This window comes from Oncorhynchus mykiss, chromosome 16 (genome assembly GCF_013265735.2).
Source record: "Oncorhynchus mykiss isolate Arlee chromosome 16, USDA_OmykA_1.1, whole genome shotgun sequence".
NCBI lineage: Eukaryota > Metazoa > Chordata > Actinopteri > Salmoniformes > Salmonidae > Oncorhynchus > Oncorhynchus mykiss.
The window spans coordinates 52,436,706-52,547,276 of record NC_048580.1 but is presented as its reverse complement, the minus strand read 5'-3'; the positions used below and the strand labels follow the sequence as shown (position 1 = coordinate 52,547,276).

Genomic DNA, 110,571 nt, shown 5'->3' with positions numbered 1-110,571 from the left:
ATGCACTTTATTTTCACTCTCTTTTCTCCTCTCCTCTATTCTCCTCTTAAAAATCTGTTATATTTTGAAACACCACAATGCAGGCCCTCTTTTCCAATTCACTCCTCCTTATGACATAATGCAGTTGGAAAGAGTTGTGTGGAGGAGGAGTGGGTTGAGGAGGACAGAGAGTGTTTGCTATGTAGAAATATATCAGACAGTGTCGAAGAAGTCGCCTCAGGGCCTAAAAATGCATCAGCAGGCATTGGAAGGAAATAAGAATATATAGATCACAAAAACAAGAAAACACAGTCAAGTAAATACCTTCCCAGTTGCAATAAAGATTTACATTAGAAACTACAACGATGTGTTCTGGTTTACATGGTACGAATGTATTTGCTTGTATTTGTTTATGCACTGGCATCTTGTACATAAAACAGCTATCTGCTTTGTTTAAATTCCCATATGAAGGGACGTCCTATACCTGCTCTACTCATTACCCTAGTCTTATACGAGGAGGTAAGGATCAACAACAAGGTTAACATGATGCCCCTTTGACTAAGTGTAGCCTACATAGTTTATTGTTAATCTACAACTCTCATCTCAACAAATACTGTACATTACTGAAGTACATTCATTCTAGTAAATACAGTCTGAACACACTTTACAGAGAAGTACAATTTATAAATAAAAATAACACCTGCTCTTTCCATAGACTGACATGATGAATCCAGGTGAAAGCTGTGATCACTTATTGATGTCACTTGGAAAATCCAGTTCAATATGTGTAGATGAAGGAGAGGAGGCAGAAAAAATAAGGATTTAGTGTACCATCCATTGGGTGAAAGGGCAAGACAAAAAATGTAAGTGCCTTTGAACAGGGTATGGTAGTAGGTGCCAGGTGCACTAGGTTGTGTAAAGAACTGCAACGCTGGGGTGTTCCTAATGTTTGGTATAATAAAATCAAATCAAATGTTATTTGTCACATACACATGGTTAAGCAGATGTTAATGCGAGTGTAGCGAAATGCTTGTGCTTCTAGTTCCGACAATGCAGTAATAACCAACGAGTAATCTAACCTAACAATTTCACAACAACTACCTTATACACACAAGTGTAAAGGGATGAAGAATATGTACATAAAGATATATGAATGAGTGATGGTACAGAACGGCATAGGCAAGACGCAGTAGATGGTATCGAGTACAGTATATACATATGAGATGAGTAATGTAGTGTATGTAAACATTATATTAATTGGCATTGTTTAAAGTGGCTAGTGATACATTTTTTACATCCATTTTTCCATTATTAAAGTGTCTGGAGTTGAGTCAGTATGTTGGCAGCAGCCACTCAATGTTAGTGGTGGCTGTTTAACAGTCTGATGGCCTTGAGATAGAAGTTGTTTTTCAGTCTCTCGGTCCCTGCTTTAATGCACCTGTACAGACCTCGCCTTCTGGATGATGGTGGGGTGAACAGGCAGTGGCTCGGGTGGTTGTTGTCCTTGATGATCTTAATGGCCTTCCTGTGACATCGGGTGGTGTAGGTGTCCTGGAGGGCAGGTAGTTTGCCCCTGGTGATGCGTTGTGCAGACTTCACTACCCTCTGGAGTGCCTTACGGTTGTGGGCGGAGCAATTGCCATACCAGGCTGTGATACAGCCCGACAGGATGCTCTCGATTGTGCATCTGTAAAAGTTTGTGAGTGCTTTTGGTGACAAGCCAAATTTATTCAGCCTCCTGAGGTTGAAGAGGCGCTGCTGCGCCTTCTTCACCATGCTGTCTGTGTGGGTCGACCAATTCAGGTTGTCTGTGATGTGTACGCCGAGGGTCTTAAAACTTACTACCCTCTCCACTACTGTCATGTGGATAGGGGGTGCTCCCTCTGCTGTTTCCTGAAGTCCACGATCATCTCTTTTGTTTTGTTGACGTTGAGTGTGAGGTTATTTTCCTGATACCACACTCTGAGGGCCCTCACCTCCTCCCTGTAGGCCGTCTCGTCATTGTTGGTAATCAAGCCTACCACTGTAGTGTCGTCTGCAAACTTGATGATTGAGTTGGAGGCGTGCATGGCCACGCAGTCGTGGGTGAAAAGGGAGTACAGGAGAGGGCTCATAACGCACCCTTGTGGGGCCCCAGTGTTGAGGATCAGCGGGGTGGAGATGTTGTTACCTATCCTCACCACCTGGGGGTGTCAGGAAGTCCAGTACACAGTTGCACAGGGCGGGGTCGAGACCCAGGGTCTCGAGCTTGATGATGAGTTTGGAGGGTACTCTGGTGTTGAATGCTGAGCTGTAGTCGATGAACAGCATTCTCACATAGATATTCCTCTTGTCCAGATGGGTTAGGGAAGTGTGCAATGTAGTTGCGATTGCGTTGTCTGTGGACCTATTGGGGCGGTAAGCAAATTGGAGTGGGTCTAGGGTGTCAGGTAGTCTCTCAAAGCACTTCATGATGACGGAAGTGAGTGCTACGGGGCGGTTCATGGGAACAGGAACAATGGTGGCCCTCTTGAAGCAGTTGGGAACAGCAGACTGGGATAAGAATTGATTGAATATGTCCATAAACACACCAGCCAGCTGGTCTGAGCATGCTCTGAGGACGCGGCAGGGGATGCCGTCTGGGCCTGCAGTCTTGCGAGGGTTAACACGTTTAAATGTTTTACTCACGTCGGATGCAGTGAAGGAGAGTCCGCAGGTTTTGGTAGCGGGCCGTGTCAGTGGCACTGTATTGTCCTCAAAGCGAGCAAAGAAGTTGTTTAGTCTGTCTGGGAGCAAGACATCCTGGTATACTCAGTGTGTGTATGTATATACAGTACCAGTCAAAGGTTTGGACACATCTACTCATTCAAGGGTTTTTATTTATTTTTACTATGTTCTACACTGTAGAATAATAGTGAGACATCAAAACTTTTAAATGGCCACCCTTTGCCATGATGACAGCTTTGCACTCTTTTGGCATTCTCTCAACCAGCTTCATGAGGAATGCTTTTCCAACAGTCTTGAAGGAGTTCCCACATATGCTGAGCACTTGTTGGCTGCTTTTCTTTCACTCTGTGGTCCAACTCATCCCAAACCATCACAATTGGTTTGAGGTCAGGTGATTGCGGAGGCGAGGTCATCTGATTCCGCACTCCATCACTCTCCTTGGTCAAATAGCCTTTACACAGCCTGGAGGTATGTTTTGGTTCATTGTCCTGATGAAAAACAAATGATTGTCCCACTAAGCACAAACCAGATGGGATGGCGTATCACTGCAGAATAATGTGGTAGCCATGCTGGTTAAGTGTGCCTTGAATTCTAAATAAATCACAGACAGTGTCACCAGCAAAGCACCACCATACCATCACCCTTCCTCCTCCATACTTCACGGTGGGAACTACACATGCGGAGAGCATCCGTTCACCTATTATGCGTCTCACAAAGACAGTGTTTAGAACCAAAAATCTCAAATTTGGACTCATCAGAACAAAGGACAGATTTCCACTGGTCTAATGTCCATTGTCGTGTTTCTTGGCCCATGCAAGTCTCTTCTTCTTATTGGTGTCCGTTAGTTGTGGTTTCTTTGCAGCAATTCGACCATGAAGGCCTGATTCATGCAATCTCATTTGAACAGTTGATGTCGAGATGTGTCTGTTACTTGAACGCTGTGAAGCATTTATTTGGTCTGCAACCTGAGGTGCAGTTAACTCTAACGATCTTATCCTCTACAGCAGTGGTAACTCTGGGACTTCCTTTCCTGTGGCAGTCCTCATTAGAGCCAGTTTCATAATAGAGCTTGATGGTTTTTGCGACTGCACTTGAAGAAACTTTCAAAGTTCTTGAAATGTTCCTCATTGACTGACCTTCATATCTTAAAAATGTATGATGGACTGAATGAAACCAAACATTAGGAACACTGATATATACCACTGAGTGGTATATGTCATACTAAAACTGAACCACTGTATCAGCAAAACATTTACATAATGTACTGACAAATCATATTGAAAAAATAATCACTCTAAAATGGTTAAATATCATGCTGTAACCCCGGATAAAGCGGCGACAGAAGTTGGCAAACCCCAGGAAGCGTTGCAGCTTCACCCTGGAAGTAGGCTGGGGCCAATCCACCACCGCTCTCACCTTCCTGGGATACATTTGCACACGCCCTGTGGCGATGATGAGACCCAGAAATGTGATGGTGGAACGATGGAACTTGCACTTCTCTGCTTTGACAAACAGCTGGTTCTCCAGGAGGCGTTGGAGAACCTGTCGGATGTGGAGCACATGTTCTTGGGTGGAACAGGAGAAGATGAGGATCGCATTGAAGTAGACGAAGATGAACCGGTTCAACATGTGGTGGAGAACATAATTGACCAGAGCATGGAACACAGCAGGGGCGTTGGTAAGGCCAAAAGGCATGACCAGATACTTGTAGTGACCGCTGACCATGTTGAAGGCGGTTTTCCACTCGTCCCCTTCCCGTATCCACACCAAGTTGTAGGCGTTCCGTAGATCCAGCTTGGAAAACACAGTGGAGCTGCTCGGAGGCCGAGGAGATGAGTGGCAGCGGGTAGCAGTTCTTCACTGTTATGTCCTTGAGACCCAGGTAGTCGATGTACGAGCGCATCATGTCCTTCTTCTCCACAAAAAAAAGAACCCTGCGCCAGTGGGAGAAGAAGGACGGATGAATCCTGTAGCAAGGGAGTCCCTGATGTAGGTATCCATCGCCTTGGTCTCTGGTCTTGACAGAGAGTACAGTCGTCCCTGGGGCGGAGTCGTGTTAGGGAGAAGGTCAATCCTGCAGTCATAAGGTCATTGCGGCGGGAGCGAAGTGGCCGGCCCTTGCTGAACAATTCTGGAGGTACCGGTACTCTGCGGGTATGGCGGAGAGGTCCAGGGCACCTTCCGAGCCCCCAGGAAGACGTCCCGGGGCAGGTTGTGCTGACATCAGGCAATGGGCATGGCAGAACAGGCTCCAGCCCAAGACGGCACCAGTAGACCAGTTAATTTATAAGAAACATTACTGTGCAGCCGTATTCATTGATCTGGCCAAGGCTTTCGACTCTGTCAATCACCACATCCTCATCGGCAGACTCGACAGCCTTGGTTTCTCAAATGATTGCCTCGCCTGGTTCACCAACTACTTCTCTGATAGAGTTCAGTGTGTCAAATTGGAGGGTCTGCTGTCCGGACCTCTTGCAGTCTCTAGGGGGGTGCCACAGGGTTCAATTCTCGGACCGACTCTCTTCTCTGTATACATCAATGATGTCGCTCTTGCTGCTGGTGAGTCTCTGATCCACCTCTACGCAGACGACACCATTCTGTATACTTCTGGCCCTTCTTTGGACACTGTGTTAACAACCCTCCAGGCAAGCTTCAATGCCATACAACTCTCCTTCCGTGGCCTCCAATTGCTCTTAATTAAATACAAGTAAAACTAAATGCATGCTCTTCAACCGATCGCTGCCTGCACCTGCCCGCCTGTCCAACATCACTTCTACTACAAATGCCTAGGTGTTTGGGTAGACTGTAAACTCTCCTTCCAGACCCACATCAAACATCTCCAATCCAAAGTTAAATCTAGAATTGGCTTCCTATTTCGCAACAAAGCATCCTTCACTCATGCTGCCACACATACCCTTGTAAAACTGACCATCCTACCAATCCTCGACTTCGGCGATGTCAGTTACAAAATAGCCTCCAATACCAAGCCCAAACAACTACCTCTTTCCCTACTGTATTCATTTTATTTATTTATTTATTTTGCTCCTTTGCACCCCATTATTTTTATTTCTACTTTGCACATTCTTCCACTGCAAATCTACCATTCCAGTGTTTTACTTGCTATATTGTATTTACTTTGCCACCATGGCCTTTTTTTTGCCTTTACCTCCCTTATCTCACCTCATTTGCTCACATTGTATATAGACTTGTTTATACTGTATTATTGACTGTATGTTTGTTTTACTCCATGTGTAACTCTGTGTCGTTGTATGTGTCGAACTGCTTTGCTTTATCTTGGCCAGGTCGCAATTGTAAATGAGAACTTGTTCTCAACTTGCCTACCTGGTTAAATAAAGGTGAAATAAATAAAATAAAATAAAAATGTTGGGATTGTGTCGCTGGAGTCATGAGAATCTCAATACCACAGGAATCTGAGAGGACTTGATGAGCAGGAACTGGATAGCCTCGTTGAGGTTCCCTGACACACATAGGTTGATGGGAGTGGTGTTGTGGGTGACTCGGCCTATAGGATGTGGTGACTTCGGCAGCCCTCGGGGCAGGTAGGGAAGCCTCGGGTTCTCTCGGCAATGAGACCGTCGGAGACTTCAAGGATGACTCGAAGGCAAGGGTGGGATCCCTTGGCGTGCGAGCAAAATCCAATTTCCTCTCCCTCCGTTGTTCCCGTAATCGCCCACCGATATGGATGGTCAAAGCGATGAGCTCATCTCTGACTTCCTCCGAGACGCCGTGAAGGAACATATTGAACAGTGCCTCTTGATTCCAAGCACTCTCCGCTGCCAACGTGCAGAAATCCACCGCATAATCAGCTACACCGCGGGAGTCCTGCTGAAGCTGGATTAGCTTCCAGGCAGCCTCTCGCCCGGAGAACGGGACATTAAAAACCTGCCCCACTTCTCCCATCAACCCCTCCAGACTACTGCATATGGCCGACTGTTGTTCCCACACCGTAGTAGCCCAGGTGAGCGCACTCCCGGACATCAGAGTGATGAGGTAGGCTATCTTGGAACGATCCAAGGGGAAGGAGGAGAGCTGAAGCTCGAAGACGAGGGCACACTGAGCTAGGAACGCCCGACAGGTGCTCGGCTTTCCATTGAAGTGTTCCGGAGGAGGTAAGCGAGGCTCCCGAGAAGGTGGAGTGACTGATGAGACAGTGCTGCTAGCAGCTGAGTCTCTGAGGAGCTGAGGGGTTACCACTGTGGTAGGCGGCCTCCCAGACAACCCGTGGAATTACTCCAGCAAACTGTACAACGCCGGTCATGGCATTCAGCCAAAGTTTGGACCCTCTCCACAAGGCCACGAAGCAATTCCTTGTGCCTACCAATGGTGGCTCCCTGGGTGGAGATGACATTGAGCAGCTGGCCCGGGTCTGCTGTAATGGCCAGTTTGTGCTATCAGGTATGAAGGTAAAGGCCAGATGCAGACAACGTCGAATTAACAATAGTTTAATGATCCAACAGGGGCAGGCAATAGACAGGTCAAGGCAGGCAGGGGTCAGAAAACCAGAGGTGGAGCAACGATACCGGATGGCAAGCAGCCTCATGGTCAGGGTAGGCAGAGGTCAATAATTCAGAGGTGGGACAAAGGTTCAGGTCGGCAGGCAGGCTCAGGGTCAGGGGCAGGCAGAGTGGTCAGGCAGACGGGCTCAGAGTCAGGACAGGCAAAGGTCAAAACCAGGAGGGTGGAGACAATCACAAAGACAGGTGAGACAAATCAGTGTGTGACATATACAGTTGAAGTCGGAAGTATACATACACTTAGGTTGGAGTCATTAAAACTCGTTTTTCAACCACTCCACAAGTGTCACGTTCTGACCTTAGTTATTTTATTATGTCTTGGTTTTAGTATGGTCAGTGAGTTGGGTGGGTTGTCTATGTCATTTTTTCTATTGGTTTGGGATTGCTGTGTTTGGCCTGGTATGCTTCTCAATCAGAGGCAGCTGTCAATCATTGTCCCTGATTGAGAATCATACTTAGGGAGCCTGGTTTGACTTTTGAGTTGTGGGTGTTTATTTTCCGTGTTAGTGTTGGTGCCACATGGGACTGTTTCGGTTTGATTACTTCACGTTTATTGTTTTGTTCAGTGTTCATTTCTTTATTAAAAAACATGAACACTTACCACGCTGCGCTTTGGCCCTCACCTTCTTCCACCACAGACGATCGTTACAACAAGTTTCTTGTTTAACAAACTATAGTTTTGGCAAGTCAGTTAGGACATATATTTGTGCATGACACAAGTAATTATTCCAACAATTGTTTACAGACAGATTATTTCACTTAACATTCACTGTATCACAATTCCAGTGGGTCAGAAGTTTACATACACTAAGTTGACTGTGCCTTTAAACAGCTTGGAAAATTCCAGAAATGGTGTCATGGCTTTAGATAGGATAATTGACATAATTTCAGTCAATTGGAGGTGTACCTGTGGATGTATTGCAAGGCCTATCTTCAAACTCAGTTCCTCTTTGCTTGACATCATGGGGAAATCAAAAGAAATCAGTCAAGACTAAAGAAAGAAAATTGTAGACCTCCACAAGTCTGGTTCATCCTTGGTAGCAATTTCCAAACGTCTGAAGGTATCACGTTCATCTGTACAAACAATAGTACGCAAGTATAAACACCATGGGACCATGCAGCCGTCATACCCCTCAGGAAGGAGACGTGTTCTGTCTCCTAGAGATGAACGTACTTTTGTGTGAAAAGTCAAATCAAATCAATCCCAGAACAACAGCAGAGGACGTTGTGAAGATGCTGGAGGAAACAGGTACAAAAGTATCAATATCCACAGTAAAACGAGTCCTATATCGACATAACCTGAAAGGCCGCTTAGCAAGAAAGAAGCCACTGCTCCAAAACCGCCATAAAAAAGCCAGACTACGGTTTGCAACTGCACATCGGGACAAACATGGTACATTTTGCAGAAATATCCGCTGGTCTGATGAAACAAAAATAGAACTGTTTGGATATAATGACCATCATTATTCATTAAAGCTTGGTCGCAAATGGGTCTTCCAAATGAACAATGACCCCAAGCACACTTCCAAAGTTGTGGCAAAATGGTTTAAGGACCACAAAGTCAATGTATTGGAGTGGCCTTCACAAAGCCCTGACCTCAATACCATAGAACATTTGTGGGCAGAACTGAGAAAAGCATGTGAGAGCAAGGAGGCCTACAAACCTGACTCAGTTACACCAGCTCTGTCAGGAGGAATGGGCCAAAAATCACCCAACTTATTGTCGGAAGCTTGTGGAAGGCTACCCAAAATGTTTGACCCAAATTTAACAATTTAAAGGCAATACTACCAAACACTAATTGAGCGTATGTAAACTTCTGACCCACTGGGAATGTGAAAAGCTGAAATGGAGGAAGGAGGAATGAGGACTGCAGATGTGGCCAGGGCAAAAAATTGCAATGTCCGTACTGTGAGACGCCTAAGGCAGAGCTACAGGGAGACAGGACGGACAGCTGATCATCCTCGCAGTGGAAGACCACGTGTAACAACACCTGCACAGTACATGATGTTCGGTACATCTGAACATCAAACCTGCGGGACAGGTACAGAATGACAACAACAACTGCCCGAGATACACCAGGAACGCACAATCCCTTCATCAGTGCTCAGACTATCCGCAATAGGCTGAGAGAGGCTGTACTGAGGGCTTGCAGGCCTATTGTAAGGCAGGTCCTCACCAGACATCACCGGCAACAACGTTGCCTATGGGCACACACCCACCGTTGCTGGACCAGACAGGACTGACAAAAAGTTATCTTCACTGACGAGTCGTGGTTTTGCCTCACCAGGGATGATGGTCGGATTTGCGTTTATTGTTGAAGGAATGAGCGTTACACAGAGGCCTGTACTCTGGAGCGGGATCGAGGTGGAGGGTCCTTCATGATCTGGGGCGGTGTGTCACAGCATCATCGGACTTAGCTTGTTGTCATTGCAGGCAATCTCAACGCTGTGTGTTTACAGGGAAGACATCCTCCTTCCTCATGTGGTACCCTTCCTGCAGGCTCATCCTGGCATGAACCTCCAGCATGACAATGCCACCAGCCATACTGCTCGTTCTGTGCGTGATTTCCTGCAAGACAGGAATGTCAGTGTTCTGCCTTGGCCAGCGAAGAATCCCATTGAGCACGTCTGGGACCTGTTGGATCGGAGAGTGAGGGCTAGGGCCATTCCCCCCTGAAATGTCCGGGAACTTGGAGATGCCTTGGGGGAAGAATGGGGTTACATCTCACAGCAAGAACTGGCAAATCTGGTGCAGTCCACGAGGAGGAGATGAACTGCAGTACATAATGCAGCTGGTGGCCACACCAGAAACTAACTGTTACTATTGATTTTGACCCCCTCTTTGTTCAGGGACACATTATTCAATTTATGTTAGTCACATGTCTGTGGGACTTGTTCAGTTTATGTCCCAGTTGTTGAATCTTGTTATTTTTATACAAATATTTACACATGTTAAGTTCATTGAAAATAAACGCAGTTGACAGTGAGAGGATGTTTCTTTTTTGTTGAGTTTATATATAAACTGTGCATTTGAAAAGTATTCAGACCTCTTGACTTTTTCCACATTTTGTTATATTACAGCCTTATTCTAAAATGTATTACATTGTTTCTTTCCCCTCATTAATCTACACACAATACCCCATAATGACAAAGTAAAACAGGTTTTTAGACATTTTTACTAATTTATAAAAATGTAAAATGAAAAATCACATTTAAATAAATTTTCAGGCCCTTTACTCAGTACTTTGTTGAAGCACCTTTGGCAGCGATTACAGCATTGAGTCTTCTTGGGTATGACACTTCAAGCTTGGCAGACCTGTATTTGGGGAATTTCTCCCCTTCCTCTCTGCAGATCCTTTCAAGGCCTGTCAGGTTGGATGGGTGTCAGAGGAATTTAATTCCTATATGTTTATTAACCAATTCAATTAATACACTCAGCCCATTTCTTAGGATTTGTAAGATACTTATTTGCATAAAATGGGCAGAGACCAGTCTCAAAAATCAAGCAATAGCGTTTATTCTCGAGAGTACTGAACATGATACAATTTACAACAGGTTATAAACCGAAAATGACGTCATAGGTTTTAATCTGTCCCGTTCCTCCTCCACCTCGATACAATGCCAGTATACTTCACAAGCCTTCCTTCATCGTTCCCTCACCGGTTTAGATAATTTACGACCAGGCCAAGGTCTCCCTGTGTAGATACGCATTCTAGCCAGTCTGACGATAAGTTCATTCGTTTCTACCAAGGAACAGACAGTCTTTGTTCTAATTCTTGATTATAATTACACACATTATATTCAGTACTAGGATTAAAATAAAATTCATACATCTATACAGTAACATAATAGTATTCTGATTAGTCAGTCCTGATTGAAATGTATACATAATTGAGTCATTATTGATAAAAAATCCCTTAACAATGGGGAACGTTGCTGCACAGCTATTTTCAGGACTCTCCAGAGATGTTCGATCAGGTTCAAGGCCCTTGCTGGGCCACTCAAGGATATTTAGAGACTTGTCCCGAGCCACTCCTGCGTTGTCTTGGCTGTGTGCTTAGGGTTGTTGTCCTGTTGGAAGGTGAACCTTCGCCCCAGTCTGAGTTCCCGGAGATGGTTTTCATTAAGGATCTCTCTGTACTTTGCTCATTTTATCTTTGCCTTGATCCTGACTAGTCTTCCAATCCCTGCTGCTGAAAAATATCCCCACAGCATAGTGCTTCCACCACCATGCTTCACCGTAGGGATGGTGCCAGGTTTTCTCTAGATGTGACACTTGGCATTCAGGCCAAAGAGTTCAATCTTGGTTTCATCAGACCAGAGAATCTTGCTTTTCATGGTATGAGAGTCTTCAGGTGCCCTTTGGCAAACTCCAAGCGGGGTGTCATGTGGCTTTTACAGAGGAGTGGCTTCCATCTGGCCACTCTACCATAAAGGCCTGTTTGGTGAAGTCCTGCTGGGATGGTTGTCCTTCTGGAAGGTTCTCCCATCTCCACAGAGTAACTCTAGAGCTCTGTCAGAGTGTTTATCGAGTTATTGGTCACCTCCCTGACCAATTGCCACCTTCTGTGGGTTCTTGTCACCTTCTCCCCCGATTGCTCAGTTTTGCCGGTGGTTCCAAACTTCTTCCATTTAAGAATGATGAGGCCACTGTGTTCTTGGGGACCTTCAATGCTGCAGACATTTTTTTCTACTCTTCCCCAGATCTGTGGCTCGACACAATCCTGTCTTGGAGCTCTTCCTTCGAACCCATGGCTTGTTTTTTGCTCTGACATGCACTGTCAACTGTGAGACCTTGTGTAGACCGGTGTGTGCCTTTCCAAATCTCCAATCAATTGTAGAAACATCACAAGGGGGATCAATTGAAACAGGATGCACCTGAGCTCAATTTTGCGTCTCATAGCAAAGGGTCTGAATACATATGTACATTTTTTCTGTTTTTTTATTTTGAATAGATTTGCAAAAATTTCTTAAAAACCTGTTTTTTGCAAGGTCATTATGGAGTATTGTGTGTAGATTGATAAGAAAAAATTTGTGTTTAATAAATGTTAGAATAAGGCTGTAACGTAACAAAATGGAGAAAAAGTGAAGAGGTCCGAATATTATCTGAATGCACTGTGTATATATATATATATATATATATATATATATATATATATATATATATATATATATATATATATATATATATATATACACACACACACATATATATATATATATATATATATATATATATATATATATATATATATATATATATATATATATATATATATATATATATATATACAAAAGTATGTGGACACCCCTTCATATTAGTGGATTCGGCTATTTCAAACACAGTTGTTGCTGACAACTGTTTGTCGGGAGCTTCATGATATGGGTTTCCATGGCCGAACAGCCGCACACAAGCCTAAGCTCACCATGCGCAATGCCAAGCGCCAGCTGGAGTGGTGTAAAGCTTGCAGCCATTGGACTCTGGAGCAGTGGAAACGCTTTCTCTGAAGTGATGAATCACGCTTCACCATCTGACAGTCAACAGACAAATCTGGGTTTGGCAGATGCCAGGAGAAAGTTACCTGCCCCAATGCTGGGCCAGAAACTAAAAGGTTTCTAAGTCGAGTCCCCGAGCTGCCAAGGTAAAAATCTGTTGTTCTGCCCCTGAACAAGGCAGTTAACCCACTGTTCCTAGGTCATCATTGTAAACAAGATTTTGTTCTTAACTGACTTGCCTAGATAAATAAAGGTTAAATAAAAATATTAGAAACTCATTCGAGATATCAACTTACTGCTGAGAGTTCGAAAATTAAAATGCACAAAGTGAAATTTTGAAATTTGTTAGTGCATCAACAGTTACCTCTTATGTCAGTTACTCAAATAGCCTATGTCAGCTAAACATTTGTTTGATTTCTAAGTAAGATAGTTTAGCCAGCTTTCTAGACCTTAAACTGCAAGAGTTTCCCACCACCCCCTGGCAAAATGTGTAGAATTGGAGGAAAATAGCTCTAAAAGTACAAAATGTTCTCTGCCCCATGGCAAAATGTGAATAAGTGCTGAAACGTTTTGCCCGCGAGGACAGGAGCCCCGACCGAATCACGCTTAGGGCCACCAAAAGACTAGAGGTGGCATTGCATATCATTGAGGAAAAGTTTTGAATTGGGTTTTTCTTTTGAAATACATAGGTTATTATTCATTTTGTGGCCATAGTAGAACAACATGATAAACAAAGTAAATATATTCAAAGACTAGAACATAGTAGTTAGAGACAAAGGGGGAGAAAGCCATTGGCAGCATCGATGTCCATGGTCCCGAACTGTGTTGGGAGAAACCCGTTAATAATGGTGCTCTCCATGGTCCTGAACTGATAGCAGCCTAGTAGCACAACACAAAGGGAGAGTGGCAGGCTACTATCCAAGTTCAGTATGAGACTAGCCTCATGGCTAATTTTGATCGTTGAAGAACGTACAGCTATGACTATTGAAGCTAAAATGTGAGTGTTTCTACTTTGTGTAAATAAAGTTGATCTTCTAACAGGTAACGGGACGTCCTTGAGATTTTGTCCAGAATCGAACAATGGGTAGCCGTGTTTGATTTTCAATTGCTTTGACGTTTACGCTATAAAAGTAGCCTGCTAAGTAGTGCTAAAGACATTTGGGATTTAGCCTAAATATTTTGACATTTGTCCTCGGGTTGTGTTACACATTTAGTGGATTTCGGTTGGGTCTGAATGAATGGAGCTCCTGGGAAGTGAATGAGAGTTATTTTAAGGACATCTGTCTTGCTTTTAACGGGGAAAGTACACTCATCCACAACAGCCTTTGCTATTAGGAAATGCAATTCGTATTGATTTCAACTAATACATCAATAGATCTAGTGAATGGCTAATACAATACGAGTAGATATGCGTAGAGTCCAATAATGTAGCATAGCATACAGTGCCAGCCAGAAATTCAGCCCGGCGAAATGGCGTAGAATCCGAAAATGAACTGCAACGATGGAGAGGGTAGAGACTAGAGAGACCGTGGTAGATCGAAGGGGAGGGGGTGATCAGTAAAGCTAGTGACGCCTCTGGAGGAACGGTATAGAGGTTAAACCATCGCGAATATTCTTGGAATTATTTGCTTGAATGTCTCTGAGTGTTTCACAGAGTAAAATGCAATAGGGGGGCACAGAATCTCCCTCTTTCTTTCTTTCTTTCTTTCCTTCCTTCCTTCCTTCCTTCCTTCCTTCCTTCCTTCCGTCATTCTCTCTCCCCCCTCTCTCTCTCTCTCTCTCTCTCTCTCTCTCTCTCTCTCTCTCTCTCTCTCTCTCTCTCTCTCTCTCTCACACACACACACACACACACACACACACACACACACACACACACACACACACACACACACACACACACACACACTCACACACACACACACGCTCGCAAAGAGATGGTGGTGGATGCTCCTGACTGCGATAGCTAAAACAAGATGGGATAATCATGCGTGTCTGGTCCCGGGCGTTGATGCAGCTGCCGTTGCCTGATCTTTACTGGACTGAGGGTAGGGTGGGTCTGGTTCCGACTTGATCTACATCTCGATTTGGCTTGACATCGATGTTATCAAGCCATTTACATGGTAGAAGACAACGACTGTAGCCTAAAACGCGCAATCGCAATAAAAATGAATAATCTGAGTGATAGATTAATTAAATGCTCCCATCGATTGAGAACCGTATGTATCGATAATTAATAAAGTAACTAATTGACAAGGCAGACGGGAATAACCTGCTGTCTTGGACGAAAGGTGGTGGTGGTGGTGGGAGGGAGGGGGGGGGGGGGGGGGGGGCAGTAGCCAGGGACATCCCCATGAGGCGACCGGATCACCCTTTCTCCTGTTTGCTGAGATTTTTTGAATGAGAACGGTACCTGGCCTTACGGGAAAAGAACATCATTGCATTTGTAGTCAGGCTAGGACACCCTCTCCACCAGCACCCTATTTTCGCCGTTCCCGCCACAGCAACCGCGGCACCGACCAGTCCACGACCCGGCCCGCGTCATCGAATCGACGCATCACTGGATGGGGTGTAGACTGTGAAGACCGTGAGTGCGTGTGTCAAAGGGGGTACTTGAGGGAGACTGGGCGATCTCATCCCCTGTGCACTGGTTAATTGCACTCCAACCTGGCGAGTTTGGAGGGACGGAGAGTCAGGTGCAGTAAGGGCGCCTCAATGACCGTCTCCTCCCCGGACAGAGCGCCTAAAGCCCAGCGTTTGCAGTGCGGCGGGTAGAGAAGGCTAGAGAACAGCGGCGAGTTTGGAAGTTTTGATGCATATGATCACAACCACCATGATTTTTATGATTCTTGGCGCTTCAGTTGTAATGGTAAGAGATCCACTTTTTTTGCACCCCGCATGTGTGTTTAACGCCTACAGCAATGATATATATGTTTTTTTTACTAGCCTATAATAATGAATAATGTAGTTATAGGCTAGATATTACAACTACAGAGCACATTTTATATAAGGACACTGAAAATAATTATGGTTAACTGCATATAGACTTGAGGAAGTAGGCTACACATAGTCTGCCAACAATTACATGGCTATCATGAATAAATCATCTAAATACCATTTAATAAGAGCGAGGGAGTTTTCCCTCGCAAATGATTGCAAGGTGGGTTTCCAAATTTATTTTTCTATTTTCTCTTATATGGACTTTAGCTTAATGCAAGTCATATAATGGTGCTGCTGTGTTGGGAATAGTTATTGTGTCCCAGTTGACTCTTTTGGTTCTTTGCAGGCGATAGCCTGTTTAATGGACATGAACGCACTACTGGATCGCTTTCACAACTACATCTTACCGCATTTACGAGGGGAAGACCGCGTCTGTCATTGCAACTGTGGAAGGTAAAAAACAATATAATACATTGATTCATTTGGATAGATACAATGTGCTGCATCTGCAATGAAAGGGTAGCCTAACAGTCAAGAAGGCTGCTATTTTTCTCGTCTAATCATAATCCCTCAATAGGCCTCTCGAATGATTTCTCCTGCTGAACTGTTGGTTTTAAGTAGCATCCCAACCTGTTCCATGCATAATCTCTTGAAAATTTGCCTAATTGATGTCGACTGTGGTTTTATTCGAGGTATATGTGTGTCTAATGGTAGGCTACAGCCTCATGTTTGTGATGCCTAGGTTGTGACGGTGTTTTCAAGCCTATATTCAGTGATTTGTCTTTTACTGCATACGAAGGTGGTTGAGCCATAAATAAAGTATGTTATGATTTATGAGGAATGGGCTAAGGAATCATTTTAAACGAAGACAGCTCTCAATGATCGTTCTCGTGCTGTTTTTCATTTGCAATATTACCATATTTGTAGGAGGAAATGTTTTTGGAGAGAGGACATTAGGCCTACCTATATTGAATCAGTTGTGAGAATTATAATATATAGGTATACAGTGATCTATTATTGATAACCCATGTTATGAAGGCTGAAAATGGAATGAAACATAAAATAACTATAGTTGAATGGTGATTAGGCCAGGTATCATATTGCTGTTTTGATTAGACATGTAAAAGTTATATGGGGCCTCACATTTTCACAATTGCTGGTAGAGACTCCTTGCAACACTGCAAAATCTTTCTAAATTCAAGTTCTACTCAAATATTTTGAGGAAAACGATCACCTAAAATAAATGTTGTTAAGAAACTTAAATAGCTGAAGTGAGCAGTACTATGAGAAATACAATAAAACATGCATTTAATTTTAGTAAGGTATACTTAAATTGAATGCCCCCACTAAGCCACGCCTCCAATAATTTCCCAGTGTGCCTTTTCGATTAAATTGTAGCGTAACCAACCATGACTGTAATTTGTTACATGGGGTTGTTGAATTCGTTCATTTTCAGTCCTATGACCTTAACAAAGTAAGTTCCTAGGCAAGTATGCCAAGAGTGTGTAAAGCTGTCATCAAGGCAAAGGGTGGCTACTTGAAAGAATAAAATATATATTTTGATTTGTTTAACACTTTTTTGGTTACTACATGATTCCATGTGTTATTTCATAGTTTTGATGTCTTCACTATTATTCTACAATTTTGAAAATAGAAAAAACAAAGAAAAACCCTCGAATGAGTAGGTGTGTTCAAACTTTTGACTGGTACTGTAAGTCATTAGAATATTAAGCCATGGATAAAGGCAAGTTTAGGCCTGAGTCTGAACAACTACAGTGGCTTGCGAAAGTATTCACCCCCCTTGGCATTTTTCCTATTTTGTTTCCTTACAACCTGTAATCAAAATAGATTTTTTGGGGGGGATGTTGTATCATTTGACTTACACAACATGCCTACCACTTTGAAGATGCGAAACATTTTTATTGTGAAACAAACAAGAAACAAGACAAAAATACAGAAAACTTGAGCGTGCATAACTATCCCCCCCCCCCCACCACCACCACCACCACCACCCAAAGTCAATACTTTGTAGAACCACCTTTTGCAGCAATTACAGTTGCAAGTCTCTTGGGGTATGTCTCTATATGCTTGGCACATCTAGCCACTGGGACTTTTTCCCATTCTTCAAGGCAAAACTACTCCAGCTCCTACAAGTTGGATGGGTTCCGCAATCTTTAAGTCACACCACAGATTCTCAATTGGATTGAGGTCTGGGCTTTGACTAGGCCCTTCCAAGACATTTAAATGTTTCCCCTTAAACCACTCAAGTGTTGCTTTAGCAGTATGCTTAGGGTCATTGTCCTGCTGGAAGGTGAACCTCCGTCCCAGTCTCAAATCTCTTGAAGACTGAAACATGTTTCTCTCAGGAATTCCCTGTATTTAGCGCCATCCATCGTTCCTTCAATTCTGACCAGTTTCCTTGTCCCTGAAGATGAAAAACGTACCCACAGCATGATGCTGCCACCACCATGCTTTACTGTGGGCATTGTGTTCTTGGGGTGATGAGAGGTGTTGGGTTTGCGCCAGACATAGCATTTTCCTTGATGGCTAAAAAGCTTAAATTCAGTCTCATCTAACCAGAGTACCTTCTTCCATATGTTTGGGGAGTCTCCCACATGGCTTTTGGCAAACACCAAATGGGGTTGCTTATTTTTTTCTTTAAGCAATGGCTTTTTTTCTGGCCACTCTTCCTTAAAGCCCAGCTCTGTGGAGTGTACGGCTTAAAGTGGTCCTATGGACAGATACTCCAATTTCCGCTGTGGAGTATCTTTGGTCTCTTTTGCCTCTCTGATTAATGCCCTCCTTGCCTGGGCTGTGAGTTTTGGTGGGCGGCCCTCTCTTGGCAGGTTTGTTGTGGTGCCATATTCTTTCCATTTTTTAAATAATAGATTTAATGGTTCTCCGTGGGATGTTCAAAGTTTATGATATTTTTTTTCATTTCACCAATTTGGACTATTTTGTGTATGTCCATTACATGAAATCCAAATAAAAATACATTTAAATTACAGGTTGTAATGCAACAAAATAGGAAAAACGCCAAGGGGGTGAATACTTTTGCAAGGCACTGTATATATTGTAGCTTTATGTACGTGTTGGGTCATTGTTGTTCAGTGCAGAATCTGAAACAAATTGTTCACTTAACTAACATTCACAGAAGAGAAGAAAATCTGCTATTGGCCCTGTATGAATACTGCTCCTTTGTTTTGACTGCCTACAGTCTAACAACCTGAGAAATGAGTCATGAAGTGTTAGTAAGATTAGTAATGGGTCATGAAGTGTTACTAAGATCATGGCCAAACTTTTGAGAGGGCCTCTCTCTCACTCCCTCTCATTTCAAGATTTCCTCATAGTTAATGTTCAGTAATGTGCTATATTATGCCTGTATGCCTTTAGACCAACATTTTTTGGCACATTTTTAAAAAAATTATACAAAATTATAAACGCAACATGGAAGTGCTGGTCCCATGTTTCATGTGCTGAAATAAAAGATCTCACAAAAAAAAAACGTATTACTCAAAATTTGTGCACAAATTAGTTTACATCCCTGTAATCCATCCACCTGATAGGCATGTCAAGAAACTGATTAAACAGCATGATCATTACACAGGTGCACTTTGTGATGGGGACAATAAAAGGCCACTCTAAAATGTGCAGTTTTGTCACACAACACAATGCCACAGATGGCTCAAGTTTTGAGGGAGTGTGCAATTGGCATGCTGACTGCAAGATTGTCTACCAGAGCTGTTCACAGAGAATTGAATGTTAATTTCTCTACCATAAGCCACCTCCAACGTTGTTTTAGAGAATTTGGCAGTACTTCCACCTGGCCTCACAACCACAGACCACGTGTAACCACGCCAGCCCAGGACCTCCACATCTGGCTTCTTCACCTGCGGGATTGTCTGAGACCAGCCACCAGGACAGATGATGAAATTAAGGAGTATTTCTGTCTGTAATTAAGCCCTTTTGGGGAAAAATTAATTCTGATTGGCTGGGCCTGGCTCCCCAGTGGGTGGGCCTGGCTCCCAAGTGGGTGGGCCTATGCCCTCCCAGGCATGGCTGCGCCCCTGCCCAGTCATGTGAAATCCATAGATTAGGGCCTAATTAATTAATTTAAATTGACTGATTTTCTTATATGAACTGTAAATCAGTAAAATCGTTGAAATTATTGCATGTTGCGTTAATATTTTTTTCAGTGAACATTATCGCTGTCTATCATAGCAGCATTTTCTTGTGGTATATTTTAAGTAATTTTTAAATATTGATAAAACCTCTGAACCACAATATTCAATGTGCAAATCTCACAATATTCCTAGCTTTGAATGAATTATATATTTTCATACTTGTTACCTTCCTGTTCCTGGGGAAATACAGTACATATAGTCCTAAACTAGATCCCAACAATTGCATACAACACTGGTTGTCATTGCCTTTAATTAAGCCAATTGAAAGCGAGTGACACAGTGTCTGCTTCCAGGCTCTGGTCAAAAGTAGTGCACTATGTAGGGAAAAAGGTGCCATTTGGCACACAGCCACTTCGTCTTTTAGTGACCTGAAAATGCTCTTCAATAAGAGTTACTAATTTTACCTAAGATGTTTATCCTCTCAGTATAAACATTTCATGGAATAGACAGTCAGATGAGAGGCCACCTAATCTTGAAAGCCTACTTTTAGTGCATGTGGTGTTGAGGCATCATCCTGGCGATGATGCACACCTAGTCAGGCTGAGGCCACATCCACTGTCATTCCTTTACTGCTTGTAAACCTCAGGTTGTCATTTTATGAGATGTACAGTGCCTTGCGAAAGTATTCGGCCCCTTTGAACTTTGCGACCTTTTGCCACATTTCAGGCTTCAAACATAAAGATATAAAACTGTATTTTTTGGTGAAGAATCAACAACAAGTGGGACACAATCATGAAGTGGAACGACATTTATTGGATATTTCACACTTTTTTAACAAATCAAAAACTGAAAAATTGGGCGTGCAAAATTATTCAGCCCCCTTAAGTTAATACTTTGTAGCACCACCTTTTGCTGCGATTACGGCTGTAAGTCGCTTGGGGTATGTCTCTATCAGTTTTGCACATCGAGAGACTGACATTTTTTCCCATTCCTCCTTGCAAAACAGCTCGAGCTCAGTGAGGTTGGATGGAGAGCATTTGTGAACAGCAGTTTTCAGTTCTTTCCACAGATTCTCGATTGGATTCAGGTCTGAACTTTGACTTGGCCATTCTAACACCTGGATATGTTTATTTTTGAACCATTCCATTGTAGATTTTGCTTTATGTTTTGGATCATTGTCTTGTTGGAAGACAAATCTCCGCCCCAGTCTCAGGTCTTTTGCAGACTCCATCAGGTTTTCTTCCAGAATGGTCCTGTATTTGGCTCCATCCATCTTCCCATCAATTTTAACCATCTTCCCTGTCCCTGCTGAAGAAAAGCAGGCCCAAACCATGATGCTGCCACCACCATGTTTGACAGTGGGCATGGTGTGTTCAGCTGTGTTGCTTTTACGCCAAACATAACGTTTTGCATTGTTGCTAAAAAGTTCAATTTTGGTTTCATCTGACCAGAGCACCTTCTTCCACATGTTTGGTGTGTCTCCCAGGTGGCTTGTGGCAAACTTTAAACGACACTTTTTATGGATATCTTTAAGAAATGGCTTTCTTCTTGCCACTCTTCCATAAAGGCCAGATTTGTGCAATATACAACTGATTGTTGTCCTATGGACAGAGTCTCCCACCTCAGCTGTAGATCTCTGCAGTTCATCCAGAGTGACCATGGGCCTCTTGGCTGCATCTCTGATCAGTCTTCTCCTTGTATGAGCTGAAAGTTTAGAGGGACGGCCAGGTCTTGGTAGATTTGCAGTGGTCTGATACTCCTTCCATTTCAATATTATCGCTTGCACAGTGCTCCTTGGGATGTTTAAAGCTTGGGAAATCTTTTTGTATCCAAATCCGGCTTTAAACTTCTTCACAACAGTATCTCAGACCTGCCTGGTGTGTTCCTTGTTCTTCATGATGCTCTCTGCGCTTTTAACGGACCTCTGAGACTATCACAGTGCAGGTGCATTTATACGGAGACTTGATTACACACAGGTGGATTGTATTTATCATCATTAGTCATTTAGGTCAACATTGGATCATTCAGAGATCCTCACTGAACTTCTGGAGAGAGTTTGCTGCACTGAAAGTAAAGGGGCTGAATAATTTTGCACGCCCAATTTTTCAGTTTTTGATTTGTTAAAAAAGTTTGAAATATCCAATAAATGTCGTTCCACTTCATGATTGTGTCCCACTTGTTGTTGATTCTTCACAAAAAAATACAGTTTTATATCTTTATGTTTGAAGCCTGAAATGTGGCAAAAGGTCGCAAAGTTCAAGGGGGCCGAATACTTTCGCAAGGCACTGTACCTTTGAGGGGCACGTTAGGTAGATCGTTATGTTAGGCTTGGATAACACTCTGTGACAAAAGTAATGGTAATCATTTACAGAAGACAGGCTACACACCTTTCTGGAAATTATTATTCACCAGCACTGTACTGTGTAAATTCAGCATGTATTCCATGCCTTTGCATTCTCCCATTTGTACCAAATCAGTGTTAAGAATTCAATTTCATCACCTACACCCCCTAATTTGTCCTCCCTTGCCCTATCCCCTCTTTTCCTTGTTCTTCCCTCCACCACTAACACTTTCTAACCTCCAGCTTTGTCTCTTCCAGGCATCATGTCCACTACGTGATCCCGTACAATGGGGACCATTCTCTGGTGGACTCGTCGGAGAACTACTTTGTGAGTGACAGCGTGACCAAGCAGGAGATGGACCTGATGCTGGGGCTGCTGCTGGGATTCTGTATCAGCTGGCTCCTGCTGTGGCTGGACGGAGTGCTGCACTGTGCTGTCAGGGCATGGAGAGCCAGTCGCTACTATGGTGAGTCAACCAGAGACTTGGTCTATATGGACTGACTGGAACGTCAACAAGGTTGACAAAATGTGCAGCAGAATGAGAAAAACATTTCTGATGACAGAAGTATTGTTTGGTTGATTCCCACGTCTGCGAAGAGAGATGTTGAGTGAAGTGGTGTATGTGTTAATATTTCGACTGCCATATTGATCAGTGTTTCTTCTACATATTTTCTTGGGGATGTAACGTGGGTGTGCAAATGCCCAGAATTGACATACAGGCTGCTTCTGACCACTGTAACATTCATTGAAACCAATTGAAACCAGGCTTTCTTGGTTGGGCGCAACACACCTGGCTATAAGTGATGGTTATGGGAAACTTTACAGAACTTGAGGACATAAGGGCTCAGTTGTTTACTCAAAGAAGCATTCATAGGGGAAAAGTATATTCCAGACTAAATGTATTGTCTCACAGGATATTTGCTGTACAGTACTGTACGTACAGTGTGTTATGGTCATGAATTAGAATTAAGACATTATACAGGTAATTAATACTGTATAACTGGGAGAAGGAATTTGGAAAAAGATTACTTTGTGTCCGTTGAGGGGGGATAGTTATGTGTGTAAAGTAGGCATAGTGAAACTGTAATGTTAATTATGCTGTGGAAATATTGCTGCCCTCAGATGTCATATGTTCAGTACATACTGATTCACTGAAACAAAGATTCCTTACCCGTAGCACATGTGTCTGTACACCAGGAAGACATACAATTATTAACTGTCTAAATTCTTACCAATGTTAGTCTAGTCTGCTTGCTAGACTCAGCTCAACGTCTAGTTTTGATTTACATTTGGTTGAGTTGTCAACTAAGGTGAAAACATTTTTTCACCATGTCATTGGATTTAGGTTAAAAGTTCAGTGAAAAAAAGACTAAATTCTCTTACGTTGATGACTTTTTCCAAATCCAATCAGTTTTCCACATTGATTGAACGTCGTCATTTTTGGTTGAAATGACAAGGAAACATTGTGGATTCAACCAACGTTTGCCCAATGGAGTGTTCTTATAATGTGTTGGAATAATCCAATTGCTTCAGCTACATATTATCTTGTGCAGCTCTCAATGTCAAAACAGGTCTATATTTTGTAGCTGGCCTGGATCCTTTAGATATAAGACATTGCTGAAGGAGGTGATGTGACCTGGATATTTCAATTGCTGTTACGGTCAGACAATAGAGGGGCATAATGTCTAGTGAGTATACAGTGGCTTGCAAAAGTATTCACCCCCTTGACATTTTTCCTATTGGGTTGGCTTACAACCTGGAATTAAAATTTACCCAACATGTCTACCACCTTGAAGATGCAAAATATTTTTTTATTGTGAAACAAACAAGGAACAAGACAAAAAAAAACAGAAAACTTGAGCGTGCATAATTATTCACCCCCCCCCTCCCCCGAAAGTCTATATTTTTTAGAAACAGCTTTTGCAGCAATTACAGCTGCAAGTCTCTTGGGGTATGGCTCTATATGCTTGCACATCTAGCCACTGGGATTTTTGCCCATTCTTCAAGGCAAAACTGCTCCAGCTCCTTCAAGTTGGATGGGTTCCGCTGGGGTACAGCAGTCTTTAAGTCACACCACAGATTCTCAATTGGATTGAGGTCTGGGCTTTAACTAGGCCCTTCCAAGACATTTAAATGTTTCCCCTTAAACCACTCGAGTGTTGCTTTAGCAGTATGCGTAGGGTCATTGTCCTGCTGGAAGGTGAACCTCCGTCCCAGTCTCAAATCTCTTGAAGACAAACAGGTTTCCCTCAGGTTCCTTCAATTCTGACCAGTTTCGCAGTCCCTGCAGATGAAAAACATACCCACATCTTGATGCTGCCACCACCATGCTTCACTGTGGGGATGGTGTTCTCTGGGTGATGAGAAGTGTTGGGTTTGCGCCAGGAATTTTCCTTGATGGCCAAAAAGCTCAAATTTAGTCTCATCTAACCAGAGTACCTTCTTCCATATGTTTGGGGAGTCTCCCACATGGCTTTTGGTGAACACCAAATGGGTTTGCTTATTTTTTTCCTTAAGCAATGGCTTTTTTTCTGGCCACTCTTCCATAAAGCCCAGCTCTGTGGAGTGCTTAAAGTGGTCCTATGGACATATTCTCCAATCTCCGCTGTGGAGCTTTGCAGCTCCTTCAGGGTTATCTTTGTTGCCTCTCTGATGAATGCTCTCCTTGCCTGGTCCGTTTAATTTTGGTGGTCGGAATTCTTTGAATCAAGTTATTTTTTAAATTTCATTTCACTAATTTGGACTATTTTGTTTATGTCCAATACATGAAATCCAAATAAAAATACATTTAAATTACAGGTTGTAATGGAACAAAAATAGGAAGAAAACCAAGGGGGATGAATACTTTTGCAAGGCACTGTAAAAGTAAGAGATGGCCAATTAATCACCTCTGATTAAAATGAAACCACCACACAAAGATGGGGTACTAAATAGCCCTATTATTTAATGTCTTGAAAAGACTACATTAAAAAGTAGGGATGCCATACTCTTTTGATGCATGTCTTATTATTTATTTATGATAAACAAGAATTTGGAGATGTGAAGCATACAAACATTGCCAGACTTAGATTCTGTGATTCTATAAGTATTAGTCAAGATAAAACTGCTTCATATTTGCAGCACAGAATCAACCCATCTGCTATTCAGTGCATGACATCCACATAAAAAAAATACACCCAGATTTTACATTCAAATGTTTCCCTCGAGGTAGAGGGGTGGCTCAAGGCTTTTCTTGTGCTGGAATCCTTGTGAATGGAGGGAATGCCCCTTCACTGGTGTGTTTGGCTGTGACATTGATTGTGGGTCAGACTTGTTTAGCCTCCCTGAGATGGGGAGTGAAAGTGAGGCTGATGAAGCGGGAAGGTACACACACACACACACACACACACACACACACACACACACACACACACACACACACACACACACACACACACACACACACACACACACACACACACACACACACACACACACACACACACACACACCATTGCTCTCTCCTAGGGAGCTATAAATAGAGTGAGAGCAGCTGGAATGGCGGGTGAGGAAGGAACATGCACACCACACTGACACAGACTGCATTGAGGTGCACATTGATTCCTTTAGCTTTTTCTAATTCCATCTGTAGACCCTGCGTCTCCTGCTCTCTATTCAGTTATTGAATCTCCTTATATCCATTTTCTTTAAAAGGAATCCTTTTGGTGACCTTACTGTCTATTTCTCCTGAATAACTGATTCATATTCTTTGGCACCATCAGTGATGAAACCATCAGTGGAAAGACATTTTATTTAGCACAATAAGGAAAGAAAATATGATAACAAAAGAGGAAAATTATGATTTGGATAACAATGACCCCCCCTTCCCTCCCTCCGTAAAAAGACCTTAACATTTCTACCCCCACCCTATTTTCCGCATTATATTACCATTTACATTTTTCCCCTGACTCCATCTCCATCTCTCCATCCTTTTATTCAGATGAGAAGAACCTGTATTGTTCTCTCTTTTCCTTTGGATACCCTTCTGAACTGTCCTTGTGGATTGCATACCCATTCACAGCTATAAATAACTCACTCCTCCCTCCCGGCCAGCGACCCCCACTTCCCACCACCTGCCTCCCCGTACTCCCCCCTCTCCCCTGCCTCTAGCAGGGCCATGTGCTAGTGGGTGTGCTGCCTTGGGATTTCCGTCTTCTTTCTCTGCCGTCTCAGCGGGACTCACCTTGCCAACTAAGCCTGACAGAGACAAATTCCGGCACTTCCATTTCTACAAATTCTACCTCACACTCATATACTTGGTGAAAGAAATCCTAAATCATTTTTAAAAAAAATGCTATTTAATCATGCATATCAGGATATAGAAACTGAAACATACACAAACATGACCAAAAGTATGTTGACACCTACTCGTCGAACGTCTCATTCCAAAATCATATGCATTAATGTGGTGTGGTTGATGTGGTTGAGGTCAGGGCTCTGTGCAGGCCAGTCAAGTTCTTCCACAACAAAGGGTCTACCCCAAACTGTTGCCACAAAGTTGGAAGCCCAGAATCGTACAGAATGTCATTATATGCTGTAGCGTTTAGATTTCCCTTCACTAGAACTAAGGGGCCTAGCCCGAACCATGAAAAACAGCCCCAGACCATTATTCCTCCTCTACCAAACTTCACAGTTGGCACTATGAATTGGGGCAGGTAACGTTCTCCTGGCATCTGCCAAACTCAGATTTGTCTGTCGGACTGCCAGATGGTGAAGCTTGATTCATCACTCCAAAGAACCCTTTTCCACTGTGTCCAATGGCGGCGAGCTTTACTTCACTCCAGCCAACGCTTGGCATTGCGCATGGTGATATTTGGCTTGTGTGAGGCTGCTCGGCCATGGAAATCTATTCCATGAAGCTCCTGACGAACAGTTCTTGTGCTGACGTTGCTTCCAGAGGAAATGTGTAACTCGGTAGTGAGTGTTACGTGCGCTACGTGCTTCAGACCATTCTGTGAGTTGTTCTTGCTTCTAGACGTTTCCACTTAACAATAACAGTATTTACAGCTTTTTTTCTTTCGTTTTTCTCTCTCATTTTGTTAGGGGGTGGATCAGCTTTAATATTGGGGATAGACTGTTGCTTCCATCAATGTAATATATATACTGTATATACTGTATATACACATAAACATTCATACATATACACATATATACATACAGTTGAAGTCGGAAGTTTACATACACTTAGGCTGAAGTCATTAAAACTAGTTTTCAACCACTCCACAAATTTCTTGGTAACAAACTATAGTTTTGTCAAGTCAGTTAGGACATCTACTTTGTGCATGACACAAGTAATTTTTCCAATAGTTCTTTACAGACAGAAATTGTAGACCTCCACAAGTCTGGATCATCGGAAGTTTACATACACTTTAGCCAAATACATTTAAACTCAGTTTTTCACAATTCCTGACATTTAATCAGAGTAAAAATTCCCTGTCTTAGGTCAGTTAGGATCCACACTTTATTTTAAGAATGTGAACTGTCAGAATAATAGTAGAGAGAATTATTGATTTCAGCTTTTATTTCTTTCATCACATTCCCAGTGGGTCAGAAGTTTACATACACTCAATTAGTATTTGGTAGCATTGCCTTTAAATTGTTTAACTTTGGTCACACGTTTTGGGTAGCCTTCCACAACCTTCCCACAATAAGTTGGGTGAATTTTGGCCCATTCCTCCTGACAGAGCTGGTGTAACTGAGTCAGGTTTGTAGGCCTCCTTGCTCACACATGCTTTTTCAGTTCTGCCCACAAATTTTATATAGGATTGAGGTCAGGGCTTTGTTATGGCCACTCCAATACCTTGACTTTGTTGTCCTTAAGCCATTTTGCCACAACTTTGGGAGTATGCTTGGGGTCAATGTCCATTTGGAAGACCCATTTGCGACCAAGCTTTAACTGGTGTCTTTAAATGTTGCTTCAATATCTCCACATAATTGTCTTTCCTCATGATGCCATCTATTTTGTGAAGTGCACCAGTCCCTCCTGCAGCAAAGCACCCCCACAACATGATGCTGCCACCCCTGTGCTTCACGGTTGGGATGGTGTTCTTCGGCTTGCAAGCCTTCCCCTTTTTCCTCCAAACATAACGATGGTCATTATGGCCAAACAGTTCTATTTTTGTTTCATCAGACCAGAGGACATTTCTCCAAAAACTACGATCTTTGTCCCCATGTGCAGTTGCAAACCATAGTCTGGCTTTTTTATGGCGGCTTTGGAGCAGTGGCTTCTTCCGTGCTGAGCAGCCTTTCAGGTTATGTCGACATAGGACTCGTTTTTACTGTGGATATAGATACATTTGTACCTGTTTCCTCCAGCATCTTTCCAAGGTCCTTTGCTGTTGCTCTGAGATTGATTTGCACTTTTCGCCCCAAAGTACGTTCATCTCTAGGAGACAGAACATGTCTCCTTCCTGAGCGATATGAGGGCTGCGTGGTCCCATGGTGTTTATACGTGCCTACTATTGTTTGTACAGATAAATGTGGCACCTTCAGGTGTTTGTAAATTACTCCCAAGGATGAACCAGACTTGTGGAGGTCTACAATTTGTCCTGAGGTCTTGGCTGATTTCTTTTGATTTTCCCATGATGTCAAGCAAAGAGGCACTGAGTTTGAAGGTAGGACTTGAAATACATCCACAGGTATACCTCCAATTGACTGAAATTATGTCAATTAGCCTATCAGAAGCTATGAAAGCCATGGCATAATTTTCTGGAATTTACCAAGCTGTTTTAAGGCACAGTATAACTTAGTGTATGTAAACTTCTGACCCACTAGAATTGTGATACAATGAATTATAAGTGAAATAATCTGCCTGTAAACAATTGTTGGGAAAATTACCTGTGTCATGCACAAAGTAGAGATCCTAAACGACTTGCATAACTATAGGTTGTCAGCGATACATTTGTGGAGTGGTTAAAAAACAAGTTTTAATGACTACAACCTAAGTGTATGTAAACTTCCGACTGTAGTACACTTATCATAATTTGTTTTTAATCCAGAGAGGTTAGCAAAAGTATTTAGATCCTTTATGAGGCTGTGGAGGGATTCTAATTGTGGTTTTAAAAGAAAACATGAATCATCAGCGTACAATGACACTTTTGTTTTTAATCCATGGGTTTCTAACCCCTAATACTATTGTTGCATCTCATTTTAACATAATAATATTAAATAGATATGCCGATAGTGGACAACCTTGTTTTATTCCTCTTGACAGTTTAAAACTTTCTGATATGTACTCATTATTTACTATTTTAAACATAACTTTAGCCCATTTTACAAGAGATTCTCCAAAATTGAAATATTCTATACATTTATCCAGTCGTACTTTATCAAAAGCCTTTTCAAATTCAGCTATGAAAACCAGGCCTGGTTTCCCCGATATGTAATAGTATTCTATTGTTTCCAGTACTTGTCTTACATTATCTCCAATATATCGTCCATGTAAAAAACCTGTCAGATTAGGATGAAGAATATCTGACAATACCCTTTTAATTCTATGTGCCAAGCATTTAGCTATCATTTTTGCATCACAACACTGAAGTGTAAGAGGCCTCCAATTTTTTTATGGGCTGGATCTTTATATATAACACTTGGATCCTATTTTAATAATGAAATCAGACCTTCTTGTTGCGTGTCTGATAATCTATTATTTATATAGGAGTGGTTAAAGTATGATACATTTTTTTTGGTATACTACCCCTGGTATGAAAGAGGAAGTAAAGTACTTTACTTGCCACCCAGCCCTGGAGTTTTCCTGGACTTAAAGGCTGCAATTTGGCCTTCACGTGAGTCTTTTTGTACAGATGTTAATTTTATATTATTAATAGGAAAGTTAGTGGAGATGGAGGTGGAGGAGACTGAAACGAAAACATAGTCTTTAAAAATGTTTAACCCCCTTTTTCATTGTTGTTAGCTACTATCGCTACAACTCCCGTACGGGCTTGGGAGAGACAAAGGTTATGCGTCCTCCGATACACAACCCAACCAAGCCACACTACTTCTTAACACAGCGCGCATCCAACCCGGAAGCCAGCCGCACCAATGTGTCAGAGGAAACACCGTGCACCTGGCAACCTTGGTTAGCGTGCACTGCGCCCGGCCCGCCAAAGGAGTTGCTGATGCACGATGAGACAAGGATATCCCTACCTGCCAAACCCTCCCTAACCTGGATGACGCTATGCCAATTGTGCATCACCCCACGGCCCTCCCAGGTAACGGCAGAGCCTGGGCGCGAACACAGAGTCTGTGGTGGCACAGCTGGCGCTGCAGTACAGCGCCCTTAACCACTGTGCCACCCGGGAGGCCAAAAACATATTCTTAAAGTACTTTACTTCCGCTTTCAAAATATAATTCAGTGAATCATGCGTGACTCCATCATTTGTAACAGGTTTCAATAAAAAAAAGTGTTAGCATTTCTATGTTGAAGATTGAAAATTAATTTGGTGCATTTTTTCCCATATTCCATCCATGTGGAAATTCTGTATATGCCAATTATGATCCGACTGCATTCTGTCCCCATCAACATTTCTTAAACTTTTGGTGCCAGAGAGAATGACATAAGAAAGTAATCAAGATGACTAGCTTGATAAAGCTTCCGCCATGTATATCTCACTGGTTCAGGGTATTTAAGCCTCCATATATCCACTAATTCCAATATATCCGAAACATTCATGATTTCCTTAAGGGTGATAGTTTGCAATGTGATTTCCTATACACTTACAGTTGACTGGGGCAGCTCTAGCAGGGCAGAAATTTGACGAAATGACCTGTTGGAAAGTTGGCATTCTAACATGGTGCCACGTTGAAAGTCACTGAGCTCTTCTGTAAGGCCGTTCTACTGACAGTGTTTGTCTATGGAGATTGCATGGCTGTGTCCTCAATTTTATACACCAGTCAGCAACGGGTGTAGCTGAAATAGCCAAATCCATTATTTGAAGGGGTGTCCACATACTTGTATATATAGTGTACATACCACATGGGTAATACTGCCATACCAGGCAAAAAAGGAGTAACTGCTCATAGCATGGAACTGAGAAAAATTGTTTTTATTTACCTTGGTTTCACAGTAACCTTATGCAGTTACTGCTAACATGACCCCTATTTTCTCCAAAACACAACACAACAGAGGCAGGATACTTGTCCACATGATTAAGCATGTATTTAATGTAGCAAAAATGACATTAACTCCTTTTAGACCAAATGAGCAGCTACTGCCTTATTGCTTGGTAGGGCAGAATAGTAATGTAACATTTTATATTTGGCATATGAATGTGTGGGTGTAACAGTATTGCAACCGTCCCATTTTGGGCTTGAACCAGGGACCCTCTGCACACATCGACAACCATAACGCTCAAGGCATTGTTACCTAGCTCTCCACAAAAGAGCTAGTGCAAGGGAAACAACTCCTTCAAGGTCTCAGAGCGAGCGACAACACCAATTGAAACGCTACTAGTGTGCATTGCTAACTAGCTAGCTATTTTACACCAGTTACATGGGCAACACATGAGTATGTAGGATTGATGTATTGTACTACCAACAATTAGGTTGGTGGGAGCATCAAGGATGTTTTGGACATACAGTATTGGGCATCTAATATACCTAACCAAATGCACTACCATTCTCTTATTAACCCCACAATGAGATAAATGTTCTAATCATTTATCTTTCTTCTCTAGTTTCTACCCTCCTATAACAACCTCCCTCTCTCCTCTTGTCCACCAGACACCCCTTCTTGGTCATGGCTCCCCTCATTCTGCAACCTTCGAGATCTACGTCGACGAGCCCAGCTCAGACAGCTGGAGGACTCCAGTGGCAACATGGTCCACATCAAGCAGAAGCTCTACCACAACGGCCACCCCAGCCCACGCCACCTCTGACTCTAAAACAAGAATCCCCCATCCCAGCCCCCCCAAACTGCCCCATGGCCAACTGCTGCCTCAGAGACCCTGGAAGACTGCCCTCTCACTGTTCATAACACCCCTGTCACTGAGACTTTCTTATGACAACCCTGACACAAGTCAGCACCAACCAATCCAAACTCGAGCAGCAGAAGAAGAAGATAGTCGCTACTGAAATCTTGTCTATGTCCACATTTTCTGTGTTCATTGTTGAAACTTGGCATGGGTACGATGCGGGCAGTGTCCAGAAAGTGGGGGGAGTACGAATGGGGTGCCACAGTGTGGGTTTTTCTCTATGGGGAGGGTCTTTCTCTAAAGTGGGAGGGAGGTAAATGGAAAGGGGTGTTTTTCAAGATTTTGTGATGGGAAGATTAGATTGCTGCTTCTGTAAATACTAATAAATATAGGGAAGTGGGAACACAGGGTATGGGGGGGGGGGTTTGTTTGTGAGTGTGATGAGTCAAGTGTTACGAGTAGAGCTGATGGACTGTATGGGAGGATAAACGGAGGGTAGGGAAGATGAGGATGACAGCCATCTGGGGTTGAAGAGTGTGATTTCTGCTAAAAACACAGATGAATTAGCTTTGTTACTTTGTGAATTAAATGAATGTATTAATTTACATGTAAATATAAAGAAGGGGAGGGGAGCATACGTTTGTGGTCAGGGTTCTCTGCGCTGTGTTATTATTTATGAGAAGGTAGAAAATAAATTGATGCCAGCCCAGAGAAGACGGAGAGACAGTTCAGTACTTCCCTTGTCTTCCCAATACTGTGTCCAATAGCACTTCCCAATTTGCTACATCCAATTGCCTCATACTTATCAGGAGCAACCAGCCTAGCAGCAGCGGGAACCTTCACCTAGTCCCCCTCCCCTCTCTGTCCAGACATTGCTGTTGTGAGGATAAAATGTCTGTTTTATTAAAAGTGCCATTGAAAAACAACAGTGACCCCTAATGTTTGAATGTGTCATTGCCTCAACATCAGTAGATATACTGTTCAATAGATACGCTTCCATACATAATTATTTAGTAGTGAAGTTAAATATTTTAAATTGGTTCTATACTCCAGCATTTTGAATTTGAGATAAAATGTTTTATATGAGGTGACAGTACAGAATGACACCTTTTATTTGAGGGTATTTTCATACATATCTGTTTTACCGTTTATAAACTCAAGCACTTTATGTATCTGGTCCCCCCCATTTGAAGGTGTCATAAGTATTTGGACAATTCCCTTAGTTCAATTTAGTCAAAAGTTTAGTACTTGGTCCCATATTCCTAGCACACAATGACTAAATCAAGCTTGTGACTCTACAAACTTGTTGGATGCATTTGCATTTTGTTTTGGTTGTGTTTTGGATTATGATGTGCCCAATAGAAATGAATGGTAAATAATGTATTGTGCCGTTTTGGAGTCACTTTTATTGTAAATTAAAATAGAATATGTTTCTGAACACTTCTACATTCATTACGGATAATCATGAATGAATCATGAATAGTGATGAGTGAGAAAGTTACAGATGCACAAAGATCATGTTCCCAAAACATGTTAACCTTGCATCATTACCAATAACAAGGGAGGATAGCATTTTGGGTGGGGGGGGGGGGGGGGGGGGGGTATGAAATTTACACCTCTGTAACTTTGACTAAATGTAATACACTATAAGTGAATTTGTCAAAAATACTTATGACAATTTTCAAATGGTGGAACTAGATACATAAAATGTTTTCATTTCTACACAGTAAATAATATTAATAATAATACCCTCAAATAAAAGGTGACATACTGTATTGGTGCCTCATATAAAACATTTGAACAATCCAAAATCCTGAGTATAGAGACAATTCAGCAAAATGTAAAGCTTCACTAAATAATTACATAGGGGAGTGTATGTATGGGGAAAAAGCATTCCCAGGAACCTTACTATTCAGCATCCATCCCTTCACCCATCCCTGTGAACTAGGATAGGATATAAACAAGGTACATTTGTAAGAATTGTTTATTATAACTGTATCATAAACAATGCATGCATTTATTATGACTGCTTATTGTTCACATACACTGAGCATACTGCTCTTTCCATGATAGACTGACCAGTGAATCTATGAAAGCTATGAGCCCTTATTGATGTCACTTGTTAAAACCACTTCAATCAGAGTAGTTGAAGGGGAGGAGACAGGTTAATTAAAGAAGGATATTTAAGCCTTGAGACAATTGAAACATGGATTGTGTATGTGTGCAATTCAGAGGGTGAATGGGCAAGATGAAAGATTTAAGTGCCTTTCAAAGGGGTTATGGTAGTATGTGCCAGGCAAACCGGTTTGTGTCAAGAACTGCAAATCTGCTGGGTTTTTCACGCTCAGCAGTTTCCTGTGTGTATCAAGAATGGTCCACCACCCAAATACATCCAGCCAACTTGATACAACAGCATTTCTAAGTTTTATAGAAAAAAAATAAAGTGAAAAAGTTCTACCTGACGACATCATCAAAAGTTAAAACATTTTAAAAACAGTGATTTTGCAAACACTATGATGTGGGGAGCAAGAAAATACCCTCCCTCTAGCTAGAAAGTTGTTGCAGGTTTTGAAAATCCGTTTTTCTTCATTTTAATCCTACCTTGTGATGTCGACAAAACAAAATACGTTGGTAAAATGTATTATGCGAGAAATGGTGGTGGAAGCGCTTTTATACGCAAATATTGATATGATAACCATTAAATCGAAGTGAATTTGGAGTCACGTGATGACATGTTGTGTGATCCTGCCACTACGACTCGTCAGGAAAGCTTGCAGTTTTTTAGGCTACAGATGAAATTAGTGATGATGAACTTCACAGGGGGGTAAAAGTGCAAGGTGATGAGCTTTATGCTGCTTTCCAATAAATATCAAGTGTCTTATTCTGGTGACATGATCATCGATGCTTGACTGCCTTTTGAATAATAAAAATAATCTCGCTCTTTTGTCCATAATAATCTATACACGTAAATATACCCGCACTGTATCAGCGAGCTGTTGGCTATAGCGCACATGCCAACAATACCAGAGTGAGCACACTTCCTATATAACACAATTGTTTTTGTGAGAAAACCATCAGTAGAATAAAATGCAATGGAAACACATTTAAATTGTATTTTTTATTCGGTACATAGAAATGTAACCGCAAAAGTAATTTTTATGTGCAATACGTCATCACAGAGCCTTTTATCTACAACAAGTCAATTTGTTTCCTGCACAATTTTTTTCCCCTCATAAAGCTCTTTTGTGGAATAATTCAGACATAACTGTAAGGAATAAGTCATTGTTCTACCCCAGCTGGCATGAGAGAAATATTGACTTTGTTCTTGATATTTTCGACAACAAGGGTAATATTCTCACATATGAACAATTTATAACATTGAAAGAGTTTCCAATACCTTTCAGAGAGTTTATTTCTGTGATCAAAGCCGTTCCCAGTGGTCTAACTACACTTATGAAAAGTCATCTTAATTTTGGGAATGATCACAAAGTAAATCCAGAACTCAGATTGGAAGGCGTGGGCTTACTTGAGAAATCTTGTTGTAATAAAGACACTGCTGAAAAAAAAGGGAACACTAAAATACATCCTAGATCTGAATGAATGAAATATTCTTATTAAATACTTTTTTCTTTACATAGTTGAATGTGCTGACAACAAAATCACACAAAAATTATCAATGGAAATAAAATTTATCAACCCATGGAGGTCTGGATTTGGAGTCACACTCAAAATTAAAGTGGAAAACCACACTACAGGCTGATCTAACTTTGATGTAATGTCCTTAAAACAAGTCAAAATGAGGCTCAGTAGTGTGTGTGGCCTCCACGTGCCTGTATGACCTCCCTACAATGCCTGGGCAGGCTCCTGATGAGGTGGCGGATGGTCTCCTGAGGGATCTCCTCCCAGACCTGGACTAAAGCATCCGCCAACTCCTGGACAGTCTGTGGTGCAATGTGGCGTTGGTGGATGGAGCGAGACATGATGTCCCAGATGTGCTCAATTGGATTCAGGTCTGGGGAACGGGCGGGCCAGTCCATAGCATCAATGCCTTCCTCTTGCAGGAACTGCTGACACACTCCAGCCACATGAGATCTAGCATTGTCTTGCATTAAGAGGAACCCAGGGCCAACCGCACCAGCATATGGTCTCACAAGGGGTCTGAGGATCTCATCTCGGTACCTAATGGCAGTCAGGCTACCTCTGGCGAGCACATGGAGGGCTGTGCGGGCCCCCAAAGAAATGCCACCCCACACCATGACTGACCCACCGCCAAACCGGTCATGCTGGAGGATGTTGCAGGCAGCAGAACGTTCTCCGCGGCGTCTCCAGACTCTGTCACATGTGCTCAGTGTTAACCTGCTTTCATCTGTGAAGAGCACAGGGCGCTAGTGGCGAATTTGCCAATCTTGGTGTTCTCTGGCAAATGCCAAACGTCCTGCACGGTGTTGGGCTGTAAGCACAACCCCTACCTGTGGACGTCGGGCCCTCATACCACCCTCATGGAGTCTGTTTCTGACCGTTTGAGCAGACACATGCACCTTTGTGGCCTGCTGGAGGTCATTTTGCAGGCCTCTGGCAGTGTTCCTCCTGCTCCTCCTTGCACAAAGGCGGAGGTAGCGGTCCTGCTGCTGGGTTGTTGCCCTCCTACGGCCTCCTCCACGTCTCCTGATGTACTGGCCTGTCTCCTGGTAGCGCCTCCATGCTCTGGACACTACGCTGACAGACACAGCAAACCTTCTTGCCACAGCTCGCATTGATGTGCCATCCTGGATGAGCTGCACTACCTGAGCAACTTGTGTGGGTTGTAGACTCCGTCTCATGCTACCACTAGAGTGAAAGCACCGCCAGCATTCAAAAGTGACCAAAACATCAGCCAGGAAGCATAGGAACTGAGAAGTGGTCTGTGGTCACCACCTGCAGAACCACTCCTTTATTGGGGGTGTCTTACTAATTGCCTATAATTTCCACCTGTTGTCTATTCCATTTGCACAACAGCATTTGAAATTTACTGTCAATCAGTGTTGCTTCCTAAGTGGACAGTTTGATTTCACAGAAGTGTGATTGACATTGTGTTGTTTAAGTGTTCCCTTTATTTTTTTGAGCAGTGTATATAAGACAAATTCTTAATTCACAAAACCAACTTACACAGAGAGGAAAGTTTTTCTGGAACATGCTTATTCCTGACATTGTCTGGAAAAATGCATGGTTAAGGCCTTACAAATACTGTATACCAAACAAAGTTAAGGAAGTGCACTTCAACATTTTGCATGAGATATATCCATGTAATTCTATGATTTCCACATTTGTAGCTGTTGATATCTGTGTTTTCTGTGAAAAAGAAGGTGAGAATCTGTCTCACTTGTTCTTTGAATGTAAATTTGTGTTTGAATTTTGGGAAAACCTTGCAAAGTACTTATTTACCATTATGAACACTGCCTATCATTTTAACATAAAATATATAATATATTACTATTGCAATGATAACAAAACCACTGAAATGATTGTTAATTTTTTTATTCTTGTTGCCAAATACTATATACACAAACAAAAATTCCAAAATTCTATACCAAAACTACTGATTTTTCTGATTGAATTTAATTATCTTATTAAAACACTGACCCTAGTGAATAACAAAAAGAAGAACATATTCATGAATCATTATAATAAGATATTTTCAGAGTGAATATACAGTAATTGCACTTAAATTGTTTATTTTTTGTATTGTATTTGTATTTATATTTGTTGTATGTTTGAGCATTGTTAATACCTGTGTTTGGTTTGCTAGACATGTTTGATGTAGCAATGTAAGTTGATTTTTGTATTATGAATGAAAAATAATATATATATTTTTTAAATAAAATGTAAAAAAAAATAATAATAAAACAAGTCAATTTGATGGAAACACATCTCTAGTGGGAAAATGTCCATACTGTTTTTATGCAGATTTTAGAATATTTGCATGGAAATCTGTCTCCAATTGGATGGAAACATAGCAACCGAGAAGCATTTTTTTGGGGACCTTTCTTCTTATCTTTTTAACCACAGATCATAGAAATGTGCTGTTTTATAATAGGCACACACTGGTATGGTGCTGGAGATAATGAATGGTGTTGAAAAGTGGTGGAATTGTAATAGGGCGCTCCATTCCAGTCTATTTGATGTTGAGATGTATACAGGTCCGATCTGTTGTCATTTTCTCATGGCGTCCACTCTAAAAGTGCAATAAGACACCATTATTAACCAGGTTTAATCCAACCATTTAATGCAGCTGAATTACCTGATGCATTTAAAAAAAAACTCACGACAGGTCTTATGCAAACAGATCATTTGAATGATGCCGGTGACATGATGATCGGTGATCGGCTGTCAATTATCAAATAATCTGTATTTTATCCGCATCTCATCATATCTTTTATCCGCATCTCAACTGTCTAGACCAGAGCATACGCCAAAACCAGATTGGGCAAATGTTCTATATTATTGCAACAATTTATGTGACAAAACCATCAGTAAAATCTCAAATGTAATGGAAACCCATTTATCTTGGGCAATTGAAGAACAACTGCCCCTAAAAAGCAACTTCTCGTTTTGAAAACTCTATGTGGCATTGATATGAGTAAGAAACATTTATTATTGTGTGAAAACTGTAAATGGGATCATTTTGGTCATAAAGTCAGTCTCATACAAAACTGAGATTTGCGAGATAATAGGGAAAAAGGGCATGTCACGGAATGAAGGGTATAGTAAAACTTTTCCTTGGGCTGGGTTTATTTCCACATACCCACAGCTGGCAGCACCCAAGTAATCATCAGTTCAGAGCTCAGCTGGACGTGACCCGACTGTAATGCCCATGGTCAATTTAGTTTAACAGTCGATATCCCTATGGGGGCTAGTTAGGGACCATCAGTAAATTACACAATATACATGGGGCAACATTTTAAAATGTCAATAGCTCCAAATTTCAATGACTTAAAACCACAGAACCAACAATAAATTGTAGAAATTCATATACAAATATTGAAAGCATTTAAATGGAAATGTCAAAAATGTTCTACTTCATATTCATTATCTCCAGCACCACCCCAACATCAACATAAGCGAAAATGCGCAATTCTATGTCTTGTAGTAAAAAAAGCTAAGTGTTTCCAATGACATCAACCAGTTAGTCGACAATTAGTAGGCAGGCCCTACTCACAATTGGTCAATAACACTGATGATGTCATTGGAAACACTTATCTTCCTTTACTACAAAACATCACATATGTTGATGTTGGGGTGCTGCTGGAAATTATTTTATGTAACCTTTATTTTGAGAGGGAGTCAAAGCTGAGACCAAAGTATGTTTTCCAGATGACCCCTGTACAGAACCACAAAACACATAAAAATACAATAAACACATTCAAATACATCAAATCAAATCAAATCAAATTTATTTATATAGCCCTTCGTACATCAGCTGATATCTCAAAGTGCTGTACAGAAACCCAGCCTAAAACCCCAAACAGCAAGCAATGCAGGTGTAGAAGCACGGTGGCTAGGAAAAACTCCCTAGAAAGGCCAAAACCTAGGAAGAAACCTAGAGAGGAACCAGGCTATGTGGGGTGGCCAGTCCTCTTCTGGCTGTGCCGGGTGGAGATTATAACAAAACATGGTCAAGATGTTCAAATGTTCATAAATGACCAGCATGGTCGAATAATAATAAGGCAGAACAGTTGAAACTGGAGCAGCAGCACAGCCAGGTGGACTGGGGACAGCAAGGAGTCATCATGTCAGGTATTCCTGGGGCATGGTCCTAGGGCTCAGGTCCTCCGAGAGAGAGAAAGAAAGAGAGAATTAGAGAGAGCATATGTGGGATGGCCAGTCATCTTCTGGCTGTGCCGGGTGGAGATTATAACAGAACATGGCCAAGATGTTCAAATGTTCATAAATGACCAGCATGGTCGAATAATAATAAGGCAGAACAGTTGAAACTGGAGCAGCAGCACAGCCAGGTGGACTGGGGACAGCAAGGAGTCATCATGTCAGGTAGTCCTGGGGCATGGTCCTAGGGCTCAGGTCCTCCGAGAGAGAGAAAGAGAGAAGGAGAGAATTAGAGAACGCACACTTAGATTCACACAGGACACCGAATAGGACAGGAGAAGTACTCCAGATATAACAAACTGACCCTAGCCCCCCGACACATAAACTACTGCAGCATAAATACTGGAGGCTGAGACAGGAGGGGTCAGGAGACACTGTGGCCCACTCCGAGGACACCCCCGGACAGGGCCAAACAGGAAGGATATAACCCCACCCACTTTGCCAAAGCACAGCCCCCACACCACTAGAGGGATATCTCCAACCACCAGCTTACCATCCTGAGACAAGGCTGAGTATAGCCCACAAAGACCTCCGCCACGGCACAACCCAAGGGGGGGGGGGGGGGGGGGGGGGGGGCGCCAACCCAGACAGGATGACCACATCAGTGACTCAACCCACTCAGGTGACACACCCCCTCCACTCAGGTGACGCACCCCCTACATGTTATTATACACAACAATACACAAAAAGCAAAACACAATCATAAAAAACAGACACATTCTTCAGTAAAATGGTCCCCTAACAACTGTCTGAAATGACCTAGAGGCAACAATTCCTCCAATTTTAATTTTACAATTGCATTGTAGATCATTCCACACGTAAGGTGCAAGGAAATTAAAGGCTGATTTACCTAACTCTCTAGACACCCAAGGAGTCTCCAGAGTTAACAAACCTTGTGACCGGGTTTGATAACTTGTCATTTTAAATCATGACAGTGATAAATAAGTAAGTCAAAAGTTTGAGGAGCAGAGCTTTGTAAACAAAAAGAGTATAATGATGTGATCTACATGACTTCAAAGGGGTCCAGCCAACCTTTTGGTAAATAATACAGTGATGAGTAATAAAACAGTCTCCTGTGATAAAACAAATATGATGAATATGAAGTTGAAAAATTGTGAAGATTCCCTTTAACGAGTACTCAAAGGTGTGCAACATGAAAATATTCTCCCATTTACATTGTGTAATTTATTAACGGTCCCTAACTAGCCCCAGCTATAGGCTATCCAACGTCAAAACTACTTTGCCATGGTTGCACACCAGCTGGCTGAAGTTAATTGGCGAAAGAAGCCAGCTAGCACTAGCTAGCCTAGGCGACTTCAAGACAAGACCTGGTTAGGCTGTTTCAAGTTATCTAGAAGGGCGAGTGATGTACTGTGTACCGTTTTGGCAGACAATGTACAAACACTTGCCTTATGCAAGCACACACAAGCACGACACCCACATTAAACCACCCCACCAAGACAACTCTTGTTTGGCTTCAGTCTTGGCCACTGCATTTTTTAATGGTCAAGCCAGAATTGAGACCAAATCAGGAAGTTCAGCCCTCCTTATATTGCAAAAGAGGTTGTGGTATTTATGTGCACTACATCATCACACAGACTTTTATCCGCAACAAGTCAGTTTGATGGAAACATCCCTCTGGGGGAAAAATGTACATATTTTTTTTATGTGAATTTTAGAATACTTGCATGAAAATCTGTTGGCAATTGGAAGGAAATGTAGCTACTGAGACAGAATAATCAATAGCCGTTTAATCGCATGACAAAACTCCATATTTTTTGCTTCAACATATTTCATCTTGCTCCCTACCAATGTGTTTCAGTAGCTTCACCATCATTTTTTTAGGAGGGTCTTTAGGTTTGGTTGGGTCGTCACTTTCCTGGTCTTTTGCTAGAGGTGTTTCAACTTTACTAGCATCTGCCTCCAGAGTGCCAGAGGTTTCCGTTGCACCGCTGTGGAAGCTGTAATTTCAGTCGCCTCAGAATCCTTGCCACAGCAGTTGCAAGGATCTCAGCTGCAGTTTCTATAGATATATTGTTATGTTTTTATTGTTGATCTCTGGTAATGTGCGACCAAACGCTGGGCCGGTGGATACCATGCAATCTCTACCGACTCCCTATGATTTTAAAAACAGAGCAGGTTTTGGCCTCTTGTATGTTAATGTCAGAAGTCTATTTAACAAAAATATACATTTTTAGAATATGGGCCAATACGACAAATGCAGACCTAATGGTTTTATCAGAAACTTGGCTAAAGAAATCTATGTCAAATAACTTGATTTATATTGATGAGTACACGTCTTTTTAGAACGAATCGGAAGAGTAAAGGAGGAGGAGTTGCAATTGATGTTAAATCCAAGTTTAACACCTCTGAAATTATCTCAATTACCAAAGCCAAACATTTTGAATTGCTTGCGGTTAAAATGAAAGTATGTAAGGACTCCCACATCACTGTAGTCGGCTGCTACAGACCGCCCTCGGCTTCGGGAGACGCACTAAACTATTTCTGATGTCCTGCACAAGCTAAATGACTCTGAATTCATTATTTTAGGAGATTTGAACTGGGACATGCTTACATCTGTATCGGACTCTTTTAAAGAACTGTGTGACTCTCTGAATCTCGCGCAATTAATGAATGCGCCTACCAGACCGAATCCCAGAGCACCTAACAAATCAACGCCATTGGACATTCTTCTAACAAAACCCCTCACAAATACACATCGACTGGGATATTCTGTAATGATGTCAGTGATCACTGTGCAATTTCTTGTGTTAGAAGTACAAAATGACCAAAGCCAAACCCCGTTATATTTCTAAAAGACATTTTAGACAGTTTGATGAGCAAGCGTTCTTACATAATCTGTACCATACAATGGACAGAGTAAGTCTCATTCCCGATTTTGACACTGCCAGGGAGTATTTTTCTATGCAATTTGTGTCCATTTGTGATAAACATGCCCCTGTGAAGAAATGTTGAATCAGTGGAAGGGGCAATCCCTGGTTTTCAGATAACTTGGCAGAATTAATTAGAAAGAGAAATGTCTCTTGTGCTCAAGCTAGACATACAAATGCTCCTGTTGACTGGGCCTCCTTCAGAGTGCTAAGAAACACATGTCCAGGATTTACCAGGAAGTCCAAATCAGATTTCTATCTAAATGCAGTCACAGAGAACCTGAACAACCCTACCAAGTTCTAGACGCAATCAAATCAGTGTCAGGTTCTAATGAATCCTCTGGCGTTCCTGACCATTTAATGATGGATTCTAATGAAGTGAAGGATAAAGCTGATAATGTCAGTTTTTGATAATGGTGGTGCCCAGGCCTATAACGTAAGCTCTGTTACAGTAAACTACGGTCCTTATGTGAACCATTTTATCTTTGAGCCTGTTTCTTACACGCTGACTAGACCGGACACGTCGCGTGCGCGATCGTCGCAAATTAAATTTAGAAATCCATGTTATTCAATTATTGCACCCACACTGCTCGCGCGCGCCAACGGGCGTCTGCGACACCAAGGGCTAAAATAGAACTCATTCCTATTTCTGACGCAGCGCGCTGAAAGTCATGCCTCTCCCATCTCCTCATTGGTTTATAGAAGCAGGTACCGAAGACGAACTGTTTTGCCTGTAGTTTAGATGCGATCACCATATAAATTAAATGATGAAAAGGCCTGGAAGGAGGAGAGATGACTAGAAACGATTCGGTTGGCCGTTTTATGTGTGGATTAATTGTCGGAGTAGAGGTCCTTGTGCATTTCAGGTAAAATTACAACTCAATGTTTATATCCCAGAACAAATTACCTAGCAACAGCAAGCTAGCTAAATAGGACACATTAACTTTAGCTAGCAAGTGCAAGCTAACAAGCTAAATTGCCATACATGTTTAATGATTTTCGACCTGTCCCCAAATTAATGTCAATGATTCAGAGTTTGTTTTGATATTTTAACCTGCTTGTCGTGAACACGTTTGGTGTGGGGGGGCAAAATAAAATTATGCACGGCAGCGCACGCCGGTTTGGGTTCCGTGTTATGCTGAGGTATATAAAGCACAAAAGGCAATAGACACTAAAACGTCTGCAGTTTCAGACAACCTGGATCCCTACCTCTTAAAGATAGCAGCTGGTATTATTACTGAACCTCTGGTTCACATTTTCAACTTCAGTCTCTTGACCAATTCCATACCCAGCATTTGGAAATCAACTCATGTCCTCCCACTGCTAAAGGGTGGAGATCCCTCAGGATGACAGTTATTAGCATCTATCTCCAAACTCCCTATCCTGGCCAAGGTCTATGAATCCCTAGTGAACTTCTTAATTGAAAAGAACATACTGAGCCTGGTTCAGTCTGGCTTTAGATTGGGGCACAGCACCACAACTGCAAATATGGCAGTGGCAAATGCACTTGATAAAAAGCAACGTTGTGTTGCTCTGTTTGTTAATGTATCAAAGGCATTTGATTCAGTTGACCATTAATTATTGTTGCTAGACTCAGTAACATTGGTTTCAGTGAAGGGGCAGTAAATTGGTTTAGGAACTATCTTTCTGACAGAACACAATGTGTATATATACTGACGATCACAAATCTAGCTTTCTTGAGATTAATAGAGGTGTGCCCCAGGGTTCCATTTTAGCTCCTGTGTTGTTCTCAATTTTTATGAATGAGTTGGGAAATGGGATACAACCAGCAAAGTTACATCTCTATGCAGAGGATAGTCATATATTCATGTGCTCCTTCTCTGGTTCAGGCTGTTGAAGAGCTCCAGACTGCATTTCTGTCACTCCAGGCCTCCCTTTATGGTTTCTAACTGGTCATGAATGTACAAAAACATCATACAAATACCTAGGTATATGGTTGGATGACAAGTTGTCCTTTAAAGTTCATATGGATAATCTTGTGAGGAAGCTTAAATTGAAATTGGGTTTTTATTTTCATAATAAGGCTTGCTTAGGGAAAGAAAGAAGCTTGTTCAGGCCACTTTTTCTCTCTGTAATTGATTACGTTGACTTGATATATATGCATACAACCTCCTCCGTCTTCCAGGGACTGGACTCTGTTTATCATGCATCATTGCGCTTTATTACAAATGCCAAGTCACTCACCCACCATTGCACCTTATACCAAATAGTAGGTTGGCCCTCACTTTATGTGCACAGTAAGCTACATTTGTATGTGTTCATCTACAAAGCCCTTTTGGATAAACTCCCTCTGTAGTCTGGTCTTCTTCACCACCAGCAGTAACTATACCTGGTCTACTAAGTGGTTTCTACCTTACTTAAAGTCCCCAGGACATTCACAGTATTCGTTAAGACTACCTTCTCTTCTTGTGCACTAGAGGCATGGAATAGTCTACAATCCATGCTTCATCTAGATATGTTAGTGCCACTGAATGAATTTATAATATTGATTGGAGACTCTGTTATGGAGGATTGTAAATGCTTTTTTTTAGTATGGATCATGTTGTATGTTTTAATTTTCTAATGTATCGATTGTAGCTGCCTATTGGCAAGGTCTCCCTTGAAAAATAGATTTTCCTGGTTAAATGAAGGTTAATAAAAATAAAAAAAGAACCGTTGCACATTTTGAATGGAGTTGATGGCGAGATAAAGCCTGCGAGAGAGTGCTCACACGTGCACAGATAGGCCATTTTAAAACAATGCAGCTGCAATTTAAAAATATATTATTTTCACAATTAAATAGTGACCCCAAAAGACAGATGGAGATGGGTAAATTAGACGAGCATTCTGTCTTTATATTACTGTAGCATAGACTATGCTGCACCAAATGTTGGCCTACCTGTCACAAGAAAAAAAAGTTCCCATGAGATGATGGTTCTACATGCCTGTCTCCACCCTGAGCATTGCTGATTCATTATGGAGAAGATGTATAGAAGCCAGACATTGCATATAATTTAACAGTTCCATTTCATGCCAAACTTTATAAAAATAAAGTTGCTACTCAATATATGCTCCAAACAATTTGATGGATAAACCTAATAACCAGACATTTGAAAGTGATCCACCTTCACTTTACTCTAATGCTCCAGTTGTACCAACTGCTCTCGCATGCTTGCCAGATCAAGTGCCTCTTTCGCATGGCCTATAGAGTTGAGGTGGAAACATGATTAAGACACTTCTCTTTCAGTTTGTAACTTGATACTACGAGTTTGGCTGTTCCTTTGGGGAACAACATTAATTATTTAGCTTCAAGATTTATGGCAACATTTTTGCCATTAATTCACAAACAATACCACTTTTTCTGTAATGAGTCGCAAGCTTTGGACATCTGTTCCTCAAAAGTACTGATTAATGTACACTAGTCTCATTAGCTGGGGGACAAGGTTAATGTACACAGGATGACCGTATGTGCCAAACTGACATTTATTGGCTTAATATACACCCCCATACAGTGGGGCAAAAAAGTATTTAGTCAGCCACCAATTGTGCAAGTTCTCCCACTTAAAAAGATGAGAGGCCTGTCATTTTCATCATAGGTACACTTCAACTATGACAGGCAAAATGAGAAAGAAAATCCAGAAAATCACATTGTAGGATTTTTAATGAATTTATTTGCAAATTATGGTGGAAAATAAGTATTTGGTCACCTACAAACAAGCAAGATTTCTGGCTCTCACAGACCTGTAACTTCTTCTTTAAGAGGCTCCTCTGTCCTCCACTCGTTACCTGTATTAATGGCACCTGTTTGAACTTGTTATCAGTATAAAAGACACCTGTCCACAACCTCAAACAGTCACACTCCAAACTCCACTATGGCCAAGACCAAAGAGCTGTCAAAGGACACCGGAAACAAAATTGTAGACCTGCACCAGGCTGGGAAGACTGAATCTGCAATAGGAAGCAGCTTGGTTTGAAGAAATCAACTGTGGCAGCAATTTATTAGGAAATGAAAGACATACAAGACCACTGATAATCTCCCTCGATCTGGGGCTCCACGCAAGATCTCACCCCGTGGGGTCAAAATGATCACAAGAACGGTGAGCAAAAATTCCAGAACCACACTGGGGGACCTAGTGAATTACCTGCAGAGAGCTGGGACCAAAGTAACAAAGCCTACCATCAGTAACACACTACGCCGTCAGGGACTCAAATCCTGCAGTGCCAGACGTGTCCCCCTGCTTAAGCCAGTACATGTCCAGGCCCGTCTGAAGTTTGCTAGAGAGCATTTGGATGATCCAGAAGAAGATTGGGAGAATGTCATATGGTCAGATGAAACCAAAATATTACTTTTTGGTAAAAACTCAACTCATCGTGTTTGGAGGACAAAGAATGCTGAGTTGCATCCAAAGAACACCATACCTACTGTGAAGCATGGGGGTGGAAACATCATGCTTTGGGGCTGTTTTTCTGCAAAGGGACCAGGACAACTGATCCGTGTAAAGGAAAGAATGAATGGGGCCATGTATCGTGAGATTTTGAGTGAAAACCTCCTTCCATCAGCAAGGGCATTGAAGATGAAACGTGACTGGGTCTTTCAGCATGACAATGATCCCAAACACACCGCCCAGGCAACGAAGGAGTGGCTTCGTAAGAAACATTTCAATGTCCTGGAGTGGCCTAGCCAGTCTCCAGATCTCAACCCCATAGAAAATCTTTGGAGGGAGTTGAAAGTCCGTGTTGCCCAGCAACAGCCCCAAAACATCACTGCTCTAGAGGAGATCTGCATGGAGGAATGGGCCAAAATACCAGCAACAGTGTGTGAAAATCTTGTGAAGACTTACAGAAAACGTTTGACCTCTGTCATTGCCAACAAAGGGAATATAACAAAGTATTGAGATAAGCTGTTGTTATTGACCAAATACTTATTTCCCACCATAATTTGCAAATAAATTCATTACAAATCCTACAAAGTGATTTTCTGGATTTTCTTCACTCATTTTGTCTGTCATAGTTGAAGAGGCCTGTAATTTTCATCATAGATACACATGTTTTTAAGTGGGAGAACTTGCACAATTGGTGGCTGACTAAATATTTTTTTGCCCCACTGTATATGCAACAGCAGGCCATAGGTCTAGATCAGGGATGGGCAATAGATCAATCAGCCGAGGTCTCCACTTACTGTTGCACGAGGTGCAATTTCGAGATTTGGTTGTGCATCAGCAGTTTTTCTCTTCGTTAGTCACTGACAGTCACTCAATTAGCCCATTGAGTAGCAATTTTTTTTTTATTGGTAAATGTGTCTAGCGGCCTGCTACCTAAACTTAATCAAGGAGGAATTACTGACCGGAGGGTCCCTATTGATTTTGTTAGTCACTCTTACTCAGATATCATATTCAAAACTGCAAACATTTCTCTCCACCATATGACAAAATGTGTAGAATAGCAGGAAATTAGCTTTGAAATAGTTATTTTTTAAGCTACATTCCATGGCAAAATGTGTAGAATTCCAGGAAATGTACTTTCAAACTTAAACATTTTTCTGGCTGCTGTCAAGAGAGGGACCACTAAAATGTTTTGCTTATTGGGGTACGCAGACCCTCAAGCCTATGCGGCCACTCAGTGGTCTAGATGCAGGTCACACATGCTCTTTTGCACACATCGACAGGAATGTGTCTTGAACAAGTGGAAGGACAGACAACATCCCCATGAAGAACACCTTTGTTCTTTCAATCACTGACACGCCCATCAAAGCCTGTCGCAGATAGTATGTTGATCCAGTCGACTCTAGTTCATGCCATAGTGTATATAGTTGATTGACGTTAGATGTATATTTGTTGAGGTAGTCAGTTGTTTCATTGTTCATTTTCTGCAACGATATCGCAATGGTATATTTGCATTAGATTGCAAAATGTACCTCACGCAACACAGTCTGCACGTTACTCATGACATTACTCATATGGAGTCGTCTTCTTGCTCCTCGTGTTGAGGTTGCCTGACGGGTCCAGTTCTTCTACCGCCACTATTCTTCACAGGATCCTATACAGTACACACCTCCACCCCTATAGCTCCATGTGTGTCGGGACGAGTCTTCCAGGCAAACGCGACATGGTGGGCAGGGTTGTCTAAAATACTGCATCCTTATTGGTTAGTAAAGCGATGACGCTCTCTCCCGCTCAAGATCATCAATGTGCAGTGCTGCAACCATACTATATTCGAAATCACTTGCACCTCCTGAGTTGTATCAGTAACACACCGGGTTCTACTAATCCAACCCTTGATTGAAAACTCTGATTTGGTGATTAGTATGAGATATCTCTCTGCAAGTACACAGAGGGTAAGATTACCCACTCCTCCTAAACTCTTAACAGCCTTAGATTGTATAATTATGTGTATACATAAAAAAAACAAATATCCAGTGTTCTCAAGTCTGATTAAAGATCTAGGCTATATATGGCTTGCCATAGCGTCTTTGGATAACTTCACATACACGAACAAGCCTTTGGAACTAGTTTCATCCTTGAGATAAGCGTGTTATAGAGCTCACAAGCTTGTAGTCCTAAAACAATGAAATTATTTACCTCTAGTTCATTCAGCCATTCATATGGGCAAAATTAATGGAGAAAGCATAGGGTTTGGGAATAAACACAGGCTTATGACATGTTATACCTTTTTGTTCTGTGAGATATCAGTCAGTTAACATGACCTTTATGATTTATTAAATCTTTGTGCGTGATTACATATCATTAAATTCAGCTGATTTTAAGATTATCATAGAACAAAACGTTTAAGATTTCCTAAAACTGTGTTTACCACAGACCTAATATTCAGCGTTTATCCAAAAACTACATTTTCCCATAAGCTTTGTTCAACGAACCATAGCGGAGTTAGTGCCTACAAAAAGACGCCATTACTATTGCTCTTTCTGTATCTTTGCCCTTCATTGAGACTGTAACCTACACTGTGACGTGGTAAGGTTGGACCAAGGTGCAGAGAAGAGACCAGATGAGGAATCAGTGGTTAAGGATAAACATACAGTGCCTTATGAAAGTATTCGGCCCCCTTGAACTTTGCGACCTTTTGCCACATTTCAGGCTTCAAACATAAAGATATAAAACTGTATTTTTTTGTGAAGAATCAACAACAATTGGGACACAATCATGAAGTGGAACGACATTTATTGGATATTTCAAACTTTTTTAACAAATAAAAAACTGAAAAATTGGGCGTGCAAAATTATTCAGCCCCTTTACTTTCAGTGCAGCAAACTCTCTCCAGAAGTTCAGTGAGGATCTCTGAATGATCCAATGTTGACCTAAATGACTAATGATGATACATACAATCCACCTGTGTGTAATCAAGTCTCCGTATAAATGCACCTGCACTGTGATAGTCTCAGAGGTCCGTTAAAAGCGCAGAGAGCATCATGAAGAACAAGGAACACACCAGGCAGGTCCGAGATACTGTTGTGAAGAAGTTTAAAGCCGGATTTGGATACAAAAAGATTTCCCAAGCTTTAAACATCCCAAGGAGCACTGTGCAAGCGATAATATTGAAATGGAAGGAGTATCAGACCACTGCAAATCTACCAAGACCTGGCCGTCCCTCTAAACTTTCAGCTCATACAAGGAGAAGACTGATCAGAGATGCAGCCAAGAGGCCCATGATCACTCTGGATGAACTACAGAGATCTACAGCTGAGGTGGGAGACTCTGTCCATAGGACAACAATCAGTCGTATATTGCACAAATCTGGCCTTTATGGAAGAGTGGCAAGAAGAAAGCCATTTCTTAAAGATATCCATAAAAAGTGTTGTTTAAAGTTTGCCACAAGCCACCTGGGAGACACACCAAACATGTGGAAGAAGGTGCTCTGGTCAGATGAAACCAAAATTGAACTTTTTGGCAACAATGCAAAACGTTATGTTTGGCGTAAAAGCAACACAGCTGAACACACCATGCCCACTGTCAAACATGGTGGTGGCATCATCATGGTTTGGGCCTGCTTTTCTTCAGCAGGGACAGGGAAGATGGTTAAAATTGATGGGAAGATGGATGGAACCAAATACAGGACCATTCTGGAAGAAAACCTGATGGAGTCTGCAAAAGACCTGAGACTGGGACGGAGATTTGTCTTCCAACAAGACAATGATCCAAAACATAAAGCAAAATCTACAATGGAATGGTTCAAAAATAAACATATCCAGGTGTTAGAATGGCCAAGTCAAAGTCCAGACCTGAATCCAATCGAGAATCTGTGGAAAGAACTGAAAACTGCTGTTCACAAATGCTCTCCATCCAACCTCACTGAGCTCGAGCTGTTTTGCAAGGAGGAATGGGAAAAAATGTCAGTCTCTTGATGTGCAAAACTGATAGAGACATACCCCAAGCGACTTACAGCTGTAATCGCAGCAAAAGGTGGCGCTACAAAGTAATAACTTAAGGGGGCTGAATAATTTTGAACGCCCAATTTTTCAGTTTTTGATTTGTTAAAAAAGTTTGAAATATCCAATAAATGTCGTTCCACTTCATGATTGTGTCCCACTTGTTGTTGATTCTTCACAAAAAAATACAGTTTTATATCTTTATGTTTGAAGCCTGAAATGTGGCAAAAGGTCGCAAAGTTCAAGGGGGCCGAATACTTTCGCAAGGCACTGTACATTACTAAGATTTGGTAGCCACCGGATCACAGTACACTTGAAAAAACAGCAAACACTAAGTCTCAAACTCACTCAGGAAATGAACGCACACAGTAAACAATTCAAGCTTCTGCAAAGGACCACAAAAAGCACACTTATTTTAACAGGTACACAATCATGAAATATGGTGCCAGGGTGGAACCATGACACACACTGTTCACTATGTTCATGCTTATCTCTGGTGGTGTGTGGCAATGGCTCTCTCCAGACCAGCCAGAGTGTAATGGGTATCCTTTAAGTAGGCTCTGTTGACAAAATGGTATGTCATGGGGTTTGGGCACAGCATGCCCGTGCAAGGAGATGGATAGATGGTTGTTATGCAACCGCATGTAATACAACTAAGTTCATCCCAATGAAAATATTATAATAAGGCACATATTACATTGTCAACCATTTAGGCACATTGGGCTGGGGAAGTGGAATAGGTCTACCTTCTTGAGGAGAGATTATGAAATTGTCTGAGCACAGCAACACACATGAAGTGATGGTGGTGACCAATATAATACAATAAATAAGAATTAGGGGATATATAGATTTTAGGATGTCCATAATCGCAGGCTCTTTAAACATCCACGATAACCTGAATATGTACAGTACCAGTCAAAAGTTTAGTTATTTTTACTATTCTCTACATTGTAGAATAACAGTGAAGACATCAAAACTATGAAATAACACATGGAATCATGTAGTAACCAAAGAAGTGTAAAGCAAATCAAAATATATTTTATATTTGAGATTCTTCAAAGTAGCCACCCTTTGCCTTGCTGACAGCTTTGTGTACTTTTGGCTTTCTCTCAACCAGCTTCACTTTGAATGCTTTTCCAACAGTCTTGAAGGAGTTTCCACATATGCTGAGCACTTGTTGGCTGCTTTTCCTTCACTCTGCAGTCAAACTCATCCCAAACTATCTCAATTGGGTTGAGATTGGGTGATTGTGAAGTCCAGAACATCTGATGCAGCACTCAGTCACTCTCCTTCTTGATCAAATTGCCCTTACACAGCCTGGAGGTGTGTTGGGTCATTGTCCTGTTGAAAAACAAATGGTAGTCCCATTAAGCGCAAACCAGATGGGATGGCATATCGCTGCAGAATGCTGTGGTAGCCATGTTGGGTGGCGCAGTGGTCTTAGAATTGCATTGGTATACATTTTATATGCATGTGTAGGCTATATGCTTAAGGGGGCAACAAAGTTACCAATGCAAGAGATTTTCATTACCCTTGATTAAATTATGTGATTTCAAATTTGACAATGAATGGAGTTAGCAATACATATATATTATATCTGACAATAATAACCTTCTACGGTGAGCTCAAGGTATTAGGACAGACACATTTTCTGTTGTTTTGTCACTGTTCTCCAGCACTTTGGATTTGAAATGATGCAATGACTAGGAGGTTAAAGTGCAAACTCATCTTTTTAATTTGAACAGTTTAGAAATTATAGCAAGTTACAGATGCACAAATATCATACCCCCAAGACATGCCATTTCAGAATGTCCCCAGTGAAAGTTGTGTCCCTGAGTTTTTATTTTATTTTTATGGTTCACCGATATGGATGAAAATACCCTCCTATTAAAGCTGACAGTCTGCACTTTAACCTCAGTCATTGTATCATTTCAAATTGAATGTGCTGGAGTACAGAGCCAAAACAACAACAAAAAATGTGTTACTGTCCCAATACTTTTGGAGCTCACTGTATATAACCTACACCCCGTCTAAGCAATGAGCGTTGTAAAAGAGTCTGACATAACAGCCTGCAGTGCACGCATAGCTGTCAGTAAGTAGGCTACTCCTGAGTCGTGACATAAACTGACGTCATGCTTGGGGCGGGACAGCGACAAGATACATAAACTGGAACAGGCACCGCGCTGTATCGGTTAGAATATTCAACCTGAAAATATAAGCATGTCGGTCGTGTGCACCTCTTTAGCCCGAAACGCCGTGGCATTACGGAACACCGGGGCGATGGTGGTAAGTAAAGGAGAAAAATAATGAAGTTGGGGAATGGAAAGAAAAGACCTATGACTGGGATAGGTAGACTCATATCAAATGGGTGGTCGTAGACCACCTTCCTGCCTGGCCATGCAACGTGTTTTTACTAGCTGTCAATAGATCCATGTCTGGTTTATGGCATGGCTTCAAATAGTATGCTGTTGTTCATATAGCTTACTAGACAGTTCCTCTAAAAGGAAAGCTCACAAACTGTTGTCAATTGGAGGTTTACCTTACATCAGAGTAAAGCACAGTAGAACAATCAAAGAGAAGCTATTCCTTAATTTGAGTGACTTTGTTAAAGTAAATAATATATTCAGTTACGAAATATGATTTGCCTAATCGATTTTGAAATGGCGCATGTTTCAGTTAGGTTTATAGGCCTATGCATCTTTTGAACGACTGTTGCGCAAATTGTGTTTCAGATTAGAGATTTTTTTAATGTAATTGTTAGTTTTCTTTCATAATTTAGTTTTTATTTTTAAGAACAGCGTTACTCTTAACTTAAGGTTTATTTATCATTATCGAATGTATTGTGGCCAAAATGTTAGTTATGAAACTTGAAATTGAGGGTGATATAACAACTCAGAGCAGTACATATGTCCTACCGCTAGAGGGAAATGTCTACCTTGTTATGAAAGTAGATATTTTCCTTTAGCTTAAAACCCCCATATGAATATACAACTGTCTTTTTGACATACGGTAGATATTTTTATTTCCGACTGAAATACATTTTCATTTCAGTTGATCTATTGTGTAAATCTGGTGTAGTATACTTTCACTCACCCCATGTCTTGCCTATCTATTGATATCAAAGCAAAGCCCATAAACAGCTGTATGAATCAAATTCAAATCAAATTTTATTTGTCAGATGCTTCGTAGACAACAGCTGTAGACTAACAGTGAAATGCTTACAGGACCTTTTCCAACAATGCATAGTTAAAGATAAGATTAAGAAATATAATAAAAAATGTAAATAGTGAATAAGGAATGAAAATAACATGTACAAATAACATGGCTATATATAGTTAGTAATATTAGATACTAAAACCAGCATTTAACACCAAAAACAATAATATAAGTCTAATTTTAACATTTAATTCCTCCTACATTGATACATGTTGTCTATGTCTCGTCTCCAGATGGTGCGCTATGCACAGACCGCAGCCGCCCCGGCATCTGAGCCCAGGATCAAGAAGTTCCAGATCTACCGCTGGGACCCAGACACAATGGGGGATAAGCCACGCATGCAGACATATGAAATTGACCTTAACAAGTAAGTACAACGACAGAAAGGGTCTTCAGTTGTTTAAAACCTATCAATGTCAGCGTATAGTCTGCATTGATGGAATTGCTCTCATTGATTAATATCTGCATTGTTAACAAATCCTTCTCCCTACTATTACAGCTGTGGCCCCATGGTTTTGGATGCCCTCATTAAAATCAAGAATGAGATGGACCCCACGCTCACATTCAGACGCTCCTGCAGAGAGGGTAAGGCATGAAGAGCAATTTGCAGAGTGGAGAGAAGTGGGTGTCATCATTATAGGTAGAAAGTAGAAATCATAAAATATAGACCTATAGATATAATGTATCCTATTCTACAATGATAGAGCGTCATGAAATATGAAATGAGCCTTGGTGTGGAGTTGTCCTTTTCAGTGGTGTGATATACATGCATCTTGCTTTAGGTATCTGCGGCTCATGTGCCATGAACATCAACGGAGGCAACACACTGGCCTGCTTAAACAAAATAGACATCAATACCAGCAAACCGATCAAAATTTACCCACTCCCACATATGTACGTTGTCAAAGATCTGGTGCCGGTGAGTATTATGGTTACATTTAGAAGTAAATGAATACTGATTATTATAGCTGCATTAAAAAAGTAACAAATCTAAAAGACAAACACTGAATAAAACAATGCAATGTTTAGTCACCATGTGGTAGCCTATATTTTGTTGACTAAGGGTGTACATGTATTGTGTGTGCCTCTACAGGACATGAGTAATTTCTATGCCCAGTACAAGTCCATCGAGCCCTTCCTGAAGAAGAAAGATGAGTCTCAGGAGGGCAAGGAGCAGTACCACCAGACTGTGGAAGACAGGCAAAAGCTGGTACATATTTCATCTCCTGGCCATTGGCAGCAGATTTCAGTAGCTATACTATCAATGCATCATATGCAATTTCCATGTCTAGTCTGAAAAACAAGTACATATACCCATTTGATTAAGCTATCAGAAAGGAACAATGTACTATTTTGTAGGGTTGAAGTAATCTAGTCAGTTGAACCAATTTAATTTGTTGCATTGAAACCTTGTCTCGCCCTTGAGAAGGAAATAATTTTATACACGTGAACCACACTTTGCCAAACCTTTCTGGCATTTCAACTTACCACTTTGTATATTTGAACATATGTTATATTGTTAGAGCGCAAGGAGTTTTCATGACAAAATAAATCTGATCTCTAATTGTCCTCCTCTCCCAGGATGGTCTGTATGAGTGCATTCTCTGTGCCTGCTGTAGCACCAGCTGCCCTAGTTACTGGTGGAATGGAGATAAGTATCTGGGCCCTGCTGTCCTCATGCAGGTATGTATTGGGTTTTTAGTCAATATATGAATCTTTTTTTTATGCTTTTACTTTTTTGACAGGGAGAACCGATGTCTGAAAACAAAGTAAAGCTGACGTATGAATGCATTTTCAACAGGCATGTAATTGGATGATTGATTCACCTAATGAGTTTGTCTGGCATCTCCATCCCAGAGATTTATGATATTGCTGTATGAAGTAAATTAATCTGATTAATGTGTTTCCTTCCTCAACAGGCCTATCGTTGGATGATTGATTCACGTGATGAGTTCACAGAGGAACGACTGTCGAAGCTCCAGGACCCCTTCTCTCTCTACCGCTGTCACACAATCATGAACTGCACTAAGACATGCCCCAAGGTACACTCAACATCTGAATAGAGTGCATCTGGTTTAGCCTTCATTTGCTAAACCAAACCACCATTTCTAAATACAGTAATAAGACTAGTGTAGAGTTCAGCACAGTGGACTTCAGACCACTTATACAACTCATGCAGCTTAAAGGTAGTTATTGCCGATCCCTTTCTGTCATGTTATTCATCATTCCATCTTTATTTACCTTTTATTTTCTATTAATTCCACAGGGACTCAACCCAGGAAAGGCTATTGCTGAGATCAAGAAAATGATGGCAACATATAAAGAGAAAGTCATTAACCCTGTGAACATTGTGGATAACCACCGGACTTGAAATCCACTAGTAATGACTCTAATGCTGAACTTTCGATTAAACATTAGCCTTTCAACAGTGTCTGTCCCTTTCATTAGGCTTCGCACATGAAAAAAGATACAGGCAGCCTAGAAGATACTGCTGATTTTATATATGTGAGAGTGGAATAACTGCTCCTCCTTCTAGAAATGTTTTTTTTTCCTTCTAAAAATACATACAAAAGTAATGTTTGATGTGGTGATAGAGCTTATTACTCAGTGTGTGTGTGTAGATTGTACAGCAGAGGTTGGCACCAGGTACTGGCCTACAAGTATTTAAGATTTTGGGGGGATTTTAGTTTTGGGAGAAAAAAATTCTAAAACCACCAGGAATTCAGCAAAAAATGTGTTTCGTTTAGGAAATCTGTTCAAGTATTCCCATTAATAAAAAAAGATGTGATCGTGTTTCAATGTAATCAGGGTCTGAAATTATTGCTATTTCAAATTCAATCTCTTTTGGGGCTTAGTTGTGGTCAATTTGCAGTGTGTAAATTATTTTGAATTATGTTCCGGCACCCCCGACTATCCACTCCTACAAAAATCAGCCAACAGCTGATTCTAGTTGCCTACCCATGTTGTGCAGCCTTATAACCACATTATGGGATGATGAGCTCTGGACCACAATTTGATGTTTGTTCATTGGATATACTGTATCTATACATAATATTTTAAGGAAAACCAGTTAAATGTTATTTAAATGCTTATCAATAAAGGAAGTAGAATTAAAACAGGCTTTGGAGATGTCTTAATTTACCATTGTAACACATTGATAGGTTTCATGAACGAAACTGAAATGGTTTAGTTGATTTTTAAAAGAATTGATACTTTATCTGGTTAATGGCTGTAAGAATAGTTTTGGGGTCAAAGATCTACTCAGAATGCAAGTATGTTATCAAAACTATGATTTAGCATTGTCCCATGGGGAATGGAGTTGGGAAAAATGTATGTTACATCTCGTAAATATTGTATGGCGAAATTTGATTTCATGTCTAGGTGTGGGGCTCTATTTTGGTGGCAAAGCCCCCGAAAAGATCTCCCCTGTCATTTTCAGATTATATACACTATGCTGATTGATCAAAATAAACAAAAACAAACCCCATTGCATACCAACGCCTATTTATTTATTAACTTTTTTTGTTGTTGAATAAACTCTGTTTTATTATTGTCAAACTATTCGTGGGCTTCCGTAGAAATGCGTTTGGTGTCACATGACGGGATAGAGAGGCAAAACGGAAGATAACGGTTTCGCTAGTATCGGGTACTTGTGCAAGACAATTTTGCCAGTTGTATGACTGGCAACTAATTATGGTATCGATTACTAAATTATCATGACTAAAGGAAGGATGGACACGCTTGGTGAGTTTTGCAGTATGGCCGTTACGCCACCCCCTGACAATCCTGCTTGGGGAATGAACATTGAATCTAACGTTAATGTATGTAGCTACCAAATTTAGCCGATTAAACTCAACGATTTATGTTGGAGTTGAGCGGTACCTAGCGTGGGCGGACTGAAGTGCAGACGTCACATAAAATGCATTTTAAAAATATATTTTTTAATGATTTCAGCATCCAAAAAATAGCCCGACATGACATTGTTCTGGGTGCTGAAAGTAGTTTCAGATAGAAACGGAATTGTATGACGTCAGAGCTCCGCCCACACCAGTCGCCGCTCAACTCCAACATAAATCGTTGAGCTGAGTCGGCTAGTAACTAGCAAACTCTTGAATTTCTGGCTCCAGCAAATATCTTCTCATACAGACTCAATGAGACAGGATGTGGACTGGTGCCAGATAGGATGGTGCGTTACTTTCACCAACAGAAGAGGTGGTGAAATCACATTTAGAATTAGAAGCTAGGTACTAACGTTAACTAGAATGCTAGATACTAGAATGCTAGATACTGTATGCTAGCTAGCTAAAGTAGTGACGTGAACTAGCTAGCCTAGCTCGTGTGTACTAGCTAGCTGCAATATCAACCGTGGTTAATATAACGCCCTGGACCAGATCTGACACCACAAGAGTTTCTAAACCTTGAGCGCATCTGTTTTGAGGTTCGCAGACCACACGGAGTTGGCACCCATAATCTGCAGCTGAATGCTTCTCTGCAGTATTTGTATTGGAAAACACTGGTGTTGAGCTACAAACTAATCCAACATTTTGCTTTTGGGAAATGTGCAAAGTCGGTGTTGACCACCTGTAGCAACCGTAGCTGAACCATTTATTGTGAACACAGTTGTAGCTAACTGACACTGCAGCAGGTTGTTTACCTCTGTGTTGTCTAGCTATGGGAGTTGCCGGCTTAAAACTCTTTCTGACAACTCGCCTGTCAAGGCACAATCAGTTTTATAATAATTTATTAATTTGGAATGAATAGGATTTAGCCTAAAACAAAATTCAACTATGATTATGATCGAATTATGATTCTTTTTAAAACTGCAAGCACAACTAAATCTTTCTCTCATGATGAAATGATCATGGGACATGGTTACAACAGCACAAGCTGAATTTGCTAACATGTGACAACTTCAGCCATGCCTCCCCAGTAAGGGCTGAATCATGATCTAGTCCTGATTCCTTGAACCCTCTCAGTGTAGTGATTGTGGGAACGGCCTGTGCCAATTAGCCTGGGCCTCTTGGCAGAGGTAGTAGCACACCTGCAGGGAAGTAACTGACCAACACTTTGTCAGGTCTCCGTGTGGCAATCAATATTTGTTTGCTTTTGACCTACTGTAAGGCACGTGCACAAGACAAAAGTACATTTTATTTATTTTATTTATTTACTTCACCTTTATTTAACCAGGTAGGCAAGTTGAGAACAAGTTCTCATTTACAATTGCGACCTGGCCAAGATAAAGCAAAGCAGTTCGACACACAACACATGGAGTAAAACAAACATACAGTCAATAATACAGTAAAAAATAAGTATATACAATGTGAGCAAATGAGGTGAGATAATGGAGGTAAAGGCAAAAAAAAAAGGCTATGGTGGCGAAGTAAATACAATATAGCAAGTAAAACACTGGAATGGTAGATTTGCAGTGGAAGAACTTGCAAAGTAGAGAGAGAAATAATGGGGTGCAAAGAAGCAAAATAAATACAGTAGGGGGAGAGGTAGTTGTTTGGGCTAAATTATACATGGGCAATGTACAGGTGCAGTAATATGTGAGCTGCTCTGACAGCTGGTGCTTAAAGCTAGTGAGGGAGATAAGTGTTTCCAGTTTCAGAGATTTTTGTAATTCGTTCCAGTCATTGGTAGCAGAGAACTGGAAGGAGAAGCGGCCAAAGGAAGAATTGGTTTTGGGGGTGACCAGAGAGATATACCTGCTGGAGCGAGTGCTACATGTGCACATGGTGCATAATAAACATAGTCTTGCAGGTGTTTACATGATTCTGTGCATGTGCCAGGTGATTGTACTGACCTGTTGCACCCTCTACAACCACTGATTATTATTTGACTCTGCTGGTCATCTATGAACGTTTGAACATCTTGAAAAACAATCTGGCCTTAAATGGCCATGTACAGTGGCTTGCGAAAGTATTCACCCCCCTTGGCATTTTTCCTATTTTGTTGCCTTACAACCTGGAATTAAAATATATTTTTTTGGGGGGGTTAGTATCATTTGATTTACACAACATGCCTACCACTGAAGATGCTAAATATTTTTTATTGTGAAACAAACAAGAAATAAGACAAAACAGAAAACTTGAGCGTGCATAACTATTCACGCCCCCAAAGTCAATACTTTGTAGAGCAACCTTTTGCAGCAATCACAGCTGCAAGTCTCTTGGAGTATGTCTCTACAAGCTTGGCACATCTAGCCACTGGGATTTTTGCCCATTCTTCATGGCAAAACTGCTCCAAGTCCTTCAAATTGGATGGGTTCCGCTGGTGTATAACAATCTTTAAATTACACCACAGATTCTCAATTGAATTAAGGTCTGGGCTTTGACTAGGCCATTGCAAGACATTTAAATGCTTCCCCTTAAACCACTCAAGTGTTGCTTTAGCAGTATGCTTAGGGTCATTGCCCTGCTGGAAGGTGAACTGCCGTCCCAGTCTCAAATCTCTTGAATACTGAAACAGGTTTCCCCACAAGAATTTCCCAGTATTTAGCACCATCCATCATTCTGTCAATTCGGACCAGTTTCCCAGTCCCTGCCGATGAAAAACATCCCCACAGCATGATGCTGCCACCAACATGCTTCACCGTGGGGATGGTATTCTTGGGGTGATGGGGTGTTGGGTTTGCACCAGACATAGCATTTTCCTTGATGGCTTAAAAGCTCATTTTTAGTCTCACCTGACCAGAGTACCTTTTTCCATATGTTTAGGTTCTTATATAACTCACGGACACTGGAGAAGCTTAACCAAGTTGAATTCTTCTCAAAAGGTTGACACAGCTGTATTCAGACAAAAAACAAGTATATATACCCCACTTTAGACACTCCTTCTCTCCAATTCGTACATCCTATGGTTCCACAGGAAAAGGGTAACAGGATAATAAACCCTTATTACTCCCTTCAAGGGATCTGGCCTGACCTCTTGACATCAACCCCTCCATCCGCTCCCCTATAGCAATCCTGTGATCTCCTCCCGTCCACCCAACACATTCCAAAGCCATCTGTCTTTCTACAGTAAACCATTATCTTCTGACATAAAACCCAGTCTCTTCCACTCCTTATATTCTATGCTTCTGATCTATCACTTATTTAATATCTCAATGTTCAAAGTTTATCCCGAATCCAATAATATGTTTGGGGAGTCTTCCAAATGCCTTTTGGTGAACACCAAACTTGTTTTCTTATTTTTCTCTCTAAGCAATGACTTTTTTTCTGGCCACTCTTCCATAAAGCCCAGCTCTGTGGAGTGTACGGCTTAAAGTGGTCCTATGGACAGATACTCCAATCTCCTCTGTAGAGCTTTGCAGCTCCTTCAGGGTTATCTTTGGTCTCTTTGTTGCCTCTCTGATTAATGCCCTCCTTGCCTGGTCCATGAGTTTCGGTGGGTGGCCCTCTCTTGGCAGGTTTGTTGTGGTGCCATATTCTTTCCATTTTTTAATAACGGATTTAATGGTGCTCCGTGGGATGTTCAAAGTTTTTGATATTTTTTTTATAACCCAACCCTGATCTGTACTTCTCCACAACTTTGTCCCTGACCTGTTTGGAGAGCTCCTTGGTCTTCATGTGCCGCTCGCTTTGTGGTGCCCCTTGCTTGGTGATGTTGCAGACTCTGGGGCCTTTCAGAACAGGCGTACATGTAGTGAGATCATGTGACACTTAGATTGCACACAGGTGGACTTTATTTAACTAATTATGTGACTTCTGAAGGGAATTGGTTGCACCAGATCTTATTTAGGGGCTTCATAGCAAAGGGGTATATGCACGCACCATGTTTCCTGTGGTTTTTTTGTAACAAGTTGTTTTTTTCATTTCACTTCACCAATTTGGACTATTACACTATTACATGTCCATTACATGAAATCCCCCAAAAATCGATTTAAATTACAGGTTGTAGCACAACCAAATATGAAAAACGCGAAGGGGGATGAATACTTTTGCAAGGCACTGTACTCTTATAATCTCCACTCGTCAAAGCCAGAAGAGGACTGGCCACCCCTCAGAGCCTGGTTCCTCTCTAGATTTCTTTGCTGGGTTCCTGCCTTTCTAGGGAGTTTTTCCTAGCCACCGTGCTTCTACATCTGCATTGCTTGCTGCTTTGGGGTTTTAGACTGGGTTTCTGTAAATAGGGCTTTATAAATACATTTGATTGATTTAAATTTCAAAGGCAGTACCGGTGCTCTAAAAAGTTGGGCAAATAATACTTATGGATATTCTATCTCAAATTTTGACCAGCTGAAGGACCAACTGCACAGACAACTGATAGAGTAAGTTCAAATGTAATTTTATTCAATATTCTGTCTTGTAAGGAAATATAAATTGGTATCACAGTCTGATTTATTTGGCAACTGATCTGCATGCTTTGCCAAAGGAAAAGTTGGCTGGACTGCCTTTTCATTATCTTCAACTAGAGAAGAGGCTTTGGGTCAACTTCTAAAGGCAAGGAGTTGCACAGATGTGCATATCATTAGGCTAATGAGTACGCTAGGATATTTGTTTGGAATGCAAGGTGATAGATCAGTGAGTCTGCAGTACTTTGCTCAGGCTGATCGAATGTACAGATGAGGCATAAATGAGACAAAGATTACCCTCCCCAATCCTAGTTTTAGAACCATTTTCTCCAGTGAATGTAAGTTTCAAATGTCCTGACTCTCAGCTGACACTACAATACCACTAGTCAGCAGGTCCAACAATGTCACAGAGGTCTCAAGTTTCTTTTTTTGGTTTTGAACTTTACCCCTTTTTCTCCCCAATTTCGTGGTATCCAATTGTTTTAGTAGCTACTATCTTGTCTCATCGTTACAACTCCCGTACGAGCTCGGGAGAGACGTAGGTTGAAAGTCATGCGTCCTCCGATACACAACCCAACCAAGCCGCACTGCTTCTTTACACAGCGCGCATCCAACCCGGAAGCCAGCCGCACCAATGTGTCGGAGGAAACACCGTGCACCTGGCAACCTTGGTTAGCGCGCACTGCGCCCGGCCCGCCACAGGAGTCGCTGGTGCACGATGAGACGAGGACATCCCTACCTGCCAAACCCTCCCTAACCTGGACGACGCTAGGCCAATTGTGCGTCGCCCCACGGACCTCCCGGTCGCGGCCGGTTACGACAGAGCCTGGGCACGAACCCAGAGTCTCTGATGGCACAGCTGGCGCTGCAGTACAGCGCCCTTAACCACTGCGCCACCCGGGAGGCCCTAGATGTCTCAAGTTTTGAGGGAGCGTGCAATTGGCATGCTCACCGCAGGAATGTCCACCAGAGCTGTTGCCAGAGAATTGTATGTTTATTTCTCAAACATAAGCCGCTTCTAACGTAGTTTTAGAGAATTTGATAGTATGTCCAACCGGCCTCACAACCGCAGACCACGTGTAACCATGCCAGCCCAGGACCTCCACATCCGGATTCTTCACCTGTGGGATCGTCGTGAGACCAGCCACTCGGACAGCTGATGAATCTGTGGGTTTGCACAACTGAAGAATTTCTGCACAAACTGTCCGAAACCGTCTCAGGGAAGCTAATCTGCGAGCTCATCGTCTTCACTAGGGTCTTGAACTGACTGCTTCGGTGTTGTAAACAATTTCAGTGGGCAAATTCTCACCTACGATGGCCACTGGCAGGCTGCAGAAGTGTGTTCTTCACGGATGAATCCTGGTTTGAACTGTACCAGGCAGATGGCAGACAACGTGTATGGCGTCGTGTGGGTGAGTGGTTTGCTGATGTCAACATTGTGAACATGGTGGGTTTATGGTATGAGCAGGCATAAGCTACAGACAACGAACACAATTGCATTTTATCTTTGGCAATTTGAATGCACAGAGATATCGTGCCCATTGTCTTCTGCCCATTGTCTTGCCATTCATCCGCCGCCATCACCTCATGTTTTGCAAGGATCTGTACACAATTCCTGGAAGCTGAAAATGTCCCAGTTCTTCCATGGCCTGCATACTCACCAGACATGTCACCCATTGAGCACGTTTGGGATGCGCTGGATCGAGTGTTCCAGATCCAGTTCCAGACAATATCCAGCAACTTCGCACAACTGGTGAAGAGTGGGACAACATTTCATTTGTAGACTGCAAATTAACTGCAAGAAGCCCAATCCGATATAATATTTGACTAAAACATAATCATTTCAAACCTTGCTTACATTCGTATAAAATCACTTCTCTCTATTATGCGTGGAAATACTTGAACAGATTTACACATTTAAAATCACTTGGAGCTGATTTTCTGGTGTTTTTAAAAGTATTTTATGTCCAACAATGAAAATTCAACAACAAAACACCTTGAGGGGCCAAATAAAACCACCCTCAGCAGTTGGGCCTAGTCTTATGCAAGGAGCATTTTTTTCTCTTACCCTGGATTTACGAGTTCCTGGGTGTGGGAGATTTAACATTTGCTGAGGGCTTTGGAGGAATGACTGGTTTTACCTCTCAGTATTCGTAGATCTCGTGAGCTCAGATTTCTGCCCAGTGCTGTCACTTTTAGCACTATAATTTCCTGTGTCTTCAACTGGAAATGAACATATTAGGTTTTACTGAAGAAGTGGAACTTAGGGGCATTCATTATGAGCTACTTAGTGTGAACATTTTATTGAAGAAAAGATGAGCAATGGTAAGATAAAATATAACGAAATATCAAACATTTAATTGGTTCAGTCAATGGTGTGGAGGAACAGGATTATGTTAACATTGACCTAGATGACACACACTATAATAAACTTAACAGAATAGCCTAGTTCCTCTTTGCGTTAGCCCTGAAACTACTGTAGGCAGCATGATCCAGATGTTTAGGATTCTTGTGCAATGTCAATTGAATAGTTACTTGAAGCCAGGAGAACTCTAGTTTATAGGGACTGGTTTGGGCTTCATATGTTTTGAATGAAACTAATATTACTACATTAGCCTACACTGGCACCAAGAGGCCTGCTTTATGTCAGTCAGCCCGTTGAGTTGCAGTTTCCGCTCTGTAAAATCCTTAAAGGAATGTGGTTTTATAAGAAAATACGCTGCTACGCTGTGGTTTCTGTACCAACAAAAACATCAGCTCTAAAAGCACCACCACAGGCCTTTTCATTTTAGTTGACTGAGAACACATTCCAGCAACAACCTGGGGAATAGTTACAGGGGATGAATGTGCCCAGTAAACTGGGGATGATTAGGTGACCTTATGAGGGCCAGACTGGGAATTTAGCCAGGACACTGGGGTTAACACAACTACTCTTACAATAAGTGCCATGGGATCTTTCAGTGACCGCAAAGAGTCAGGACACCTGTTAACATCCCATCCGAAAGACAGCACCCTACACAGGGCAATGTCCCCAATCACTGCCCTGGGATATTTTTTTAAGACCAGAGGAAAGAGTGCCTCCTACTGGCCCTCCAACACCACTTCCAGCAGCATCTGGTCTCCCATCCAGGGACTAACCAGGACCAACCCTGCTTAGCTTCCAAAGCAAGCCAGCAGTGGGATGCAGGGTGGTATGCTCCTTTCAGGTTCCCTATAAACAAGTTTGGGAGCTAGTCAAAAGTGGTGTGTATGGAAACAAAGTGGTCATTGTGAAGGCGATTCCAGATATTGGCAGTATTAATTTGATGACAAATGTATATTAGCCCACACATAGTGACTTTGTTTCTATATAAAAGCAATGTAGCCTAATAATGCAATATCATTCCATAAATCTTTCTCAAAGGAATCAATCAGATGACAATTAATTCAATACTTTCCCAGACAGGCTAATATGTGTGTGGCACCTGATAGGACCTCAGAAGTTGAAGCCACTACTGTGTGCCAGTATTACAAATCAAAACATTTTAAATGAACGAGGGAAATACAGTATGCGTAGGCCTACATGTTATTATTAGTGTGTAGGCCATAATGAGTGGTGGAACTCGACAGTGAAACTGGACAGACATGCGTATCGGAGCATTGCTACGTAGACAGGTAAACACAGGTGCGCTTTTGACACGCGACGCAAAAATAGCATTGCCAACTACTCTAATCACAGTTTCGGATATAATTATGACCAGATAAATAAGGTAAGTACTACTTTCGTTGATATTTCAAATAAATACAAAGCCAACATCTGTGATGATATTTACATCGTAACTAAAACAGGTTACTGATACGTGTATACCCGGAAGCCAAAACATCTTCAACATTGTCAACATTTCTATTAATATATTATTTATTTCGATAGGCTATTCGAGTCGATGAAATCAGTTTTACCCTCACCTCGACCGCACTTATGGTGATCTATTCAGACGGGTCTCTTTTTCATCGTTTACCGGGTCGTAGCTGTTGAAATGAGAGAGAGGGAGAGAGAGGGGTCTTGTCTTTCCAAGGGAATAATATATCTGTTGTCAGATGACTTTTTCTGGTATAAACTGGTAATGATAATATCTAGGCTAGTGTTAGCTTATCAAATATCCTATTTTCGCTGTGTATAGACCTTAACATTGTGCAAGCAAGCACGAGTTGGATAGATTTAACTCATTTTAGGCTATCCACTGTAACTGTATAGTTTATTAACTGAATATTTGCCCCCAAAAATGTTTGTTCTATAACCTGAATAAGTAATGTAACCCCTTGGTCTTCCTTGTTTTATTACAAAAGCTTTATTTTGAAAAATTGATGAGTTTGTTAACTTGTAGAACCAAATAGATAAACCCTACTGCATTTGAAACTAGGCATGGAACAACACCCTCTTATTTGTTTGAGTATCTAGGCCACATCAATCATATGCCCACCCGTGTCAATTAATGTGTAAATGAAGGATTACACCGATATATAAGAATTTTTCTATTAATTAATTTTGTTTACATTCACCTACTTGAGCTGATTGAATGAAAAGTGGAATGGGCCCCCTACACTGATTCCCAATTGGTTCATTCATTCATACTGCTAATGTAATACATTTGCCTTTCTTTCATGTGAGCTGTGTGTGACATTGGTGACTTTTACAGCGTATGTGTGCCTTGTTAATGTTAACATAATGGGTGTGTACATGCAGTGCAGTGTTATGTTGTGTTTGCAGTGGCGTCACTTTGTTGACTGTGTCTGTTGACTAACCTCCAGCCTGTTCCACAGGTTGTCCGGAGGAGGAGCCACCGGGAGGGTTCTGCTCCCCTAGTCCAAGGAGAGAACCCCACTGCAAACCCGAAACACACATGGTAGGAGCCTTTAATTTTGTGCTGCAAGCTAAACAATGGGTTCCATATCAACTTGTCTGCAATGCAAAATGACAGCTGGAAATCAATGTGCTGCTTTTGAATGAATGACATCTAATCTGATTGCTCTCTCTGTCTGTGTGTCAGGATGTCCAGGGGTTCAGATGGGTGCGCTGGCGTGTCTGGCTGTGTCACATTGGGTCCGTGTTGTCCCTGGGTCTGTTGCTGGTGCTGTTTCGCTGGCGCCCTCGTCTAGGGGTCCTTGCTCGCTGCAACTCCTGTCCCCTGGCCTTCGCCAATATTCTGCTTCTGAGGGTAATGTCATTGTCATGATTCAGTGTTCTTTGGTAGTTTGGGAAGCAGCACTTGGGTTAATGGTTTTATTCTTGATCTTCTCTCAGGACAGTTTTGGACAGCAGTATGTCGTGGAGGTCCTCACAGAAGAGCTGGAGGAGGGCAGGTTAGATATACGTCTTTATCATCAGACCATCTGTTGTATGTTGACATGAAAGATTTTCCATATTATTTGCCAAAATAGAATTGCTCTGTCAGTGCTACCATAAAAAAACACTGTCATTTTCAAATGTTCAGTGTTTGCATGTTGGTCAGCTGGAATGCACTGACTGCTGTACAATGACTCCTGTATGTAGTTGAATCTGTTGCTCTGTAACAACTCATGTTGGTCGTCCTGACTTCTGATGTAGTGTTTCTCGTGCTCTCGGTAGTTTGGAGTCGGCAGGGAGTGAGGCGGAGGACAGTTCAGACTGGAGAGATACTGTCCAGCTACACAAAGAGGAGGTAAGGAAGGGGTAGTAAAGTTGTATGAACAAAGTTGAATTGAATTAAATTGTATTGAAGGTGCAGCTAGAGAGCCAATGGCTAGAGAAGTCTGCAGCTTTTATGCACCCTGAATGGCTTTCAGGTACCGCTGCTGCATTACTACCTGTTTGAGGGGCTGCGCTACGTATGGATGGCCAGGAAGGGAGCCTTCTGTCGTGTTAGGTACTGTATGGAGGTGTGGGCTATTGGGTTGGACTGGAGTCAGTGGCAATTATTTATTTATTTATTTATATCTATAGATAAACATAAAATGTTGATGTAAAGACAGTTGCCTCTTCCTCCACAGTGTCCTCAATGAGGACTGGACATGTGCCGACATTTATCGTTTCCGGGAGGGCCTGAGTCGCCTAGAGCAGAACACCAGGTACACTGCTCCACATGATGGTATCACACCCTTTCCTCAAGGGTCCTCTCTTGGACCTAGCTCTTTTTGAAGGCTTACCTCAAACGCTTACGTCAAACATACTTTAATTCCCACACACTTCACCCCCCCCCTTGCTGCCTCATCCAGTGTCTGACTCCAGTTCTCTCCATCTTTCAGGAGGAAGATCTACGGGACCAATCTCATCAATGTGCCTGTGAAGTCCTTCATGCGACTACTGATTGAGGAGGTGATTGGCTTGAACAACGATTGACGTTTTCTCATTGATTTACATGTACAGGACTAGATTTACTAAGTGGTGCACTTGTTTATATTCATAAAGGAAATATACATTCACAAAAGCCGAATCATGAAACTTAGGCTTAAGGTCTCATTGTTCCATATAAACTTTAATTTACCAACAGTTACATACAATAATACAGGTTTAAGGCCTGCCCAATCTGTACCCCTCTCTCTCTTTCTCCATCCATCCCTCTATTCTCCCTCCCTCCATCTCTGTAGGTGCTCAACCCATTCTACGTGTTCCAGGTGTTCAGCATTGCTTTGTGGCTGACAGATAGTTACTACTACTATGCTGCTTGCATCGTCATCATCTCCCTTATCTCCATATGTGTGTCTCTCTACGAGATCCGCAAGGTGAGTGACACCAGGAGGCTCCTCCCATGTCTTCTGTGCTCCCATGAAAGCTTTCAGATAAATTTACCAATAGGTATTTTTGAGATTGTTATGGTTCTGTTATAGTGGGTGATACATTATGCAACACTCCTTTTTATATTCATATTTTCCTATTACCTGTTATAGGGCAGACTATCATCTAGCTGTCTACATGTTCACCACTGAATTGTTGATTCTGTGGTTCCACAGCAAAGCAACACGATCCGTAGCATGGCTCAGCAGATAACCAATGTTACCGTGCGCAGAAGCTCCGGGGGTGAGCTTTCCCTCCATTTTTGACTTCCACAGCCAGCGTACACATTTTAAGCAGATGTTATCGTGGGTTTAGCGAAATGCTTATGTTCCTATCTCCAACAGTGCAGTAATACCTAACAATACACGCAAATCCCCAAAACAAAAGTCTGCATCCTCTGCTGTAGTAGGAGCCAATTGATGCCCTGGCCCTGTCTTTCAGAGGAGGACAGTTTGAGCTCTGTGGAGCTGGTCCCGGGGGACTGTGTGCTGATCCCTCAGGAGGGGCTGCTGCTGCCCTGCGACGCTGCTCTGCTGGCCGGGGAGTGCATGGTCAACGAGAGTATGCTAACCGGTGAGGCCAAACAGAACTCGATCACAAAATGACTTCAGTCATGAACTACACTGAGGTCTGGCTGAAATGTGCATTAAGTTGAAACTTTCTCAACTCTCGTCACAAAATGTCTAGTTGAACTTGCCAATGATAAACTCGTTAAATGTCTCCTCCGTTGATTGTGGAACCTTTTGAAGCTCTTAGTAGTGAGCAATGTGAATCCATTGTAATAGCCACCTGCCTTACCTCTAGGTGAGAGTGTCCCTGTGATGAAGACCCCGCTGCCGGCTGCTGGGGGGCGTTACAGCCCTGAGACTCAGCGCAGACACACCCTCTTCTGCGGCACGCAGTGCATCCAGGCCAAAGGGGGCCGGCCAGGAAGGGGCGGGGCCATTGCCGTGGTCACAAGCACAGGTGAGACAGATACTTTTACACTACCAATATGAAAGGTCAAACAACAGACAATTAAATCATGCATATGTACAGTGTATGTATCTATGTATGTACAGTACCAGTCAAAAGTTTGGACACAACTACTCATTCAAGGTTTTTTCTTTATTTTTACTATTTTCTATATTGTAAAATAATAGTGAAGACATCAAAACTATGAAATAACACATATGGCATTATGAAGTAATCAAAAAAGTGTTAAACAAATGTAAATATATTTGGGATTCTTCGAAGTAGCCACCCTTTGCCTTGATGACTGAGTGGCGATCCTGAGTGGAGCAACTGTCTAAGGCACTGCATCACAGTGCTAGATGTGTCACTAAAGACCCGGGTTCGATCCCGGGCTGCATCACAACCGATCACAACCGAGTCCCATAGGGCGGCGCAGAATTGGCACAATGTCATCTGGGTATGGGATGGGTTTGGCCGGGGTAGGCCGTCATTGTAAATAAGAATTTGTTCTTAACTGACTCGCCTAGTTAAATTAAGGTTAAAAAAAAATCCTGGAATGCTTTTCCAACAGTCTTGAACAAGTTCCCACATGTGCTGAGCACTTGATGGCTGCTTTTCCTTCACTCTGCACGCCAACTCATCCCAACCATCTCAATTGGGTTGAGGTTGGGTGATTGTGGAGGCCAGGTCATCTGATGCAGCACTCCATCCCTCTCCTTCTTCGTCAAATAGCCCTTACACAGCCTGGAGGTGAGTTGGGGCATTGTCCTGTTGAAAAACAAATGATAGTCCCACTAAGTGCAAACCAGATGGGAAGGCGTATCGCTGCAGAATGCTGTGGTAGCCAAAGTGGTTAAGTGTGCCTTAAATTCTAAATAAATCCCTGACAGTGTCACCAGCAAAGCACCATCACACCTCCTCCATGCTTCATGGTGGGAACATCACATGCAGAGTAGCCACCCTTTGCCTTGATGACTGGGTGGCGATCAGTTAACACTTTTTTGGTTACTACATGATTCCATATGTGTCATTTCATAGTTTTGATGTCTTCACTATTATTCTAGTAGAAAATAGTAAAAATGAAGAAAAATCCTTGAATGAGTAGGTGTGTCCGAACTTTTGACTGGCACTGTATGTACAGTGGGGCAAAAAAGTATTTAGTCAGCCACCAATTGTGCAAGTTCTCCCACTTAAAAAGATGAGAGGCCTGTAATTTTCATCATAGGTACACTTCAACTATGACAGACAAAATTGGAAAAAAAAATCCAGAAAATCACATTGTAGGATTTTTAATGAATTTATTTGCAAATTATGATGGAAAATAAGTATTTGGTCACTGCACCCAAGTTCCAGAAATCTTGCTTGTTTGTAGGTGACCAAATACTTATTATTACTTTTTTGCCCCACTGTACATGCATAATAAAGTGTATGTATGTATGTACATAATTAGACCTCATCATATTACGTTATAAAAGGACTGTGTTTGTCTTCCACTCAATGTTGTTGGTTTTTGTCCCTCAGGGTTCTTCACAGCCAAGGGAGACCTGGTCAGCTCCATCCTCTACCCCCAACCTATCAACTTCCGCTTCTACCAAGACGCTATTAAGTTCTTGCTTTTCCTGGGGGGTGTAGGTAAGCCCCGACACACAGTAGAGTTGCACGTCGTAAAATAACTCACTTTTGAATTATTTTAAATGGGTGCTAGACAAGTTTTGAGAAGTATAAAAGTATTACCAATTAGCCCCTTGTATTGTGTAAGCATATAATTTCAGCATGAACCAATATTTAATTGTGTTTCAGCATTGTGTGGCACAGTGTACAGCATCGTGATCCTAAGCAGAACCAACGTAAGTATTTGCCATACCAACCTTATTAATACCGTGAGTTCATTTCCACCCTAATTGATTAGATAAACAAACAACAATGTGGTGATCTTGGACCTGGGCAAAAATATTTGACCCTCTGAGGATTATTTCTTAATAAAATGTAATTGTGTCTCTAGACCACGTGGTGGGAGCTGGTGATTCGGGCTCTGGATATTGTGACCATTGTGGTGCCCCCTGCCCTCCCCGCTGCTATCACCACCGGTACCATTTACGCCCAGAGTCGTCTGAAGAGAGAAGGGGTCTTCTGCATAAGCCCCCCGCGCATCAACATCTCTGGGAAGGTCTCGCTCTTTTGCTTTGACAAGGTGAGGCCCCAAACCAGTATGCCCTAGTGTGTGTGTTTTGGGGCGGACGCAGCGAGGAGGACTGACAGCAGTTGAAATCATATCTTGGTCATGTTCTGTAAGCACAAAACAGGAGAACACATTTTGAAACGGAGCTACTACCCAAGTTTTTGTTTTTGTTTGCAAAACGCTCTGCTACGTTACGCTCTACTGAACATGACCCTAGTGAAGAACTATTTTGAAGAAGGAAGTGTGTCTCTACTCTCTATTCCTCTCTATTCAGACAGGCACTCTAACTGAGGAGGGACTGGACGTGTGGGGGGTGATGGAGGGTAGTGGAGCTGGGTTCTCTGAGCTGGTCCCTGACCCACGCCTCCTGCCCCAGGGGCCCATGCTCTCTGCAATGGCCTGCTGCCACTCTGTGGCCTTGCTGGGGGGACAACCCCTGGGAGACCCTCTAGAGCTCAAGATGATTGAGTCCACTGGCTGGGTAAGACTGAGAAACCAATAACCATATTTATGGAGTGTTTGTACTAGGTGCAAAGTCAGTTCTTCAATAGGGGCTGAGTATTTCATTTATGTGACTTACTGACTTTTCCTGCCAGGAGCTGGAGGAGCCTGCAGGAGATGACAAAACGTTAGACTCAGATTTCGGAGGTCACAGGGTTCTGGCAGTGATGCGACCCCCTGCCTGTCCGCTCCAATCTGAGAGTGTAGTGAGTATCCCACGTGGTCATGGCCCCTGAGGTGTTCACAGATCTGAAATAATTGAATAAGTGAATTCAATCAATGTGGTGGAAGAAGCTCTTAGCTTTTATTGTCGGCCCAGATCTGTGGACACCAAAGGGGTTGGCACTATGAAAAAGTTAGCACTATCTAGGCCTAGGGCTATGTGGGCCTGTTTCCATAGTGACAGACTTCGAGTCTGGCTCACAAGGTTAATAGTGACCTACCTAGCCTTCCCCATCTACTGACAAGGTTTTCTTTGTTCTTGGGTTCTTCTCAGATTATTAATTCATTATTCATAGGAACTCTGCAATGTTTGTGTCAATGGGTACACTTGAATCCCTTTACCCAGATCAGCTTTTCCCAAACTCGGTCCTGGGGACTCCAAGGAGTGCACATTTTGGTTTTTGCCCTATCACTACACAGTTGATTCAAATAATCAAAGCTTGATGAGTTGATTATTTGAATCAGCTGTGTAGTGCTAGGACAAAAAACCTAAATGTGTTTGGGAAACACTGACCTACAATAGATAGTGGTTTGTGTTAAGGCCATTGTCATAAACTGACTTCCAGTTATCATGACATCTGTGAAATCGCTTTAACACTGTTATGAAAGCCTTATGATGAAAGATTCAAGCCAGGGAGTTTAACCATGCTTTTCTTCTCTCCTGTCCCATCAGTCCATCCATGAGGCGGTGGCCCTCGTGCAGCGTTTCCCTTTCTCCTCGTCCCTCCAGCGGATGAGTGTGGTGACGGTGAATCCTGAGGGACAGTCGTCCCTCGCCTTTATCAAAGGGGCCCCAGAGATGGTGGCCAGCCTCTGCCTGAGAGAAAGCGGTATGGAAGAGAGAGGGAGACAGAGTGAAGAGAGCTATGAATTGAAATAGATATTTCACAGAAATAATAAGTTGCTGTAAGATTAGCATTGGCACTGGTTTGTGATGTAATTGTGTTTTAAGTCTGTCTTTTTTTGGTTATTGTTTACTTCTACTGTCTTTCTTTTAACCCGTGACTTGCAGTGCCTGCACAATTCTCAAACACCCTGCGTACTTTCGCAAGTGACGGCTTCAGGGTGCTAGCTCTCGGCTACAAAACACTGTATGGGCAGACTGACTTGAGCACCATTGAACGGTAGGACATTTTTATGAAGAACATCAAATGGGGTTATGTCCCTTCTAGCTACTACCCAAGTCCTCAATTAATTCTTCTAAACCTGTGCCTATAGCTCCGCTGGTGAACTATCATGTCAGTAGGTGTTGATGGAGCTGTGTTGGTGTCCACAGGGGAGAGGTAGAGCGAGACATGCAGTTCCTGGGTCTGCTGGTGATGAAGAATCTGGTCAAGCCGGAGAGTGCCGAGGTCATAACTACCCTCAGATTGGCACATCTTCGTACCGTCATGGTCACTGGTATGAATAGCATATCTCTTTTCTGTCTTTGTAACCCAAACATAATTAGACTATTATAAATATCAGTCATGGCCATAGAGGACCGCAGTGTACAGGATTTTTTTCCCCCCAGGAGGGTTAGTGCTGGTGTCGTGACGTTGTATTAGTTAATGTGACGACTGTTGTTCATCGAATGATTACAAGTTTCTAATTGTGTGATTATCTGAATCAAGCAATTATTAACTCATTAACCTGGGGCACCATGGGAAAACTAGTTTTTATTGAGTTTCTATTTCCCAGATTAACTCAAAGAATATCAGAATATCAATTTTGCAACAGCCGCTAATTAACCAGTTACCTCTACCAATCTCATTCTGAACGTCGTATAGCCCGTGAATCTGCACGGACCCGGGTCTCACCAATGAGTTCGTACCACACCAATCTTAGTTGAATATTTATTTACTAAAAAGCTAAAATGATGATAAAAGATACACATAGACAAAACACATTATAGGCTATTGATTAGAACTTAGTATAACGGGTCAACACACTATGGCGCGTGTTACCCAAAATGGGGATTTCAAAGAGGGAGAGAAAAAAAATTAAGTACACGAGAGAAATATACATTTGGGTGAATTTGTCAGCTATGCTTATTCTAACCCTAGCCCTGCCCCAAACTGTCACTCTTATGGGTCAGAATATAATGATGTAATTACGTGGGGTAGACCTCCGAGGATGCTCTGCGTGGACCGTTAAGGGGACCGTTCAGCTGCTCGATGACGCACTTCTCCTGCGCACCTCTCTGATCGTCCTCCCGTTGTCAGTGTCCTTTTGGCTTAGGAGTCTGTTCCCTCACCCTTGGAAGGGGTCTTCTGAGGACAGACAGCTCTGTAGCTCAGAGCTCACAGCATAGGAATGAAACCTTTTAGATACCACGATTCGATGGGAGATGGAGTCTAGGTGGTTTGACTTGAATTCACCCGCTTAGACACAGCTACTCATCCGTAGCTTGGGTAGAAAAGGATATCTTTGTCTTCAAACTTGTGTTGCGTTCTGGGTTCGTTGCCTTTTTAGACCTTGGCTGCAGCTTGGGTCACGTAGTCTTCTCTGTGAATTCTTTACTCACAGGTTTTTTACCCTTGGGTCAGAAGTGGGCGTAACCACCTTGAGGGCAAGTTCTAGATTTCACTCAAATCCAATTTTAGACAACTAACTTAACATTTCATCTTTACCAAAACATTCCCTTTGATTTGGACATTTTCCACACAACGTACGATGTATAAACATCAAACATATACTAGGAAAACTCTTCACGTTTCAATGTTTTCGTAATAACGTCCTCTATTAACCTTTAATAACAAAAATGACATACATTTTCATATTCCATCTATTGTCATGACCACCATTGTGGCTGACGGAAACCATTGTTCCAAAGTCCCTTTATTTCATGTTTAATGTTCTGAGGCTGGTTCTCCATAGTAACAGGACAAAGGAATTTGTCTGTGGCCTGAGATTTACCAGGGGCGTGAGGGGTCATAAAACCCCCCACATCTTCAGACCCCTAGATCTCTCCTCCTCTGTTGGGGTTGAGAGATAATCTGTAGGGTTGTGGTCTCCTGTAACCTGAGCTGATCAGGACAGTCATGACACTGGGCTAGAACAAAACATGCACATGCTATGGCCCTCCAGAGCAACCCACTCTAAGGCATACACTCTTAAGTCCAATCCTCTCACTCAAAAATATTACAGTATGTCCCACAGCAGGCCATCTAGTCTAAGTATTTATTTTCCTACTTCACAGGTGACAACGTTCTGACTGCAGTCAATGTGGCTCGAACCTGTGGGATGTTGGGCTCAAACGAGAGGGTGATTTTTGTTCACGCCACCCCCCAGACGGCCCAGTCTCTGCCCTCACTGCGCTTCCACCTGGGGGAAGGAGGGACGGAGGACACAGCTACACAGAGCTCCATAGACATGTACACTCAGGTTTGTCTTTACCTCATGCTAGGGCGATTCGTAACTTCCACTTAAGTCAAAATTTCACTTGGTCATTCATAAGGCTGTTACGGTGACCGTATTACCGCCACACCAGCGGTCACGAGTCATGATGACATTCAAATTCCATGTGACCGCTGAGTCACGATAATTAGGCTTCTGATAGTCATTAGTAGCCTACCAAACTTTCTAACTGCCTGGTACTCAGCACTCTATTGTCACTTTAATCACTCTGACATCAATATAAATGTAATCAAAAACTTATTGAGAGCCCATGAGCTCTTGTTGTGCAACATTTCTATAGGCTATGCACTTGCATGAGAAAACAGAGTGATGGCCTCTATTAAAAATAGAAGGATCCCATAAGCTTTCTATAGGTTAGCCCTACTATATTTATTTCTAAACTTTCCTAATATTAAGCACATTGCTCATCTTTACAACAGGAGTATAGCCTATCTGGCTTGCATAAAAATTAACCACGGGAAAGCATCCTCCATTTGCTATTTAAGTGCATAGATGACATGTATTTTTTGCCCCTGTTTTGAGACAGGTGCATGATAATCGTCCATTCGAAATCAAAATGAATTTCACACACATCATTTAGTATGTGTAAAGATGAGATAAAATCAAGAACAATCTAATGGGTAACAATATTGGCCTATCACATAGGCCATTATATATATATTATATATATATATATTATATATATATTATCACTTGGGAAATATGCCCAGTTTAAGGCAAGAAACAGGCATAACTATTTTTTTTACTTTTACAAATCATCGTTGCACACCTCATGTTGCCTGGCCTATACGTTTTGATTAGGTTTGTATCGCAACTAAAGTGGCCAAATAACTTCTTAAAATGAAACACATTAATCGGCTTTACAACGTGTGTAGAGCCTTAACTGGCATGCATACGCAGCATGTGAGTTTCAAGTTTGGGGAAGATTATTTTCACCATAAAAATGCACTACCTATTTGAACATTTTTTTTATTTGACCTCTATTTAACTAGGCAAGTCAGTTAAGAACAAATTCTTATTTAGAATGACAGCCTACCCTGGCCAAACCTTAACCCGGATGACGCTGGGCCAATTGTGCGCCGCCTTATGAGACTCCCAATCACGGCTGGTTGTGATACAGCCTGTAATCGAACCAGGGTCTGTAGTGATAACTCTAGCACTGAGATGCAGTGTCTTAGACCGCTGCGCCACTCGGGAGCCAAAAGGGGATGCAGCCGGGAAATTCGAGGCATTATCAAGTGCTTTTAAAATTGTGAATGAGAGACTGATGAAGTGTGTACAGCCTGCGCATAAACAAAAGGCAGAGCTCATGCCTTTTATGCAACTTTTGTCAAATCATCATTAGTCGCATCATGCAGCCTTAGAATGTATTAAAAAATCATAACATATAGGACAATATTTGTATCACAACTAAAGTTACATAAATAACTAAATTAAGCATATAGGAGTGCCTGTTTCTCTCCCTCAAATCGTTTGGAGAATATCCTTTCTATTTTATTCAGCTATGTTCAGTTGTTTTCTTCGTACTATAAAATAATGCCACAGAATTCTAAGCAAATCTTGTCTGCTAAAGGAACCAGTGTAGCCCACAGCCATATGGCAGAGCCAGATCAGGACCTAATATAAGGACAACTTAGAGTATGATATTCTGTTCTTCTGAAATAGACTACATTTTCTTCATAACATGTTTCTTTAGACCTGTTTAAAATAAGTAATGTCTTTATTGTGATGGTGTAGGCTATATTACATGGATTTATTAGACTTTTTAAAATGTAGATGTTCCAAAGGTCTGCAACGGTGGTTTGTAGGCTGTGCATGGAAGCCAGGAGAAGCTACATGTTTTTATGTTAATTAACGGTCAATTATAGTGAGACTGGCAGTTATTTGCTTGACAATCATTGGCTGACAAAATTTCATGACTGCCACAAGTCTAGTCATGCATTGATGTCAATGGGAGACTAAGTGAAACATTTTAGGAAGTGGAAGTTAGGATCCACCCCACTGTTCTTTCATGTTATAATTTTATTTTGAGACAGACCTATTCCTTGTGCCATACCTATTACGAAAGGTACTGTTTGTAATACTCCAGTTCACCGCCCCTTGCTTTCTCAGGGTCTGTACCAGGGTGTTATCAACTATCACCTGGCCATCAATGGAAAGTCCTTCTCCGCGCTGTGTGACCACTTCCCTGAGTATCTGCCAAAGGTGAGGCCACCTTCCCATTGTCCACTCAACTCAACAGCCACCCAGTTAGCTGAATAGTTTTAACACATACTGGGGAAATGGTTCTGAATGGTCAGTTATTGTGTAGAATAGACAATGCATTATGAGTGCGTTGTGTTTTCAGGTGTTGATGCGGGGAACGGTCTACGCACGGATGGCCCCTGAACAGAAGACTCAGCTGGTCACAGAGCTGCAGAAACTGAAGTAAGAGAGGGGGAGCAGAGGTGGAAAGAACAGAGGAAACCAGTCAGGGAAGAAGAGACCAGCCTAGAATGAGAGAGATGGAGGGTAGAGTCATGCATAGGGAAAAGGAGGAAGACACAAAGGAACTCGGTAGCAAATTAAGGTACATGAAAGGATAGATGGACAGACAGGCAGATTCTTCCATTGATTGGCTCTTTTCGGCACAGCTCGGTAGTGTGAAAAGGGAATAGTCCTAAGTTCTCACCCATTCACCCTCTCTCCTTCAATGTGTAGCTACCGTGTGGGCATGTGCGGAGACGGGGCCAACGACTGCGGAGCCCTAAGGGCCGCAGACGTAGGCGTGTCTCTGTCAGAGGCAGAGGCATCCGTGGCCTCTCCCTTCACCTCCAAGTCAGACAACATCAGCTGTGTGCCTCTACTCATCCGGTAAGGACACCACACTCTGTTCAAGAGTAGCCTGACATCCAACAGTAATGAGTACTGTAATGTCAAAGGAAAAATAATATGTGCCGTTGTCATTCTTTTTAACAAGGGTGATTCTTCCTCTGTCTCACAGGGAGGGCCGGTGTTCTCTGGTGACATCATTCAGTCTCTTCAAGTACATGGCCTTGTACAGTCTCATCCAGTTCTCCTCTGTGCTCATCCTCTACACTGTGAGTTCTGCCAAGCTTATAGTGTTTCTTTACCCCTGGAAAGAAAGACAGGAGATATGCCAGATAATGTGTGCAGTAGTTTGGAGGGGTTCATTGTGCATACGTTCTCATGTTTCATCACTTTAGCAAAAACATGCTATAGTCTTTTAAACTGAATTATTGTATGTACAGTTGAAGTCAGAAGTTCACATTAAAACTATTTCAACCACTCCACAAATTTCTTGTTAATTAACAAACTATAGTTTTGGAAAGTCGGTTAGGACATCTACTTTGTGCATGACACAAGTTTTTTCCAACAATTATATACAGACAGATTATTTCACTTATAATTCACTGTATCACAATTCCAGTGGGTCAGAAGTTGACTGTGCCTTTAAACAGCTTGGAATATTCCAGAAAATGAAGTCATGGCTTTAGAAGCTTCTGATAGGCTAATTGACATAATTTGAGTCAATTGGAGGTGTACCTGTGGATGAATTTCCAAATGCCTGAAGGTACCACGTTCATCTGTACAAACAATAGTACGCAAGTATAAACACCATGGGGCCATGCAGCTGTCATACCGTTCAGGAAGGAGACACATTCTGTCTCCTAGAGATGAACGTACTTTTGTGTGAAAAGTCAAATCAAATCAATTCCAGAACAACAGCAAAGGACCTTGTGAAGATGCTGGAGGAAACAGGTACAAAAGTACCTATATCCACAGTAAAACGAGTCCTATATTGACATAACCTGAAAGGCCGCTCAGCAAGGAAGAAGCCACTGCTTCAAAATCGACATAAAAAATCCAGACTACTGTTTGCAACTGCACATGGGGACATAGATCATACTTTTTGGAGAAATGTCCTCTGGTCTGATGAAACAAAAATAGAACTGTTTGGCCATAATGACCATCGTTATGTTTGTAGGAAAAAGGGGGATGCTTGCAAGCCGAAGAACACCATCCCAACCGTGAAGCACTGGGGTGGCAGCATCATGTTGTGGGGGTGCTTTGCTACAGAAGGGACTGGTGCACTTCTCAAAATAGATGGCATCTTGAGGAAAGAAAATGATGTGGATATATTGAAGCATCATCTCAAGACATTAGTCAGGAAGTTAAAGCTTGGTCGCAAATGGGTCTTCCAAATGGACAATGACCCCAAGCATACTTCCAAGGTTGTGGCAAATTGGCTTAAGGACAACAAAGTCAAGGTATTGGAGTGGCCATCACAAAGCCCTGACCTCAATCCCATAGAAGATTTGTGGGCAGAACTGAAAAAGCATGTGCGATCAAGGAGGCCTACAACTCTGACTCATTTACACCAGCTCTGTCAGGAGGAATGGGCCAAAATTCACCCAACTTATTGTGGGAAACTTATGGAAGGCTACCCGAAACATTTGACCAAGTTTAACAATTTAAAGGCAATGCTACCAAATACTAATTGTGTGTATGTAAACTTCTGACCCACTGGGGATGTGATGAAAGAAATAAAAGCTGAAATAAATCATTCTCTCTACTATTTTTCTGACATTTCACATTCTTAAAATAAAGTGGTGATCCTAATAAAGTGGTGATCCGAATTTTTACTTGGATTAAATGTCAGGAATTGTGTGAAACTGAGTTAAAGTATTTGGCTAAGGTGTCTGTAAACTTCCGACTTCAACTGTATCTAACAGGCACAACATTTGTCTGGATCTGTAGAATGCCTTGGAATGTTATTTTACCCTCCCCCACCTATAGCATGTGTTGATTCTATTTTGTGTACCCCATTCAGGAGAAGACTAACCTGGGCGACCTGCAGTTTCTGTTCTTTGACATGGTCCTGGTGACGCTGCTGGCTATCGTCATGGGGAAAGGGGGCCCAAGCACAGAGCTGCACCCCCAGCGGCCCCCAGCCAGCTTGCTGGCGCTGCCAGTCCTGGCTAGCCTTACGCTGCACACCCTGCTTCTCATCCTGGGCCAGGTGTCTGCTCTGCTGATCACCACCTCCCAGGACTGGTAAGAACCATTTATGAATAGTGATTATGATCAGCTAGATTTGTATAGCACCTTTTAATACTGTATAATATTTAGGGCTGTCCCCGACAACAACACAAAAAAAATGTTAGTCGACCGAGAGCCATCTGTTTGATTGGTCGACATTTTAAAACGTGTATTTTTCCATATTTAGACACAGCCTATGTTTGAATGAATCAACTATATGTAGGTTACTGAGCTTGTTAAGACACAAATGAGGGCGCCAGAGATCAATATAGCCTAACCAGAAGAAAAATAACCTGTTCCCGGGCCATCCTCCCACGCTGCAGATTTTGCTGTTATGCTCCTGAAGTTGCCGTTAACACCAGCAGACGGCAACCTTTTGCATTTGGAGTGCCAAGTTATCGTACCAGTTCTACTAATCTTTGTGCCAGTTATGATTTTCATATGCACATTTCTGTGGAACAGTTTCATTTATAAAGTTTTCATATTTCAAAATCAATGTCATGTGGTTCATTAAAATTATATCTAAATGAAAATTATACCAATGTAAAAGTAACTTCTATTGCCATTGCCAAAATGTGAAAATAGCCTACATAAAGCCAACTAATAAAAAACTTGCAGCCCGCAGGTAGAAAATATTCTGATAAATATCCTATAAATCACATTGGCTACGCATGGCCTGTCTGCAAGAAACCTAAAACATTGTATCAACTATTGTATTAACTTGGTCTGGTGGGAAGCTTGTGCTAGCAAACTTGCAACATTGTAGAAAATATTCTGAGCCCTTAGTTTCCAGCGCCAGTGAGCTTCGGACAGACAGTGCAGTAGGCATTTTAGCGCAAGGGATAAGAAGTAATCCGGTATGCCTATTTTATGACATTTCCACCAGATCACAGCACAACTTTTTTTCCCCTTTCATGCTGAGTGGTATTCGAAAGGGAGAGTTGGAAAGATTTTTCAAATAGGCGATGTTGAGGAACTATTGTCAACAGGGCCGGCAAAAATCTGCCACCCCCCCAATAGGTTTGGCGTTGGGCCAATTTATTTCTCAGCTAAAAGTCGGAGGAACAGAAAATAATAGCAGCCCAATTAATAGGCCTATGCTACAAATTAAACACCATTTTTAACACATCTGGTTAGTAGGCTATATAATCAGTTCAATGTCAATAACATAGCCTAATATCTTCAATCTGATTACATTGATAAAATCACCAATGCCCTGGACGTTCTGCCGCCCTAGGCGAGACAAAAATAATTACATCTTAGACATCCCTATGAATCTAAGCATGGCACCTTTCTACCCAGACAGAGGCTGTACTGACACAGAAAACTGTAAGATTCAACTGCTGGCTACTCGTCCGTTGTATAAACCCAAAACATAAGTGCTTCCCTTAAAGCTGCCTGGATTTAAACAAACATCTTCTCTTTCCAGAAAGAGAAAAGCTCAATTAATAGGGTCAATTTTATTTGTCTTGTCTCCTCGATTATTATAGGCTGCAGTTTTAGCTTCAGATTGTCATAGAGAGGAATCAATATATCCCCATATGCATCAGTCACATCTTTTGCGGGCATTTTAGAGCTTGTTTCTACCATAAGGCATCTCCGAGTTAAGCATAGCTATAGAACGCTTGATATAATCTGGATACGTTTTATGATTTTATTTCGACAGTATTTGGCTATACAGACATCTATGAATAGGATAATTGTGTCTGTCAAACAGGTAGGCTTACCACTTATTTTTTGGAAGATGAAGAAATAGGCTCCAATTATATATGCAATTCTATGTTTATGCCCATAAAAATGTTTGGTGCACGCGTGCACATATAGGAGGTCCCTTACCAGGCAGAAGATAATTTTACTTTAACCTCTGCATTGGGGAGTTACAATGTTGCTATCACTATGCAACCTACTACCTATAGTAGGAAACCGAGTTTCTTAATAATAATATCCCACCTGTTATCTTGGCACGACCCCATAATTGTTACAATTACAATAAAAAATAACACTTTCATATAACATATTTAACATACAGTTGAAGTCGGAAGTTTACATACACCTTAGCCAAATAAATTTAAACTCAGTTTTTCACAATTCCTGACATTTAATCCTAGTAAAAATTCCCTGCCTTAGGTCAGTTAGGATCACCACTTTATTGTAAAAATGTGAAATGTCAGAATAATAGTAGAGAGAATTATTTCAGCTTTTATTTATTTCATCACATTCCCAGTGGGTCAAAAGTTGACATACATTTCAATTAGTATTTGGTAGCATTGCCTTTAATTTTTTTTAAACTTGGGTCAAATGTTTCGGGTAGCCTTCCAAAACCTTCCCACAATAAGTTGGGTGCATTTTGGCCCATTCCTCCTGACAGAGCTGGTGTAACTGAGTCAGGTTTGTAGGCCTCCTTGCTCGCACACGCTTTTTCAGTTCTGCTTTTCTATAGGATTGAGGTCAGGGCTTTGTGATGGTCACTCCAATACCTTGACTTTGTTGTTCTTAAGCCGTTTTGCTACAACTTTGGAAGTATGCTTGACGTTATTGTCCATTTGGAAGACCCATTTGTGACTGAGCTGACTGATGTCTTGAAATGTTCCTTCAATATATCCACATAATTTTCCTCCCTCATGATGCCATCTATTTTGTGAAGTGCACCAGTCCCTACTGCAGCAAAGCACCGCCACAACATGATGCTGCCACCCCAGCGCTTCACAGTTGGGATGGTGTTCTATGATCTTTGTTCCTATGTGCAGTTGCAAACCGTAGTCTGGCTTTTTAATGGCGGTTTTGGAGCAGTGGCTTCTTCCTTGCTAAGCGGCCTTTCAGGTTACGTCGAAATAGGACTCATTTTACTGTGGATATAGATACTTTTGTACCTGTTTCCTCCAGCATCTTCACAAGGTCCTTTGCTGTTGTTCTCGGATTGATTTGCACTTTTCGCATCAAAGTACTTTAATCTCTAGGAGACAGAACGCGTCTCCTTCCTGAGCAGCATGACGGTTGCGTGGTCCCATGGTGTTTATACTTGCGTACTATTGTTCGTACAGATGAATGTGGTACCTTCAGGCGTTTGGAAATTGTTCCCAAAGATGAACCAGACTTGTGGAGGTCTACAATTTTTAGATTTTCCAATGATGTCAAGCAAAGAGGCACTGAGTTTGAAGGTAGGCCTTGAAATACATCCACAGGTACACCTCCAATTGACTCAAATGATGTCAATTAGTCTTTCAGAAGCTTCTAAAGACATGATATTTTCTGGAATTTTCCAAACTTTTTAAAAGCACAGTCAACTTAGTGTATGTTAACTTCTGACCTACTGGAATTGTGATACAGTGAGTTATAAGTGAAATAATCTGTCTGTAAACAGTTGTTGGAAAAACTACTTGTGTCATGCACAAAGTAGATGTCCTAAGTGACATGCCAAAACTATAGTTTGTTAACAAGAAATGTGTGGAGTGATTGAAAAACAAGTTTTAATGACTCCAACCTAAGTATATGTAATCTTCCGACTTCAACAGTATATATTTTAATATTCCTGTAGAACTGTAAAACAGAGTAAGATCATTTGAGCTTTGGAAACAAGTGCTTTCATAAATGCATGGTGGGCGTTATTTCGCTGGAGCATAAGCTTTATGTCATTGACCCAGCCTTAACGAATTGAGTTTATTTACATATCGAATTTGATTGTCCAACATCAGTTTCAGCATTTATTTATTTTGCCTCCGCTTATATTGGCCTCTTTCCTCTGCTGCATTGCAGTCAGTGATGTTTTTTCTCGGTAGCTGTCCATGGTCCTGAAGTCAAATCATCAGAGTTTGCTTAGACACCAGCCTGATCTCCTGCTCCTTCTACCTCTGGAAACTATCTAGGTGGTCATGCAACTTCTCATGCGAGCTGAGGAGGCGGAAAGCTTCTTCCAGTCCCTGGTTCCATCCCTGACCAGCGTAGATCTCCGTGAATGGCCGGGCCTTTTAGGCTTGTCATTCTCCACTCTGGTGGATGTACATTGCTGCACACTGATACATTTCACCAGCAAATTTATTTTGTTTAGAGATTGTGCCTCTTTTCTCATTTTTATTTTTAATATTTGCTTCCTGATAGTTTTTGTCTCTTAGACATGGTAGCAAATAGTTTAAAATCTCTATAGATTACTTTTAGCTAAAATTATATCCACTAGTAGTAGTTAGCTAACATTAACAGGCTAGGTTATGCTACTGCCTTAATCACTAATTGTTTGTCACACACAACACCCCCCCAAAAATACAATAATTGAATTGCCAGATTAATTTTTAATATTTCACAATTGGATAATCCCATATAAACATACACATCATCATAGCTACCAATGATAGTGGGAGTGAACTTCTGGAGAAGCGGGAATGGGGTGGGGACGGGAACTGCAGCAACGCTATGTTGGTGGCTGGGGTGCCGCGGGCGGTGTAGTGGCAGCTAATTGTCAAATTGCCAATTGTCAAACTTCCACCCCAAATTCAAGTGCCGCCATAGGTGGCCGCCTAATGGGAGGGCCGGCCCTGATTGTCATTATCAATGGATGTAAAAACAGACTTTGTTTACTTGCTGTTTGATGCAAAGAGAAAAATACTTTGAGAAGCTCCACAGTGATGGTGAGTTAAGAAAATCAGAAATAGTATCAGATCCCCAAATGGGTACATTTTATAGGCCTACATTTGCACTCAGGCCAGGTAGACTAGTCCTACTTCTATATGCGTAATCAGTTGCGTGTCCTTACTCAAGATTGACAAGAGCACCCCAAACAAAAGTCAATGAATACATTTCACAAATGGAATGAAATTAACAAACTTTTCTCACAAGTGTAGCCAAGGTTGTGCACTCTGCAAACAACGTGCCCACTCCGACAATGGCAACGGTAAGACTGTAATAATAATATATTGAATGCATTAACAGAAATAAACCAAACAAACATTGTAGATTAGGAATTAAAGGTAAATGTTCTACTGGTGATACTGGTGTGCCATCACCGCGGCCTCCGCAATAGATTCTGACAAGCGTGAATGAGACAGTTGTTGTCTTGTGTGCCATAATTGTTTTTATAAACATTTGCCACTGCTCGACTAAAAACAATCTTTATCGACCAACAACCTATCAATTAAACAATCAACCAGTCGACTAAATGTGGTCAGCCCTAATAATATTAGTAATTAGTGTTGGGGGATGAAAACAGTATCTCAATATAATTTTTGCCGATTTAAAAAAATAAATATATATGATACCGACTCCACTGATCTATTCTAAAAAATAAAATATTTGTTCTAATAATTGGTAGGTAGTTAACGTTAGCTACCTCTAGTTTAGTCGACTGTACCTGCTCCAAAACTCGTCCTATAGCTTGTTCTCTATGTTATTATTAAATGGTGAGCCAACATGTTTTTAGCACTTATTTCCATGGCTGGAAATATTTTTAAAACAATTTTTTTCATGGCTCTCTCTTGTCCATCTGAAGCAGACATGGTGTGCAATATGTTTGGAACATAGAATCCCAATAAAATCCTAATACATATTGTATCAGCACCGAAGTATTGTGATGTCCCTGACAATCCCAGCCCTATTCTTAATGACACAGAATAATGTTCTGATGTTTTGAGGAGGGGGAATTAAGGAGTTCTCATTGTAATAGATCCTTGAGAAGGACCAAAGGAATAATAAGAAGGGTTTTGGGTGTGACTCAGTCACATTGAGGTTTAAAATTATGTATCAAAAACACAGCAGCTCAATGACTTTCAACAAATGCAGTGCATTGTGGGGGAATGTCTAGGTAAATTAATATGAATTATTCCTCTCTTCATCCATCCTTTCAGGTTTGTTCCTCTCAATTCAACAATGTCAGGAGCAGCGAACCTGCCCAACCTTGAGGACACCAGTGTGTTTGACCTGTCAGGGTACCAGTACATCATCATGGCGGTGGTGGTGACTAAAGGATACCCCTACAAGAGACCTCTGTACTACAACGGTGAGGCACCAACCAAGGTGCTCCAGACATATCACATCATTCTTTGTGGGGTTCGGTAATGTTGTATGAACGTGCCTTGCAAATCAAAGCCACAAAAAAAGCACCTGTTGCTGGGTCTCCTTTCCCCTCCTTGACGTTCATTCAGTGTGCTGTAACGGATAGTTTACTTGATTGGTCAATTTAAAAAGTGGTTTTAAATCCACTTAACCAATGTTGAGGTACTTAACCATCTGACACTTAGATTTGAGTGAACTATCCCTTTAAGCAGTAAACTCTGATAATCACAGTAGCTGCCAAGGTCTCTTACATGATGCCCATCTTTTCTCTCTCTCCTAACAGTGGTTTTTGTGTGTGTGCTGCTGGTCTTGTTCGCTCTGATGAGTTGGCTGGTGCTAGCTCCCGTGCCTTTCCTGCGCAAGCTGCTGAAGCTTTACTACATCCCTGATATGAACTTCAAAATCCTGCTAGTGGCCCTGGCCGCACTCAACTTTGTCTTCTGCTTCCTATTGGAGGTAATGTATGCCTAGCCAACTCTAGGGCCCTGTTCTAAAAATTGTCCTTCCTTCCTTGAGGTAATCTCATGTTAGGATTCAGCGCTTAGTGAGTATGGTTACATGCACACAATAATGCGATTTATTGTGGATCGTCAGATTAATATAATAGTTTGATTAAAACATTTACGAACGATTTCCCCAAAAATCCTGTTTACATGGACACATCTGAAATCAGGCTACTTGATGGCACTCTGATAAATTCAGAGAAATCGGCAATCAAAATAAACTTCCTACCACATTGACCATGTTATTTTTCGGAAGCAAATTTTATTTTGAGTTTGGACATATAAAATGTGTATGTGAAAACTACTTCAAAGAGGCATACATTCAGTTGTTTCGAACTCACTTCACTTGTGCAAAAGCGGGAGACTCACTCGGCTGGAGCTAGCACATGCGCAGACCAAATACACTGCAGCAAGACTTGTCCTAATAATTAGACATTTGCTCAGAAAACCAGGGGCCTCTTATCAATATTGCGTAGAAACTATTCTAAAATACTACTTGAGAATATTCATAACATAGGAAAAAGTATGATGTGGTTTTGGAAAACGATATCTGATGAGCCGATCTGTACTTTCTACAAAAAAAAATCCCACCCGTCTCCAAAAACCGCACTCTCTGCGAAATGCAGTGTGTGCCAAATCTAATTCAATTTCCCATTATCGCAGTCTTTTATAGTATTTCAACAGCGGTTTCATTTTCACACGTGCCTCTAATTGAACAAATTACTGTACTTTATATGGATTGTTATTAGGGCTGTCCAACAAACAAAAAAATATTGGTTCACCGGAAGGGCATTCTTTTGAACATTTGATTTGTTTAAAAAAATATATATATATTTTTTTTATAGAATCAACTATATATGCATTGAGCTTGTCTGATGCTTTAAGCATACTGTTTGATGAAGTAAGACGCAAATTACCCAGAACATTAAGGAAGTTATATACAATTTAAAATACGACATGACATTACATTTTTGTATTTATTAGGGATCCCCATTAGCTACTCTTCCAGGGGTCCAAACACATTAAGGCACTTACATCACATAACATTATTACACCACTACATATCTACAATGTATGTGTGTGTAGAGTGTGTGCTAGTGCTTGTGTGCGTATGCGTGTGTCCGTACCTGTGTGTATCTTCACAGTCCCCGTTGTTCCATAAGGTGTATTTTTACCTGTTTAAAAAAAAACAAATCTGATTCTACTGCTTGCATCAGTTACCTGATGTGGAATAGAGTTCCATGTATCCATGGCTCTATGTAGTACTGTGTGCCCCCCATAGTCTGTTCTGGACTTGGGGATTGTGAAGAGACCTCTGGTGGCATGTCTTGTGTGGTATGCATGGGTGTCCGAGCTGTGTGCTAGTAGTTTAAACAAACAGCTCGGTACATTCAGCTTGTCAACACGTCTTACAAAAACAAGTAGTGACGAAGTCAATCTCTCTTCCACTTTGAGTCATGATAGATTGACATGCGTATTATTAATGTTAGCTCCCTGTGTACTTTTCCTAAGTCCCTCTTTGTGGCATCTGACCACACTACTAAACAGTAGTCCAGGTTTGACAAAATTAGGGCCTGTAGGACCTGCCTTGTTTATAGTGTTGTTAAGAAGGCAGAGCAGCGCTTTATTATGGACAAACTTCTCCACATCTAAGATACTGTTGTATCAATATGTTTTGACCATGACAGTTTACAATCCAGGGTAACTCCAAGCAGTTTAGTCACCTCAACTTCCTAAATTATTACATTTATTATAAGATTTAGGTTTTAGTGAATGATTTGTCCCAAATACAATGTTTTTAGTTGGAAATATTTAGGAAAAATGAATTCCTTGCCACCCATTCTGAAACTAACTGCAGCTTTTTGTTAAATGTTGCCGTGATTTCACTCTGTAGTAGCTGACGTGTATAGTGTTGAGTCATCCGCATACATAGACACACTGGCTTTACTCAAGGCCAGTTGCATGTCATTAGTAAAGATTGAAAAAAGTAAGGGGCCTGATTCTACCAGGATTATGTTGGAGATGCTTCCATTAAAGAACGCCCTCTGTGTTATATTAGACTGTTAACTCTTTATCCACAATATGGCAGGGGGTGTAAAGCCATAAAACATATGCTTTTCCATCAGCAGACTATGATCGATAATGTCAAAAGCCGCAAAAAAACTCCCTCAATCTTTCTCTCAGCCAATCATCAGTCATTTGTGTAAGCGCTGTGCTTGTTGAGTGTCCTCCCTATAAGCGTGCTGAAAGTCTGTTGTCAATTTGTTTACAGTAAAATAGTATTGTGTCTGGTCAAACACCATTTTTTCCAAACGTTTATTAAGGGTTGGTAAAAGGCTTATTGGTCGCCTATTTTAGCCAGTAAAGGGGGCTTTACTATTCATGGTTATCGGAATTACTTTTGCTCCCCTCCAGGCCTAAGGACACACTTTCTTATAGGCTTAGATTGAAGATATGGCAAATAGGAGTGGCAATATCAGCCGCTATTATCCTCAGTAATTTCCCATCCAAGTTGTTAGATCCCGGTGGCTTGTCGTTGTTGATAGATAAATTATTGTTTAACTTCTTCCACACTCACTTTTATGGAGTTCAAAATTACAATGCTTGTCTTTTTCATAATTTGATCAGTTATACTTGGCCCCCCCAAAAATGAAATGGTAATTTGGCTATCATAAAGAAGTACAAATGCCATGTTGGTCTGGACCAGACTGCCGAATCGAGGCAAAGGTAAGAATCTCTGGATTAACTATCTAATGTTACCTAAATGTAGTAATGAATAAATTGGCAAAATGTCTTTAAATTGACAATTCTGTGAATGGTCTTGTGCAAGTTATGTATTTTTGTTTACTTTGATGCTCATTAGCATTTTCGAATCAATGTAAATAGAGCCAAATATATTGACATAAGTCGATAGACACTGCCACGGTGAGCCTACATGAAACACTGCCCTTATTTTAAGTCTTTCTAAAAATCCTCTATGGGGGAAAAAACAATTAGAACCATTTCCCTGTTTGACAGCTAGGTTTTATGCGTATTATGACACACACCTCCACTGTGGGGCTCTATAAGCTAAACAAGGAGTCAGCAAAGATTTTTCTCATGTGAAATGTCAATTTCTCTTGCCAGTTATGGTTTTCATATGCACAGTTTAATTTAAATGTATAATGTCTTCGCATCTTAAAATCCTTGTCATGTGGTTATCTAAATGAAAATGATAAACCTAAAAAGTAACTTCTATTGCCAACTGTGTAAAAATTTCCTATAAAGCAAACAAATACGATCATTGCAGCCTGTAATTATAAAATATCCTGATAAAAATAAATATCCTATAAATCACATTGGCTGTGCATGGCCCTGTCTGCAACGAACTTGAAACGTTGTTTCAGCTATTTTGGGCCGAAGGATCAGAGAATTACATTTTTCCCTTTCACGCTAAGTGGTTATCGAAAAGGAGAGGACTGTAAAGATTTTTCAAATACATTGAGGAACTATTGTCATTCTCAATGGATATAAAAACTGACTTTGTTTGCTTGCCGTTTGAGGTAAAGAAAACATTAGCCTACTTTGAAAAGCTCCACAGCTCATTAGTGGTAGTGCGTTAAGCCAATCAGAAATACTATCAGATCCCCAAATGGAAACATCTATATGCATACATTTGCGAGCATATAGGCCTACTTCTACCTGATTGTGAACGTCCTTACTCAACATTGACAGGAGCACTCCAAACAAAGACTGACTAAGTTGACTTGTTTCTCAAAAGTGTAGCATAGCAGAGCACACAACCTAACAATATAATAATATATTGAATGCATTAACAGAAATTACCGTAGACAAACAAACAGATTAGGAATTAACGGTAAATATACTACTGGTGATATGGGGAATTGATAGATGCAAACAATTCACACAACGATGTTATGAAACAATGAATGTACACAAATTGTCGGGAGAGCGCGGATTCTGGAGAGAGAGGTGCATTGTGCATTTTAGCCACACTACACTTCTTCTTGTACTGTGCCATCCCCGTGACCTCCACAATGGATTAAAGACAATTTATGCTTGAGACGTAAATATGGTTGGTGGCTTCGTTGGTGTGACGCAATTGCAGAACCTCTGGAGGCCAAATCAAGGCCGAGGGCTCCTTATAGCCCCGCATTGACATGATTGGTTGATGGTAGGTGTGGTGCGGGAGGTCCTGTATGAACACGAACTCACTTCTTTGACAATAGCTCTACTCCACGATGTGCAAAATGTATGTTTGCTCAGACTTCTGCGGAGGCCTCATCACAGTAAATGCTGTACGGCCACTGCAGATGTCAAATTGACCATGCAGAGCCTTTGTCTCAGTCTCCGCTATGGATTAGTTCCCTCAGATGGGTGCAAATAAGACAGGTCTCCCGTGTGCCATGAAAAAATATATACTTGCTTGGTCGACTGACCAGTCGACTATTTGGGTTCAGCTCTAATTATTATCGTAGCAAATCCACTGTGGTCAAATTATGTGATATAGCCTGACCAGATGCAGTATGTTGCATGAATTCACAATGAAAATGCAATGAAGTAGAAAAAATGTATATTATTACTCACAATTTCACACATTTTCCCCATTCTACGCTTGACAAATAGTTCCCTTATTCCACCACTTGGCATTGTGCCTACGCATGGCTGTGCGTGAAATGTATGCACTCAAGCAAATGTTCATATTGATAAATCACATTTTGTGTGGAAATGATTCCAGACATGGTTTACGCAGATTTGTGCCAACGCATGATTGATAAGAGGCCCCATATGCTTACTTTGAACTTGACCTTAAGCCAATTAAGATAAGCAGAGTAAGGTGTTTACGTGACTATTGCATAATCTGCATACTGCCATAATCAGTTTAATATCAAATTATTACTATGCATTTAAACGTACTCAATGACTGTGTGACTATATCCTACTGGCTCTCCTGTAGATGCTGATAGACCGAGGTATGCTGAACTGCCTGCGTCTGCTCCGAGGGAGGCGCCAGTCCAAGAAGCAGTACAAGCGCCTAGACGTCCTCCTGTCAGATTCTCCCTCCTGGCCCCCCCTGGACCAACCACTAGTCCCTTCCCAGTGCACAGTCATTGGCCTGAGCTAGCATCAGCCTCTCCTCCCATTGCACAATATTGAGAGATTTGATTATCTGGCCCAGGTTGCCTCGGTGGGAGGAATCTAAACCGATAGCATTAGTTTTGGAACCCTGCTGCCTCCTGGGGATGAGTCAGCCAAGTGCCCAGCTCTGTCCGATGGCGAAGTCGGCTCTAAACAAAAGTGATGTAGGTGAAGTAATGAGTAGGATTCTGTGTTCACATGTAAAAGTGATTGCTTTAGATTAACGCTTTCTGTCTTCCCAATGAAAGTTAGAAAATTCTAACATTTTATCGATAAACCATGCTCCATTGTTGACATGACCGAGCGGTGCAGATTACTCTTCAATTTGATAAAGGCGCTCCTCCCTCACTGCTTTCGCCCATTTACATCACAAGCCATAGACCGGTGAACCGTGGTTCATTTTAATCGAACTCTCTCAATATTTCCCCAGCCAAAGAGTGCCTAGGATCTGAGCCACATCCACAATGTCGCAGTGAGGACCGTGAACAAACCTCTGAAGTCTGTTTCACACATTTTTCCTTTTCAACAGCAGTGTGAAGTACAATACTGTGCCACTGGGCTGCCGAGTGGTGCAAGGCACTGCATCTCAGTGTTAGGTGTCACTACAGACCCTGGTTCGATTCCAGGCTGTATCACAACTGGCCGTGATTGGGAGTCCCATAGGGCGGCGCACAATTGGCCCAGCGTTGTCCGGGGTAGGCCATCATTGTAAATTAGAATTTGTTCTTAACTGATTTGCCAAGTTAAATAAAATAAATACCAGCCAGTGATATAAGATTATGAAAAGCTCAAAATTTCAATAGTATTAGGAATAAAACTATTTTTTAAATGTTCTTGTCAGGTTGTATTAATGTTTCTCAGAGGTAGGTGGTTGCAACACTTTAGAGAAAAGTGAAATGTTTACAAGAGAGCTAATTTGATCCCATCAATGTGTTCAATACGGGACACCAATGGACAACAAATGTGGATGTTATACAGTGGGGCCAAAAAATATTTAGTCAGCCACCAATTGTGCAAGTTCTCCCACTTAAAAAGATGAGAGAGGCCTCTAATTTTCATCATAGGTACACTTCAGCTATGACAGACAAAATGAGAAAAAAAAATCCAGAAAATCACATTGTAGGATTTTTTTATGAATGTATTTGCAAATTATGGTGGAAAATAAGTATTTGGTCAATAACAAAAGTTTATCTCAATACTTTGTTATATACCCTTTGTTGGCAATGACAGAGGTCAAAATGTTTTCTGTAAGTCTTCACAAGGTTTTCACACACTGTTGCTGGTATTTTGGCCCATTCCTCCATGCAAATCTCCTCTAGAGCAGTGATGTTTTAGGGCTGTTGCTGGGCAACACAGACTTTCAACTCCCTCCAAAGATTTTCTATGGGGTTGAGATTTGGAGACTGGCTAGGCCACTCCAGGACATCGAAATGCTTCTTACGAAGCCACTCCTTCGTTGCCCGGGCGGTGTGTTTGGGATCATGAGGTTTTCACTCAAAATCTCACGATACATGGCCCTATTCATTCATTTCTTTACACAGATCAGTCGTCCTGGTTCCTTTGTAGAAAAACAGCCCCAAAGCATGATGTTTCCACCCCCATGCTTCACAGTAGGTATGGTGTTCTTTGGATGCAACTTAGCATTCTTTGTCCTCCAAACACGACGAGTTGAGTTTTTACCAAAAAAGTTCTATTTTGGTTTCATCTGACCATATGACATTCTCCCAATCTTCTTCTGGATCATCCAAATGCTCTCTAGCAAACTTCAGACGGGCCTGGACATGTACTGGCTTAAGCAGGGGGACACGTCTGGCACTGCAGGATTTGAGTCCCTGGCAGCGTAGTGTGTTACTGATGGTAGGCTTTGTTACTTTGGTCCCAGCTCTCTGCAGGTCATTCACTAGGTCCCCCTGTGTGGTTCTGGTATTTTTGCTCACCGTTCTTGTGATCATTTTGACCCCACGGGGTGACATCTTGCGTGGAGCCCCAGATCGAGGGAGATTATCAGTGGTCTTGTATGTCTTCCATTTCCGAATAATTGCTCCCACAGTTGATTTCTTCAAACCAAGCTGCTTACCTATTGCAGAATCAGTCTTCCCAGCCTGGTGCAGGTCTACAATTTTCTTTCTAGTGTCCTTTGACAGCTCTTTGGTCTTGGCCATAGTGGAGTTTGGAGTGTGACTGTTTGAGGTTGTGGACAGGTGTCTTTTATACTGATAACAAGTTCAAACAGGTGCCATTAATACAGGTAACGAGTGGAGGACAGAGGAGCCTCTTAAAGAAGAAGTTACAGGTCTGTGAGAGCCAGAAATCTTGCTTGTTTGTAGGTGACCAAATACTTATTTTCCACCATAATTTCCAAATAAATTCATTAAAAATCCTACAATGTGATTTTCTGGATTTTTTTTCTTCTAATTTTGTCTGTCATAGTTGAAGTGTACCTATGATGAAAATGAAAGGCCTCTCATCTTTTTAAGTGGGAGAACTTGCACAATTGGTGGCTGACTAAATACTTTTTTGCCCCACTGTACGTATCATTTCTGTGGTGAAATCAATATCACTCTAAAATGTCATGGCCATTTTGAGATATAAAAGAAACGCAGTAGATTTTTTAATATATTTTTTTTATAAATAATTTTAATTAAATTGTAAAATTTACCGGCAGTTTTGTTCTCACTCAGAGCTTCACAAACCCTGTTGATCCTGTCTCCCCCTCTTAGTGTGGACAGAGGACTTTCAGAAAAACCTTAATATCCAGGGTTACTCTCTGCCATGTAAAGCTTTCACAACCAACATCGGATGAAAACTGAATAGTCAGTTGGGAGGTGATGTTACTGAACACTAGGTGAATGAATGGTTGATAGATACAGTACTATGAAAAAGTATTTTCCCCTTTAATTTGCTCTACTTTTGAATAGAGAATCAGAAAGGGGGCAAATACTTTTTCACATTTCTATCTGAAGCAGTAATGTTAGAGGCAACTGGACTCACCTGAGTTCTTTGGAATAGTGTGCTGATATTCCTCCCATTCAAAATATCATCATGGCATACTGAAGAGGCCAGAGGCTGACCACCTGACAGACTTGGGCTGACGCTCATGGATTCCTTTCATTCCAAACATACATTAATTTAACATTTGGGCACACTTTCAGATATCGGTGTAGCATTAAGTTTAAAGTAGGTACTCACTAAAGCTTTTATGGACATCAGTTTTTTTGCACTCGATCCCTCCCCAAAATACAGTCTGACATTGCACCTAAGTTCCTACTTCAGTGAAGTACATTAGAAGAAATGAACGCAGTTGACAGTGTGTGTGTGTATATATGATTCATCGATACGTATGCTACGAGGCTGGTAAAGTTGTATCGCACTTCACGTTACAGTGCTGGTCATAAAAAAGCAAGCTAGCTCATGGATGCAAACAATGTAGTTCTTCCCCAAAAACATAGCAAAACGACTATCTGTTTCAGTACTGTAGCTATAGTTAGCATCTAAAAATAGCCCTAATTTATAAGACAGTTCTTATTTGATTAATGGTGTTCGGACCCATCTGAAGCTAGCCACAATATAGGACTTTCCGGTTAGCCTTCAACATAAAAGTATGGCATAATTCTACTATTCGTATTCATTTGCATCACTGTCAATGACACGTATTTTGAATGCAAACAGCAAATTCCACTATTGTGTAATCCTTATTGTGGCTATCTTCATAACCCGGTCCAGTCGAGCCTCTAGCCAGATGAAGCTAGCTGGCTGCTTATAACGTTATCTTTTGGCAACAGGGTTCAGTAGCTAGGTAGCCTATGTATTTTCTAGTAGCCTATGTATTGCTAGTAGCCTATGTATTTTCATGAACTGAAGTTCAGTTTCAATAGGCGAACAACAAGTGGCTACCTAGCTAATACTTACAAGAATTCCTAAATCATTGCAAAGAGTAATGAAAATGACTGCAGTTTCTACTGGTCATTGTTTTCAGTCTGGTTGTATTCGTGCTAGCTATTCCACAAGTTGCGATCGAACAAATTAAGCTTTATTACTAACGCGGTATTGTAAACACATCGTTTGTGGCCGGTGTTTGCAGACTTTTTTAATACAGCTTTGACAGTGCAACTGTATTTTTGACACATAAAGACCCAAACGGAGTTCCATAGTATGTATGTCGTGAAGCTAATTGCAGTGACGCCATTACTGTGCAACTCTGGTAGGGCAACATCTGAAAAATAGCCACTTGGTAGTGTGTACCAGTGCTCGACCAGTTGGCAAAAGCCAACATCACCCATGACAGTGAACGGTTGATTGTCAAGGGCAATGAATTCCATTATCGTGGCTTTAATGAATTTCGCCTTGGAGTTGTCTCGCTGAAATTCTTACACTTTCCAATGACTGCTCGACTTATTGACTGCTCGATCCACACAGCAGACATTGTGGGCTATGTTAGGAATGCTGTGTTGCACGTGTAGCGCCAAATTTTACGTGGCATCATAATGTCATGTACCTACGTTTTATATAGGGTATATGCACGGTAGCGTTGACATCAGTTTTTAACATTGGCATTAAACTAGACATCGGGCTGATACCGATGTTGGCATTTTTAGCTAATGGCCCGTTACGATATGTGCATCCCCTAGTCCTGAGCAACAGGCAGTTAGATTTGGGTATGTCATTTTAGGCGAAAATTGAGAAAAAGGGTTGGATCGTTAACAAGTTTAGTCGTGTGTTTTTTAAATGATTGACCTCAATCCATATACTAAGGTATTTGTATGCAGGGACTCGTTCGATTATAGAACCATCCGATGAGTAAAGATGTAATCCATCTGAGACAATCTTATGAAGACTTAAACAACATGTATCTAGTTTTGCCCATATTAAGTATGAGTTTTAAGTCAAAGGGCTTCCTGCAAAACTGGAAAATCGGATTGTAGCTTTGTCACAGCAGTCGGGGAAATTGCATACATAATAGTATAATCCGCTTATAGATGAAGTTTAGAATTAATATATTGACCAATAAAATGTATATAAATAGTGAAAAGAAAGGTCTTAGTGTCGATCCCTGCGGAACACCTTTATGTACTTCAAGAAATTCAGACTTAACCCCATCAATCACGATGGCCTGAGTTTTGTCACTAAGATAATCATGAAACCATGAACAGGCCTGAGCTCTGATGCCTATTAAGGACAACTTATTCAATAAAATAGCATGGTCAACAGTATCAAAAGCTATTGACAGGTCCACAAACAAAGCAAACAAATGTCATTTTAGTGTCTAAAGCATTGACAAGAACATTAACAACTAAAGTGGTTGCTGTAATAGTGATGTGCCCAGGCCTAAACCCTGATTGGTTTACATTCAAAATTAATTTCTCAGATAAAGAGCAAAGTTGTAAATTTACCAAGGATTCAAGAATCTTAGCTAGCCAATGAAGCCTTGAAAGGGGGCAAGAACGCAATCCAGACCAAACACAGGAAAAGAACCAGAGTCACACAGCAGGCCTATTATTGGTTATTTGACTATGAGTATTTGATGAAATACAGCATCATGACTTTATCTCTGAAACATTGAGTATAGCAGCACATTTATGAGCATATTTTATGCGGATTAGTGGAGACGGGGCTATACCGGGGTTATAGGCTACTGAATAGCAAAAGTAATATGAAGATCGGGACACAAGTGAAGCTTCATTATATAGATTATTTAACATTAGCATTTTTGTACAATAAAGAAATTGTACAAAAACTTTTTTACATTTGGCAATCTGAAACCAACCAGATGAAAAAAATACAATGTAACAAATAACCGAACTACACCCCAAAACTGTGTGAAAACGCCCTAAGTCAAATGTCTTCCACACATCTGACTTCCCCTTTCCCTCCCGAGCAACCATTTCGAGTTTCTTTTTCACGTCCTCCGCATCCATTATGCTGTCACGTGCTATGGTGTTGGAGCCTGTAAAAACCAATTTATTGCTGTGATTATGCTATAGGTCAGGCCCTATTGGTCACGTGCATGCGATGCATACGTGTCACGTAAAGAGAGCAAGGGTTGAGGGAATATGGAATGTTTTTTCTAAACAAATGAGGGATTTTGGTATCAGAACTTTTCAGTCAGAGAAACAACAAGTAAGAAACTAGAAATGGATGAAATTATGTTGTAGCTTTAGCACCACAGACAGCGCAATAAACACTGTTGCTGTGCTGTGGTGCCTGGTTACTCTAGCAGGGAGGCGAGAAAGACAACGTGCGCTAGTCACAGGCACTCGCTGTGTTTATTTTTTTTAAACAGAGCGGTAAATCTGAGCCCGGTCCGGTCCAAATCAATTGCCATCGAGCTCCCGCTGGGCTGCCCTCTGTGTCATTGTGTCTTAATTATTTAATCAAACAGTGCGCTTAAAGCATGAGACAAGCTCAATAATTAGTGTTGATTTTATTAATACACACAGGGTGTGTTTATATAGGGAAAAATTGAAGTCAAACAATTGACTCTCAGTTGACCAATATTTTATTTTTTTCGGGGACAGCCCTACACATGTTTATATAGATTGGTATCGATTAAGTGACTAGCACTTAGGCAACTGGTCAGTAGGTCGATCAGATTTCAACCAAAAAACAGATATCAAACAAAATGTGATTTGCTTATAAGACGTCCCAACCAGATTTCAACTATAAAAAATGTCTTTATCATGTTGTATAGATGTTTTGGTTGTTTGGCAACAAAACCACTGTGTGCAACTATGGGGCAAAACAGACATGCGTCCAGAATCGCGCACATGTTGATTTTTGTGCTCCACACCAGATGTGATAAGGACACAAAGGTTTAATATCAAAATGAACTCTAAACTAACTAAACTCAGCAACAACAAAAAAACGTCCCCTTTTCAGGACAGTCTTTCAAAGATAGTTCGTAAAAATCCAAATAACTTCACAAATCTTCATTGTAAAGGGTTTAAACACCATTTCCCATGCTTGTTCAATGAGCCATAAACAATTAATGAACATGCACCTGTGGAATGGTCATTAAGACACTAACAGCTTATAGACTGTAGGCAATTAAGGTCACAGTTATGAAAACGTAGGACACTAAAGAGCCCTTTCTACTGACTCTGAAAAACACCAAAAGAAAGATGCCCAGGGTCCCTGCTCATCTCCGTGAATGTGCCTTAGGCATGCTGTAAGGAGGCATGAGGACTGCAGATGTGGACAGGGCAATAAATTGCAATGTCCGTACTGTGAGACGCCTAAGACAGCGTTACAGGGAGTGCTCAGACAGGATGGCAACAACAACTGCCCGAGTTCCACCAGGAACACACAATCCCTCCATCAGTGCTGAGACTGTCCGCAATAGGCTGAGAGAGGCTGGACTGAGGGCTTGTCGGCATGTTGTAAAGCAGGTCCTCACCAGACATCACCGGCAACAATGTCGCCTATGGGCACAAACCCACTGTTGCTGGACCAGACAGGACTGGCAAAAAGTGCTCTTCACTGACGAGTCGCGGTTTTGTCTCACCAGGGGTGATGGTCGGATTCGCGTTTATTGTCAAAGGAATGAGCGTTACACTGAGGCCTGTACTCTGGAGCGGGATCGATTTGGAAGTGGAGGGTCCGTCATGGTCTGGGGTGGTGTGTCAGCATCATCAGACTGAGCTTGTTGTCATTGCAGGCAATCTCAAAGCTGTGCGTTTACAGGGAATACATCATCCTCCCTCATGTGGTACCCTTCCTGCAGGCTCATCCTGACATGACCCTCCAGCATGACAATGCCACCAGACACTGCTCATTCTGTGCGTGATTTCCTGCAAGACAGGAATGTCAGTGTTCTGCCATAGCCCACGAAGAGCCCGGATCTCAATCCCATTGAGCACGTCTGGGACCTGTTGGATCGGAAGGTGAGGGCTAGGGCCATTCCCCTCAGAAATGTCTGGGAACTTGCAGGTGCCTTGGTGGAAGAGTGGGGTAACATCTCACAGCAAGAACTGGCAAATCTGGTACAGTCCATGAGGAGAAGATGCACTGCAGTACTTAATGCAGCTGGTGGCCACACCAGATACTGACTGTTACTTTGGATTTTGACCCCCCCTTTGTTCAGGGACACATTATTCAATTTCTGTTCGTCACATGTCTGTGGAACTTGTTCAGTTTATGTCTCACTTGTTGAATCTTATGGTCATACAAATATTTACATATGATAAGTTTGCTGAAAATAAATGCAGTTGACAGTGAGGATGTTTATTTTTTGCTGACTTTATATTGAGTTGAGGACAGGTTGAAACACATGAAACACTCATGGACATTTAGCTAGCTAGCTTGCTGTTGTTAGCTAATTTGTCCAGGGATATAAACATTGGGTTGTTATTTTATCTGAAATGCACAAGATCCTTTTTTCTGGATCTTTGTATAATTTTTACCCATTTTGAGTCACAAAATTGTGTGTTCTCTCCTCAGACAACTAATCCACAGATAAGGGGACATCTACTTCGTTTCTAGTAATCTCTCTTTCGGGCTTCTTCTTCTTTATACTTTACATATGGTGGTTGGCAACCAACTTTAAGGTGCATCTCCACCACCCACTGGACTGGGGAGTACCTCAATTCATCTTTCAATCCCCCACATGGGTATACGCTCCTAAAAACCAATGAAGTGATGGGAGAGGCAGGACTTGCTTCTCGTCAAGCGTCAAAAATAGAACCAAATTCTATATTAGCGCCTGGCTGAGCAGACGCGCGTGAGCAGTTTAGATTAAATTATTGAATAACTTCTAAGGGATCGGTGACCCTACCCCCCACGGGACGACTGAGCTAACGTGCACTAATGTGATTAGCATGAGGTTGTAAGTAACAAGAACATTTCCCAGGACATAGACATACCTGATATGGGCAGAAAGCTTCAATTCTTGTTAATCTAATTGCACTGTCCAATTTACAGTAGCTATTACAGTGAAGGAATACCATGCTATTGTTTGAGGAGAGTGCACAGTTATGAACTTAAATGTATTAATAAACCAATTAGGAACATTTGGGCAGTCTTGATACAATATTTTGAACAGAAATGCAATGGTTCATTGAATCAGTCTAAAACTTTGCACATACACTGCTGCCATCTAGTGGCCAAAATGCGCCTAACTTGGAATATTACATTTTGGCCTTTCTCTTGCATTTCAAAGATGATGGAGCAAAAACAAAACAATAAAAATCACGTTTTTTTCTTGGTATTATCTTTTAGCAGATCTAATGTGTTATTCTCCTAAATCAATTTCACATTTCCACAAACTTCAGTGTTTCCTTTCAAATGGTAGGGGCGGCAGGGGCGGCAGGGTAGCCTAGTGGTTAGACTAGTAACCGGAAGGTTGCAAGTTCAAACCCCCGAGCTGACAAGGTCCAAATCTGTCGTTCTGCCCCTGAACAGGCAGTTAACCCACTGTTCCTAGGCCATCATTGAAAATAAGAATTTGTTCTTAACTGACTTGCCTAGTTAAATAAAGGTAAAATAAAATAAAATATGCATATCCTTGCTTCAGGTCCTGAGCTACAGGCAGTTAGATTTGGGTATGTCATTTTAGGTAAAAATTGAAAAAAGGGTCCGATCCTTAAGAGTATAAAATGTATGTGTACATTTATTTTGCAACACTCGCGAACGCAATGTGGGCAGTGGGGTCAGCATGTTAGATTGCTGACATTAATTGACCTAATTAGTCAAAACATCTGAAAACAAGACATGGTATCAAAAACAGGATTAAACTAGCTGAAACGAGTCACTAACAATTTCCCACAATGCAATTTCTTGTCATTGCTTGTAGCAATCTGGCCAACCAGAATCACAACTCACAGACTACTGCTTCATTGAAGCGTGCGCATCGTTTGTGACATTGTCAGCTAACCCAAATATGCCCACAGAGTCATCCATCATAGTCTTCCCAGACTTGAAGTGCACATCAAATCAAATGTATTTATATAGCCCTTCTTACATCAGCTGATATCTCAAAATGCTGTACAGAAGCCCAGCCTAAAACCCCAAACAGCAAGCAATGCAGGTGTAGAAGCACGGTGGCTAGGAAAAACTCCCTAGAAAGGTTAAAACCTAGGAAGAAACCTAGAGAGGAACCAGGCTATGAGGGGTGGCCAGTCCTCTTCTGGCAGTGCCAGGTGGAGATTATAACAGAACATGGCCAAGATGTTCAAATGTTCATAAATGACCAGCATGGTCAAATAATAATAATCACAGTAGTTGTCGAGAGTGCAACAAGTCAGCACCTCAGGAGTAAATGTCAGTTGGCTTTTCATAGCCGATCATTAAGAGTATCTCTACCGCTCCTCCTGTCTCTAGAGAGTTGAAAACAGCAGGTCTGGGACAGGTAGCACGTCCAGTGAACAGGCCAGGGTTCCATAGCCGCAGGCAGAACAGTTGAAACTGGAGCAGCAGCACGGCCAGGTGGACTGGGGACAGCAAGGAGTCATCAGGCCAGGTAGTCCTGAGAAATGGTCCTAGGGCTCAGGTCCTCTGAGAGAGAGAGAAATAAATAAATAAATAATTAGAGACAGCATACTTAAATTCACACAGGACACCGGATAAGACAGGAGAAGTGCTCCAGATATAACAGACTGACCCTAGCCCCCCGACACATGAACTACTGCAGCATAAATACTGGAGGCTGAGATAGGATGGGGTCAGGAGACACTGTGGCCCCATCCGATGATACCCCCGGACAGGGCCAAACAGGCAGGATATAACCCCACCCACTTTGCCAATAGCATTAGGCCTATGTCTACATAAATGGCTTAGCACCCCAGTGTTGAAGAAAATGTGTTTTTAATTAAAATAATTTAAGTTGATATTTACAGTTAAAATATATATAAATACTGTAATTTAATTAATTGCTGACAATTTTGGGGATTTTCTGGCCCGGAAAATTAGGCTACTTGTGTTTCCATACTGTAAAATCTTCGACGTACTGTCACCCATTGGCGGTATTATTCCTTACGTCATAATTATGGAATATTACCACCATCTGGCGGCAGTCGGGCTAGTAAAATATTTTATGAACAGCGCTGACAATAACCCTTTTCATGGCTTTCTGCCTGACATCCTCATGAAGAGAGTTGGCAATAATTTTAACATTTGGAGAGATCTCGAGTACATTTAAGTACAGCTACAGCATAGGAAACCTCAACAGACCAATATAGTCACATATCATTAATCTTAGCTCTCGGATAGGTAGGAAAGCCCGACAGTCAAAGACACCAAACAAGGATGGTAGACAAAGATCAAACTAAGTTAAGAGGCAAGCCACACTTGTTTTGAACGTCTAAGAAACTGTCTTTGCAAGAATAACCATTTGACATAGACTACTGGTTACAAACTACATGCATAAATCTGTCGTTGGCTATTTTATTGCTATAGTATATGCTCAATGCAAGCTTGTGCTGATTTGTAGACTACAGATAGTACAGTGGGGGAGAGTGGGGTAAGTTGAGCCAAAGGGGTAAGTTGAACTTGAGCCTCCCTTATTTCTAGGAAACCACACATAAAAGGAATTATTTATCAGTGAAGGAAGAAGCATGAAAAAAGTGGTAAGCAAGTTAGGTAAAAAAATAATAAGATTTTGACCAAGTCAAATTAATTTGTGTTAGAGGTATCGTGATGCTTGTATCTAAACCAAAGTAGTTAATTTTAAGATTGTTCTATGCACCAGTTGGTGGTCTCTATAAGCTTCAATATGAGGTACTAAACCTAGCATGAAAGTGCATCATTGTGGTTGTGTGGGCTAATATAGTCAAAATGTTTGCCATTGGGTAAGTTGAGCCAATGGCCATGGGTTAAATTGAGCCAGTGTTTGAGACAATGGCCAGTCAAGAAAATTCAAATGTTGTCTTCCCAGGTGTAACGCAAGCATTATTGCTGGGATATGAGGTAACAGGACCTGGCCTATGTTAAGTGTTTAAAAAAGTACAACGTGTTTGTTAGTTGTCAAGACTGTGTTAAAAGATGCTTAATAAAATGATTAAAAGACAACAAAAAAAATGTGATTGCGAATATTGTGTTTGGGAAATAAAGATTAGACATGGTTTTAAAAAGTAGTGGTAATATTTTATTCTGCACAAAAATGTGTAGGTTGCTTAACTTGCACTGTCCCGCGCCTCAACTTACCACATTCCTGGGGTAAGTTGTGCCAAGAGGCCACTTTATATGGACAAGCTATGTTTTCAAAACTGTATAATGTTTACATTAATTATGATTATTTCCAGGGATACACAACATCCTGAAATATATGTAATGTAGATGTTTTCAAATGGTTGAAACTGTTATTTAAAGGCTCAATGCAGCTGTTTTTATATCAATATCAAATCATTTATGGGTAACAATTAAGTACCTTACTGTAATAGATTTACATTCAAATTGGAAAAAATTGCTTTTTAGCAAAAACTATTTCTCAAGCAAGAATTTTGCTAGGACTGTCTGGGAGTGGTCTGAGTGGGGAGGGGAAAAATGAAAACTAGGTTTGGAAATCTCTTTGTTATTGGTCTATTAACCAATTTACGCATGTTGAAACTCTCGTCCCTGCAAACGTGCCGATTAGTAGGTCGTGTAGATTCTATTTTCAACCAACAACTATCAGGAATTAACACTGATCAAATGACTTTTTACAGTGTTAATTGCATCAGCTGTTGTACAATATGATATAAAACACAGAAAAAAATAAAATAAAAATGTAACTAACTAGGCAAGTCAGTTAAGAACAAATTCTTATTTTCAATGACGGCCTAGGAACAGTGGGTTAACTGCCTGTTCAGGGGCAGAACAAAATATTTGTACGGTTACTAGTCCAACGCTCTAACCACTAGGCTACCCTGCCACCCCATTGATGATTACACATGAGCTACACTGTTAGAATTTAAGTTAGAATTGATTTAAGTTTTAGAAGAAAATTTGAACGCTCACGAAATGCCTCTGAAGTCGTGAACTCAATGATATCACAACATATAAATCAAATAAAATTGTATTCGTCACATGCTTCATAAAACAACAGGTTTGGGCTAACAGTGGAATACTTACTTATGGGCCCTACCCAACAATGCAGAGAGAATGGAAATAGAAAAGTAAAACAAGTAATGAGCTCTAGTCAATGAACAGAATTCTCACGTAGAATAGGTGTTCCTTTTGTCCAAGTGGGAAAGGGCAGTGTGGAGTGCATAGAAATTGCGTCATCTGTGGATCTGTTGAGGCAGTAAGCGAATTGGAGTGGGTCCATGGTGTCTGGGATGATGGTATTGTGAGCCATTACCAACCAGCCTTTCAAAGCATTTCATGTCTACAGATGTGAGCTCATAGAAGGCATTTAGCTCATCTGGTAGGCTTGTGTCACTGGGCAGCTCATGGCTGGGTATCCCTTTGTAATCTGTGATAGTTTGCATGCCCTGCCACATCCATTGAGCGTCAGAGCCGGTGTAATAGGCTTTGCCTGTTTGATATAGGTGACTTAGTTATGCTACTGGGACAATCACTGGATTTTTGATACTCTTATACAGAGTGAATTACAGTAGTGAGTTTTTGTTGTACTTCCAAACACATGATTTACACTATGTTCTCTAGTGAAGGTTTATTTTTTTTAAATATAACTTTTACATTTAAGGTATTTTTGCCACACATTTTTGGTTGTAGAGTAATTACATTGGTTGTTTCTACAACAATTAAACGTTGTTTATTCAAAGACACCTTTTTTAAAATGAATTTCACATACATTTTTGTCTCAGTTTTTGTCTCACAATGACTGCCCACGACTGACCTTTGAACGGCACAATGACTGAGCAAAGCGGTTATTTAATCACAGAGAAATAGACAGAGATAGTCATTTAAACTTTTGAAATGATTCAAGTATTTTGTCAATTGACCAACTGGCATGGTCTTATCTTTTATCGAAATATAACTGTTGCAAATAAATGACCCATTTCTGAAATTAGCCTATTTTTCAATTCAAAGTGTATTGGTCATGTGCACACGATAGGGTGTAAACCGGCAATAGGTTTGATATCGAAACTAGCATTAGCTTTAGGGAATCATTAGTCCAATATTCTAGCGATTTAACGAAAATGTTATCTTTAATTACATCGTTTCTTCCGAGTTTACCTGGATGGCTGACGCTCGATGCAACCCCCCTGGACAGTCTACTCCAAGGTGAGATGTTTGTATCGTTCTAGGCTACTCCGGGTAAAGGGCCTTCTCCTTGCTTGGTTTGTGCCGAATGCCTTTTTGCAGGTTGCTACTCATGCTGTACGTTTATTTTAAGAACCGATATTTTATAATACAATTCTGTTGATGACATGTTTTGTGTGACACAGGACTTATCGGCGCATGTGGGATCTCTGTTCTCTGTAACCTGTTGAGAGTACACGTATTCTTAGAGGCTGAAAGGTGAGAAACGTATACAACTATGGACAACTCCCAAAATATGACATTGGAAGATATGATTTCACTTGGGTCTCAGGCTACACTTCTTGTTATTATCATACCTTTTTAATTGCATTGTAGTTAGGCAACTTCAGTATATAGGTTAGGCTACATTGTTAGTTGTAATAGCGTTTGATAAATAAACAAACTGATTGTTGCTATACCTGTTTCCCTATAATTAGAATCTGGATGCAATTACCATATTATAGACAGGGACATTTAAAAACACGTGAGAAACAGGACCAAACCATATAGGCCTTTTGATGTAGTTTAATAATTTGTTCTATTGAATATTGTGCTTGATTTCGTCACTATGAACAAAGACTGTGATTTACATTGTCAATAGTAATCAATGTATCCTTAGAAATCATTGATTTGTATTTCACTGCTTTGAAATTAATACTTTCTCTACTCAGTTCAAGCAACAAAAGCAGCAGTAAAGAGACATCTATGCAGAAGAAATCAAGGCATCAAGCCAGTGCTACATTTGGGCTGAGTGGAACTCTCCAGTTCTTGTTCCTGTCAGTGATGCTGGCTGTAGTGGGCTCTCGGGTTGCCTCCCTGGTGGTTCTAGAGTTCTCCCTCAGAGCAGTGTCAGCTTGGGTCACAGCTGGACCAGTGAGGCACTTGCAAGATAATAACATAAATGTCACTTATAATTATATGAAAATATCTCTCACATCTCCCATTCATCAGCCTTGATCCATCTCTAAATTAATTTCCCTCCTGCTCTCTGAATCTGCAGGAGTCTAGTAGGTTCCTACAGCAGCTGCTGGTCCAGTGCCAGTTCTCCCTGGGTTGTGCCCTCAGCTGCAGTCTCCATTTCCTCCATGAGGGGGCGCCGCAGCGCTGGCTCTGCCTCCTCCTAGCTGCAGGACTGAGCTGGTTCCTGGCCAGCCAGACTGGGCGCCTACAGCTCCATGTCACTGCACTGTACAAACTACACAGTTCCCAGCGCTACTGTGGAGTGTGCATTGCACTGCTCACATCAGGTTGCTCTTTGTTACCACACCTGACCAGGGCCCTTATGCTCAGCTTTGCAGTGGCTGCCATTTCCGCCATATCTATAATAAACAAACACTTCCTCTCAGCTACAGAAGCCCTCAGGTTCTGGACTCCACTGACAATCTGCTACACACTGCTGGTGGTGTATATGCAGGGTGAGAGACTGAACATACTGTATCCTGTATGGGGAAACGTTTAAGCAGCAGATTGTCAGATACTTGTTTTGTGGTATTTACAAAATACCCAAATAGTAAATTACAAGCATAGTGTTGTCATTCTCATTGAGAAAGCGTTCAACTGATGATAATTATTTTCTACTCAGAGGAGCAACATCGCCAGCCAAGTGGCCAAGCTGTTATAAACACAGTGGTGGTGCGTCTGGGGGGGCTCATGGTCCTGATGCTGACTGTCGGCCGCTGGGCAGATGTGCTCCATATCCTTCTATGCTTCCTGGGTGAGGCTGGCTGTCTGATACCCTCCAGAGACCTGTTGGATGCTACAACACAGGTGAGAATGATTCTCCTTCAATTTACCGTGCTGTTGCAGATTGCCCTGCATCCATCAATCTATGTAAATATTTCTGTCATTTCAATTTATCTAACATAATATAAATGTGTGTTTGTATGCAGGATATGGAGGAAGTTCCCAGACATTCCCAGGGTAGTGAGAACCGTAGGAGACACCTGACAAAGACCACCAGAGTTAAGTCATGGGAAGAAACTATTCGTGCTGGGAATCTTTCTTAGCAATAGTGTATTATATTCTATGATTATAATCATATGAATTATTGACAAGTGTTGCCTTTTATACCTAGGAAGGATATAATTAAAATAATAATAAAATTGTATTATGACACATCTACTAACCATTTGAATAAGGTACCTTGCAATAATGTTATTTTCACATAGAAATGCAGAGCTTTTGGGAGATAGGAATGATGCTCTTGCCTTTGTTTTCAAATATCACTGCCATTAAATTAAGCCAGAAGCTGTTTAGAATGCACAGAATGGACCTTATCAGCCCTGAAGTAATCTAACAAATACTGCTTTAGTGTAAAGCATTGGTTAAGGCTACATCATGTCATGTAACAGTAGCAGCTGCTGTAACAGTATCACTTCACACCAGAGATGTGATCATAATCCCCTGAACACAGGATGTTTATGGTATACAATTTCCTCTACTTTCTTTGGGTAGATTGTATTTCATCACAGGCAGGCTCTCCAGCACAAGCTATGTCATATTATGTTAAAGTGGCAAGGAAAAGTACGTGAACCCTTTGGAAATACCTGGACTTCTGCATGAGTTGGTCATAAAATGTTATCTGATCTTCATCTAGGTCACAACAATAGACAAACACAGTCTGCTTAAACTAAACACACAAACAATTATAAGTTTTAATGTCTTTATTGAACACACCGTGTAAACATTCACAGTGCAAGATTGAAAAGTATGTGAACCCTTGGATTTAATAACTGGTTGACCCTCCTTTGGCAGCAATAACCTTAACCAAACGTTTTCTGTAGTTGCGGATCAGACCTGCACAACGGTCAGGAGGAATTTTGGACCATTCCTCTTTACAACACTGTTTCAGTTCAGCAATATTCTTGGGGTGTCTGGTGTGAACTGCTCTCTTGAGGTCATGCCCCAGCATCT

At 41.4% G+C, this 110,571-nt stretch overlaps 4 protein-coding genes across 8 annotated transcripts; all 4 read left to right on the top strand.

Moving 5' to 3' along the window:
• The first annotated feature begins 15,051 nt into the window (after nt 1-15,051).
• Nucleotides 15,052-32,994, top strand: tmem240a (transmembrane protein 240a). The gene is made up of 4 exons (XM_021566395.2): nt 15,052-15,581; nt 15,999-16,105; nt 22,376-22,584; nt 31,878-32,994. The coding sequence occupies exons 1-4, from the start codon at nt 15,525-15,527 to the stop codon at nt 32,030-32,032; spliced, it is 528 nt and encodes a 175-aa protein (XP_021422070.1). The 5' UTR covers nt 15,052-15,524; the 3' UTR covers nt 32,033-32,994.
• Nucleotides 32,995-43,599: 10,605 nt separating this feature from the next.
• LOC110492247 (succinate dehydrogenase [ubiquinone] iron-sulfur subunit, mitochondrial) lies at nt 43,600-57,531 on the top strand. 2 transcript variants are annotated; one of them, XM_036947206.1, is made up of 8 exons: nt 43,600-43,685; nt 54,649-54,782; nt 54,915-55,000; nt 55,198-55,334; nt 55,509-55,625; nt 55,997-56,098; nt 56,335-56,457; nt 56,682-57,531. In XM_036947206.1, exons 2-8 carry the CDS (start codon nt 54,649-54,651, stop codon nt 56,784-56,786), a joined length of 804 nt encoding a protein of 267 aa, XP_036803101.1. In that variant the 5' UTR covers nt 43,600-43,685; the 3' UTR covers nt 56,787-57,531. The 2 variants fall into 2 exon arrangements, with proteins under 2 accessions (XP_036803101.1, XP_021422069.2); XM_021566394.2 differs by lacking the exon at nt 43,600-43,685 and adding an exon at nt 53,325-53,485.
• Nucleotides 57,532-58,011: 480 nt separating this feature from the next.
• atp13a2 (ATPase cation transporting 13A2) lies at nt 58,012-94,313 on the top strand. Of its 4 annotated transcripts, none has more exons than XM_021566391.2 (29): nt 58,012-58,159; nt 67,512-67,594; nt 67,739-67,906; nt 67,993-68,051; nt 68,317-68,389; nt 68,514-68,593; nt 68,718-68,795; nt 68,973-69,042; nt 69,342-69,449; nt 69,678-69,744; nt 69,943-70,074; nt 70,306-70,467; nt 71,977-72,087; nt 72,256-72,302; nt 72,458-72,646; nt 72,909-73,115; nt 73,231-73,341; nt 74,031-74,187; nt 74,370-74,481; nt 74,634-74,758; nt 76,539-76,723; nt 78,869-78,961; nt 79,104-79,183; nt 79,457-79,609; nt 79,740-79,836; nt 81,591-81,814; nt 87,631-87,782; nt 88,122-88,294; nt 93,299-94,313. In XM_021566391.2, the coding sequence occupies exons 1-29, from the start codon at nt 58,132-58,134 to the stop codon at nt 93,464-93,466; spliced, it is 3,492 nt and encodes a 1,163-aa protein (XP_021422066.2). In that variant the 5' UTR covers nt 58,012-58,131; the 3' UTR covers nt 93,467-94,313. The 4 variants fall into 4 exon arrangements, with proteins under 4 accessions (XP_021422066.2, XP_021422065.2, XP_036803100.1 ...); XM_021566390.2 differs by having other exon boundaries at nt 69,315-69,449; XM_021566392.2 differs by lacking the exon at nt 58,012-58,159 and adding an exon at nt 66,310-66,460 and having other exon boundaries at nt 69,315-69,449.
• A 12,512-nt stretch (nt 94,314-106,825) lies between these two features.
• tmem82 (transmembrane protein 82) lies at nt 106,826-110,278 on the top strand. The gene is made up of 6 exons (XM_021566389.2): nt 106,826-107,640; nt 107,805-107,877; nt 108,330-108,531; nt 108,659-109,073; nt 109,241-109,425; nt 109,548-110,278. Exons 1-6 carry the CDS (start codon nt 107,556-107,558, stop codon nt 109,662-109,664), a joined length of 1,077 nt encoding a protein of 358 aa, XP_021422064.2. The 5' UTR covers nt 106,826-107,555; the 3' UTR covers nt 109,665-110,278.
• Nucleotides 110,279-110,571: the final 293 nt, after the last annotated feature.

What these genes read in the sequence shown, in the direction of transcription:
- tmem82 (XM_021566389.2), top strand. Translation starts at nt 107,556, where the DNA reads ATGTTATCTTTAATTACATCGTTTCTTCCGAGTTTACCTGGATGGCTG. An exon ending in CTTGGGTCACAGCTGGACCA is followed by an intron (nt 108,532 to 108,658) that starts GTGAGGCACTTG and finishes CTGAATCTGCAG; the next exon opens with GAGTCTAGTAGGTTCCTACA. An exon ending in TGTTGGATGCTACAACACAG is followed by an intron (nt 109,426 to 109,547) that starts GTGAGAATGATT and finishes GTTTGTATGCAG; the next exon opens with GATATGGAGGAAGTTCCCAG.
- tmem240a (XM_021566395.2), top strand. Translation starts at nt 15,525, where the DNA reads ATGCATATGATCACAACCACCATGATTTTTATGATTCTTGGCGCTTCA. An exon ending in TTGGCGCTTCAGTTGTAATG is followed by an intron (nt 15,582 to 15,998) that starts GTAAGAGATCCA and finishes GGTTCTTTGCAG; the next exon opens with GCGATAGCCTGTTTAATGGA. An exon ending in GAGAGCCAGTCGCTACTATG is followed by an intron (nt 22,585 to 31,877) that starts GTGAGTCAACCA and finishes CTTGTCCACCAG; the next exon opens with ACACCCCTTCTTGGTCATGG.
- atp13a2 (XM_021566390.2), top strand. Translation starts at nt 58,132, where the DNA reads ATGACTAAAGGAAGGATGGACACGCTTG. An exon ending in CGTGCGCAGAAGCTCCGGGG is followed by an intron (nt 69,745 to 69,942) that starts GTGAGCTTTCCC and finishes CCTGTCTTTCAG; the next exon opens with AGGAGGACAGTTTGAGCTCT. An exon ending in TCGTACCGTCATGGTCACTG is followed by an intron (nt 74,759 to 76,538) that starts GTATGAATAGCA and finishes CCTACTTCACAG; the next exon opens with GTGACAACGTTCTGACTGCA.
- LOC110492247 (XM_021566394.2), top strand. Translation starts at nt 53,420, where the DNA reads ATGTCGGTCGTGTGCACCTCTTTAGCCCGAAACGCCGTGGCATTACGG. An exon ending in GGAACACCGGGGCGATGGTG is followed by an intron (nt 53,486 to 54,648) that starts GTAAGTAAAGGA and finishes TCTCGTCTCCAG; the next exon opens with ATGGTGCGCTATGCACAGAC. An exon ending in GCACTAAGACATGCCCCAAG is followed by an intron (nt 56,458 to 56,681) that starts GTACACTCAACA and finishes TTAATTCCACAG; the next exon opens with GGACTCAACCCAGGAAAGGC.